The sequence below is a fragment of the Vigna unguiculata genome, chromosome 1 (genome assembly GCF_037176805.1).
Source record: "Vigna unguiculata cultivar grain cowpea cultivar isolate G323 ecotype 2 chromosome 1, ASM3717680v1, whole genome shotgun sequence".
Taxonomy (NCBI): domain Eukaryota; kingdom Viridiplantae; phylum Streptophyta; class Magnoliopsida; order Fabales; family Fabaceae; genus Vigna; species Vigna unguiculata.
The window spans coordinates 41831264-41975442 of NC_140792.1; the positions used below are offsets into that span (position 1 = coordinate 41831264).

At 33.1% G+C, this 144179-nt stretch overlaps 5 protein-coding genes and 10 pseudogenes across 24 annotated transcripts in view; 13 read left to right on the forward strand and 2 right to left on the reverse strand.

Annotated features, from left to right (window-relative positions):
• LOC114166315 (uncharacterized) overlaps positions 1-2214 on the forward strand; it is a 6318-nt gene extending 4104 nt beyond the window's left edge. The window contains exons 8-9 of the mRNA XM_028051066.2: positions 1716-1810; positions 1893-2214. Of these exons, the coding sequence (XP_027906867.1) occupies positions 1716-1810; positions 1893-1988 (191 nt within the window). The 3' untranslated portion in view covers positions 1989-2214. The remainder of the gene's footprint in view (positions 1-1715; positions 1811-1892) is intronic.
• Positions 2215-6818: 4604 nt separating this feature from the next.
• Positions 6819-68574, forward strand: LOC114163799 (ARM repeat superfamily protein). 8 transcript variants are annotated; one of them, XM_085673340.1, is made up of 51 exons: positions 6819-7036; positions 7137-7216; positions 7297-7351; positions 7452-7583; positions 10185-10256; positions 10676-10766; positions 10880-10975; positions 17343-17421; positions 17530-17593; positions 17817-17920; positions 18091-18196; positions 19887-19976; positions 21159-21236; positions 22105-22172; positions 22250-22349; positions 22453-22590; positions 22953-23042; positions 23175-23240; positions 23409-23504; positions 23638-23712; positions 26074-26133; positions 26610-26699; positions 27020-27141; positions 31134-31263; positions 31350-31429; positions 31731-31866; positions 42977-43058; positions 43369-43511; positions 43600-43680; positions 43753-43853; positions 44268-44506; positions 44590-44699; positions 44885-45016; positions 45150-45224; positions 45302-45435; positions 45558-45630; positions 46121-46252; positions 52725-52900; positions 52980-53102; positions 53758-53818; positions 53899-53994; positions 55019-55119; positions 57106-57211; positions 57596-57709; positions 57801-57875; positions 61348-61446; positions 66358-66429; positions 66512-66597; positions 66709-66802; positions 67918-68025; positions 68106-68574. In XM_085673340.1, exons 1-51 carry the CDS (start codon positions 6965-6967, stop codon positions 68262-68264), a joined length of 5142 nt encoding a protein of 1713 aa, XP_085529466.1. In that variant the 5' UTR covers positions 6819-6964; the 3' UTR covers positions 68265-68574. The 8 variants fall into 8 exon arrangements, 7 of the variants coding, with proteins under 7 accessions (XP_085529466.1, XP_085529461.1, XP_085529453.1 ...); XM_085673327.1 differs by having other exon boundaries at positions 6835-7036; positions 7126-7216; positions 31350-31444; XM_085673328.1 differs by having other exon boundaries at positions 6835-7036; positions 7126-7216.
• Positions 35320-38068, reverse strand: LOC114163106 (uncharacterized; annotated as a pseudogene). Its single transcript, XR_014995071.1, has 4 exons — positions 36527-38068; positions 36253-36440; positions 35777-36163; positions 35320-35693 (listed from the first exon to the last, which is right to left on the reverse strand). The product of XR_014995071.1 is annotated as an uncharacterized LOC114163106 (transcript).
• Positions 68575-74195: 5621 nt separating the features above from the next.
• LOC114187772 (UDP-glycosyltransferase 73C11 pseudogene) lies at positions 74196-75980 on the forward strand (annotated as a pseudogene). The gene has a single exon (XR_014995072.1). The product of XR_014995072.1 is annotated as a UDP-glycosyltransferase 73C11 pseudogene (transcript).
• A 1918-nt stretch (positions 75981-77898) lies between these two features.
• On the forward strand, positions 77899-80042 carry LOC114178903 (UDP-glycosyltransferase 73C11-like). The gene has a single exon (XM_028065054.2). It carries the CDS (start codon positions 78376-78378, stop codon positions 79873-79875), a length of 1500 nt encoding a protein of 499 aa, XP_027920855.2. The 5' UTR covers positions 77899-78375; the 3' UTR covers positions 79876-80042.
• A 7288-nt stretch (positions 80043-87330) lies between these two features.
• Positions 87331-89138, forward strand: LOC114181040 (UDP-glycosyltransferase 73C2 pseudogene; annotated as a pseudogene).
• A 6567-nt stretch (positions 89139-95705) lies between these two features.
• LOC114173275 (UDP-glycosyltransferase 73C1-like) lies at positions 95706-97344 on the forward strand. Its single transcript, XM_028057562.2, has one exon. The coding sequence runs from the start codon at positions 95749-95751 to the stop codon at positions 97210-97212; it is 1464 nt and encodes a 487-aa protein (XP_027913363.1). The 5' UTR covers positions 95706-95748; the 3' UTR covers positions 97213-97344.
• Positions 97345-103411: 6067 nt separating this feature from the next.
• Positions 103412-105424, forward strand: LOC114173760 (UDP-glycosyltransferase 73C1 pseudogene; annotated as a pseudogene). The gene has a single exon (XR_014995074.1). The product of XR_014995074.1 is annotated as a UDP-glycosyltransferase 73C1 pseudogene (transcript).
• A 1736-nt stretch (positions 105425-107160) lies between these two features.
• On the forward strand, positions 107161-109021 carry LOC114194221 (UDP-glycosyltransferase 73C1 pseudogene; annotated as a pseudogene). Its single transcript, XR_014995076.1, has one exon. The product of XR_014995076.1 is annotated as a UDP-glycosyltransferase 73C1 pseudogene (transcript).
• A 4841-nt stretch (positions 109022-113862) lies between these two features.
• LOC114189202 (UDP-glycosyltransferase 73C12 pseudogene) lies at positions 113863-115335 on the forward strand (annotated as a pseudogene).
• Positions 115336-116798: 1463 nt separating this feature from the next.
• Positions 116799-118472, forward strand: LOC114163510 (UDP-glycosyltransferase 73C2 pseudogene; annotated as a pseudogene).
• An 8087-nt stretch (positions 118473-126559) lies between these two features.
• Positions 126560-128528, forward strand: LOC114173310 (UDP-glycosyltransferase 73C25 pseudogene; annotated as a pseudogene). Its single transcript, XR_014995077.1, has 2 exons — positions 126560-126584; positions 126739-128528. The product of XR_014995077.1 is annotated as a UDP-glycosyltransferase 73C25 pseudogene (transcript).
• A 699-nt stretch (positions 128529-129227) lies between these two features.
• Positions 129228-139325, reverse strand: LOC146888989 (uncharacterized). 6 transcript variants are annotated; one of them, XR_014995080.1, is made up of 5 exons: positions 139184-139325; positions 138516-138661; positions 137225-137253; positions 136727-136878; positions 129228-130034 (listed from the first exon to the last, which is right to left on the reverse strand). XR_014995080.1 is itself a non-coding variant. In XM_085673378.1 (4 exons), the coding sequence occupies exons 1-4, from the start codon at positions 139194-139196 to the stop codon at positions 136830-136832; spliced, it is 237 nt and encodes a 78-aa protein (XP_085529504.1). In that variant the 5' UTR covers positions 139197-139325; the 3' UTR covers positions 136531-136829. The 6 variants fall into 6 exon arrangements, 1 of the variants encoding a protein (XP_085529504.1); XM_085673378.1 differs by lacking the exon at positions 129228-130034 and having other exon boundaries at positions 136531-136878; XR_014995081.1 differs by lacking the exon at positions 129228-130034 and having other exon boundaries at positions 136531-136878; positions 138511-139215.
• Positions 129398-130922, forward strand: LOC114183824 (UDP-glycosyltransferase 73C3 pseudogene; annotated as a pseudogene).
• LOC114183832 (UDP-glycosyltransferase 73C6 pseudogene) lies at positions 133959-139459 on the forward strand (annotated as a pseudogene). 2 transcript variants are annotated; one of them, XR_014995079.1, is made up of 2 exons: positions 133959-135973; positions 136811-137063. The product of XR_014995079.1 is annotated as a UDP-glycosyltransferase 73C6 pseudogene, transcript variant X2 (transcript). The 2 variants fall into 2 exon arrangements; XR_014995078.1 differs by lacking the exon at positions 136811-137063 and adding an exon at positions 139214-139459 and having other exon boundaries at positions 134109-135973.
• Positions 139460-144179: the final 4720 nt, after the last annotated feature.

Sequence of the window (144179 nt, forward strand, 5' to 3'; positions counted from 1 at the left end):
CACTTCTTTGCGAGACCCATCAAAAGTTATGCCTACCATAGGGCTTGACTTAATGTATAATTCATTAGATGATACTCTTTCAAGTGTCTTTTGAGATCACTTTCAATGAGAAAGTATTGTCAACTAGAAACACTTGTCAAGATATGGTTTGTTGTGTATGTGGGTTGGGTCTATTTATGCCCAGCTCCATCCACTGACATCCCATAGGTAATTATTGGTAGTGATCCTAACAATGATATCTTCTCCTTTTTCCACAGAAATGTTGTGAACAAGGTCGATATCGTTCAGTATTGATAAATGTATTTTTCTTACTTTTTACTATATGGACATAGGACCAGATATATTGTTGTGCTTTAGACACACAAGGGTTCCATCATATGACTCTATATCTTTTATCTCTACATGGTATGTATAACCTAATTCGAATCTGTGCCCTTCCAATGGATCCAGTTTTCATCGGTGTCAGTTTTTATTTTCGAATATTGTCTCTTTCCAGTTTCCAGCATCCCTTCTTTGGTGTGCATATTTTTCCATCTATTTTCTGTCACTTCCTTTACTGTTGCTCTATTGTTGTTAGCTTTTCAACCTCATCCCCACTATTTGAGTTACCTTGCGTAGTTGACCATTGCATCTTTGGAGTTCCTGATGCTGTTGTGTTTCTCTCTCCCTTTACCGTTCCCTAGACACATGATCACAAAGTCATTTAATTTATTTGCAAAAAGTGTTAAAAGTGTTTGAAGAAGTTCTAAGAGGCTAAACCAACTGAATGCCCTTTTGGCATGAAGTCTGACAAGTTGGGTTTGTAGTCAACTAAAAGGGAGTTGAAGTGGATCTGACAGTATTGAAATGCCACTTTCTCGCCAAAAAAAAAAGTTTCAGGCCTTTAGTCAACTAAAAGTCAATCCACACTTTCTCCACCTAACAACTACATATGGTCCATCTTCAAATTGTTGTGCAAAATTCAACCAATGGAGTAAAATGATGTTTACCCAAACTCAAAGAATATTTCGGTCCTCAACAGAATCGTTGCCTTTTGCATCAATTAGCACAACAAAGGTGATGAGTCCATTGAAAATATCTTATTTTTTAATAACAGATAGTGACTTCATTTTGGGTAGTGATATAAGATTAGGGGTGTAAAATGAGCAAAACCCAGCTCACAGGGGTTTGTTCACTACTAGTTGAGCTAAAAAAATGTTAGTTCAATCAAACTCACTTTTTGGTGATCAAAAGATTTTGTAACTTGATTCGATCTATTACGGGTCGGTGAATTAGTAATTGACTTACCTACGAATGTTTTACTTTTGTAATTTATTTTATATATTTATTGTAGTATAATGAAAATGTGGATTGACTCGATTTTTTTTTTTTAATTGTGAAATCAAAGTATTTACCTAATATTCCAAATATTATTATTAAGACAGTAGTTAAAAATTAAAATATCAACATATATAACTTGACAAACAAATTTGATAAAAAAAATAACTTGGCAAACACTTAATTTAAGATCAGACACGTTTCTATTTAGCAAACAAAAGGTTCTGGGGCACTTATCTTCATAGAGTCCCATGTGCATTGTTTTTATCCATGCATCATTTAATGTTCTTGTATGTCTAGTGTGTTTGTCAGATTCGACAGCTATCTACCGGTTGGCAATGGTTTATTCGTTTTGGTTGTTCTTTTTCCTTTTTAATATGGAGTTATGGTTTGAACAGATAACTGCCCTTCTAGAACCACAAGCAAAACAATTGATGATTTTCAAGAGAGACGAAGAGGGAAAAGGGAACGTAAACCCAAAGTTCACTTTGATGTAAGTTTGTAATATAGAACCTGTGGCATGATCACTATTGGAACTTGTTTTTGACGGGCTTAATGTATAAATTCTTTTCCAGGAGGTTACATATCCAGTGAAATCAGAAAGAAAGCTTCGTCGGTTAAAGATAATGCGGTACCTCGGCCTTGCAGCTCCAATTGGTTCTCCCTTTTGAATTTTGACCGCGAGTAATGCATATTTCAAATGTTTGCAGCCTAATTTCCTTTCTTTAACTATAAATTATCATCAAATCTGCATATTCAAAAATCTGTTTTTACTTGTCATTAGCTCTGTAAATTTTGTAGGACTATGTAGTCTCATATTACATTATTATCTGTAAAAACCATATCAGAATTTAATGGAATATCAGATTAGTTCTCCAATAAAATCTCCATTTTCCATTTGTTTAGTTTGGGTTTATCTTAATGGTCATATTTCGTACAATTTACGAAAATATTTTGGTCGCCTATTCACTTTTTTTGTCAAAATAAGGCAAAAGAACCCAACAAAATGAAAGGGAAGGATAAACTCATAATTACAGTTGTTAAGTATAGTTTGTTGATCTATTATGAGGCAATATTTGTCAATCGTTAATGATTATTTTATCAATATACGTTAATTATTAAACCACCAATTTGAAATATTTGGTCAAAAATGAAAAGATATTATATAGTATAATTGAAATATTCTGATTTGGAAGCATCCGTTTTGTGAGGTTCATTATTGTACCATGCTTGAACTTCCAAATGCAGTTTATCTATCTTTGCTATAAATTTGTAGATGAGAGAAAAAAGTGAACTTGTCAGGGAAACATTATCCATCGATGATGAAACCAAAGTGACTACCCAACCACTTAAATCTGTATTATTGGCGATTCACAGCAGTGGGTGATGCAAATTATTTGCCAAATATTCAGGCTCGTATGTGCGTCTTATTCAATTCGGCCGAAATTTACAATAAAGTCTATAATACCAACACGATGAAAAAACCAAATGATGAGCAGGAAATGAACTAGCCAAAAGAATGGAATGAATAAGTAGAAGACGAAAGGGAACATGAAATACTGTTTGAGAAGAAAATCTTCACATTTATTCCACAAAAGATAAAAGGCCATTTGCATCACTTTAGATAGAAGATGCAAATTCAAATGTTTATTATTATACAATGATTTGCTAAACGCGTTATTTAATTATTTTGTTATTTGCAGTGTTAAACTTACTGAATCAGGTCACAGTATAATAAACTTTTGTGTATGTACCAAAATTAAACTATATGAGTTGTATGGTCTCGTACATTTTGTATTGTGGTCTTATGTCTCAGTAACCTAAAGAGATAACACATTACTGCTCTTTCGACACGTCTTTACTTTCTATCTACATTGGTGTTAATACAAAGGTTAGTGACGTTGCGGTTTAAGCAAGCACCCGAGAAGGAGAGAGAAGGAAGAAAAAAAAAACGAACTAGTGTGACTGATATCATCACTGGTACATCGTGGTTTTCGTGAATATTGTCTAATTTGATGGAGAATCCTGCATGAATATTGCTTGGATATAAATAATATTTATGTTTTCAATTGAATATAAGAATGTGGATGAGTATCTACATTTTCGTCCCTTCGGCTCTCCATACCCGCTCTAGTACACCATTTTTTCTAATTGGATCTACCATGAAATCAATTCACATTTTCAAGATATGTATGTATATTAAATTTTTTTTAATATATCATATTTGAATATTTTCACTCCTTTTAAATATTTTTATTTATTGTTTTTTTTTTTGTCTAAGAATGTTTAAATGTCAATTTTAAGTGTTCAATAACGCATACTCTTTATTTAATAGGTAATATACAAAATTTATCTCCTTTATTCTTTTATATTTAATTTTTTTTCATTTGAAAAGCTCTTCTTTTTCTACTAACGTTATTTTTATTATTTTTTGAATTATTTGACTAATTTCATATTTAAAAATTTTTCTTAGCTCTCTAAAGTATTTTTTTTTTGATATTTGATTCAATAATGCATCAAATTGTTTCTAATACACATTCAATTATTTTTACTTCTTTTAAATATTTTTGTTTGTTGTTTATTTTTATTATGTATAATGTTGTTTTGATTATATAATTATTTTTTTAACACATTATCATAAGTGTAATTCTATCATTAAAATTGTATAAAAAAACTGTTTACTACAATAATAATAATAATAATCTATAACAATAATAAAGGGGATTTCTTTTTTGTGTCCACATTTTAAAATACCAATTTATTAAATTTTTAAAAATTGACCATCACTTTTACAAATTTTTTATAAAATCGGCTATCTATTTTTCTTTTCTTCTTCTTTATCTATCAATGGTTATTATCTCATCTATTATGATATATTTCACTTTATTTTTAATAAATATAATTTTAGTTTATATATTAGTTTAATAACATTACAATATTATCATCTACTAATATAATATCACGCATATTTAAAAAATGCATACACACATGCTAGTAATAATAATAATAATAATAATAATAATCTAATGTCATTGTTATGAATATTCTTCACCATCATCCAAGGTATATCGATGTTCAATAAATGAAAGAGTTATGTTAAATTTAAATTATTATTAGTTTAATTTTTGTTCTTTGTAAGATTTCATTAGTATTATAATTTTTGTTAATGACATTTAAAATATTTTTAAATTTGAATATATGTTTTCTTTCTGTAATCTTTTAAAATATTTTTATATTTTATCATATTTGTTTGATTAATTTTTACAAATTCAACAAATGTGTTTGATTTTCATGAAATTTAATGTGGTAAATATTTGATATTAAATAAACAACAATATATGCTATTTTGGTATTGAATATTTAATAATATTATATTGTTGTAATTTTTTTATGATTTTATAAAAATTATTTAATTAATATTAAATTAATAAGTAAATATGTGCACGAATACAACAACAGTTACATAATGATAGTGAGAATGAAACAAAATTTCACAAAATTTGACACTCTTTGAATTTGTACGTGGAGATGAATTTTATCTTTAAAAATAAATATAAAAAATCGAAATTCACCTCAATCCGTTGTGAAACTAAAAAGATAGTAGTTGACCAAAAAAGGGAAAGCTAAACGAGGAAAAGATAATAAAAAACATAAAACGAAAAATCTCAACTACCTTTTAAAAATGATATATATCTAACAATTTTAAACCAGTCTTTCATAATGGTAATGGTGGTCACGTAGATATTCTCTACATTTCCATTTATTTTTTCGTTGCACGATTTTAACTTACCGTTAAAAGACTATGCATTTATTATATAAACGTTATAATTTAATGCAAATCATATTTGTAGATTCGTAAAAAGATAATCTCAACCATAAGCGCTCCACTTATCATGAAAATAATAGACCAATTTTACCTTTCAAACCTAATCTCTATATTTGATTAGAAAATAACTTCATCATTGGGTGTAGATCAAGTTAAACTCTTAAATAAACAAAACAATAAAAAGTAAGGGATCTGCAGAACTTAAAACATGTTTGAATTGTAAAAGCATTTTTAATATAAATTGTTTCCTATTTTCATAAACAATTTAAAATAAAGAAAAGTACATATCCGGGTGTTGTAATGTTTCCATTAATTTTAAAATACAAATATATTTCTCTCATATATTTATAATAAAATAATATTAACATTATTTTTAATTTGTAAAAAAAACCTCTTTCTTTATGTTTTTATGAACAATAACCTTCTTTATATTTTAATAAGGTCACGTTAACTTTCTTTATTTTATTTAAAATCAACGTATAAATAAAAACTTTCAAAACTTAAAAACTAAACATTAAAATAAAATAATATATACTAACATTTGATTTTTGACACGTGACTCTGAATTTTCACAAATATTAAATTTTACTGATTTTACACGGTTGGGACGAAAAAACATGTATCTTGAATTTGGTGGTTTATTTAAAAAAAAAATAGTTATAAAGAGAATTTTTTAACAAACAAGTGTTGAAAATTCAAAATTCGTTATTATTTAATTACAAACTATTATCTATAATAAGTTTTAGATTTATAATTATTATTGAAAATGATATCAACCGTAATTATTGATTGGTTTTGAGTGTAGATATTTTTGTCATAATTATTTTAGAGGTGATTTCAAATAAAAATGTTAAAACTAACATTTGATTTTTGAAATGTAATGTAACTATATATTTTCACAAATAATAAATTTACTGATTTTACACGGTTGGGTAAAAGAACATGTATCTTGATTCTTGAGTTTGGTGGTTTATTTTAAAGAAAGTTAGTTATAAAGAGAATTTTTGTGCCAATGAGTGTTGAAAATTCAAAATTCATTATTATTTAATTACAAATCATCATCTATAATAAGTTGTAGATTTGTAATATTGATTTGAAAATGATATCCACAATAATTTTTAATTGGTTGTGTAGATATTTTTGTCATAATTATTTTAGAGGTGATTTCAAATAAAAATATTATAACTAACATTTGATTTTTGACATGTAATGGAACTATAAATTTTTACAAATAATAAATTTACTGATTTTACACGGTTGAGACGAAAAACATGTATCTTGATTCTTGAGTTTGGTGGTTTATTTTAAAGAAAGTAAGTTATAAAGAGAATTTTTGTGCCAATAAGTGTTGAAAATTCAAAATTCATTATTACTTAATTACAAATTATCATGTATAATAAGTTGTAGATTTGTAATAATGATTTGAAATAATTTTTGATTGGTTGAGTAGACATTTTTGTCATAATTATTTTAGAGGTGATTTCAAATAAAAATATCACAACTAACATTTGATTTTTGACATGTGATGTAACTATAAATTTTCTCAAATAATAAATTTACTGATTTCCCATCAATAGGTGTTAGAAAATTTTGTTTTTCGGGCAAGAGGGGGAGTGCATCTTAAATTCGAACAAAAGAACCAAGAAATGTTCTTGTGTTGATAGTTGATGGGACGGGACCGATAATACTAAATGGAAAAAGGAAGAAAGAGAAGTACTATATTTAATTTCCGGAAAGCATGACATAGCCAGCGCAGCAGTGTCTGTGTGTCACGGCGTGTAGAGGCACCTCGCCACACCATACCACTCCTCTCCTCTATTTATGTTACTCTCGCCTTCGCGATTCTCGCACCTTCCAATTCCATGGCTTCCTCAACCTCGATTCCCGCATCCGGTACGTTCTCCTTCTCCGAACATTCGTTAAATTCACTCTTCTTTAATCTCAATCAATCAATCATCAATCAATCAATCTCTTTCTTGCAGAGGCCGTGCAGGTTCTCCTCTCTTTGCTCGCCGATGACTCTTCCTCCGTCAGAGAGGCCTCCATGTCCTCTCTCAAGAACATTGCCGCACTGTAATTACTTATCTTTTTTCGTTGCGTTTCTTTAATTTCGCTTCCTTCTTCATCCTCACAATTCATCGCGTCTTTCTCAGGAATCCTCTTCTTGTTCTTGATTGCTGTGCCGTCGTGTCGCGTGGTGGACGTCGGGTGCGTTTTCTCTCTCTATATCGTTTTTCATTCGATGCTTAGGTTTTACTTGACTATTCTTTTCTTTTATTTATTTTATTTCTCTCCTGTGGTGTTTCAGCGGTTCGGGAACATGGCGGGAGTTTTCCAAGTGATGGCGTTCGGCGTTCGGTCTCTTGACGCAAAAGACGTCGATTCTGCTTTCATGGCGAAGCTCGCTAAGATTGCTACCGCTGAGCTGATATCCTCTAAGGTGCTTTGTTTTCTGTTTTCTTGCGGGAGTGAGTAGCGTGCTGCAGTAGTGATAGTAATGGATACAATTCAGTGACAGTCACTTATATTTTACGTTGTTGGCTTAGTAGGAGTAAGTTAACTTGCGTGTGGTTTTTTGGAGACTCGCTCTTCGCATCTACTCAAACTAATTAAGAATAGAGGGAGCGCTTAGATGTCATCGGGCTTGAATTGACCGCATGGGACTTTTGCCGTTTTGAATTGATGGAGGATACGTTTAATTTTGTTTCCTTTTTATCAACATACGAGGACTAGCTTTTAAGTTTTAACAATGCTTTTCCACATTTTGATAGAAGTTTTTTACAACTTAGAAGTTAAGAAAGTAGGAGAAGAAATAGCTTGCAGCATTGAATAAATGAGAAATAAAAATAAAAGAAAAACAGAAGGAAAATTACATCAGCAAAGCACTGATTACCTATCCAGCTGCAATAGCAAAGGCGTAGCGGTCTATACATAAGCTGACATCATAAAGATACCAAGAAGGCAGTTTTGTTCCATGAACTTGACACAGATTAATGATCCTTGAAGATTGTGGCAAACATCTATATCTGCCTACTTTTGCTAGAAATAAATTTATGTAACTGGCACGTAATATGGATGTTGTCTGTGATGCTGCATCGACCATGGTCAATTTAAGATCCAGACAAGAGAGTTGAGGGTTAGAAGGTTTGGTAATTGGTCTTACCTTCACATACGATTGATTTGTTTTTTTGTCATCTGCAGTAGGAGAGGAAAGAAACTGACGGTGACCATGACAATGTTGATTTGAATTTGAAAGATGATTTCCTAAAAAAGTAGCCTGTTTGATTCTTGGAGGATTGGATGTTAAGCTGGTTGGCATGATTTTTTTGGAGAGATAAGCACCATTCTTGGGTCTTCATCTTCAAGGATCATTAATCTGTGGCAAGTTCATGGAACAAAGCTGCCTTCTTGGTATCTTTATGATGGCAGCTTATGTAATAGATGGTTGAACAAATAGTGATTCAAGGTTTGAAATATAGCTGTCCCTCCCCCCTTTCACTTTCCACATGGACAAATAATTTGCTGGAAATTGAATGGATGCAAATTTGCCAGAGAGAAGATTTGGATGAAGGTTGTTAAAATTGAAATTCACTTTACTAGAGGACAAGGAAAAAGAAAGGCAGGTTACATGCCGGACCTGTTGACAATTTTAGACATATGCATGCTAGCCGTGGTCAGATGATTAAAGTATAGTCAGTGCATAAGCTGGAGTTTGGTCATTATGAACTTCAAAAGTGTTACTGCATATATAGTTGGAACTAACAAAGTTGAGGACTAAGGAGAGGTCATTTATTCTTGGTCTATGTTTATAGCATTCTTAAATTGTTGGTTGGTACACAAGGTATTAAAGAACATGTTTATCAAAGAAAATGGTTATGGCTAGGCCTATGGTGTCCGAACTTGTTATTTGACTCAAGTGAGAAATCAAATGATTACTGCCAGAATTCAGAAGTTAATGTGGAAGGAGCTAAAGAGAAGTTGTAAGTTGTATGATGGTTTGAGTATGGGATTTTGATTAATCTGGCAAGGTTTGTTGGAAATTTTGTACTTTTAGACCATTTGGTTTATATGGGTATGCAAACTAATATGCTGTATTGTGCAGCTTGACTTTCTGTTCCTAACCGTTTGAGGTTTGACGTTGTGCAATTCTGATTTCTTTTTTCCTAAAGGGAGAGTGCCCATGATGGAAATAATTTTTTTCCAAGAAATACTCTAAACAATGAAATACAATTTCATTGATCATAGGCAAACATTTTCTTAGAAATACAAATTTTATGACTGTGTAATGTAAAATGGGTTTTATTTTTGAAATTAGGGTTTTATATTTGGTATTATTTGTTAGAGATTTTATCTTATATTGGACTTTCTTATTCCAATACAGAACAATATTGTCTTATTCCGGTGTTTTGTTGTGTTGGGTTTATAAATAAACCACTAATGTCAACATTTATGCGTTGTTTCCTAGGGAAGAGAGAAACAAGTCAGATGGAAATGAAAAAGATGAGTGAAAATTTGTGAGAAATAAAGCTACATGTGTTTGGTTGAAGAAAATATAAGAGACGTAGCCGGAGAGATGGGTAGAGATAAGTGAGAAATAATATAGTGGATTTCACTGTTTTTAAAATTATTTCTCCATCTTTCTCTCCTACTAAACAGCTTACATTAATTTCACTCTCTTCATTTCTTCACAACCAAAGTCACCATTAGTACCACATGATTATGCGACATAGATTTTCTTTTTCTCATAGTATCTGAGACCTTTATTAGATGAGTACTCCTCATATTTCTGTTCTTTCCTTTATTTGAAATGATGATAGGGCTCGTATGGATAAGCTTCACTGTAGACACTTATAGGACAGAAAAATGTTTATGGAGAAGTTTATCTAAACATATCCTATGTCTATTGTAATCTTATTGGATCCTCCCTTGTGTGTTATTTTCTTGATATCATGGTCATCTTAGAATATTCTAGCTGATGGCTTTACCAGATTTGCTATGTTTCAGTTAATTTTATTTAATTCACAGTGGTTGTTTTCTGCAGGAACTAAATTCTGACTGGCAACGAGCAGCAACAAGCCTACTTGTTGCAATAGGCTCACATTTACCTGATCTCGTAAGATATCTTCTTTTTTCTTTTTAACTATTGAAATTTGTTTTTGTTTGTATTAAAAATTTAGTTCAATAAAGAATGGAAAGATAGGTTTACAGAGCCATTGAAACAAGTATGACCAAGAGAAAGAAAGATCAGTTGCATGCAACCCTACTGTAGTACAGTTTCTTTTATCAACAGTTAAATCATAAGTTAAGAACTGTTGTCCATGCTCCATAGTTTTACTTTATCCTTGTACTTGGAATTATAGAGTATATTTCTATCAAGCTAAAGTAATAACTCCAATTCATTTTACTTTCATGGGATGTACCACTGTCTTCCATATATATTTTATATAAACTCTTTTTTGCAAATACCCTAGTTTTCCCTGGATTTTTTATCTCATGTCTCTGGTCTCCCTTTCCCCTGGATTGGTGTTGCAGATGATGGAAGAAATTTTTCTTCATTTATCTGGGACAAATTCAGCAGTACAGGCTATGGTTCAAATCCTTGCAGAATTTGCTTCTACTGATCGTTAGTAATCAATTTTAACTACGTGCATTCGCTGTAAAATTTTTCTGTGGGATCACACATTCAATTGTAAACACTGATGAGTTTTTCTTCCATTCCATATAAATCTGATACAGCCATGCAGTTCATTCCACGTTGGAAAGGTGTACTTTCCCGAATTTTGCCAATTCTTGGAAATGTACGAGAAATGCATCGCCCCATTTTTGCAAATGGTATAGTGATTTTTCTGTTACTTTGTTGATGGATATGTTTCTTCTGTCTTTGATGTCTTTTATGAAGCACCGGATAGATAGTACTTTGATTGGCTTCACGTATATGTAACCAATTTTGATACTCTTGGATACTTCATTGATACCTATTGGTCAAGTATCAAAGCCTATAATTTTTGTGTGAAAATCCAATACAACTACATTGGTTGTTATATAAACATATAATATGGAACCATGGAAGCACTGTCCATCTGTGAACAAAAAATGGTGATTGTCCTCTTTAGGGTTGATTTCAAGAACCAATGAGATGAATAGTACTGTTCCTATTTGTAAATAATTGGAAGTGATTTATGATGACAATATTTATAATTTTTTTATTTATTTTAACAATGTCCCTTAAGTATGTTCTTAATTTGGATTTAATTGAAATTATGTTTATTATGTTTTAGGATTCATTATTAATATCTAGATATGCATACTAAACATAAACGTATATTATTTACTTTTAAAATAATCATATCACCATCTTGAATACATATCATGTACGTGCTTGGTATGCATCATAGCTGACTTTCTTGAATTGGTTGAGGTTGGTGACAAGGACAGTTTATATCTGACAGGTCCAGCCTACGTGAATTGCATATGAATTCACCTTTTTGTAAATTCCATGACATATTAAGGCATAGAGTAATACTGATCAATGTTGTTAGAATTATTACCTATACCTATTGTATCATTAACCCTATGTGTAGGGTGTTGAGTGTGGGAAACTACCTACTGCCATATCTACTGTTGCATGTAATCATGCCTAGTATCTTAGAGTAGTCTTTTCATATCTTTTCATATGTACGTGCTTGCTTCACTATAAATAGAAGAGGAAGAGAGTGGTACTGTTGTCCACTACTCATATTTTAAAGTCTCAGTCTCAAGTTGGTATCAGAGCGGGTCGATCCCGCTCTGGTTTCTGTCTCAGCTGGTCCGTCACCGCTGTCCGCGGTTGATCGCCGTTAGTCACCGCCGCTGTCCGCGGCTGTCTAAGTTCGGTTAACCTCGTTTCTGAACTACCCAACACTGTCAAACAACTTCTCGCCACTGTCTGCGTCCTCCGCCGCTGTCCGCCACCGTCTGCCGCCGTCCGCCGCCGTCCGCCGCCGTCCACCGACGCAGTTCCGTCCGGAAACCACCGGATCTGAACCGCCTCTCCGCGCGACAGCCAACCCCGCCGGTGTCGCAGGCAGCGCCGTCGCCACGCGCCTCCACGCGCGTCTTCTCTGTTCGCTGCAGGCAGGCGCGTGCCGCTCACGCGCCGCCTTCCCGTCGCCAGTTCGTCGTCGCGCCACCTCCGTCGCCGTCGCCGGAGCCTCCTCTATCCGTTTTGACCATCAAATCTCTGTTCCGGTGAAGTTCAGTAGCACCTCTTGTGGAAATCGTCCCTTTCGAAGTCGAAAATTGTCACTGTTTCACTGTTTTCGTCACTGTTTTACTGTTTCCGAGATCCTTTCTCTTTATCATGGCCACTGGAGGAACTGGGAGTGCTATTTCATTCTCTGGAAGCCCCTGCATTACGTCCGAGAAACTAAATGGCCAAAATTACTTATCTTGGTCCGCTGCCGTCGAGATGTGGTTTCTCGGTCAAGGACACCACGAACACCTTGAGAAAGATGGCAGCCACGTACCGTCTGAAAAAGCTGAACAGTGGAAACAAGCGGATTTCCAACTATGTGCTCTATTGTGGCAATCGGTGGAACCACGACTTTTGATGTCCCTACGGGCCTTCAAAACTTGCCACTCGTTTTGGAAGCGAACTCAGAATATCTATGCAAATGATATTCAACGCCTCTATGATTCGGCGAACAAGTTGGCATCTATGAAAATGACTAACCATGATATGATGTCATTCATGAATGACGCTCAAGCTGCTGTGGAAGAACTTCGAATGTTCTTGGAAGTCGACTCTCTAGATGAAATGAAGAAAAAACTTGACAAGTACTATATGGTAATGATCCTCCGCGCTATACACCCAGACTTTAATCATATCCGAGATCAGCTTTTGACCTCTCATGAGGTTCCTTCCATGGAAACTTTGATCTCCCGCATGATACGTGCTCCAACTCTTCAAACTCCAGAAACTCTTGCTGTAATGGAACCATCTGTCATGGTTGCCACCCGAGGAAGAGGAGGTCGTGGAACTAGAGGGGGTGGACGTGGAGGTCGTGGGCGTCCTCAGTGTACGTATTGTAAAAGGATGGGTCATACCCAAGAAAACTGCTACACTTTACATGGATTTCCTGCCAAAACAGCCAATGTCTCCCAGGCAGAGACTACTGACTCCAAGTTCACTGAGGACGAGTATCAAGAGTACCTACGCCTCAAATCCAACAGCTTGGCACAGTCATCTCAAGCTCCAAGTACATCAACTGTTTGCATCTCTCAATCCATGGAAGGTCACAATTCATGGGTAATTGACTCTGGTGCTTCTGATCACATTTCTGGTAATACCTCCTTGTTCTCAACCATTTCATTCCAAGAAAAATCTCATTTTATAACCCTCGCAAATGGTTCTAAAACATCCTCAAAGGGAGTCGGTCAAGCCATCTTATCTCCGTCCTTAAATCTAAAATCTGTCCTTTTTGTCCCTAATTGTCCTTTCAATTTAATTTCCTTAAGTCAGTTAACCAAAACATTGAATTGCTCTGTAACCTTCGATGACAAATCTTTTGTTATACAGGAGCGTGGCTCGGGGAGACGGATTGGAGAAGGATATGAAGCGGGCGGATTATACCATTTTGGATCTCGTCCACGTGTGTCATGTGTTGCAGCCCCCAATCCTAAAATGTTACATGATCGGCTTGGTCACCCTCACCTGTCCAAGTTAAAGAAAATGTTTCCTGAACTTAGTCGTCTCCAGACTTTAGAATGTGAGTCATGTCAACTAGGAAAACATGTTAGATCTACCTTTCCTAAAAGATCTCAATCAAAGTGTACTTCTAGTTTTTCTGTCATCCATTCCGATATCTGGGGACCTAGTCGTGTCTCATCTTTTGGCTTTAGGTATTTTGTTACTTTCATTGATGAATATTCGAGATGTACTTGGGTTTATCTTATGAAAGATCGTTCTGAATTATTATCCCTCTTCACATCCTTTTTGAATGAAATCAAGAATCAATTTGGTCAAGTAATTAAAATCTTAAGAAGTGACAATGCCAAAGAGTATTTTTCGTCTGCTCTTTCTAATGTTTTGAGTTCCCATGGTATCCTGCACCAGTCTACTTGTCCTCATACGCCACAACAAAATGGTATAGCAGAACGAAAAAATCGACACTTAGTTGAAACTGCTCGTACCCTTTTGCTTAGTGCCAACGTTCCTGTCCATCACTGGGGAGATGCCATCTTAACTGCAGGTTTTCTTATTAATCGGATGCCATCTTCCTCTCTCAATCATAAGGTCCCTTTCTCCATTCTGTTTCCAGACAATCCTCTCTTTCACACTTCTCCTAGAGTTTTTGGTTGTGTATGTTTTGTTCATGACATGTCTCCCGGGTTAGACAAGCTTTCTGCTCGCTCTCTCAAATGTGTTTTCTTGGGCTATTCACGACTTCAAAAAGGGTATCGATGTTACTCTCCTGAAACCAAGAAATATTACATGTCTGCCAATGTTACCTTTTTTGAACAGACCCCTTACTTCTCTCCATCTGTTCAAGATGTCCATGTCATCCAGCAGGTCCTTCCTATTCCCGTGGTTGAGTACACTATTTCCAATGTCCCTGTCCCTCCAAGTCTCGACCAAAGTCCTCCTGAGCCATCATCTCCACCTATTGACTCTCTCCAACACAGGACGCCGACGAATAGTCCAGTTGTTCAAGAACATGGTGAATCCCCTACTTCAGATTCTTCTCCCTCGTCTCTTGATCCCACGACTCCTGATGAAGGTGATTCAGGTTGGCCCATTGCTCTCAGAAAAGGTACTCGTTCCTCTCAAAATCCACATCCCATTTATAATTTTCTTAGCTATCACCGATTATCGCCTTCCTATTGTTCACTTTTATCCTCAGTGTCTTCTGTTGTTATTCCCAAAAATGTGAATGAAGCACTTGATCATCCTGGATGGCGACAAGCCATGATTGCAGAGATGCAGGCTCTTGAAAGCAATCATACTTGGGAGCTCGTGCCCCTCCCTTTGGGTAAGAAGGCTGTTGGTTGTCGATGGGTGTATGCAATTAAAGTTGGCCCTGATGGTCAGGTTGATCGACTCAAAGCCCGATTGGTTGCAAAAGGGTACACTCAGGTTTATGGCCTTGACTATTGTGACACCTTCTCTCCCGTGGCCAAGATGACTACTATTCGCCTCTTCTTTGCAATGGCAGCAATTCGTCACTGGCCTCTTCATCAATTGGATATCAAAAATGCCTTCCTTCATGGTGATCTTGAGGAGGAAGTGTACATGGAGCAACCTCCTGGGTTTGTTGCTCAGGGGGAGTCTGGTATGGTATGCAAATTGCATCGATCTTTATATGGCCTCAAACAATCACCACGAGCTTGGTTTGGAAAATTCAGCTCCATTGTTCAGAAATTTGGGTTAAGACGCAGTGAGGCAGATCACTCAGTCTTTTACAAACATACCTCTCCTGGGAAATGTGTCTACCTAATAGTATATGTTGATGATATTGTTATTACAGGAAATGATACTACTGGAATATCTCAACTGAAGGAGCACCTGTGTAAACATTTTCAAACCAAGGATCTCGGAAGCCTCAAATACTTCTTGGGCATTGAAGTAGCTCAGTCAAAAGATGGAGTTGTAATCTCTCAAAGGAAATATGCTCTTGATATATTACAAGAAACAGGTATGATTGACTGCAGACCAGTAGAGAGTCCTATGGACCCGAATCAGAAGTTAACAACAGTAGAAGGCGAATTATTCTCCGATCCAGAGAGATATAGGAGGCTCGTTGGAAAGTTAATTTATCTCACTATTACGAGGCCTGATCTATCTTTCGCAGTTGGAATTGTTAGCCAGTTTATGCAGACTCCATGTCTTGGACATTGGAATGCCATCATCCGTATTTTAAGGTACCTCAAGAAGGCTCCAGGACAAGGTTTGTTATATGAAGATAAAGGCAATGTTCAAATCTCTGGGTACTGTGATGCTGATTGGGCAGGCTCTCCTGTTGACAGACGCTCTACTACGGGATATTGTGTCCTCCTTGGAGGAAATGTTATCTCTTGGAAAAGTAAGAAGCAAAATGTAGTGGCTCGATCCACCGCTGAAGCTGAATATCGGGCAATGGCGTCTCTCACGTGTGAACTCATATGGGTAAAGCAATTTCTTCGAGAGCTTAACTTCTGTGAAATTCAGACCATGAAGATGTATTGTGACAACCAGGCTGCTCTCCACATTGCATCAAATCCAGTGTTTCATGAGAGAACTAAACACATAGAAATTGACTGCCACTTTGTCCGAGAAAAATTGATGACTAAGGAAATTTGTACTGAGTTCGTTGGGTCAAATGACCAACTTGCAGATGTGTTGACCAAGTCATTAAGGGGACCTCGGATTGAGTTCATTTGTTCCAAGCTTGGTTCATACAATTTGTATGCTCCAGCTTGAGGGGGAGTGTTAGAATTATTACCTATACCTATTGTATCATTAACCCTATGTGTAGGGTGTTGAGTGTGGGAAACTACCTACTGCCATATCTACTGTTGCATGTAATCATGCCTAGTATCTTAGAGTAGTCTTTTCATATCTTTTCATATGTACGTGCTTGCTTCACTATAAATAGAAGAGGAAGAGAGTGGTACTGTTGTCCACTACTCATATTTTAAAGTCTCAGTCTCAAGTAATGTAAAATTGGAAAACCATAATGTATTAAATATAGTTGTGATGAACAACTTTAGAGTTTTTAAAGGACATGCGCATCTTGTGGTTTCTGGAATTTTAAAGAGACCTTGGCCATGAAAAACATTTTAAGATAAATTGGTGTTATTAGTAGGCTAACATTTTGAATGGATGGTAAAGTTGGGTTGGAGATTTCTATTAGCATGGACGTGAAAAATCTTGGTACCTGGTTTTGGAGCATGCCAATTATGGTGATTTTATTTTCTTTGTACGTTTTTTTAAAGTTCACTCTAGGTTTAGTTGGTAATGTGTTATATTATGGCTGATAAATCAATGAAATTTTTAAATTGTTTTAAAATATAAATTTTGAAAATTTATGATCCTTTTGTTATTATCTGTACCTTCAACTTAAGCTCTCATTTTTTTATGGTAGGCGAATGGGGGAGGATGATTTTTGGCTAACATTGCTCAAAGATGTTATTGTTACTGATAATCTGATCCAGTTAACTCATAATTTATCATTTTTTGCAGCATTTAAGTGTTGGTGTCAAGCGTCTTGGCAATATAGTATAGACTTTCCTTCACATTTTCCTCAAGATGGTGATGTCATGTGAGATCAATATACAGTCTTCTAGTTTATTTTCTGATTCAACACATATTGTTCCCTTTATTTCTTATCTGAAGGTGAGAATTATCTCTAATTCTCTTTGTAGTGCAGGTCATTTCTAAATTCTGCTTTTGAGCTCTTGTTGAGAGTTTGGGCAGCTTCGAGAGACCTTAAGGTCACTACTATTTTTCTTTACTTTTGTTCTTGCATTCTACTCCTTATGAGTCTCTATAATTTTCTAGATCCTTTTTTTGCTGATGCATCTATAAAAGTTGTGTTTCTGAACATGTGTTGTTTGTGTGGTTGGTTAACATAGATGAGTATTTTAGTGTATAATTTATGACTTTTTTACTTGATTGTTGTTGATCTTTGTCTTATTTAAACTTATTTGGTTTTAGGTTCGTGTGGCATCTGTAGAAGCACTGGGGCAGATGGTAGGTCTCATAACACGAGCACAGTTAAAGACTGCCCTACCAAGGCTTATCCCTACAATATTGGACTTGTAAGATTGGTCTTCAAAGCATTTTATATTTTAGTTATCTATTGTTCATTTTTAATTATTTTTTTTTTTCTATTTAATGTGTGATTTCTCACTAAATCATAATATGGAAGATACTTAAAATATCGACTAGTATTATCAGATGGATTCATATTCATATCTTCTTATGTTAGGTATAAAAAAGATCAAGATATAGCTTTTCTGGCTACATGTAGTCTCCACAATCTGCTAAATGCCTCTTTGTTGTCCGAAAGTGGTCCTCCTATGCTTGATTTTGAGGTATGAATACTATAATCTTCTTGTTTAAAACGTTTCATGGTATGTTGAATTTTTTTTATCATACTTCTGGTTATGTAGTAATTTTCAATCAAACCTTAAAAATTTGTATTTGATTTGTTTCCATATCATTTAAGTGATGGGAGAGTCATCGTGTTACTTTAGGATGTAGTATGAACATCTATACATTGTTTGAAAATCTTTACCTTTACTTTTCTCTTGTTGTGTGGGTTAAGCACTTGTGTTTCTGCCATCTACTATATACCTGCATTTCCTTATGGTCATGGGAAAAGAGGGCTAACTGGTTTGTTGAATGTTTGTTGTTGTTCTGCTGGTAATGTGGTCATCTCAAGCAATTTTTACCTTTTTCTAGTGGGAATGAGGGGACAGCTTCGTAAGCATACTGGAATATCTGCTTATGTAAATAATAAATTAATGCCTTGGTATATGTGACTAGTCTAATGCTCATAGTAAATGGTAAATGAATGAGGCTTTGAATATTGAATGAATATGGTTTGAAGGATGAATGTGGTTGTTTAGTTTAAATTTGTTCTTTCAGAAAAAAAAATAAAATCTCCTGATGTTCATATTGGATTGTAAGTTCGTAATAGGATTGCCAAAATTATCCAATGATCATACTACAGTGTGGTGTCAAATGCAATGGGCATAAAGAAGTTCAAACAAATGCTTTAAAAATTGTTTCAACCAGATAATTGAGAAACAGTGGTTCATAACCCATTGAATTAGTGCATGAACTGGAAATGATAAATATATGAATGCAAAAATTTAATTTAGTGGTATTCAGAAGTCAAAATAAAGATAAAAGAGGAACAAATAACTGCATGGAAAAGAAACTATAAAATAAAGTGGAATAAATATATAAATAAATTATGGCCTTCCTGAATTTAGGTTTGGCTAAGTGTTTGGTGTTTGTGTTACCTTGTTTTTATGGGTTAGTTCTTGTTGAGGTAGCTTGGTTTTGTCTTTGGGTGTGTTTTCTTTTGGCATGGGTTTTGGTGTGGTACCCCATATTTTTTGTATTCCTTTTTCTTTGTTTTTATTATGGGTTCTCATGTAATGGCATATGATTGTTGAGCTTTAGGGTGCTAACCTAGTTGGGATCTAAGGTGCCATATGCCTAGCGTGTGTTTTGTGAAAGAAAAGAAAGAACTTCTATGCAGACTTTGTTATAGACTATAAGAGAAGGATGCTGCATTCACAAATTAGACAAACATTATCTGCTCAGGTGGGGGAAGGGAGAGTTTATGATTCTTTTTGGTCTAATATAAACAAAAGAGAGCCAACAGTGAATGAAGGGAGAAGAGCTTCTGGATTCAACCAGTGTCGGAAAATTTTTGAAAACATGAGACTTAAGCCACAGCGGAGGACATGGATTTTTGTTTTTGGGCTGCAGATTTCTGAGGCTTCACTATTGAGCCCTAATAGGCATGCTGTCTGGTTGACAATGCAACTGCTTTTAGAGACTGGCGGTCAAGATTTATAGTCCCTTAAAACATCTGACACATTTCTGATTTTATCTTCTTGATGCTTTACGAACCACGATTTCAATGATGCATGTATGCAAGTGCAACACTATCTCAATTCTCTCTGAATCATGGACACATTCCAAAGTTGTGCTGTATCTTGCTGCACTTTTGTCACTTGTGAAATTAAATAAAATCATTGGTTGCAGGATTTGACTATTGTTTTATCAACACTTCTGCCTGTGATATCTACGAATAATGACGGCAAAGACCAATCAGATTTCTCTGTGGGACTAAAGGTAATACTATCAATTTCATTAGTTGGAAACTTAAGTTGTTTGAATATGATAACGACTGTCGCACCTGTTGCTACAATGGTCTAGCTTTATTCCTTTTTTTACCAACTCAACTTTTATGCTTTGAATTTAGTAGTGCAATTCTTTTTAGCATATATTTGTTATGTTCCTTTTGTTTCTTCGACTTTGGTTCCAACTGCAGGCGTAATAATTAGTTTACATTTTCTTGGTTCCTTTTGCAGTGTGGGCTTATAGTGGTTGTGTAGGTCAGTGCAATTTATCATTATGGTTTTGTAAAGATGTTCTTTTTCTGAGGGATGGTATATTTTTCTCGAATTTGTTGTTAGCATTTTTAGCCTCAATAACTTGTCTCTGATTTTAAGATAGAGTTGTATTCTTTCACTTCCTTATGGATGGGTTAGAATTAATGCTCTTTTGGGTAAGGAATGGTGTATCTACGCATACAATTTTTAGTGGATTAAGAGCACAATGTGTTTTAGATTAAAACCAAGAGTGGGTGGGTACACTCTTGCTCATTTTAGTGGAGCCTCATCGGGATTAGATACTATGGATTTTTAATGGGTTCTCTATAATGCATGGAAAGGGTTTGGACCTTAGAGAGTCTTTTTGAGATGATAATTCTCCATTTTGTTCGTGTTTTTATGGATTTCATTGGAGGCTTTCATTTGGATTTGTTCTAGTACTTTCCGTTTTTGTTAGAATCTGTTTTATTATTTGTATTAATTCTGTCAGGATTTGTGTTTTATTATTTCTTTATTTAACAAATTATAATTGCAGTTTATGATGGTATCCCTGAATCATAGGGATTTGATTGTCTAGGTGCTATTATTATACTTGCTAAAATAGGATTCTAGCCTTTTATATAGGAATTGTATTCTCAGAATAATATATTGAACAACTCTACCCTAAATTATGAGAGTTTTATTGATTTTCTTTTAGATACGGGTGTCCTCTAATATTAAGTTATCTCTAAAGTTAATAATGATTAAGATGTATACACCTTCAATTTGAAGTGTATCATAATCTTAACCTACTAAAATTTGAGGTTGAATGCATCTTTATTTACTCATTGAGTTGAGAATATCAATTTAGAATAGCTTTTTCATTTTTCATTATCCAGAGTAAAAGAGTTAAACATTTAATTTATTCAATTGTGCATAACAGATGTATAATGAGGTTCAGCATTGCTTTCTGACGGTTGGCTTGGTATATCCAGATGATTTGTTTTTGTTCCTTGTAAATGTAAGTACTTAAAAGTTGGTAGTATGCTTGTAATTCTGTATGCTGTTAATTCTTGACAAAGTAATTTTTCTTTTGGCCCCTCACTTGTTGATTAAAAAAGAAAATTTAGGAAGACTAAAAGATGAATAATATAATACTAGAAGATAGATAAAGTCAACAAATAAACATCAGGTTAAATTAATTAAATTTCTTGAAGAAGCTTCGATAGAAACTGGGGATGCTGTTTCTTTTGTCTTTATTTTTTCCTTTTTGGCTGGTATGTTTTCTTTAGTAAGTACAAAAAGCCTATATTGTTCAAAATTTATTGAAGTTTTTGAAACCAAGAATTGGGATTAAAACTAGGTGGCAATTTATAACTATAAAAACTTATCAATTAAAGTTAAGGCCAACAAATTACAAACCTCAGTTTAGGGTGTATTTAGTTTGTATTTTTGTCCATAATTTTTTTTTTTCATAATAGTACCTAGTTTTTATCTGAAACATTTTTTACTCCCTAATGAGTAAAACCACATCACTTTTAGTAAAATATTCTAATCCACACGTTTATAAAAAAATAATGTGGTTTTAGTTCGTCATTAGGGAATAGGGATTAAAAACATTTTTCTATCAAAATATGGGGATTAAAACCTCAGAAGATTCTTACAGGGACTAAAATCCAACATTTTGAAATAGGGTGACAAAATATTTTACCCTTTAAACTTTAAATGCTGTTAGCATGTTCAGTCAATGAGGGCATTTTATTGTCAGTATCTTTTATTCCTTGTTTTCTCTATCTATTTTCTTCTTTTTCCAAGTTGAACAATACTTTTTTTGTGTTTCTTGTAATATTTACAAATTGTGCATCTGTCTCTATTCTACCTGCTTCCAGAAATGCAGATTGAGGGAAGAACCATTGACTTTTGGTGCTCTTTGCATTTTGAAGCATCTTTTGCCAAGGTTTCTGCCTCCTCTATTCCTGATGGCAATTATTCATAATTATTAATTATAATGTAACCTACAATTCTTATTTGAAGGCTGTCAGAAGCTTGGCATAGTAAAATATCTCTACTAGTCGAAGCTGTAAAGTCCTTGCTTGAGGAGCAGAATTTAGCTGTCCGAAAGGCACTATCTGAGGTAAGTTCTGTGTTGGTTTTTTAATATTTAAATGAGGCAATACCATCTTACACTAATAGGTCAATATATTTTGGCATCTCAGTCTTTCCTCCTTTGTTTATAGTTAATTGTGGTTATGGCTTCTCACTGTTACTTGGTTGGTTCGTCTGGAGAGTTGTTCATTGAATATCTTGTACGCCATTGTGCTATAACTGATCACAATAGGAGTGATCTTGAAAACATACCGAACAAGAGAATAGAGGTACTTTCTCTCCCCCATCCCTCAAAGCAAAAAAAAACAAGCAAAGTGCATATCTTTGAATTGCCAAGAATTCTTGTGAATTTTTAGTAAAATATGGTTATATCTTGGAGCTTAGTACCAAACTGTGTGTGTACTTCTTATTTTCTTGGATATAGTAGTCCTCTTTACTCCAGTGTTTTCAGTGCTTTAGGAAAACTTTGATATCGTAATATGATTGGAAGACTCTGTCGTTTTGAGCTTTCCGGTCTCTAGTTCACCTTTCAATTGAATTTCGTTGTTGTAGTTATTATTTTAACTCTTCTCTTCTATGATACATTTATTTTATTTATCATGGACACCTAAGTTTTAATGATCCTTCTTAGATGAAAATTGGAGCAGTTACTCCTAGTGAGTTAAGAGCAGTTTGTGAAAAAGGTCTGCTTTTGGTAACTATTACGATTCCTGAAATGGAGGTAAATTTTATTTCTTTTCCTTATTGATAAATTTTTTTCACTTGTTTTCGTGGGCTCGTTATTATTATTTTTTTAATTCTCTATTTTCTTATTTTACCCACACATTCTTTAAATTGATTTTGGATTGTACAGCATATTCTTTGGCCTTTTCTGTTGAGGATGATTATTCCAGGAACCTACACTGGTGCTGTGGCCACGGTAAAAGTTCTGTCGGGAACTTCAGTTTTATTTTCAGATGCATGATTAATTTTATCCATTCATTGTACGATTTGCAAATTTTATGGAAATATAAATGCACTGCGAAATTGAATTTTTATTATTGCAGTTTTCTTTGGCAAATGAAATGATATCATTACTACTTTACAGGTGTGCAGGTGTATTTCAGAATTGTGGCGGCATAGGTCATATAGCAACGATATGTTGAGTGAGTGTAAAACCCGTGCTGATATACCAACTGCAGAGGTATGACATCACTAATAGTTTTAATTTTTTTTTATATTTATAATTACTAGCACTTTCAATTGTTGTTAAAAAAGAACCATTGTTTCCTGTATCAGCCCATATTGCCTGGTTGAATAATTTATGCTTGATGTAGGAACTTCTTGCTCGCTTGGTGGTGCTTTTGCATAATCCTTTGGCAAGGGAACAATTGGCCACCCAAATTTTGACAGTGAGCTCATGACATCCCTTAATATCTTCATAATATTTCTCGATAAATTCTTCTTTGATGTATATTGTCACATAGAGAGGCTTTCAGCATTAGAGGTATCAATTTGGCCCAGCCCACAGGGCTTGGCCCTGGCCCATGTGGGCAGGGCCAAAAAAGTCCACATTGAAAAAAAAGCCCCCAACAAAGAAGCCCACAGGGCCAAAAACCCTACAAAAGCCTTGTGGGCCAAGGCCAACCCATGGGCTTTCATCTTCCACATGAAAAATATATTACTATCTGTGGGACAGGTACGAATCGGACAAGCAAGACGACCCGAATAGGTCGAACGACCCGAACCTGCTCGACGACCTCGACAAGAACGATGACTCAAACGAGCCCGATGATCCAAACAGGCCCAACGAATCGAACGAGCCCAACAACCCTGACGAAACAGACAAGCCTGACAACCAGGATAAACCTGACAACACGGACAGGCCCCACGACATGGACGAGCCCGATGACTCGGACGAGCTTGACGACCTAGACGGGCCCAACGACCCAGACTAGCCCGACGACCCAAACGGGCCCGACGACCGGGACGGGCCCTACGACCCAAACAAGCCTGACGACACGTATGGACCCGACATCCCGGACGGGCCTGATGACCCAGACAGGCCCGACGACACAGACGAGCCTGACGACATGAACAGGTCCGACAACCCGGACGAGCCCAACAACCTGGACGAGCCCTACGACCTAGAAGGGCCCGACGACCTGAACGGGCCTAACGACCCAGACAGGCCCAACGATTTGAACGGCCCCAACGACTCGGACGGGCTCGACGACCAAAACGGACCAACGACCCGAACGGGCCCGATGATCCAGACAGGCCAAATGACCCATATGGACTCGATGACTTGGACGGACCCGACAACCCAGATAGCCCCGACGACACCAACAGGCCCGACAACCCCTAGATGAGCCCAATGACCGGGACGAGCCCAACGATCTAAACGGGCCCGATGACCTGGACATGCCCAACGATCCGACAGGCCCATCGATCCGGATGTGCCCGATGATCTAGACAGGCCCTTCGATCCGGAGGGGCCCGACGACTTGGACGGCGCCGACGAGCTGGACGGGTCTGATGATCTAGACAATCCCAACCACCCGAATAGGCTCGTCCGTGTCGTCGGGACCATTTAGGTTGTCGGGCTTGTTCGGGTCGTTGGGCCTGTCTAGATCATCGGGCCCATCCGGGTCGTTGGGCCTGTTTGGGTTGTCGGGCCCGTATGGGTCGTCGGGCCTGTCCGGGTCGTGTGGCCCGTTCAGTTCAATGGGTCTGTCTGGATCATCGGGCTCGTCCCGATCGTTGGGCCTGTTTGGGTCGTTGGGCCCGTTTGAGTCACCGGGCTCGTCCTGGTTGTCGGTCCCGTCCGGGTTGTTCGGCTTGTCTGGGTCGTCGTGCCCGTTCGGGTCGTTGGGTCGTTCTGGATCATCGGGCCCGTCTGGGTCGTTGTGAACGTCTAGGTCGTCGGGCTCATCCGGGTGTTTGGGCCCGTTCGAGTCGTCGGACCTGTCCTTGTCGTCGGGCTCGTCATCGCGCCCGTCCAGGTCGTTGGGCCCATCCAGGTTTTCGGGCACGTTTGGGTCATTTGGCCCGTTCGGGTCGTTGGGCTTGTTCAGGTTGTCGGGCCCGTCCGGGTTGTTGGGCCCGTCTGGGTTTTTGGGCCGTCTGGGTCGTCGGGTTTGTCTGGGTCGTAGGACTCGTCCGGGTTGTCGGTCCCATCTGGCTCGTCGAGCCCGTTCGGGTTGTCGGGCCCGTTCGGGTCGTCAAGCCCGGCCGGGTCATTGGGTGCGTCCGGGTTGTCGAGCCTGTTCGGGTCATCGGGCCCGTCCTGGTCCCTCGACTTGATCTTTAACTCTAGCTTAATGTAGTATTATTTGGGGGCCTAACCCACCTTAGCCCTATCCCTAACCCCCTAAAAAGGGACTTTATGAAGAGTGGGTTAGGGCTGGCCCATGGGCTAGGAGCCAAATTGACATCTCTATTCAGCATGATTTTTGGTAATTTTGCAATTCTGTATATACTAACATTTGCCAATCCATCGACCAAAAATTTTTTTTGTTAGCTTTGGGCTCTGAAGTTTGGTTCCTTAAGAGTGAACTTTTCCAAATCAAGAAGCGCAACACTATCATCATGTGGATATATCTCCACAAAATGTCCAACAAACTATCTGGAATGTTATTTTAATATGTATTTGATGTATTCTTTTTGTTGGGTGATGGTGTCATTCACTAAGCTTCTTTTTTTTTTTTTTTTTTCAAATTTAGTTGCACACAATCTATTGGATGACATATCAGTGAACATATTTTCTGCAGGTTCTATGTCTTTTGGCACCTCTATTCCCAAAAAATATTAATTTGTTTTGGCAAGATGAGGTAACATTTTTTGCTAAAAATTATGTGTTATCCGATTTAAATCTTCAGTTCTATTTATAATGGTATAGTTTATAGGTGAGTATATTGTATTTAGAAGCCGGTCATATCGGATTTAGAGAAAACCAAACCTCTCTATTTATGTGTAATTATTGTAATAAGCCTATATAAGCCTCCTTCAGTGAAGTCATTCAAATATTCTGTGAATATTGAATCATAAAATTATGCTTTGCTAGGCTTTCTGATATTGTAAAATTTTAGATGAAGAAAACGCTTTAGCAGTTTTATAATTTTGTATCTAATGTGTATAATTCTGTTTGTTATTGATAAATAACCAAAAAGCTCACACACTTATGCTCATTTTAAAATATAGTTTATTGTAATATGCTATTTTGAATCAGTTACATTACAACTTACAATTTCGGGATGATTATTATAGACCAAAGTGTAATTAATTTCTGTATTTGGGTAAGCTCTAGATTCCAAAGATGAAGGCATATGTTAGTGATACAGAGGACTTAAAACAGGATCCGTCATATCAAGACACTTGGGACGACATGATAATCAATGTGAGTGTGAATCTTAACATCCTACCCTCACCTTGTTCAACTGAATAATAGTTCTATAATTTGTAAGAACTACTTGTCATGAAGTCAAACTTTCTGATCAATGCATGAGCTATTTTTGTTCAAGTAGGTGGAGTATTTAGTTTGTTTGCAACTGAAATATTTTTTCAAATAGGTTAATTATGAACTGCATTATGATAGTTCTACTGAAGTGATCAAACATGTTTCAAATTTTTATGTTGATAAGAAAAAGCAGAATGATGGATCAGTATACAATTGTGGTTATTCAAAGCTAATGTATGATCTCTATTTTTGGGCTGCAGTTTCTTGCGGAATCTTTGGATGTGATTCAAGATGCAGATTGGGTTATGTCTCTAGGAAATGTTTTTGCCAAACATTATGAACTTTATGCTTCTGATGATCAACACACTGCACTTCTGCACCGGTATCAATGCTCTAACATTAATGTTCTCTTTTGTAAACGGAATATAAATACTTGTTTAATATTGCTTTCTGTTACTTGAGCAATTGCTTGCTTTATAGTTTATCTTATATATACAAAATAAGGCAAATGAAATTGTATTTGAACTGGTAATATTCAGGTTCACTGCAGAATATGAAATTAGTAGCATATGATTCATCATGGTTTGTCTGTTAAATTGTTTGCACCTTAGAAACAAAGACCAGAGAAACAAAACAAAGAAAAACCAGAGATAAACTCCCAAACTGAATTATTATCTTATTAGCTGTAAAAGAAAAATGTATTCAAAGGAAAAAGCTTAGAACATTGTAAAGAAAGGAAAAAGCTTCCTTTCACACAGGTTATTCCCTGTCACCAAAGTCAAAGACTTTCAATACCAAAAAGATAGCCCCCTAACACCTCCCAAAGGGAAACTATTTATAGATTTTCTGAGAAAGTCTCTCCTCCAAAACAACAAACCACAATAACCCCTTTTATTTCTAAATTCCCTTCTATAATACACATTCCTCTCTCTCAATATTTCCCTTCCTAAAGGTTGAATTCTGAAAATTGATCTTTAATGGCAGAAGTGTTTTCCCTCGTGCCAATCTTTTCTATAGTCTTGAACACGGTCAATGAAATTATGTTCATTGGAAACAATATAGAAGGCTGTGTTGCTTGCAAAATTTGGTCTAATCTCTGTTGCAATTTCCTTGCAAACTCCATCATCAATGAATATAGATCCAACAATAAACTAAACTTCAACATGTTCTTTACCCTGGTATAGTCTAAAAGTCTGGTATATCCGTGAATCGATTTGTTGATGCACTTCATGCACAATTGGTGCTCGAAAAACTTTAAGAGGAGACTTCCTATTGGAATTGTTGGGAGATGGTAAACCATCAAGTCTAATAATATGTGCTCCAAAAGCCTGACCAATTCCATCAAATCCTTTGTTGGCGCAAGATTTATATTCATTAAGTTTCCCTTCATTATTTCACTCCCATTCTTTGACTTGTAAGCTGCATCTCTATCTCAAATAAGAGGATTGTAATCAACAACCACCAGGTTTTTCCCATTGGAGAAGTCGACTTCTCCCGTTTTGCTCTATTGAACGGGCAAGTGATTCAGATACTGCATCTGATGTTGAGCCATAGTCACAACTTAAGCCAAAGAGTCCATTTTAGGACCTAAGTTTCTTCGCTTTAAAATGCTCAAACTGCTTTTTGCCTACAAATCTTCTACTCAGAACTATTGACAACTCCTCCCAAGATGGATTCTTGGTCGTTTGGCTCCAGAACTTGAACGAGTGACTAGCGTTTCCCTCCATGTTGTTATGGGCTAAGAGAAAATCTTTTGTTTGAGAGATGTTTTGCACCTTAAAGAATCTCTTAGCTCGGGTTATCCGTCTAAAGAACCAATACCCACGAACATTGACAATTCCACCCTTTAAACCCAAGGGTGAATTGGTTCTTCCTCCTCTTTATTATAAACATTATTGTCCTTGTCCTCCTTATTAGAGTTGTTCTTTGGGATTGACTGTTCTTCCCTTTTCTCTTCTACATCCACCGAATTCACTCCATGTTTGGACCCCTTTTTGTTCTTCTCATAGTTTTTATCCTACAAAGACCACTCTTACCTTTTCTCTTCTACATTCATCAAATTCTCCCCTTCAGACCCGTTTTTGTTTTGCTTAATAACTTTAAGCAATTCTTTAAGTTCTTTGATATCGGGCAAGCTATCTTTCACAATATCCAAACCCGTCTTTACCTTTTTCTTTCCTTTCTTTGATGTCTTGAAGAAGCTCTTTAATCTCCTTTATGTCGCATAGGATATCTTTTGTAATAGACAATTCTGTCTTCATCTCTGCCATAACTCTTGCTTACTCTTCCTTGCTCACTGGCCAATCTTTCCAAAGAACTCACTCTACTTTAAATAGTTCCCCTTGTCTTCGGATGTGGCAGGTCGGATCAATTTGTTAGGATACTTTTGTAGAAATAGTTAGTATATCTAGGTAATCATTATGTGTAAGTTAGGAGGTTGAGCGATGACGAACCGGCGACTGGACGGCGGCGCGTGGACGACACGCGCCTGGCTGCAGCGGACGGAAATGATGCGCGTGGAGGCGTGTGGCGACGAGTTTGCCTTTGGCACTGGCAGGGTTGGCTGTCGCTCGGAGAGGCGGTCCAGATCCGGTGGTTTCTGGATGGCGGTGGCGGACAGTGGGAAATGTTGTTTGACAGTGTTGGGTAGTTCAAAAGGACAGTGGGTAGATATAAAAGGAGATGAACTGAGTTTGGACAGCTGTGGTGACTAATGGTGGTCAGCCGCAGACAGCGGTGACGAATATTTTGTGGGCTTAATCAAACCCCTCTACTGTTCCTGATACTTATATAGATGATAAAGGAGATACAAGGGAAGTTAAAACATTAAAGGCTACAACTAGGTGCTAAATGTTTAGGGTTTAGGGTTTAGATATACTAACTAAATAATGATTGCCTAGATATACTAACTATTTCTACAACTTTAACAAAAGATAAAAGAAAGAGACGTGGAAAAAGGAAACTCAAAGCACCAATGATTAAAACTGGTGTTCGTGCTATCTTATTGCTTAGAAAAAACAGAAAACACATAGAAAGGAGCTCTCTCCTTTCACACAAGCTAACACTCGTTTACAACTCCAAGTTCTTAAGAAAAACGTGTCCCTCCAAAGTTTGATTGGTCTAATTATATAGACCAACTCTCACTCCGAAAACACATATTCATTTGCCTCCTTTATTGTGCACCGCTTCCACCTCTGCATTTATTGTTCCACTGCACCACTTCCATCTCTTCATTTCTTTATTGTTCCACTGCACCACTTCCACCTCTTCATTTATTATTCCAGTGCACCCTTTAGTTTTCCTTGTATAATAATCTTTACATGCCTTCTCATTATTCCCATTCCTATCATAACCCCATCTAATTAGGAAAACAAATTGTGAAATAAGCAAATGTGATAAAAATCCTTAAAGATAATGAAAAATAGGGGAACTATTCCTAAAGGGCAATAATCTAAGATACTATAAAGTATGATAAGACATATTCATATAAACAATGACCCTGAACTTTACTGGTACAAGCCAAAAGATGGCTAATTATTTTCTCTAAATGAAATGTTCAACAAAAGAATTTTTCATAAAAATGTAAGAATTGTTATCAAACTTGATGCACAAAAGAGTAGCATAAATATTACACATTGCTGTGCACATTGGTTTCTTTCTTTCTGTCAAAACCAATAAATCCAGTTAACAGAAACTAGTCCGCATGCCTTAAGGAAAACTCAATACTTACCCTAAATGACCAAATGTCTAATTAAAGAAACAGTTGGAGAACAAGATGAGAACAAATGTGGAATCAATTCGATTTTGCACTGTCATATATTACATTAGTAGTTCCCTTCTATTAATAAAAAAGTTTCTCATGTTGATTTCAGAAATGTTCTTGTTGGGAAAAAAACCAAGTCCCACATCGATTACGTGGGGGAAATCGTCACCTATTAAGCTGATTGAGTTAATCCTAAATCTAGTTTGTGAGATGCTATGAGAATCTATTCTGGATCAATTGAAAGAGTCACTTGTTGTATTATCCATGTGCGGAGCCTAATAGTGCTGGATCTGAGTGGGTGTATTGGGAAAACCCCAAGTTAGTCATGAGTTGGGCCTAGGCCTAAATCTGCTTTCGTAAGAATTCTAAAGCATGTGGTGAGACGTGATTGAAACAGATGAGCAAAAGATCTATAATGTTTCATGTTTTTTTTTCTTTTCTTTTTATTGTTCCCAATCTGAGCATAAACACCCAACAGTATTTATTTCCAACTTTTGGCATAACCATGGATTCTCCAATTTGGTTCTCTATTTGCACGTGCCTTCTGAAAATTCAAGTTACCATTATTTAAGATTGGAAAGGTGTGAAAAAGATCTTGTACTTGAACACAGGTGCCTAGGTATTCTGCTTCAAAAGGTTAACGAAAGAGCTTATGTCCGTGATAAAATAGATTGGATGTACAAGCAGGCAAACATTGCAATTCCAACAAACAGACTTGGATTGGCAAAAGCAATGGGATTGGTAATTTAATCTTGTTATTTATTTTGATCTTGTTGGATTCATTTTCCTTTCCTATTGCTTCTTAAACATACTTTCTATTTATTAAGGTTGCTGCATCACACTTGGATACAGTGTTGGACAAGCTGAAGGACATTTTAGACAATGTTGGGCAAGGCATATTTCAGAGGTTTATGCCAGATTTGTAGGATTATTTTTTGTGTGGATTGATTGATCATGAAACCTTGCTTTTGCATAGAGTATTAAACATTATTTATACTTTGTTTATTGAACAGTAAGTTTTGCATAAGAACATGATATCAGTTTGGAGAGAGATAGATCTTTATCTCCTTCATTGAACATTAACATTTTCATCCTTGCAAGTGTTCATTAACTTACCCTCTGAATACTCTTTTTTTCCTTATTCTGTTCTCAAGATTCATTTAGTTTCAGACTTTGTCTTATGTATTTGTAGCTTTTATTTGTTGCAGGATCCTGTCATTATTTTCAGATAGTTTCAGAACGGAAGAGTCTGATGACATTCATGCTGCTTTGGCACTAATGTATGGATATGCTGCAAAGTATGCTCCATCAACAGTTATTGAAGCCAGAATAAATGCCCTTGTTGTAGGTCATCTTTTTTCTCTGCATATATCTTTGTTGTCTTGCTCTATTTCTGATGAGATACTTAAGGAATAATCAATGTTTCAATTAGAACCATTATGAGTTCTGTTTAAATGCAGTTTTAATTAGGTATTGTTGAAACAGAAAAATGATGTTAGAGATGTGGAACTGTGTGCCTAACGTATTCGACCAAGTCCATTTTATATAAGTTGATTACAATTATTGAGAATAAAGAAGATAGGGATTGAGATTAATCTCCCTTGTGTATAAACCACACATAGGGTAATCTATTTATAATAGAGAGAGGTACAAGTAAAAAGAGTAACTGAAAATAAAAAGATTAAATAGAAGATATTGTTTGATATTGTGGTTATCAATATCTAATAATATCTTAATAATATCAAACTATATCTAACACTCCCCCTCAAGCTGGAGCATACAAATCGTATGTGCCAAGCTTGTTACAAATATAATCAATTCTAGGCCCCCGTAAAGACTTCGTAAAAATATCTGTTAACTGATCACTTGAGTTAACAAACTCAGTCTTGATGTCTCCAGACATAACCTTTTCCCGAACGAAATGACAATCAATCTCAATGTGTTTAGTCCTCTCATGAAAGACAGGATTAGAGCTAATATGAAGGGCAGCCTGATTGTCACACACAAGTGTCATTTGAGTAATATCTCCAAATTGTAACTCTTGAAGCAATTGCTTGAGCCAAACAAGTTCACAGGCAGCTAAGGCCATAGCTCTATATTCTGCTTCTGCACTAGATCTTGCTACAACACTCTGTTTCTTACTTTTCCACGAGATCAAGTTACCACCAATGGAGACACAATACCCAGATGTAGATCTTCTATCAGAAGGAGATCCTGTCCAGTCAGCATCTGAATAGCAAACAACTCTTGTATGGTTATTAGAACCATATAACAATCCTTTTCCAGGAGATTTTTTAATATACTTCAAGATGCGAATGACTGCATTCCAATGATCTTCACATGGAGAATTAAGAAATTGGCTTACCACATTGACTGCAAAGGAAATGTCAGGACGAGTAACGGTAAGATAATTCAATTTCCCAACCAATCGTCTATACTGCTCAGGATCAGATATAGGCTCCCCCTGATTTGGTAGAAGTTTAGTATTGGGATCCATGGGTGTATCAACAGACTTTGAACTCATCAACCCAGTTTCCTCCAGAATATCCATGGCCTACTTTCTTTGAGATATAACAATACCATCATTGGACTGTGCCACCTCAATACCCAAGAAATATCTGAGTTTGCCAAGATCTTTGGTCTGAAAATGGTGACAGATATGTTGTTTCAACTGAGAGATGCCATGGTTGTTACTCTCTGTAAGAACGATGTCATCAACATATACTATCAAGTAAACACATCCAGCACTCGAGTGTTGATAAAAAATAGAATGATCTGTTTCACACCGAGTCATACCAAATTGTTGAACAACATTGCTAAACTTTCCAAACCAGGCCCTAGGAGATTGTTTTAGGCCATATAGTGATTTGCGAAGACGACATACCATCCCAGAAGACTCCCCTGAGCAACAAATCCAGGAGGTTGCTCCATATAGATTTCCTCTTGCAAATCACCATTGAGGAAAACATTTTTAACATCCAGTTGATAAAGAGGCCATTGTTTAAGAGCAACCATGGCGATAAATAAACGAACAGAAGCCATCTTTGCCACGGGGGAAAAAGTATCTCCATAATCCAACCAAAAAATTTGAGTATAACCTTTGGCTACAAGACGAGCTTTGAGGCGATCAATAGTACCATCAGGTCCAACTTTGATAGCAAACACCCACCTGCAACCAACAACAGATTTCCCAGACGGCAACGGGACCAGTTCCCAAGTTCCACTATTATGAAGAGCACTTCACTCATCTGCCATGGCCTGACGCTAACCAGGATGGGCTAAAGCGTCACGAACAGTTTTTGGAATGGTTACAGAAGAAAGAGAGGAAAGACATGTATAAAAAGGTAATGACTAGCGATGATAACTCAAAGCAATATAATGGGGAGAGGGATTACGGGTAGAACGCATACCTTTTCGGAGGGCAATGGGAAGGTCAGACTCAGGTGTCAGAGCCGGAGGAGACAGAGTAGTTGGCACTGGAGTGGAGTCACATGGTGGTGGTTGTGATCGATTACGGCGACTATAAACCTGAAGAGGTGGTAGAGGAGCAGGTGACTGTGGAGCAGGAACAGAGGGTGAAGAAGACACAGTAAGAGGGTCACAAACAATAGGAACATTAAAGGTATTAGAAGAGTTGTCAGGATTGGATGGAGTCAGAGGTGAAGATTGACTCTTAAAATAAAGGGAGAACTCATTAAAGGTGACATCTGCAGACACAAAATAACGGTTAAGAAAAGGAGAAAAACATTTGTATCCTCTTTGTGATCTTGTAAACCCTAAGAAAACACACTTATGTGATCTAGGAGAAAGGTTGTCAAGACCAGGACTAAAATTATGAACAAAACATGTAGACCCGAAAACTCTTAAAGGTAAGGGATGAAGAGGTTCATGAGGGAATAAAATGGAGTGAGGTATGTTATTCTTTAAAACCGAAGAAGGCATACGATTAATGAGATAACAGGCAGTAAGAATGACATCACCCCAGAAATGTTCAGGGACCTTGCCATGAATTAAAAGAGTGCGAGTGGTTTCCATAAGATGTCTATTTTTACGTTCAGCTACACCATTTTGTTGAGGGGTATAGGCACAAGAAGTTTGATGCAGAATGCCGTGAGAAGCCATAAATTGTTTGAAAGAATGAGAAAGATATTCACGGCCATTATCACTACGCAAAACTCTAATAGAAACACCGAACTGAGTTTTAATTTCATTAAAAAAAGATTGAAAGATATGAAATAATTTCGAACGATGTTTCATTAGAAATAACCAAGTGCATCTAGAGTAATCATCAATGAAAGTAACAAAGTATTGAAAACCTAAAGTAGACTTAACACGGCTAGGACCCCAAATGTCAGAGTGAACCAAGGCAAAAAGGGACGAAGCATCACGTGTGACACTACGAGGAAAAGAAGTACGAGTATGCTTGCCTAATTGACACGACTCACAATCCAAACGAGACAACTTGGACAAGGCAGGGACAAGCTGTTGTAACTTGGCAAGGCTTGGATGACCAAACTGAGCATGAATAAGAGAGGGAGACTCCATAACTGCACCAATGTGTGTAGAGGGACGGAGATGATAAAGACCATGAGACTCATATCCTGTGCCAATCACCTGTTTCGAACTCCGATCCTGTAAACCATGGTAGTTGAATCGTGAATCGTATCGTGTATCGGAGAGCTTAAATTTTGAATCGTGAATCGTATCGTATCGTGAATCGTACGATTCATAAACATTAAAAAAATGTAACATATACTTAAGTATATAAGATATATAAATATGCAAAGAGACAATTAATAACAAAACAACCTCATAGTCAATTTCAGCAATGTATATATACCACATAGATTCACAATTTCAGCAACACAGCCTTCAAAAAACATTGTGGTTGCTGCCTAAGATTTCTTTAACTATGGCTACTAAACAAGTATTGCATTATAGCCATCCAAAAAATAAGTATTGTTGTTGCTTGGATCCTAAAGAACCTCAAAAAAACATTCTAGTCTAAATCATTCATATTTCATCATCATTATCTCCAAGATCTACATCACTTAAGTCATCTTCATCTTCTAGTGAAAGTTCTTCCCCTTCATTAATGTCTTGAAATTTCTCCTCATCTCCTACTATGGATTTTCCTTTTTTATTGGTCTTGGCATTTAAGTTTCTTGGCCCTATATTAGCAAAAGAAAAAGAAATAAAGTTTAGTTCTAGTTTGTTGACTTTCAAATTTCAACTTGTGAATAGAAATAATTACCTCTCTTCCTTTTTTTATTTGGAGCTCCCTCTTCATCATCAAAGCACTCATGTATATCCATCCATGACGAATCAATAGGCAAACAAGGATTTTCTTTTTCTGTAATCCATTCATCATCTGATTCAATATCTGACAAACATATGGGATCATAAGTTTCCCCCTTCTCTTCTCTACTCTTTTGTCTCAACTCAAGTTGGAGATTGTACTTGACATAGACAAGAGCATTTAGTCTTTGTTATTCCAATCTATTTCTTCTCTTAGTATGAACTTGGTCAAAGGTGCTCCAATTCCTTTCACACCCTGTTGCACTACATGTGAGACTCAAAATTTTCATGACTATCTTTTGTAACTCTTTACCTTCTCCTCCATAACTCTCCCACCAAAGAGCTATCAAAATAAAGAAGTATTGAATTATAATTTAATGTAATTAAAAATTATAAATCATATAAAAGTGGTAATGAGAGTAATTTCATTACCAGGTTGTTTCTTGTTTCTAGTAGCTATTGCCATGTGCATTCCAAAAAGCCCCTTAGCTCCCTTGAACTTTTCAAGTTGTTGATCAATTGTAACTCTTGTGCTAACATCCAAAACCATTTTTTCAAATGTTTCATATAAACCAATCAAGACATCCCTATCCGGATTGAAATTTTTGTCATAGTGATATCTAACACAAGAAAAATAAATTGATGACATGAGAAGAACGAAAATAGAGGTACTTGGTAGGAAAAATTTAGGTGAAATATGCATTACCTAGGATTGAGATAATAGGCTGCTGCATGGAGAGGCCTATGTAGTTGCAAATTCCACCTAGTGTCAATAATCTTCCACACTTTTTTATACCTTGTTTCTATCTTTTGGAAATTTTCAGCAATTTGCTCCTTTGCTCTATCCATTGCTTCATAAATGTATGGTATTGCTGGTTTTGCATCACCATCTACAAGCCTCAACACTTTTACAAGTGGAATCACACATTTTAAGCAATAGGTGATTGATCTCCAAAATCTACCATCACTCAACACCAAATTCATAACTTGCTTACCCTCACTTTTATTAGCATGTGGACTAGTAGCCCATTCCTCTGAAGCAAACATTGATCTAAGAGCATTCTTTTGTTGCTTAATACAATTTAATGTGAGAAAAGAAGTAGCAAATCGTGTGACAACGGGTCTTGCTAATTCTCTTCCATTAGAGTAGCTTCTATACAAATTAAGAACCCATGTATGCCTATATATGTACGTGGTGATTTTCTTTGCATTGCTAATAGTATTGTAAAAGACTGGAAGCTCTCCAATATCTTCAAGAACCAAATCAAGGCAATGTGCTGCACATGGGGACCAAAATAATTTGGTTCTTTTTTCCATTAACATTCTTCCCGCTGCCACAAGGTTAGAAGCTCCATCAGTAACTACTTGGACAACATGGTCCTCTCCAATTTCCTCCACCATGCTGTCCAACAACTCAAACATTTTCTTCCCATCTTTAATGACATCACTAGTATCAATAGATTTCAAAAAAACAGTCCCACTTGGACTGTTAACAAGAAAATTAGTCAATGATCTTCCTTTACCATCCGTCCATCCATCGCACATCAATGTACATCCCCATTTTTCCCAATCAGTTTTATACTTTTCTAGACCTTGTTTGACATTATCCACAACTTTTTTTAGATATGAAACCCTTACCTCATGATAAGAAGGAGGTTTTAATCCTTTGCCATATTCTCCAACAGCCTTCAACATTTGTATAAAAAGAGGGCTCCTTACAAGGTTAAATGGCAATGCATTGCCATAAATACAGCTGCAAATTTTTCTGATTACATCTTCTCTATTTTTATATGTTGCATTGATTGTCATTTGTTGAAGATCATTTTTTCCCTTTGTCACCTCTCTTGATAAGTCTCCTCCACAATCAAAGCTGCCATCCTCTGTCTTTTTTTCTTTACCTTTTAGCATCTTCACAAATATTTCTTTCACATCATCAGGGACACTACAACATGGAATAACATCTTTTTTTGTTCCAGCAAGGTGTTGTTTCATTCTTGCTATACCACCCCAACAAGTGTGAGAACAAAACTTGCATTTAACCTGTAGCCTATTTGGTGGAACACTGTCACAGTAATTCCAAGTAATGTCGACCTCCCTTTTCGACTTACTCATGTTTGAAGTTCAGCAGCTGCACAGATGAAAAATTCCCTACCCAGAAATGTGAAAACAACCTCCCTGCCCAGAACCCCGCACCACCACAGAACCACTGCGCAACCACCACAAAAGCACCGCACACACAAACAGAAGATGAACAGAGTAGTTCGCGACAAAAAAATGCAACCACCGAGTGACCACCGCGCGACCACCAGAAACACCGCGCGACCACCACAGAACCACTGCGCGACCACCACACACACGAACAGAAGACGAAAAGAGGCGTTCGCGAGACGAAACGCAACCACCACCGCGCGACCACCACAGATCCACCGCACACACGAACAGAAGACGAAAAGATGCGTTCGCGAGACGAAACGCAACCACCACCGCACGACCACCGTGCGACCACCGTGCGACCACTGTGCGACCACCGTGCGACCACCACGCGACCACCACAGCACCACCTCGTCACCACCATAGTACAAGCAAAGGTCGAAAGTCGAGGTCGAGAACGAGAGTCGAGAGGTCGAGTTCGTTAATGTTAATATGTTTGGAAGAGAGAGAGTTTCAATGTGAATAAAATAAAGGGGGGAAAATTTAGGGTTTTAAATTGGGGGTAAATTGGCAGGGGAAAAAATTTAGGGTTTTAATTTGGGGGTAATTTTGTATCGCGAATCGAATCATGATTCTTACGATTCGCACTTGTATCGTACGATACGTTTACGATTCGGGAGTAAAAACGATACATCGAACGATTCGTATCGTGGAGGGGGTGTATCGTATCGTATCGTACGATTCGTATCGTGAATCGTACGATACTTACTACAATGCTGTAAACAGACAGAATTGTTGGTAAAAGAAAACAACACAATCAAGAGAACGAGTTAGGCGACTGATGGACAACAGGTTAAAAGGAGACCCAGGGACATAAAGAACATTATCAATGGTTAAAGAAGGAAAAAGTTTAACAGTGCCAACACCATGAGATGAGACTCTAGAACCATCAGCCAATGTAACAGAGGGTAAAGGATTAGTAGAGGATAAAGAAGAGAACAAAGATTTGTTACCAGTAATATGATCAGTGGCTCCTGAATCAAAAACCCAAGGACCAGGAGAAGAAGATTGAGTCAGACCAACAAAAGATGTACCTGTGTGAGCAACAGATGCAGTGGAACTAGAAAACTGTTGATCCTTATACCATTTGAGAAATTTGTTGTACATAACAAGTATATCGGATGAAACAGAAGAGAGTTCAGAACTGAAAGAAGCAGCGGAAGACACCATAGAGGAACTGGAAGACACGCGGCTTCGAATGGCACGTGAGGGATGATCAAAACTGTATGGTCGTCGGTCGGAACTAATACTCTGGCGACGACAACGGTGGTGGCGACTTCGGCAGTGGCTCTGGCGGCGGCTCCGGCGACTACTCCGGCGACGACTCCGGCGGCGGCGCCGGTGGCTCCGGTGGCAGCAGCGGCGGTGGCGGCAGAGGCGGAGGCAGCGATAGCGGAAAAAAAAAAAAACCTTAAGCTCTAGATACCATATTGAGAATAAAGAAGATAGGGATTGAGATTAATCTCCCTTGTGTATAAACCACACATAGGGTAATCTATTTATAATAGAGAGAGGTACAAGTAAAAAGAGTAACTGAAAATAAAAAGATTAAATAGAAGATATTGTTTGATATTGTGGTTATCAATATCTAACAATATCTTAATAATATCAAACTATATCTAACAACAATAAATACAAATAAATATATAGATTTTTTTCCTATATACATGATATGATAAGCCTATTGATGAGATTCTAATGAAATTTGGTCGATATCCCTACAATTACAAATACCCTAATTAAATAAGGAAACAAATCACAAATATAAAAGAATAAATCCTGAGAGAATGTAGGATATTCCCAAATATGTTAAAATGGTACCATTATAAATATCTCTTATTTCTAGCACCCCCAAGTTGAAGTGTGGTAGCTTTAAGTAGTTGGAAAAGCAATCCAGAGATATTGGTGAATCTAGATAGAATAGCTAGAATTATAGCTTAGCCCAATAGCTAAAATGACCATTAGTCTGAGCAAAGATTCATAGCAAACAAGGCAAAGTTCATCCATCTCAAAGGTGTACGTTTGAAAGCTGCAAATCAATAGAGTTGTCAGCATAGTGAATGTCGGTTAAAAAGAAATTCACTATTAATATGATTCAAGCAGAAAAAGTTTCACTACCAAAATGATCTCAGATATTTATGTTCTTATCAGGATTGAATCCTGAATATGATCCTGTTAGGGACAAATTCTTGGGAGGGAAATACTTCCTTCTCTTTCTGAAGTCTTCTTCATTGTCTAAGGTAAGGAGGTTCGTCGAATGGTCATGATGAATGAGCCCTCCACTCTCCACCGAAGGAGTTGCCATGTTCTCTTGAAAGACTTCCAAACTTGGGATTTCAAATCTTGCAAATATTAAACTTAGCTTTAAAGGTAAGGAAGGGCATTGGTGCTCTCATTATAAGAAATTTGGTCACACCAAGGACACTTGCTTCAAGTTACATGGAAAGAAGTAAGCTCTCAATTGTTTAGCAAAACTAAATGGACAAACCTCGAGGAAAACTTATCAGGCATCTTCAGATTTCGCCTGGCTAGACACCTTCTTCCTCTTCAACTTAGTAAGGAAGGCTTGCGCTACATGTTGAGATTGAACGTCTAATGTCTCTAATACTTTTTGTGAGAACTCTTAGCTTCTAGACTCTGGTGCAACAAACCATATGACCCTTCATTCATCTCTTTCAACATCATGTGTTTCTCTGTTTGATAACTACATTACTGTTGCCAATGGGACCAGTATCCCAATAAATGGACGTGGAAATGTTTCTCTTTTGCCATCCCTTAGTCTTAAAGATGTCCTTTATGTTTCAAAACTATCTAATAACATTATTCCCGTTCAAAAGCAAACTCATGACCTAAACTGTTCTGTAACCTTCTTTTCCACTCATTGTGCTTTTCAGGATCTTACCTCAGGGACAATTGGAGTTGTTAAGGAACAACGCGACAACTTTTACACTAAGAATAGTATCGGTAGGCAAACAACTACCTTTTGTCTCTAGTCTTGCACTACTTTTGAGTCCTCTCAAATTTGGCTTTTCCACTGTTGTCTAGGATAGTAGCAGATCCTCAACAAACATTTTAAGGGTGCCAAAATCTTTATATAGATGTATACAAATTTATGGAGTTGCCAAATATGTAATATATATTAAAGTTTTAAAAAATATTTTAAATTATATATTAATTTGTATATATAAGAAAACCTTTAGGGTGGCCTTGCCTCCATTTAGCTCAACCTTTAGTCTAGGGCATCCATCCTTTTTTATTTTAATGTCTATGTTCCTTTCCTTGTTTATCAAAGAGTCTGTTGAGTCATTTAATTGTGATGTATGTCAAATTGTAAAGCGTCATCAGGCCACATATCCTTCTAGTAATAAAAAGAGTGTTCATCCTTTTGATTTGGTTCATTATGATATTTGTGGGCCTGTATCAAACTCTAGTATATCTAGTGCTAAATGGTTTGTCACTTTTATTGGTGATTGTACCTGAGTAACATGGATTTCCCTCATGAAAGAAAAATCTGAATGTTAGATTCTTCGGTATCATAAAAACACAATTTGGAAAGTCAATTAAGCGTTTGTGTGCTTATAATGGAATGGAAAAAGTTGGCATCTCCCCTATTATATATGACAAGTTCCTTATTTCTATAATTGTAACAGTTTCATCTCAGTGTAAATGTTTCCTTCTATCTGAATCCATCTTTTGAACTGGATATGGAGTATTCTTTTCAGATTTAGCTTATGGAACTCGATTGTAGAGAGCTTTCATCCAGATTCTGAATGGTTGTAATGATTGTAGATCAATCTTCGATCTGTTCTTTTGCATTTAGCATTTGTACCTTGTCATCAAATTGGTTTCATTCTTTCAAAACAAACGACAAATCTATATGGCTACCAAAGCTTTATAAGAACTGCACACTAGATGCTTCACTAAGCTTTTATTGCCACATCTCTGTTGGTTGCCCTTTTTGAGGCATTAGCAATCAATTTTGGATGGTGGCAATTAATGTGGGTTTGGGTGACTTAAGATACCTTTCCATTCCAACAGAGGGACACCATGTAGAGATGGATCTGAGATGATAATTTTTTTCTCAGAATCATCTGCTACAGTTTTGCAATATATTATAAAAGAAATTCTTCAGTTGTTTTCGTTGCTTTTAATTTTTTAATTTTCAGAGGGCACAGAAACTGGAGCCAAACATATAAAAGCTGTGTTTTCTATTGTTTTAACAAATAAATGCAACCATTTTTAATATTTACATAATGAAAACATTTTTCTAAACAGTTTCATCAATTTTCCTTTTGAAAACCATTGAAAGTTATCGAGCCAGTCTTAATAGAAAAGGAAATAAACATAAGGGGACTGTCGTGTGACAGTGTTGAAACAGAGAGTTGGAGAAGGGAGGGAATTGAAATTAGGAGTGGCCATAGGATCATAAAATTGCTCAATAAATATAGGGGGACTGTCGTGGTGTGACTGTTGAAACGGAGAGAGTTATGTGACTGAATCAGTGAATCAAAATTACAAAACAAAACAACAGAAAAAGTACAGCATCAGCATTTATATTTGTGCTGTGCAAATACATAGAATAACTTCCTATAACAGCAGTTTGAGGAAGTTAGAGACAGTTCCAGACCACAGTAACTTCCTGAAATTAAAAAATACTGAAAAGCAAAGACAATAAAACACAGAATTACAAGATAAACTAGTGTACTAAACTTAGAGAAATAAATAAAATACAATAACACTAATAAGTCTGTATCAGAACCTAGTTTTTTTGAAAAAAAGATTGTGTCCTGGTTTACTCTTCTGTTCAAATTATGCATGAAAGAACAAAATAGTAAAAGAAGTGTAGGTTGAGTGTCTCCTTTCCTTTAAGTGTGTTCTTTTGCTTATTTGCATATGTTTGTAATCAGGGAAAGTTGATTAGATTGTTTCATTTATTTGTGGGCAGGGCACCAATGTGCTCTCGCGACTTCTTCATGTGCGTCATCCCAAAGCAAAGCAAGCGGTCATCACAGCAATTGATTTACTAGGTTTATAGTTATCTTTTCAGAGTTTTATTATTTTTCATTCTTATTATTATCCCTTTCATTTTTTAACTGCTGATATTGTTGTCAGCAACACTTATCTTCTATTTTTATCTTCTCACTTGACTGGTAATTTATGCAAAAAAGGGGATCGCTACAAAACCTACTTTAGAAAGTGAACATCTGTGAAAGTTGTGGTTATTTTGCCCCATATACAATAGTTGTAGAAATCATGCTATTCATGATTTGTTTATGTTTAATGAATAATTTTTACCACAGACTTTGTTTGATTAATTGTGAACTTGATTTATTGCAGGTAATGCTGTTATTAATGCTGCTGAAAGTGGCTCACCATTTCCACTGAAAAGAAGGGACCAACTGCTTGATTATATTTTAACTTTAATGGGTCGGGATGATGAAGATGGTTTTGCTGATTACAATGACCTATTGCGTACTCAGGTATATAAAATTGAGTTATGCCTAAGATGAAGACAGTCATTTAAAGCTGAAACTATTTTAGTTTACTAATATGATTTTTTATATTTAGGCCCTTGCTATAAGTGCCTGCACCACGTTGGTCTCTGTGGAACCAAAGCTAACAGTTGAAACTAGGAACCATGTAATGAAGGTATGTGGGTTGCATTTGATTTATTTTTAATTGTACCTTTTAATCATCCAAGTTTCCTGATGAATTTGACAGGCCACATTGGGGTTCTTTGCTATACCAAATGATCCGGTTGATGTTGTCAATCCCCTTATAGACAACTTGATTACCCTTTTATGTGCAATTCTTCTCTCTGGGTAATTTAAGTTAAAATCTTATTATTTATTCTGCTAAGTTTCTAGTTTGTTATGTTACCTGTTCTTTTGAACATTGTTCAACTTTGTTGTTTTCTTTAGAACTGTGTGTCAACTGTGCATCATTGTATTTTTATTGTTCATTTCAAAAAACTTGATTTATAAAAAAAATTGTTTCTCTTTTGTTAGACCTGTTTTTAATTCCATCCTGGGCTCAATTCTATTTTGTTGGGTTGGTTCCACATCTTGTGCACTACAAAAAATAACATCATTTTTCGTCTCTCTTTGTGCTCCTTCTAAACACACCTGCCAGTCAGCTTTTGTCATTAAAGTTTTTTGTCATTTTTATTTGGTCACCCTGTGCATGTAGAGTTTCTTTTTCTTACTAGTGCTAATAAGTAAAAATTTATTATATAGTGGAGAAGATGGAAGAAGTCGAGCAGAGCTGCTAATGCTTATCTTGAGGCAAATTGATCAATTTGTATGTTCGCCCATTGAGTATCAGAGGAAACGAGGCTGCCTTGCTGTACATGAGATGCTTCTAAAGTTTCGGATGATTTGTGTTAGTGGGTATTGTGCACTGGGCTGCCATGGGAGTTGTGCACATAACAAGCAAATCGACCGGACTCTGTTTAGGAATTTTTCAAAGCTGCCATGTAAATATGTTGTTCGATTAGATACCATTGAATTTCTCTTCTTTCATATATTCTGAAGTATAGTTTTTCTTATAAACGACCAGCTGCATTTGTACTGCCAAGTCGAGAAGCTCTGTGCTTGGGAGATAGGGTTATAATGTACCTTCCACGTTGTGCAGACCCAAATTCTGAAGTCCGAAAAGTATCGGCACAGGTAAGTAGTATATGAGAAGTTGTGCTCCTTTACAGAAAAAGGCACAATCTCTCTTCAGTATTTGTATAGTTTCAGGAATATAGTATGATCTATATTCTATAGTGTGCATGCTCTGTGGTTAACTTCTGTAGGGAGGATATTGTGGACTTTTTCTTAAATAGTCTAATTAATTGTTTTTTGTGCAGATTCTTGATTTACTCTTTAGCATCTCTCTTTCACTTCCAAGACCTGCGGGTTCATCTATATCTGCTGAGGTTATAGAATTGTCATACAGTGCATTATCTTCTCTTGAGGATGTCATAGCCATATTGAGGAATGTAAGTTCACTGACCACTTTGTTTTATTACCTTGCTTCGTGTTCTGACTTTTCCATCTTTCTTGTATTTTATAGTTGCAGAAGAAATGAGACCACAGATCTTGGTTTTCATGTATATTTGTATATGTATGCAGGATACTTCTATTGATCCATCGGAAGTTTTCAACAGGATTGTTTCCTCCCTCTGCATTCTGTTGACAAAAGAGGAGGTAAGTGTCTTTGGTTTTGTGTGTGTGTGGATCATGTCTAAGTTACATTTAATAACTGTGTTGGCACTGGTGTACAGATGGTGGCTACACTGCATGGTTGCTCAGTTGCTATATGTGATAAGATCAAACAATCAGCTGAAGGGGCTATTCAAGCTGTTGTTGAATTTGTTACAAAGAGAGGGGGGGAATTGACTGAAATTGATATCTCAAGGTTTAAGCATAGTGTATACACCAACACAATGTTACTTCAACTTTGTTGATATCATACTGTCTTTTGAGCTTGTAAATTTCAGCATAGGTTACCGTGACATGACATAATGTTTTTGCCTACAGGACAACCCAATCATTGATCTCTGCTGTTGTGCATGCAACTGACAAACATTTGCGTGTGGAAACTCTTGGAGCTGTATCCTTTCAATATTTTTAAAGTTGACATTTTTCGTTGAATATCTTGTCATAATTTTAATTTGTTGGAATCAACGGAGTTGTTTATATTATTGGGAAGGTGTTGTTTGTTCTTCTCTCCCATATATGTTGTTTTCAAGATGTTTACTAATAAATCCCCTATAACAGAATGACAGTGTGTAAGGAGTAGGAAAATGTGCAACGCACCTGATCAAATTAGGAGAGTGGGGGTATAAATTGGGGGAGGTTGAGAGGTCAGATGGGAAGGAATTTGCTTTGATCTAGGAGAGAATTGGTCACTCTTCAATTTGCCCATATTATCAAATTTTCGTTCTTCTGCATCACTCATGTATTTCTCATACGTAGTCTTGGTATCATCCTTATACAGGCTAGGGTTTCACTGATAATGCATACCTGTTTCTGATTTTACTTCAATGTTTCTGGTGTCTGTCATTTTCTACCGGCAAATTTATCCTTTACTTGCTGAAAAGATTTCTTCTTTGGCTGAAAACACTAGCCCAAAAACTGTTTTTGATGAAGTCCTTGCTACTGCTGGAAGGGATACGATCACAAAGGATATATCTAGGTTACGTGGAGGATGGCCGATGCAGGACGCATTCTATGTAAGTCTCATTTTTTTCAGTATGAACTTCTTATCCACTGTTGTACAGATTGTCCACTGGTCATTTTTATTCAAGAATTGATTTACACATAGCAATGATTGGATATGAAGAAAACAGGGCTCTAGAAGTTGTTGCTGTTATGCTACGTAGATATGGGGTTAGGTATCAGGTATATAAAGAGAGGACTTAGAAGATCTATGCTTATAGAAATAAATATAGTCAGAGGTTATGGTAGGCAGGATTGTTAGGGTTCTACTAGGTAGTCAGTTAGGTGGTTAAATTGGAGTAAGTTGTACAGAGAGGGATTGAAAAATAAGTTTCGCAGCCAAACTGAGTCTGCAAACTTTATTGAGTATGGAAACCCTTGTGAACAATTAGTCTCCTGAATCCTGATTTATTCTCCCTTCAATAATAGATAAATTGTTATTTCAATTTTCCATTTTATTTTCATTGCACTTTGGTAGCTATCTCTTAAGCTTTACAACCCCTAGTGGATACTGGGATGTCATTTTGTATAATAAATTATTAAGTTAGATACAAGAATTAAGAGTTTCTTAACCTTTTACGAATTTCCCTACTAACAAAGCAACAGACAAGAATCAAGCTTTGGTTGGAATGCTATTCTTGATTTTTTTCTGAGCTTTTAACAATTCTAGCACTGTTCCTTGCAGATTGCATAATAGATGGCTTAATTGCATGGAAAAGTATAAAACATGAGGATTCATGTCACTAATATACTTGAGATTAAAGAATGAAAAATATTTTGAGGGCTTAATCAGACCCCTCTACTATTCCTAATATTTATATAGATGATAAAGAGATACAAGGGAAGTTAAAACATTAAAGGCTACAACTAGGTGCTAGGTGTAGAGGTTATCCACACTCAACCTCCTTACTTACACATAATGATTGCCTAGATATACTAACTATTTCTACACTCCCCCTCAGGCTGGAGCATTCAAATTGTATGTACCAAGTTTAGAACAAATAAACTCAATCCGAGGTCCCCTTAATGACTTGGTCAACATATTTGCGAGTTGGTCATTTGATCCCACAAACTCAGTACATATTTCCTTTGCCAACAACTTTTCACGAACAAAATGGCAGTCTATTTCTATATGTTTTGTTCTCTCGTGATTCAATATGGAGTTTGGATGCAATGTGGAGAGCAGCTTGATCATCGCAATACATCTTCATAGTCTGGATGTCACAAAAATTAAGTTCTTGAAGAAATTGCTTCACCCATATAAGTTCACATGTTAGTGATGCCATGGATCTATATTCAGCTTCAGCTGTCGATCTAGCCACTACACTCTGCTTCTTACTTTTCCATGAAATAATATTACCTCCAAGGAATACACAGTATCCAGTAGTAGATCGTCTGTCCATGAGAGATCCTGCCCAATCCGCATCACAATATCCAGAGACATGAAAGTTTCCTCTATCTTCATATAACAACCCTTGCCCGAGAGCCTTTTTTAGGTACCTTAGAATGCGGATGATAGAATTCCAATGGCCAACACATGGAGACTGCATAAACTGACTAACCACTCCATCCCTTAAGCATAGAAATGTCCAAGAGAATGCTAAGTCTTCTGCTATGATTTCATTTCGTGGTAAAGGAAATCGTGGTGCTATAGGAGGGCGTGGTGTTAGAGGGCGTCCCCAATGCACATATTGTTACTCATTACATGGCTTTCCTGGAAAGACAGCCAATATTTCCAAAGCTGAAAGTTCTGAGACAAAATTCTCTGAAGAAGAATATCAGGAATATTTAAAGTTGAAATCCAGCAACCTAGCTCAATCATCTACAACTCCTAGTTTGTCAACTGCCTGCATTTCACAATCTACGGAGAGTCAAAACCCATGGATTATTGACTCAAGTGCTTTTGATAATATTTCTGGTAATATCTCCTTGTTCTCCTCTCTCTCCTTTCCTAAAACATCTCATTCCATAACCCTTGCTAATGGATCCAAAGTAGCTTCCCAAGGAATTGGCAAGTTTCTCTTTCTCCTTCTTTGAACTTAAAATCTGTTCTTTTCGTTCCTGAGTGTCCCTTTAGTCTCATCTCTTTAAGTCGATTAACAAAATCATTAAATTGTTCAGTAACCTTTGATGCCAACTCTTTTGTCATACAGGAACATGGTACCGGTCGGATGATTGGCGAAAGACATGAATCTAGAGGCCTTTATTACTTTGGTTCTAGCCCATCTATATCTTGTGTTGCTTCATCTCCTAAATTGCTACATGACTGCTTAGGACATCCTCATTTGACGAAACTAAAGAAGATGGTCCCTAAATTGCAACATGACTGCTTAGGACATCCTCATTTGACAAAACTAAAGAAGATGGTCCCTGAACTTAATAGTCTCCAAACTTTGGAATGTGAATCATGTCAATTAGGGAAACATGTGAGGTCTTCTTTTCATAAACATTTTGAATCTAGATGTGATACTGTTTTTTCTATTATCCATTCTGACATTTGGGGGCCAAGCCGTGTGTCATCTTCTGGCTTCAGATATTTTGTTACTTTTATTGATGAGTTTTCTAGATGTACCTGGATTTATTTAATAAAGGATCGTTCTAAACTTTTTCAAATTTTTATATCCTTTTTATATGAAATTCGAAATCAATTTGGAAAAATAATCAAAATTTTTAGAAGCGATAATGCTAAAGAATATTTTTCCTCTGAATTATCCAAGCTCTTAAGCTCACATGGCATTTTGCATGAGTATAAATGCCCTCATACACCTCAACAAAATGGTATAGCAGAAAGGAAGAATAGACATCTAGTTAAAACTGCTCGTACCTTATTGCTTGGTGCAAATATGCCGATTCATTATTGGGGTGATGCTATCCTAACTGCATGTTATCTCATTAACTGGATGTCTTCTTCTTCTCTTAAAAATAAAGTTCCTTATTCCATTCTATTTCCAAAAGAGCCTCTCTTTCATATCACTCCACGTGTTTTTGGTTGTGTATGTTTTGTCCATGACATGTCTCTAGGTCTAGACAAACTCTCAGCAAGATCTTTCAAATGTGTCTTCTTGGGTTATTCTCGTCTTTAAAAAGGATATCGATGTTACTCTCCCGAGACCAAGAAGTACTACATGACTGCCCATGTCACCTTTGTTGAGCAATCTACCTTCTTCCCTACTGCTACTTGTAATTCAAATTCTATCCAACATGTTCTACCTATTCCCTTCATTGAGTCTCCGGCTCCGATAGTCCAAAATACCGTACCCGATCCTACTGAGCCGTTGTCACCACCCATTATTACTTATCAACGCAGGAACCAAATGGCTAGACCAATACTCCAAGGTGAGTCCTCTTTTGAAGGTCATTCTCCATCATCATCTGGTACCACGACTCTTGATCATGATGATTTGAATTGGCCCATTGCCATCCGCAAAGGTACACGATCTACTCGAAATCCTCATCCTATTTACAATTTTCTTAGTTATCACAGGGTATCTCCTTCCTATTTCTCTTTTATTTCTTCTGTCTCTTCCATTACTATTCCTAAAACTATGAAAGAAGCACTTGATCGTCCTGGGTGGCGACAAGCCATGATTTCTGAAATGCAGGCTCTTGAACACAATAAAACATGGGAATTAGTTCCTCATCCTTTTGGAAAAAAGACAGTAGGTTGTCGATGGGTCTATGCCATTAAAGTTGGACCCAACGGTGAAGTTGATCGACTTAAGGCACGATTGGTGGCCATAGGATACACTCAAATCTATGGGCTTGATTACAGTGATACTTTTTCACCAGTAGCCAAAATGACTACCGTCAGACTCTTTCTATGAATGGCAGCCATTCGTCATTGCCCCCTTCATCAACTAGACATTAAAAATGCTTTTCTGCGTGGAGATCTTGAAGAGGAAGTTTACATGGAGCAACCTCCTGGATTTGTTGCTCAGGGGGAGTCTGGTTTGGTTTGTAAGTTACGTCGCTCTCTCTATGGTCTCAAGCAATGTCCACGCGCTTGGTTCGGGAAATTCAGCCACATTGTTCAAAACTTTGGGCTGAAACGCAGTGAGGCAGACCACTCTGTTTTCTATTGCCTTACCTCTCCTGGAAAATGTGTGTACTTAATAGTGTACGGCGATGATATAGTGATCACAGGCAATGATGCTGGTAAAATCTCTCAGTTAAAAGAACACTTATGCCATCATTTTCAAACCAAGGATCTTGGAACTCTAAAATATTTTCTGGGCATAGAAGTAGCCCAGTCAAAGGAAGGAGTTGTAATTTCTCAAAGGAAATATGCTCTTGACATCCTTAAATAGACAGGTATGATCGACTGTAAACCAGTGGATTGTCCCATGGATCCAAATCAGAAATTAATGGCAGAACAGGGAGAAGCTTTCTCTGATCCAGAAAGGTACAGAAGACTAGTTGGAAAGCTTATTTATCTTACTATTACCAGACCAGATTTATCCTTTGCAGTTGATGTTGTGAGTCAATTCGTGTAGAATCCGTCTATCGATCATTGGAATGCTGTCATTCGTATTCTAAGGTATCTTAAAAAAGCTCCAGGACAAGAACTACTTTATGAGGATAAAGGGAATACTCAAGTTTTTGGATATTGTGATGCTGATTGGGCTGGTTTTCCTATGGATAGACGTTCTACCACGAGATATTGTGTTTTTCTTGGAGGAAATATAGTCTCGTGGAAAAGTAAAAAGCATAATGTTGTTGCACGATCATCCGCTGAAGCTGAGTATAGAGCAATGACATCCCTAACATGTGAACTTATATGGGTTAAACAATTTCTACAAGAAATAGGTTTTTGCAACATTCAAGCAATGAAGATGTATTGTGATAATCAAGTTGCTCTCCACATCGCTTATATTGAAATTGATTGTCACTTTATTCGAGAAAAATTGATGACCAAAGAAATTTGCATAGAATTTGTAGGATCAAATGAACAACTTGCAGATGTATTAACAAAATCCTTGAGAGGTCCTAGGATTGAATTTATATGTTCCAAGCTTGGCACATACAATTTGTATGCTCCATCTTGAGGGGGAGTGTTAGAATAAATAGTTTTAAAAGAGATTCATTTTCCTAGGAGCATGCTTTAGATCTAGTTCCTAGGAAGCATGCTTTAGTTCTAGTTCCTAGGAGCATCTTCTAGAATTCTCCTCTTTCCTCTTTCCTCTCATTCATTGTATCTCATGTACTATAAATATTGAAACCTAAGAGGAGAGAACACACACTCTCAAATTCACTCTAAAATCTTCTTCTCTTTAATTTTAAGTCGCCATCCAGGATGATCAAGTGCTTCCTTCACATTTTTAGGAATAGTAACAAAAGACACTGAAGATAAAAGAGAACAATAGGAACCAATTTTGTCCGTCTAGCTTCTCGGAAGTAATGCAGGGGCTTCTAGATTAGTTAACCAATTTTTGTATACTTTACCCTTGTTTACATGATAGGATAGTATAACTTTTGTAAATTCTTAGTGGGTTGTGGTCTAGTCCTCCACTTTTTTTTCTCTCGTTTATTTTATGGATTAGGTTGTTGCATATGATTGTTAATTCTTGCCATCTAACTTATCTATGGGCAAGTGCACATTGACATTTGGAGGAAAAACGAACGAATCAAACATGGAGGCGACGAAAGTGAAAGTGGACGAAGTAGTAGCGGAACACACCATGGAGGAGAGAGAGAAACCCTAAAAATTGAAAGTTCTCCAATGGAAACATGAAGCCCAAATCTGGAACGCCGAGGACGAGGTGAGTGCAGCGATGGTGATCGATGCCGGAGACAGTGGATGACCCCGCCGCCACATGTGGCAGCGAAACGGGAGAAGGCGCGGCTTCGAACGATGCGTGAGAGATTGTCGTTGCAACAATGGCGGTGATTCTGGCGGCGTTGAGGTCGCATGGCCAGGGCGATCAAAATCGTATGGTCACCAGTTGGAATTGACACTCCAGCAGCAAAGGCGGTGACAGCGACTACGGCGGCAAGGGCGACGAAAAAAAAATGCCAAAAAATACCTTAAGCTCTGATACCATGTTGAGAATAAAGAAAATATGATTTTTTTAGATTAATCTCCCTTATGTAGAAAATACACATAGGGGCTGTATTTATAATAAAAAAAATATGGGCTAAACCCAAAATACATATAAAAACTAGTAACAATAGAAACAGAAAATAAGATATTAGTGATATCTCAACAGAAGCGTTGGGTGCACTTCATTTAAATTTAACCTTCTATTAGAACAATGGTTGCAACATCAATTGGTCATATATGCTTTAATTAAAACTATGTTATGAACAAACTATCCTAAAAAGCTTAAGCTATTAGGTGATGACACTATTGATTTTAATTTTTACATAGATCGAGTAATATTTATGTTCAAATATTATTAGAAGACGAGTTTCATGTTGTCATCTTTACTCCCATTTGAAGATTTTTTTTGATAAATTAATTGATTTTTCGATTACAACTTTTTCCAGGCATTTTCTCAGCACATGGAACTGTCAGTTTTGTTTCTAGAACATGTGATATCTGTCCTTAGTCAGATTCCGATTTTAAAAGCTGATGTGGACAGAGTTGAGGATAGCCCCGTTGACAGTCATACAGAAGATGGCAAACTACAAGCTGCAATTTTTGCTCTTACTGCTTTCTTCAGGTCTGCATTATCAGCAATGCCTTTTACCTTCAAGATACATAAATGATCCAACAATTTTACAAACCATTATTCGATGCAGAGGTGGGGGAAAAGTTGGAAAAAGAGCCGTTGAACAAAACTATGCTTCTGTTCTTTCTGAGCTTACACTGCAACTTGGAAGCTGTCACGGTTTGACATATTCTGGTCAGCATGAACCATTGAGGTAACCACTTTGAAACTGTGCTTCTCTTTTGCCTATTTCTTTCTTACTGAGTTTACACTGGAATTTCACTTGCATGATAGCATCCACATTTGCGTTGCCTATCAAGTATGTCTGTATTTTATTGTTTTACATATAAATAACACTTTCAAATTTAAATGTTAGGGATAATTTTAAAAGGGTATGTTTTTGAAATCTACATTTCATATTATTGGGGGATGGTTTTCAATGGGAATTAGGGAGATATTTAAATTCTGTAGGTAAACCCCCAAAGTGAGTTTTAACATCTGACCTACCATTTTTTTTTTCTGAATATAGAATTGTATATGTTCTGAATGTATTGTGTGTTTAATGTAGACTATACAATATGTATTTATACTATTAAATATAATCAATTACAATAAAAACACCTAATAATTAGGAATCAATCATATTAATTTTCGAGATTATGTAACGGTTGATCTCCTAAAAATTTGTAACAGTTGATTATATTCTAACACTGAACATGATATTACATCATATGGTTTTGTTGGCAGCTTTTAAGGGAACCGAACATACAAGTAAAATAAAATTTGTGAAAAATTACTCAGAGAAATCAGTTATGGGCACAATTGCACTTTTGAATTTTATGTTTAATTCCACTTGTATTCTTGTGCAGGAATCTTCTTACTGCATTTCAGGCGTTCTGTGAATGTGTTGGTGACCTTGAGATGGGCAAGGTAGACAAACTTAAAATTGCTTCTTGTTAGGGTATAAGATATGGTCTTCAAATTAATACAGAAAGTGTTGATTTATCTAGATTTTAGCTAGAGATGGTGAACTATCAGGAAATGAAAGGTGGATTAGTCTCATTGGAGACATTGCATGCTGCATATCTATAAAGCGCCCAAAAGAGGTAATGTGATTTCAAATATACTTAACTAGTTATAAGCATTACCTTACATATCCAGAATTCCCGATCAGTTAATGATTATATGTCCAAAAGGAAAATGCTTATAGGATATTTGGTGTAGCCTCAGTATATATTGATGAAATTTTAGTTGTTGGTGTTGGAGATGTAAATCCAACCTTGAGTCACCTTTTCAAGTAAACCCAATTCTGGAAATTCTTTTATAGGTCAAGGCTTTTCAGTTTTTGACGATTAAGTTGTTGACATGGTATCTTAAATGGTAATCTCTTTGATAAACTGTTTGGAGTTCAATTCTCTCTGTATTAGTGGTTATGACAATTATATCAATTGATTGTTATTTTTTTTTATTGGACAAGTCTCAATAATTTAATAAGGAATGTGTGTAATGGGCTATTTGATGCTGTTGAGTACTAGCCTGCCCACTAGTCATGAAGAATGGACCAGGTCTTTGTATTTGGAAAATTTGCAGTTTAATGGAGCATTATCCTAACGAAATGAAATCAATAATTTTCAAAATCCAGTGTTTGCATACATTGGGTTGGATAGGTTATGATGGTATCACTGGAATACAAAGATTACTTTAGCTGTTTGTTTTGTTTAAAACACTATTGTCATAGTGGTATGTGATTTGGTGTTAATTTCGGTTTCCCTTCTCTTTTCAATAGGAGGTGTCTCATCTTTTCTTTATTTATAGGTTACTTATTCTAGTTCCACCCAGTCACCTTCCTACTCTTTTTCCTACACGAATACTGATTTGACTGATATTTGGACTATGGAATAGATTACATCTATGAAAGAACCTGACTAACCTGCAGAAGTGACTGCATTTTTTTTTCCGCTTTATGTCTTGCATTTGACCTTCTGCTCTTCATTTTCTACAAATAATACGATAGAAAAGTTGTATTGTTGGGGATCATTTTCTTTCCTTCAGAGCTATTTAGTAAAACATTGTATGCCCTGTGAAGTGTGAACCTTATTGACCAACTTTCTTTCCTTGTTTGATATATAGGTACAAAATATTTGTCTATTTTTGAAAAACTCATTGTATCGACCCCAGAAATACCAGAGGGAAGCTGCAGCAGCTGCACTATCAGAATTTGTTCGGTATAGGTGAGTTGGTATATAATGACACTTTGAATAATTGCCACTTGAAAAGATTAATTTGAAAGAAAGAAAATTCTTAGTCAATTGATTAGTTTAAAATCAACCTCTATCTATATACAGAGAACCGTAACCCTATAGTAATAAAATTTCCAGAGATCTCTAAAATCTTCTAACAGTTTCTAGTACACTTAATATCTTACTAATAACACTTTCCCTCAAGCTAGTGAATAAATATCTACCATTCTTGGTTTGTATGTGAGATCGTGAAATCATGTAGGAAGACCTTTGGTAAATAGATCTACTAACTCAAGTCCAGATGAGACATAAGAAGTAGGGATAATGCCATTATCCAATTTCTGTTTAATAGTATTGATCTATCTTTGAAATTCAGCCTTTGCATGAGTGTTACTGAAATTAGCGATAATGCCGCCATGGTAGAAATCAGTAGTGGTTTTGGTACTTCCCGCCACAACATGATAGTGGTGATGCATGTTTTTCGGTTCTTTTTTGGATAACGGGTAGCGGATGCGGAACAGCTATGGCGGAAAAGTTGGAGAAGGAAACCCTATTGAAGCAGCAATGGCTTGCAGAAGAAGACTCTTCAGCTAGGGTAGCAACGCTGGTTAAAAAAACCCTAGTTTAGGCATGAGAGATTTGTTTTGTTTTAGTGTCTTCTATTGGGTTTGAAGCCCAAATAACAACTTGGAAATTGGGCCGTTTATGGCCCAATAAAATCTTTATATTTAACCTAATATTCAAATAATGCTTAAACTTCTTCTCCTTCAACCACTGCCCCTTGCACTGTTCACCACCGTCGTTAGCCAATTGCATGTCTTTTTTCTTTTTTGACAAGTGTCACTTACGGTATTCATTTTTTTTTCTTCACTTCCATATTTGAGTTTCTGGACATAATATTATCACTTTTGCTTAACAATTATATTTCTGTATTTTTTTATAAAGTATATATTGTATTTCTTCTAACCTAATGTTTCTGTTATAACCCGTTATAATTTTATAAAGGGTTTTTGGGGTCTCCTATATTTTTCGTTATTAAGTTACCCATTCCCACAGTGCTATTTTCATTTCTCAACAAAAGTGTGTTGGATTTATTGGCTGAAACTAGTAAATTAGGATGCAGATAAGTAGTGACACCTATTCAGCATAATCACAAGCTTGGTGAATCACTTGATGATGTGGTTGCTTATAGGCGTTCTTATCGAAGACTGGTTGGGAAATTGATCTACTTGTCTCACCCTAGGCCTAAGATTGCATATGTTGTAGGGGTTATAAGTCAGTTCATGCATAATCTAAGGGAGACTCATCTCGGAATTGTTTATAACATTCTACAGAACTTGAAAGGATCTCCTAGAAAAGGAATCCTATGCTTCAAACATGAGACTCTAGTCATATAACTTGTTGGATCCTAACATGCTTATATTGGTTATATAAAATATTTTAAAATTTCGATAGTAAAAATTGTTTTTAAAGGTTGTAGATATTGGTCTTATTAGTCAATATCTAATTCCCAAAAGAGGTTGCAACTAAGTTGGGTCACTGGTGATCACAATTATAGGGATTTTTTATCAACAACCAAAAAATGGTAAAAGTCAATGAAACAAATAATCATTTCTTTAAAGTTGAGTAAACATGTTATAAAATTGATTTAATTTCTAAAATAATTTTGTAGATAAATAAGAATATTTTGAAATTGCGAACTGTAGTTATCATTAACTATATGAGAATAAACTCTAGTCAGTATAATTGTTTGTATGCAATGTATATTTTCTTGATTCAGTAGAAGTTTTATAATATTTTTATGGATGAAATCATTCATTGACAATGTTTATCTTTTAAACTTTCAATACTTGGAATATTGCAGTTTATTGTCTTGGCACCATATTACTTAATCACCGGCTTTCCTCTATGCATTTGTTGACATATTTTCTGACTCTTCAATTGAAGTTCATTTTGATTTCATCTTCATTTCTATAGTGGTGGACTTGGTTCGCTTTTGGAGCAAATGGTTGAGGTTTTATGTCGGCATGTATCAGATGAGTCTTCAACTGTTCGTCGATTATGTTTGCGAGGATTAGTGCAGGTACTTTGTTTCACCTATGGTACTTTGTCATGATTTATGCCACCGTGGTTTCTTTGTTTTCAATTGTATTTATTTTAACAAGAACTTAGTCAATTTATATGCTTGATTTCTTGCCAATTATCTTCTCTTTTTTTCAAATAATTAGTTTTCCTATATGAGAAATGTGTTTGTTTATTTGTAATGACAATCATGAGATTGAGACTTTAATGAATGTTATGAATTTTAATTGTGTTGTTTTTGGTTTATTTTTCAGCTTTAAGGTTTTTTAATATATTAACATTGATCCAATATGATCATTGAATTGTGGTGTATGTTATGAGTTAGATTTTCAATTCCAAGGAGTAGATCTATTATATATCAACATCACCAAATTTGAAATTGCAGATCCCACTGATTCATATTTTGAAGTATACAACTCAAGTCTTGGGGGTTATATTAGCTCTACTAGATGATTCTGATGAATCTGTGCAATTAACTGCTGTATCATGCTTACTGATGGTGAGGTTCTATGTTTCCTATTTTTGATTGTGCTTACTTATTTCACCCATTTGAAATTCAGTTATTTATTTTTCTTTTGAGTTGCTTGTAGATTCTTGATTCTTCACCTGATGATGCAGTTGAGCCCATTTTGCTTAGTCTTTCAATAAGGCTTCGAAATCTTCAAGTACGTAAATTTACTTTTTTTTATGTATCATTTTTATTTTGCTGATTTATTTATTTTGGTTCTAAATGTTTATTAAAGCTAGTATGTTCCAAGAAGTGTCATATTTCATCTTAAAACCAATTGACATCAAGGCAATCAAAATTTAGATAGGTGAAACTCCATCTCAAAAGACCAGCTTATAAGGTGAGGTTTGCACCCACTTATATATTATAATTTAACCACGTCTCTAGATGATGTGGCATTCCAATACATCTCCTCGTGCTGAAGACTAGACATCTCGAGTGTGAAATAAATATTTCTAGGTGGTCCAATAACAACTGAATAACATGTGGCACAATAACCCAAAAGACCTTGCTAGGATGAGATCTAATACCATCTTAGAAAGAAAACTTTAGGCCTAATTCAGTCTCACAAAATCATCTTGTAAAGTGAGATTTGTTCTCACTTATATATTATAATTTGATCATATCTTTAGTCGATATGAAATCCCCTACATCCTTTTCCATAGATGCTTTGTATACCAAGATGAGCTGTAGGCTATGATACCATATAAGATTTCATCTTAAAACTAAGTAACATTAAGTGAAGTTGCCCTGTAGAAAACTATAGAATTGTATATGTTCTGAATGTATTTTGTGTATAATGCAGCCCACACAATATGTATTTATACTATTGAATAGAATCAATGACCCTAATTTACGAGATTATGTAACGGTTGATCTCCTAGAGATCTGTAACCGCTGATTATATTCTAACACTCCCCCCAAGCTGGAACATATATGTCATATGCACCAAACTTGTTACAAATATACTTAATCTGAGAGCCTCTAAGGGACTTGGTGAATACGTCAGCCAACTGATTGCTAGAGTTGACAAAACCAATAGTGATTTCTCTAGGGAACACCTTTTCTCTAACAAAGTGACTATCAATTTCAATGTGTTTGGTTCTTTCATGGAAGACTGCTGATTATATTCTAACACTCCCCCTAAGCTGGAGCATATATGTCATATGCACCAAACTTGTTACAAATGTACTCAATTTGAGAGCTTCTAAGGGACTTGGTGAATACGTCATTGTAAATCTTCTTTTGCTTTGCGAGTTCGTCTCTAGTGGATCACGATTCCAAGTTACGTTGTGGTGTCGAGTGCGACTTTGGGTTTTGGCTCACCAGATCAACACGCCTATGAGATCTCTGTTTGTGGTGGCTTAGGGTTTCTTTTGTGTTAGTGGGGTATCTTGGCTGTTTGCGAGTGTAGCTTGTTGTAGAGGTTTTGGAGATAATTGTGTTCTGTTTTGGGCTACGCTTTTGCCTTTGTATGAAGGTGGGGGATGAGCTGGTGCTCCCTGTGTGCTTCTCTATTACAGAACTTGTGCGTGCTGTCTTGGGTGGGGTTCGGAATGGGGGCATCCTCGGGGTTCTCTATTCCTTGGGGTGTCTTTAGAATCTTTGAGCAACAACTCCTTTAAAACTCTCAAACAATGTTTGGACTCAAAAGAGAACTTTTGCTCAAGTTTTGCATAATGCTTGTGATATTCCGCTTTCACAACTTCCTTTCTCCTTGCATTAAGGGTGGTCTTGTTTCGGTGCAAATTGCAGTGGTGTACCTGGCTGGTTTAGAGGAGTGTAAGAATCGCCTTCATGGTAAGATGCTGTTATTCAAAGGAGATAAGTCTATGAATCACCTTCATCTTTGTAAGAAGCTTGATATAGCTTGGAAAAATCTAGGGGATTGGAAAGTTATGCCACTGGGTAAGGGTTTCTATGAATTCACATTCTCATCGTTTGAGGACATCAGGTGGACTTTGGCAGTTGATTCTTGGAATCTTTCACCAGGAATTCTAAGGGTGTTTGCATGGACTAAGGACTTTGCTCTGGCTTCGATGAAATTAACAAAACCTCAATGTTGGATTCGGATTCATGGGCTACCGTTTGAGTATATGCAGCCTAAAGCCATTTTCTCTATTGCTAGGGGGTGTCAAATCTCCTCGATCTCTAGATGATTGCACGACAAATAAAACAAAAGGGTTTTATGCTAGAGTCTTGGTGGATGTTGATATGGCTTTTGATTTACCGAACCAAATTTTGGTTGGAAGACCTAGGTTTTCTTTTGTTGCGGACATTCAAAGTGAAAAGCTCTCATCTTTTTGTTCAGTTTGTAAGTTGATAGGGCACTCCATTTTTAATTGTCGAAGAAAAACGTCTTCGAAACCAAAGAGAAAAGGGAGGTGGGAAAATCACAGTATGTGGGGTCTCAAAATAGGCAAGCTCTCATGTCTAAGGAAAACTTTGAGTCGGGAGCAGGATGCAGCAAGGCTGTTTCTTTAAATAAGGCTCATGTGGCAGGAAAAGATGCTCCAACTCAGCCCCCAGAGGTGTAAGCCGAACGTATGGGACATGATTTGGAAATTCCAGAGTTGCATGCTAAAAGTTCTCAGATTCCAACTTCTGGTTCAAAACACTTTACTGGCATGCCTTCTTTGGGGGCATCTTTAGATGGTCAGGTTAATGAGGATAATTTTGGGGTCCACCCTGAAATTGGTCTTTCTAACAACTTTCAGGATCTTCATGAGGACACAAATGATAAAGACGAAAACAGTGTTGAGATGGTTCCTGATTCACTTCAAGACGAATCTCATGACAACACACTTCCTAAGGCTGAAACGGATAGGAACTTTTTGGTTGAGAAAAATCTTTTTACCAATTGGGAGGATTTGGCGGGAGAATTTGAGGAATCTAGCAGTGAGCAAGAGGATAAAGATTCACGACCACTCCAAACCTATTCGAGAATTGGAGGAACAAAGAAGTTTGCTTCTAAGGATGGTTTAAAAACCTCTCAAGCAGGTTCCTCTATAAAAGCATCTGGAATGTAGAAATGAAACTGTTGTTGACTAGCCATCATGTCATAGGAAGGGATAGGGGTGCAAGCTAGTAGGTTGCGACTTGCAATTAAACACAAAATGGTAGGCTCAAGAACTACACTCACCCAGGAACACGTGAAGCCACATGTGGCAAGGATGGGCCAGAGGGGGTCACTAGAGGGAGCTCTTGCTAGTTGTGTAGTCACATGGACATAATCAGGCAGAGGCACAGTGGTTTGTGTGCAATTATTGACTGAATGTGTGTGTAATACCGTACACTTCTTCTCTATTTATGCTGAAGTACGCTAACAGTAAAGGGTACAAAAAATCAATTAAATCCCTAATTTCTAGTAATTTGATATTTCTGTATTTTTTGTATTTGCATATACTAAATGCACACGTATAACAAGAAGACAGCAATGCACTATCTCTATCAAAAGAGGGAATTTATATATGTATTTGTATATTAGTAGGTATTTTCTTGTTTTATAATTTTCTTTGGATATTTTATTCTCCCTTCATATTTCTTATATACTCTGTTTCTGTTAAAGAAAGAATAAAGAACTTTCCATTAACTACTCTTCGGAAATTCTTACCACTGTTATGAAACAGGCAAGCATGAATGCAAAGATGCGAGCCACTTCTTTTGCAGTATTTGGGGCCCTCGGCAAATATGGAACTGGGGCACTAAGTGAGGCATTTGTTGAGCAGGTTTTATAGCTAATTCTGGACTCTAATGCTATTATGTTGGTGGTTGTCAGTATATATGTAGATGGGAATAGCAAAGGGCATTTATTTTTTAATAAGGAAAATTGTTTCTTGGGCGTTACTATTTGCAATTATTTTTGTTAGTATCCATTTTTGTTTGATTGATATTAGGTGATGTCAGAAAAATTGTTTCTGGTATTATTTACAGAGGAACAATTGCTTTCAAATAGAATACATAGACATAAAATATACTGTCAGCCTATTAATCCTTCTAATCATGAAATGTAATTAAATCTCCTAATTATGTGATTAAAACTGTACAGGAAATATTAACCACAGCATAAATCAAGGGATTTTGACACCCTCCCTCAAGGTGGTGAGTGGATGTCATCCATTCCTGACTTGCCAACAATAGACTGAATGTAGCCCTTTTGTCAATATATTTGCAAGTTGATTTCCAGAAGATACAAAAGGTGTACTACATATTGTCCCATTATCCAATTTCTCCTTTATGAAGTATTTGTGTCTTCAACATGCTTAGTTCTATCATGTTGCACAGGTTTATGTGCAATATTTATTGTTGACTTGTTACCACAATACAATCTCATAGGCTTCTTTCAATCAATCTTCAGGTCTTCTAAAAGTATTATTAACCATGGCATTCAAAAATCCCTAAGGCCATGGCTGTCTTCTAAAAGTATCTTTAACCATGGCATTTCACAAATCCCTAAGGCCATTGCTCTAAACTCTGCCCCTACACTTGATCTCACCACAACATTTTGTTTCTTTCTCTTCCAAGGGACTAAATTTCCTCCAAGAAAAGTGCAATGTTCACACTTAGGACTCCCTTTTCCTTGTTTGCGAGGGCGAGTCCGGTCATCACGATGAGATGCCAACGCAGAAGAATCATCAACAAAAGCAGGTGTATAAGTGTTGGGTTGTTTTGGTACACGAAAAAGAGTAGAGCAGGTTAAATTCAAGGTGGGGACAATCGGGGAACCCAAAATTTGATCATGAATATATGAATATTTATTAGCAAGCTCGTGTAATGCTCTGAGCATGAAGAACTTTGAGCGTTGCTCGATCTCCGTGGCAGAGTCGGGGGAAGGAGGCAATAACTCATTGAACTCATGAAAAAGAGCATGAATTTTGCCCATATAATCAGTCATAGAGTCTTGATGTTTAGAGGAAATAAGATCTGCCAATTTTGAACAGGCACCATAGAGACGTTGAGTATCATTGGTGTATAATAACTTGGCATGTTCCTAGATTTGAGCACATGTTTCGTAGGAACGAAAAAGTTGCTTTAACGAAGGATCAAGAGTACCCTTGAGAACCACACATAATTGAGCATCAATGGTTTCCCAACGGTTGTCCTCAGCAGGAGTTAGAGAAGGTGCTTTTGAGGCAAGATGATCAAGATACCTTTGACTCTTAAGCCATAATCGGACGTCTGATGACCATGTGGCATAATTAGGGCTAGTTAACTTGTCAATGGATAAGTGTATATTAACATAGTTAGTGTAGATGGACGGGTCAGACACACCAGAAGAGATTTCAAAACTGGTAGAGGCAGCGAAAGACAACATGGAGGAACGGGAAGAGGCGTGGCTTCGAATAGCGCGAGAGAGAGCGTTGGTGCTCTGATGGCGGCGATTTTGGCGGCGTTGAGGTCGCCTGGCTGGGATGATCAAAACCGTATGGTCGCCGGTCGGAACTGACACTCCGAAGGTGTCGACAGTGACAGCGTTGACAGCAACGGCGATTGTAGCGACATGGGCAACGAAAAAAATGCCAAAAAAATACCTTAAGCTCTAGATACCATGTTGAGAAAAAAGAGAATAGGATTTGAGATTAATCTCCCTTGCGTATAAACCACACATAGGGTAATTTATTTATAATAGAGAGAGGTACAATTAAAAAGAGTAACTGAAAATAAATAGAGTAAATAGAAGATATTGTTTGATATTGTGATTAATAATATCTAACAATATCTTAATAATATCAAACAATATTTAAACAATATCTAACATTATGAAACTATGATAAATAAACAAAATACAACAACACTAATATATTCATAGAGGAGCAATTGCTCTTAAATAAAATACAAACACATAATAACTAAAATCCGTAATTTGTGATGGATATAATCTATAGAATTGTATATTTTCTCAATGTATTGTGTGTCTAATGTAGACTACACTACATGTATTTATACTATTAAATAGAATCAATTACAATAAGGACGCCTAATAATTAGGACTCAATCATACTAATACTCCCCCTCGTGTTGGAGTATATATGTCATATGCACCAAGCTTGTTACAAATATACTCAATCCGAGGGCCTCTAAGGGACTTGGTGAATATGTCTGATTGCTACAGGATGAGACACATTTTGGTAGGACTAGGATGATCTAAGCGTTGATGTTCAAGAGCTTGAGACGCAATGGAGATACAAGCAACTGATCGTGATAGATAGTATTATCCTCGAGACTCGTCCTACTCCAATCGTCTGTCCGGTATGTCGATCCTGAATAAGAACATAATTATTAGCAAAACGAACAGAGTAATTTTGGGTGCGAGTGAGCTTACTTATAGAGATTAAATTAAAAGGACAACCAGGAATATGAAGCACAAAATCTAGGGTAAGATTAGAAAAAAGGGTGTGTTTGACCAATGCCACTAGCTTTTATTTGTGAGCCATTTCCCATGGTAACGGAAGGTAAAGAATCCTAATAAGTCAGTTGAGAGAAAAAGAACTTGTTACCAGACATATGATCAGAGGCATCAGAGTCAAAAATCCAAGGTCCAAGGGAGAAGGACTTAGAAATACAACCTACAGGGTTACCAGACTGAGCAATGACGACGACAGGTTCTGTAGGCTACATGCCTTGTATTGGAGAAACTCATTATAGGCATCTACTGAAATTGAAACCTCATCTAATGGTTTTGGATAATAGACCTCAGCAATATTAGTTGTCTTATGTTGTTGTCGTGCCTTTGTACGACATTCTACCTCAGTATGACCATACCGTCGACAAAAATTGCAACGAGGATGTTTACCACGATATCCACCACGACTTGAGTGTGAGCTTTCAAAAGTCATGGGAAAAGTACCTGAAATTGACTAAAAAGCCTGTGTGTGAGGAAGGAGACATAGAGTGCACCGCCAAGTTGGTCATGCCAACGAGCAAAACGCAAGCGGAGACTGTGTGTGAGACGTATGCGTCGAGAAGAGATCGTGCATGCAGCGGTTGATCAGAACGACAAATGAAGTGTAGATGTCACCGGAAGAAGCTCGGTGATAGAGCAAAGGGGCGCACAATGGCCATGGGTACTTTTCATCTGAAAAGAAAAATTAATAATTCAAGATTGAAACCTTAAACTACTGATACCATATAGAATTGTATATGTTTTGAATGTATTGTGTGTCTAATATTGACTACACAGTATGTATTTATACTATTGAATAGAATCAATTACAATAAAAACACCTAATAATTAGGAATCAATCATACTAATTACAATAAAGAGTCCCATTGGGCTTCAGCAAAATGACTACTAAGATACCTCAAAGGAACCCTCGACTATGGTCTATTCTATCAAAAGGAAGCAAAGACGAGTCTCATAGCTTATAGTGACAGCAACTATGCAGGTGACTTAGATGATAGAAGAAGCACCTCCGGAGCAGTTTTTTTTTATTGGAAATAGAGCGGTTTCATGGATATCAAAAAACAGCCTGTGGTAAGCTTATCTACCACCGAGGCTGAATACATTGTCGCAGCATCTTGTACCTGGTGTATTTGGATCCAAAGAATTTTAGAGCATCTTGAATCAATAGAAAAGGAAGCAACTGAAATTTTATGTGACAACAGCTCTACCATTCCATTATCAAAAAACCCTGTCTTTCATGGAAGGAGCAAGCATATAGCAGTAAGATTTCATTTTCTAAGAAACTTGGTTAATGGTCAAGTAGTTCGATTGACGAACTGCTGTTCCAAAGAGCAAGTAGCTGACATAATGACTAAAGCATTAAAGCTTGATCAGTTTGAAAAAATCCGACACATGCTTGGAGTTACAGCAGTCACTGAAATAAGCTAAAAATGCAGCCATTTAACTTACAGTAGGGAATGTTAAGTTGCTAAGATTCGTTTATCACGTGCTCATAGAGTTTCCCGCTTTATAGGGTTGAACTGATATTAGGTTGTTACGTTGTTGTTTTATTTACGTGCCTACTTTACTGCCTTGCAGTATGGCACTTTCAGTTTTACAGTTACTGTAAAGGCTTATATAAGCAACCACTGCTTATTGAATAAAACATTCTCTCATTGCCTCATTTCGTGTCTTTGTATACCTGAGTCTCTACAAGACAAAGCCCTGAGCTGGGTACAATGCCCAGTTCCCTCCATCCTTAACTAATCTCCAAATACAAAATTTCACTCTTATCTAGTGCTACAATAAAATTATGCACTGATATGTTTATCTGATAATCTTAGACTTCACATATTCCAATTTAAAGGTAGTTTTTTTTTACCCAATAACCAAATTTGGAATTTTCAACTTTGCAATTTCAAAACCTAGTAAAACACTTCTTTAACTATCAGTGAACACGTGAATCAAAATAAAGGAAAACAAAAGGTTAATCTAGACCATAATGTATAGCCTCTTAGTAGGTACATCATACGTCTATCTTGTTATATAACCAGTATCCAAAAAAATCATATATTCTTTGAAATATTATCAACCAAGTTGACAAGTTTATCATCCAAGTATTCCAAGGTGATATGTCTTCCATTATTTTGGTGAACCTTTTTATTGCATAGTAGACCAACTGAACTGGTGATCGTCATGTATTAGCTTCTCTTAATACTTCAGCAAGCTCATTTTATGTCAATGATTTTCTTAAAAGGTACATGCTGCTGTTCCTCGCCTGGTCTTGCATCTTCATGATGAAGATGTTAGTGTCCGATCAGCCTGTCGGGTAATTGACCATCATCTTGAATTTCTTGAATCGGAGATTTGTAAAGAAATGTCTGACATGATAAATACTTCCTTTTTGACAGAATACCCTGAAACAAGTTTGCCCATTGATGGAAATTGAACGATTGCATGCTGTACTAAACACACACAGTTTCCTTTCTGATCATCGGTATGCTTTAACAGATTGTAAAATTGCTTAGTTTGTTATTATTTTGAATAATTTACAATGACGTATAATTATGCCATATAGTTATGACAATGACGTCTTTTGTGTATATAGAAGTGACTATGAGGACTTTCTCCGAGACATTGCAAAGCAATTTACTCAACATCTTCCCATCAGAGTTGATAGTTATATGGCTTCATTAGTGCAGGTTCCTGTTCACAATTTTTGTTATAACACAATTAGTCATATTTTTTTACTGACTGAAACTAAGATTATGTGTGCTTGGATCAACTTACTTTTTTGTTTCATGATGATTTTATAGCCAAAGCTTTATTCTTAATGTATGAGCAGCATTTGAATTTTTTTAAAACAAATATTTTTTTTCTCTTGGAGTTTAATATTCATGTACTATCAGAATTTTTTTTTTTATACTATTTAGAAATCATTGACCAAGCAAGATTTACCCTGTTTGTGCACTCTAATTAATTTTCTCTCGAAATTAATCAAAATTGAACATGCACTTCTTTTGTTACCCCATTCCTAAACAATCTCTCTTTTGGGATGAATGAGTTGTAATCTCTTTTCTTTTTCCATTTTAGTTGAAAGAATCTAATGTAGATACTGTATCTCTTTTATATATGTATGTATAAGTTTCATCTTTTCTTTTTTGAGAATTATCTGTATTGGAATAACAAGTTGGAATTTATTCAGATTCATATTAAGGTTTATGGATATAGGTTCATGTACATAGAAAACACCATTCATAAACCTGGTAGAAAACATTCTTATTCATTTTCCTTGTAATCATAAAATGGAATTATTTCAGGGTGTGCGTGCATATATATATATATATATATATATATATATATATATATATATATATATATATATATATATATATATATATATATATATATATATCCTTGTTTGCTGGGTGCTTTTCCATTCAAGTAATTAAACAATAAATCTCTCTAAACATCCTCTTCTCAAGTATATGCAGTTATTAAGTTGTACAAAATATTCCTCATCTTTGCATTGTTCAAGCATGATCTGTCAACTTTAGTCGAATGTGTAGAGCATAGTAAGATTGGATAAAGGGCCAATATGTATTGGAACATTATTTGATTCATGTATTTTAGCTGAATTTTCTTTTCATGGACTTTCTACTTGATAATTTCCCCAATGTAAGTAAGCTGTAATAATTGTACAAGAAGGCATTAGAAACCTCAACCCAACACTTGGTGGTGTGTTGTGAATTATTTTTCCTTCTTTTTAAATCTAAGGCCTTGAGAATTTAGTTATTTGCTTTCTTTGATGAGGCAGGCTTTTGACGCACCATGGCCCATAATTCAGGCAAATGCTATATACTTTTGCAGCAGCATGCTCTCTCTATCGGACAATCAGCATATTTTATCTGTTTATCATTCACAGGTATTTGCAGGACACGGTTGCAATTTTCAGGCATTTTGGCTAAAACTTGGTTTTCACACGATTTGTCTGTCTTCTTTTAGGTCTTTGGTATGCTGGTTGGGAAAATGAGTCGATCACCTGATGCTGTCGTTAGAGCAACGTGTTCTTCCGCTCTCGGCTTGTTGCTGAAATCCTCCAATTTATGTTCATGGGTGGACTCAACATCACGGAACAATGATGCAGAGTCCATGAAAAACTAGCAACGCCATGGGCTATTTTAGGAAGGTTGAGTGGATCAGCGTGCTGCTTTGCATATTTGTCATGTGAAGGCAACCTGGCTGTTGGTGACGTTCTTGCACAGGGTTTTGTTTTAGCAATCGCCTCTTCTGTATTCTATTCTATCCATTTTCCCCCTTAAGTATGGTATTTTGTTGTAAAGTTTGAAATGCTTTTAAATGTACATTTATGTTAGTGTCAGGATCGTGTAAGTTGTTGTATATTAATTACACTTGAACTACACCATGGAGGACTTGTTTTAGTATTTTCATTATTTTTTTCCATATTAAAGAATTAATGGTGTACAAGTGTCTCTCTCCCTGCCTCCCTTTGCTTGTATTAACGATGACAGAGGGAATAAATTCTGGCATCACGTGGCCAAAGTTTTAATGAGCAAGAATTGTGTGCCTAGAAAAAATAAAGAGATATTACCGCCCGAAGTTAATGTGCAAACACTAATTCAAATTAAAAATAAAGGTTAAAATACTCCGTTGGTCCTCGTAGAATTTCAATTTGGTCCTCGTATTTTTATTAGTCTCAATTAGGTCTTCATTTTTGTAAATTAGTATTAATTAGGTCCTTTCCGTTAGCAGAAAACTAACACCGTTAAGTAGGTGTCATGTGTCAATTCTTGATTTTTTTGAATTTGAATTTTTTTTGAATTTTTTTTTGAATTTTTAATTTTTTTTTAAAATTTTTAATTTTTTAAAAAAAAATATTTATGTCACGTGTCATGTCTGTAGTGTGTCATGTGTCAATCTAATATGATAACACGTGTCAAATTAATGTAGAATATCAATTTAGTCCTCATATTTGTTAAATTGATTTGATTTGAGTCCCAATTTTTTTAAAAAATTTTCAATTTCAGGCATTTCAAATTTAGACCAAATTTTACTTTTATGTAATGTTATGATTATTTTTATTAAAATTGATATTTTTATGAAATATTTTAATATTAATTATATTTAATATTAAAATTTTAAATATATTTATTTTAATTTGTTATAAAATTATTTTAAAATTTTACATTTGAATTTATAAAATTATTATTTTTAAGATAACTCTAAAATATTGTTGATATTGAATATTATACAAATATTTCGAATATAAATTTATTAATCTATATATTTATAATTTTAAAATAAAATTTAAATAAAGTTTAATGTAAAATATAAATTTAAATAAATTAAATGTTGTTAAAAATATATAATAGAAATATCACTTGTAATAAAAGTATCATCATTACATTTATAAAAAAGTTAAATTTGTTATAAATTTGGAACACATGAAATTAAAATTTTTTTTTAAAAATTTGGGACTGAAATCAAATTAAATTAACAAATATGATGACCAAATTGAGATTCATACATTAATTTAACACGTGTCATCATATTAGATTGACACGTGACACACTACAGACATGACACGTGGCATAAATATTTTTTTAAAAAAAATTAAAAAATTAAAAAAAAATTAAAAAAAACAAAAAAAACGAGGAGCTGACACGCACCTACTTAACGGTGTTAGTTCTCTACTAACGAAAAGGACCTAATTGATACTAATTTACAAAAATGAGGACCTAATTGAGACTAATAAAAATACGAGGACCAAATTGAGATTCTGCGACCAAAACGAGGACCAACGGAATATTTTAACCAAAAATAAATTATACTTAAGTGGCTCCGAATTATTTAAATATTTGTTAAATATTATCAATTTTTTGGTAATTTTCTTTGGAATCTCATCATTTATGTTTAAAGAAATTTTGTTTGAGTATTTGAGTATCATCTTAAATTATTAGATTAAATTTGTTTAATAATTTCTGTTTTGTGTAATGTAATATCTATTTCATGGATTTTTATGGCTCCACAGAAACCAACCTTATCAACTTCTTTCTTTGCATCTCTTTTGGCAGACAATTTACTCTTACATCTTCCTTTGCTTATGCACTGCAACCGCGATAAATTATTAAAGAGAAATGTTTTTTTTTTCACCCAGTGACATTCAACTTTAAAGGTAATATATTTATTTACAAAAGTAAAGATAGTATTAGTAAAGAAAAGATAAAAGGATAAAAAAGTGAATATGAAGCGAGTGTAAAAAATTATAAAGTGTCAAAGTAATGTAACCCATTATTAGATCCTTCAAAATCAATGCATATGCTCTTACATCATCCTCACAAATTTAAGTCACTCATTCTAAAAACGGATGTTTGTTTTAAAAGATGAATAAAAGGAAGAATGAGTGGATAAATTTAAGAGGATAGAGAATGAAAAATGAAATTATTTGTTTTAAGGAATGAACAGATGAAATTGAAAAGATTTAAAGGTTAAATTTGTGAAAATAGATGAATGAATACATTCTGGATAACAAAAATATTTTAATTTTTATATTATAATTTTCTTTATTTAAAATTAATATAAAATAAAATATTATTATTATTATGTTAATTATTATTAGTAGTATTAATAATATTGTTATAATTTTATTAGTTTTTCTATTATTATTACTATTATAAATGTTATTTTTATTATTAATTATCCACAAGATTTAATAATCATTATTATTATTAAAAAAATTAATAGTTTTAATTTTACAATTAAAATTAGTAATTTATTATTATTATTATTTTATTATTTCTCTGTTTTAAGGGTGTGGGTAACGAAACACTTATTTAATTTTTTTTTCTTGTGTATTTAATAAATTATAAAATTTTAGTTTAAGTTCAAGTATTTGTTTGTATTATATTTTTATTTCAATATTACTTGTTAGTTGGTATTTCACATATTATAACATTTTTTATTATTTTTTTAACTTGATTTTTTATCATAATAATTAATATATCTTTTATTAGAAAAAAAAATACGCATTACTCTTCAATAATTTACATTTCATAATTGGTGTTTGAATTTAATAAAACAAATTAAATATTTTATTATATGTTATACATAACAAAAAAATAAAAGAAAAATATATTCAACTTTTCAATAATTTAGATTGTATAACAGGTATCTTAATTTATTAAAAAAGTAAGTTGAAACACCACAATTTTATGGGATGTGATAGTGAGTTATAAAAACGTATACTTACAGCGGAACGATTATTTCTCATAACGTATCAAAGAAAAATTCATAATAAAATCGTAATTCAAACGTAACTATTTAAAAAATTCTAAAATGTCAACAACAAATAAAAAAAAAATTAGATTGTCTTTAATGTTTAATTTAAAACAACTAAATTATAATAATAAAATCCCGAGTTCACCCATCTTCTCGTCAATTTACTCCTCATTAAATACATCTATATGATAATTTGTTCCCATATAACACACATGTCATTCGATCACCGCACACACAACAAACAAATAAATAAAAATAAGTTAACTATAACGATGATATATAACTGAAATTTAGCAAAAGAAGATATTGTGAATAATATTAAACATGATATTCCAATAATATACTTAAACATTATAATTACAATCACATATGTATGAAAAATAAAATTCCAAAAAGAAAATTCCTCCCAACATATACTCAACAATATCACAAACTTAATTATTAAATAAATCCAAAACCTAACATGATAACCAAAATCTTTAAATTTTGAAAATGCCACTTTAACTGGTATTAGTGAGTTCAAAAGAAAACCCGCAATTAAATTCACTACAAATGATTTAAATATCAAGACCATGGTCACAGATACACCACTCAACCATACGTGGCCCCGCAAATTTAAACCAAGCAAAATAAAGAAGACTACTAAGTCAACATGGCCATCCATGAATGTCACATCCAAGTAAAATTATCTTAAATGCTAATGAAAGAATGATCCAAAAATATTCCACGTCTGCACTCGAGAATCATAAATTGAGAAAGTTAAACAAATTTGTGGATCCATGCACACTCACGTAAACCAACTTGCGTCTCAAATCTAAAAGTGAAACAATTTTTTTTTTCTTACAATCCATGGCCTTCAAGGAGTGGTCACATGATGCAAAGGCTAGGTTACGGGTCCACACTAGGAAAAATAGGTTTGTATAGTTTTGCCTTAGAAAAACATGTGATAGAAGGAGAAAAACATAACACTAAAACTAAGGAAACGTAAAGTTATATGCACCATTGACCCCTTGATTAACCACATCAAACGTAAAGTGAAGCAATGAAGAAACCCAAAAGCTTGATGAAGCTAAATGATTTTGAGTGTGGCCCCATTTTCACTACCCACGTTCCCCATCTCTTCTATATTAGCATGCAATCCTAGTGTAAACTTTGAAAGGAACAACCACATTCCCATTCTTTCATCCAAGCCAAGGTTGCTTAAATGCTAACAAAACAAATAGCTAGAGATAAGTCCTATATCTCTGCCACCACAACATAAAAGCATATTTTTTTTTTCACCATCAATTTTAAACTAGTTTTGCAAACCCAAAAGCTGCATCCCAACTTGCTAAAAACATATGTCAAATCATCACTATAAGTTAAAAGAAAGTAAGTAACCAAAACTTCATGCTTATGGAGCAAATGTGAATGTGCGTAACATGAAATAATTCAATTAAATAAAATAGCAATCTTAATTAAGACATTAATTTTTTTTTCGTTTCTCTTCATTCTAAATTTTCTGGATCTTACATAAGTAAACAGTAAAATTGAAAAAATAACATCACATATTTAAATCAAATTTTTATTAACATAAAACTTCAAAATTAAAAAAAAAAATTGTATAAATGTTAGGGGAAAACATCAAAATTTATATCTGATAACATATTTTTTTCTTTTTATAATCTCTTTAAAATAAGAGGATGAAAATCTTAAAACTCTGAAATCCATCTCAGAACTCTTGAAACAAACATTTAAGTTACTCTAAATTTCATCATAACAAAAAGTACATCCCTTAAAAAAACAAACAGATCTTTATCCTTATACAAATGTGATGGGCAAAACCAAACCTACACTCCAAAGTCTCATTTCATTTGCCTCTGGCGGTCATGGTTTCCTTAACAAACAATCTTCACTTTCTCTTGTTTCCCTAATGGCTCAAGACCACATGATCCCAATGATTGATATTAAATAATTATTATTCATCTAAAATATTAATGTTAACTTTATTTTATTATAAACTGTATGCGTACATTTTTTTTTATGATATAATTTTATTATTCAAAACTATTATTATAAATGGAAGTTAATTTTGTAATCGATGATTTATAGAAGCGAACATGAACATATTATTCCATATATATATAATTTAGTAAATTATCTTAATTTTGTATTAATTTCTTGCATATTTCTTTTTTTTATTCAATCATTTTAAATAATATAAGTGTTTTTTCAAATTCGTTTTTTCTAAAGGAAAAATTAGGTCAGCACTAATTTTCTGGAAATTTAATTTTGACTAAACAAAAGCTAGAATTTGACTTCTCAGTAATAAAATTTTATCTCATATTATAGTGAATTGTGCTACCTTAATGAATATTCTCTATAATGTCTGGAAAATTCTTGGCAATGTGTAATCTAGCTTTTCTCATAAATATCTTCAACTATTAATTGATGGTTGTATGAAACAACTGTCAAATATTTTTTTCTTAATACTTGAAAGAAAAAAAAGGTTAAAGCTGGAGGTGTAAAATAAGTGAGGGATAATGACAATTTTATGTTATAACACGAGGTATCATCTATTATATATTTTTAAAATATTGAGAATAGAAAAAAAAATAAAAAATCATTTAAAAAATAATACCTAAAAATATCAAAAACAATTATCAAAATTTAGCAATAAAAAAATTATTTTCAAAGTAGGTGAGACGTGAGATCGTGTTTGTTTATCGTTTCTACTGAAAAGGAAATCAAGATAAGATAGGACAATGGAAGACTGAGACAATAATGGAGGAGTGAGAAATAATAATGGAGGAGTGAGAAATAAGTGTGAATGTAAAGTGTGAAAAGTAAGAAACGCAGTGACATACTACTGCACAATTCATTTGCCTCGTCTCCTAAAATATGCCACTCTCCATAAAACGAGGTACACTAAAACCCATTGCAAAGCAAGAAACGCAGTGACATACTACTGCACAATTCATTTGCCTCTTCTACAGTAGTCATGGTTTCTCAAATAACCGATCTTCACTTCGTCTTGTTTCCCCTAATGGCTCAAGGCCACATGATCCCCATCATGGATATTGCAAGACTATTGGCACAACGCGGTGTGGTTGTCACCATATTCACCACTCCAAAAAATGCATCACGTTTCGATTCAGTTCTTTCTCGTGCTGTTTCATCTGGTCTCCAAATCCGACTTCTACAACTCCATTTTCCAGCAAAAGAGGCAGGACTACCTGAAGGGTGTGAGAATCTCGACATGGTGACATCAATGGATATGATAAGCAAAATGTTCTGCACCATCAGCATGCTTCAGAAGTCAGCAGAGGAATTGTTTGAAGCACTAACACCAAAACCAAGCTGCATAATCTCTGACTTTTGCATTCCCTGGACCGCTCAATTGGCTGAAAAGTATCATATTCCAAGGATTTCGTTCCAGGGAATTTCCGGCTTCTGCTTACACTGTATGCACCAACTACAGTCTTCAAAAATTCGTGAAAGCATCCCTTCAAAATCTGAGTATTTCAGTATTCCTGGCATACCTGACGAAATTAAAGTTACCAAAGAGCAGTTACCAGGATCACTCTCATCATATGATTCGAAGGACTTCGGAGACCAGGTGATTGCTGCTGAGAGGAAGTCATATGGGGTTATCATAAATAGTTTTGAAGAATTGGAGAAGTCGTATGTGAGGGATTACAAGAAGGTGAGAAATGATAAGGCGTGGTTCATTGGTCCTGTTTCATTATGCAACATAGATGGCTTGGATAAAGCTCAAAGAGGCAACAGCCATGTCTCAATTAATGAACACCAATGCTTGAAGTGGCTAGATTTGCAGCAACCCAAGTGTGTGGTGTATGTCTGTTTTGGAAGCTTATGCAACTTGATTCCTTCACAACTTGTTGAGTTAGCCTTGGCCTTGGAGGATACAAAAAGGCCATTTATATGGGTTATTAGGGAGGGAAGTCATTTCCAAGAACTGGAACAGTGGATCTCTGAAGAAGGGTTTGAGGAAAGGACGAAAGGGAGAGGCCTAATAATTCGAGGTTGGGCTCCACAAGTAATGATATTGTCACACTCTTCCATTGGAGGATTCTTAACGCACTGTGGTTGGAATTCAACACTTGAAGGGATAAGTGCTGGAGTTCCACTTGTTACCTGGCCCATGTTTGGTGATCAATTTTTAAACGAGAAGCTTGTAACTGATGTGTTGAAGATTGGGGTGAGCGTTGGGGCAGAGGTTCCATTGAAGTGGGGAGAGGAAGAGAAGATGGGTGTGATGGTGAAGAAGGACAATATTAAGAGGGCGATATGCATGGTGATGGATGAAGATGAAGAAGAAGGCAAAGAGAGAAGAGAAAGAGTAAGCAAATTGAGTGAAATGGGAAACATAGCTGTTGAAGAAGGAGGCTCTTCTCATCTTGATGTCACTTCTCTTATCCAAGACATCATGCAACAATCAGGATAAAAATTTGACGGTAGTTTTTAACTTTAGTCATATATTGCATGTCCTTTGGCTGTTTTTTCTCCCTTATGTCTTTGCTTTATATTTTGGAATTATTTTATTTGAAATATGAAATACATGTTTTATTCCTTTTAAAATTTTCTATTAAAATAATATATTTTATAATATAGTATTTCAAAAAATTTATAAAAATAAATTAGTTTAAAAGAATACATATCCTAAATGTTAGTTATTATAGATTCCACAATTTAAAAAATATATTTCAAATAATGTAATTCAGAAATACAATATATAATTTAAAATATATTTTTAGATTATTAAATTTAAAAATATGAAAATATATTTTAAATTACATAATTTATAATATATTTTTTAAATTGCATAGTTTAAAATATATTTTTAAATTACATAATCTAAAATCTATTTTTAAATTCAAAAAATACATTTGATATCCATAATCTATTTCTAAATTTCACAATCTAAACATGAACCTTTTAGATATTTTCAAGGCTCTGTCGAAATAAAAGAAACCGCAGATTTAAAAAAGTAATTGCCATTAGGTTAAGGCCTCTAGGCTTCCTCCTCTTCTTTTTTCACAAAATATTTTCCCCATTGCCCAAATTACCAAAGACAATTCTCAGATTTACTAAAATATCACTACAGCATTTCAGAATTCAATGAAAAATGAATTTTAGCCCTTTTAATGTCCTTCTCACGCTGCAAAGTGAATAGAATTTAATTCCCAGGACAAAACTCTAAATTAATTTTATTTTAAAAAATAGAATTTTCAGAAAAAAAATTAATATATTTTTTAATTTAAATAAAAATAAAATATTAAATTAAATTAATCAATACTATTTTAATAAGTAATAGATATTTAATGATAATAGATTTACGATTTTAAAAAACCATTATTAAATTAATAATCAGTATTATATATGAATTAAAATTTATTTAAATACAAATAATTAAAATTTAATGACTTAATAAAAAATAAATATAAATTTTTGAAATACTATATCTACATATTTGAATATAAATTAATGGTCATTAATTTTTATATTGAATAAAGTTATTACTAATAGTGATTTTAATAAGTAATAGATATTTAATGATAATAGATTTACGATTTAAAAAAACCATTATTAAATTAATAATCAGTATTGTGAATTAAAATTTATTTAAATACAAATAATTAAAATTTAATGACTTAATAAAAAATAAATATAAATTTTTGAAATACTATATCTAAATATTTGAATATAAATTAATGGTCATTAACTTTTATATTGAATAAAATTATTACTAATAGTGATTTGTATGAAGAACGAGAAAATCATGTTTTAAGTGTAACTGTTTTAAAATAATGATGTCGTATTATTTTAATAATAAAAAGTTTATATACAAATATAAATTTTATAAAAGAATCTTATTATTTATAAAATAGTTTAATTCTCTAAAAATACCTTTTTAAAGAACTCTTTTCTTTCTTTTTAGAATTTTTTATCCTGTATCTATTTATTTGAAGATTAGAGATCGAGAAAGTCATTCATGTGACGAGCTCTTCAGTTAGTCTAATCAATTTATTCAATGGAATTGAGTTTATTAAAATAAATTCAAGTAATGATATTAAATAATTATTATTCATTTAAAATATTAAAGTTTATTTTATTTTTTTATGAACTGTATGTATAAATTTCTATTCATGATATAATTTTATTATTCAAAACTATGATTATAAGTAGAAGTTAATTTTGTAATTGATTATTTATAGAAGAGAACATGAATATATTATTCCATAAATTATATAAATAATTTAGAAAATTAGCTTAATCTTGTATTAATTTATTACATATTTATTTATTTTATTTAATAATTTTAAATAATATAAGTGTATTTTCAAATTCGTTTTTTTAGAGGAAAAATTTGGTCAGCACTTGGTAAATAAAATCATATCGAGAATTTGATTTCTCAGTAATAAAACTTTATCATATTACAGTTAATTGTGTTGCTTTAGTAAATATTATCTATAATGTGTTATCTAGTAAGTTCTTGGCTTGCCATTAAAAAATTGTCTTGTGTAGGAAGGATAAATATGACGACTGCCGCCACTAGAAATTAGGCTTTTTCATAAGTTATTAATGGTCTTCAACTATTAATTGATGGTAATATGAAACAAATTTCAAATATAATTTTCTTAATACTAAAAGAAAAAAGGTTAAAGCTGGAGGTGTAAAATAAGCGAGACATGTGAACGTGTTTGTTTATCATTACTCTAAAAAAGAAATCAAGATAGGAAATGGGAGGTTGAGACAACCTATACTCATTTTTTGACATGATTTTTTTTTTTTTTATAATGGAGGAGTGAAAAATAACGCATGAAATGTAAAGTGTGCAAAATAATAGCATATGCACTTACGTCATCTCCTCAAATATGTCTCTCTACATAAGCTACAGTAGAAACCATTGCAAAGAAAGAAACTCAGCCACATACTACTACTGCACAATTCATTTGCCTCTTTTATAGTAGTCATGGTTTCTCAAATAACCGATCTTCACTTCGTCTTGTTCCCCCTAATGGCTCAGGGCCACATGATCCCCATGATGGATATTGCAAGACTATTGGCACAACGTGGTGTGGTTGTCACCATATTCACCACTCCAAAAAATGCATTACGTTTCAATTCAGTCCTTTCTCGTGCTGTTTCATCTGGCCTCCAAATCCGACTTCTACAACTCCCTTTTCCAGCCAAAGAGGCAGGATTACCCGAAGGGTGTGAGAATTTCGACATGGTAACCTCAATGGATATGATAAACAAAATGTTCCGCACCGTCAACATGCTTCAGAAGTCAGCCGAGGAATTGTTTGAAGCACTAACACCAAAACCAAGTTGCATAATCTCTGACTTTTGCATTCCCTGGACTGCTCAGCTAGCTGAAAAGTATCGTATTCCAAGGATTTCGTTCCACGGATTTTCTTGCTTCTGCCTCCATTGTCTCCACCAGGTACACACTTCAGGGGTTCGTGAAAGCATCACTTCAAAAACAGAGTATTTCACTATTCCTGGCATACCTGACAAAATTCAAGTTACCAAAGAGCAGTTACCAGGAGCACTCTCCTATGATTCGAAGGAGTTTGGAGAGCAGGTGCGTGCTGCTGATAAGAAGTCATATGGGGTTATCATAAATAGTTTTGAAGAGTTGGAGAAGACGTATGTGAGGGATTACAAGAAGGTGAGAAATGATAAGGTGTGGTGCATTGGTCCTGTTTCATTATGTAACAGAGATGGTTTGGATAAGGCTGAAAGAGGCAAGCAGGCCTCAATGAATGGGCACCAATGCTTGAAGTGGCTAGATTTGCAGCAACACAAGTGTGTGGTGTATGTTTGTTTTGGAAGCTTATGCAACTTAATTCCTTCACAACTTGTGGAGTTGGCCTTGGCCTTGGAGGATACAAAAAGGCCATTTGTATGGGTTATTAGGGAGGGAAGTCATTTCCAAGAACTGGAAGAGTGGATCTCTGAAGAAGGGTTTGAGGAAAGAACCAAAGGGAGAGGCCTAATAATTCGAGGTTGGGCTCCACAAGTAATGATATTATCACACTATTCCATTGGAGGATTCTTAACACACTGTGGTTGGAATTCAACACTTGAAGGGATAAGTGGTGGAGTGCCACTTGTTACCTGGCCTTTATTTGGTGATCAATTTTTGAACGAAAAGCTTGTTACAGATGTATTGAAGATTGGGGTGAGCGTGGGTGCAGAGGCTCCAGTGATGTGGGGAGAGGAGGAGAAGATGGGTGTGATGGTGAAAAAGGAAGATATTAAGAGGGCAATATTCATGGTGATGGATGAAGATGGAGAAGAAGCCAAAGAGAGAAGAGAAAGGGTAAAAAAATTGTGTGAGATGGGAAAGAGAGCGATGGAAAACGGAGGTTCTTCTCACGTTGCCATCACTTCACTAATCAAGGAAATTATGCAGCAATCAACTAGCCTTAGCCTGGAGGATTCACAACTTACGTCTTCTTCTTGATTTGTTCGGTTTAATATGCCCAACATTAGTTTTTTTAAAAAGGGCTCACTTTGAGAAAGAATTTGTAAAAAAGGGTCGTGGTGGAGGACGACATTAAAGATTAAGTCGTCCTCCACCGTACCGGTTTCTTTTTTTTTTTTAAAAAAAGCGAAACCGTGTTTTCAGAAGTCGGTTTTTTTTTTTTCTTTACACATTCAGCTTTATATATATATATATATATATATTTTTAATTATATATTATTTAGTTTTTGTTAAATATTTATTTAAGTAAAAGTATGAAAAATAGTTTTAAAAAAATTCTAAAATACTTAATCGTTAAACCTTAAAACAAAATTAAGAAGATAAAATGATACAAATTAAAAAAATATTAAAAAATCCTTCAATAATTATATTTGAATATTTAATTTGTTAATGTTTATTTTATTTGTGGTTTAGTTAGTCTACTAACTATCAAGTATCATTTAATAAAATACTAAATTTATAAAATCAAACGAAGAAGTAGAGAACGTTTTGACCAAATCAGAAGAAACTGGCGAAAAAATCGCCATTGAGGATGTCACTTTATTTCTCTACTGTAAACAAATATTTAAAAAAAAAACTAAATAATATATATATATATAAAGCTGAATGTGTAAAAAAAATAAAAAATAAAAAAAACCAAAAAGTAAAGTTGTAGGCCCAAGGACGACTTCACTTTCAAAATATATAGAAACCGACTTCTGAGAGCACGGTTTCTCTTTTTGAAAAAAAAAAAGAAACCGGCACGGTGGAGGACGACTTCACCTTTAATGTCGTCCTCCACCACGATGACTTGACTCTATTTTGCAAAAAAATTTTCAACGGACCCATTTTTACAAATTCTTTGTCAAAGTGACCCATTTTTACAAAAAAGCCGCCCAACATTAGATAGGAACTCTCAGCCTCTAGTAATATTATATCCACTATTTTCTTTTATTTTTAATATAAAATAGTAATATATACTCTTATTTATAATAATATATAAAAAAAAATTTCTTTTGTGTTCACATTTCAAAATATCAATTTTACCTTTTAAAATATAATGATTTATTAAATTTTTGAAAATTGACCGTTACTTTTATAAACTTTTTATAATACCGTCTATCTTTGCTTCTTCTCTTTTTTTTTTCTTCTATTTATCAACAATTATTTTCTCATCTTTTCTTATATATTTCACTTTATTTTTAATAAATATAATTTTATTTATATATTAGTTTAATAACATTACATTATCATCACATATTAATATAATATCATGCAAATTTAAGAAATGCATAAACACATACGCGATAATGTCTGTGTTACGCTAGTATTATTAAAATGAAGTTTAAAATGTTCCTTTTAAGTAGAAGATAACACGGCACTACCCTACCCACAACAAAAAATATTTAGTCACTACTCATTCTGTATCTGTTTTAAAAGAAATATTTTATAAATTTTTAAACTAAAATTTAAAATAAAATTATAAAAAGATGTAAATTTAATTTAATTTAATAAAATATAAAATATATTCTTATTTTAATTAAATTTAACTTAATAAATATAAATTAAATTTTAATTGTAATATTTTGCATATATAAATACTCATTATAAATAAAATGATATCAACACTCAACTCATTTATAAACAAATGCATATATTAAAATATCTGTTATCTGCAAGTACCAACTATTCATTACTAATCTTATCCAAAAATATTAGTACTAGGATGAATATTATTTTTCGTCCTTCCTTATAAGGATATATTTTTTTCTCCTAGACATATTATAGGACTATTATTTCTGACGCATTATTAATTTATAATTCCTATTTTTCTATCATAATAGTTTGAATATTTTTATAATATGTATAACTATCCAATAATCACATATATTATTATTTTATTTCAAATTTTTATTTGTATTTATTTTTGTTTTATTATATTTTATTATTAAAAGGATTGTCAAGTGGTTCTTAATTAAAAGAGTGGGTCTCAAAAAATATTTTTAATTTTCTTAATATAAATTATTTATGTGTAATGTGTCATCCTTCTTGTATATGATACTAAATGGCTCATTTCGGTTGTCAGTTAATTATGCTAAGAAAAATTTTATGAAAAAAATAATGCAATACTGCATTTTCTTTTTAATGATCTAAAAGTTTTTAAAACAATGAAACGAAATTAAGACGCTCAAGAAGACAAATTAATATATTAAACAGTTAATATATTAGACCTCAATTATTATTATGAAAATAACAATAAAATATGTTATACCACTACAAGAAAATGCTTCATTAGTAACCAATTTTAGTGATCAAAAATTGTTAGTTACTATAATTACTAATTTAGATACAAGTTTACAAAGTAAAAAAATTATTGGTTACTAAAATAGTTAGTATTATGAATAAAAAATTATAATTGGTCACTACATTGGTTTTTAAAATTAGCTACCATAGTTTTGGCTACCAAAGAAAACTGGTCACTAAAAATTAGTTACTAAGTTTTGGCTACCAAAATAACTTAGTTACTAAATTGGTCTCTAATTAATTAGTGACAAATTTAGTAACCAATTATAATTTTTCATTTATATTAGTGACTATTTTAGTAACCAATAAATTTTAATTTTGTAAATTAGTATCTAAATTGGTCACTATAGTGACTAACAACTTTTAGTCACTAAAATTGGTTATTAATAAGACATTTTCACTAAACTTTCTATGCTAAAAACACGCATTATTAGAGTTAAAATGTTAGTATTTGATATCAACGCAGAAAAAAAAAAATGTAATCTTTCTAATCTCTTTCAATCTTTGAAAGGCCAAATACATAAAGGTTTGTTCAAGACTAAGTTATATATTATTTACTAAGATTATACTATTATAGCATAATATTATATAGTGAGATTTTAATTTTGATAAAAATATTGAGTATTGTAATATCTTTTAATTTATACTAATAGTTAATAGTATAAAATAATATTAATCAGTCCTAGTTGAATACTTCTATTCACTTTTTAAACATATTTTTATTTTAATCATATGCAATTATTTATATCTTATTTCTCCTAGTAATAATATATTATTATTATTATTATTTTTATTAATATAATTTCATATACTTTTTAAATTACATAAATGTTTAATAATTTTAGTTTGTATTATCTAAAAAATATTTTGTTATTAAAATTGTTTGTGATTTAATTTATTATTTAAAACTTAATAACAAAATAAAAATAGAATTAGTATTTATAGAATCGGGCAGTTGATTATGGATTCGGGTTAGCTTAATTTAGAACGTGGATTAAACAGATAAAAATAATAATTTAATTAAATTTGTATCATATTTTTGTGCAATTAATTTATTTAAATTTAGATTAAGCACATCGAACAAAAATAATTAAATTAAATTTGTTTAATAATTTATGTTTTGTGTAATATAATATTTATTTCATGGATTTATTTTTTATGGCTGCACATTAAGCAAGCTTATCTTTGCAGCTGAAGAGGTGGTGGGGAGAGATAAGTAGAGGTTGAAAGAAGCCCTGAGCTCCTCACCCCACACATTTTTGTAATCAACTTCTTTGTTTGCATTTCGACAGAGGATTCTCTCACGCCAAAACTCTTGCATCTTCCGTATCCATGCACTGCAACCACAATAAATTATTATTACATCCTTCAAAATCATTATTTATCTGTAAATTTATCAACCACAAACTAACATATATATATATATATATATATATATATATATATATATATGTAAAAAATAAGTATGGGTGTGTAGGGTTAGGGATGGCAACGGGGCGGGGCGGGGACGGGTTTCGCTATCCCATACCCATCCCCGCATAAAAAATTCATCCCCATCCCCATACCCAAACCCAACGGGTATCAAACTTTTTTCCCATCCCCATCCCCACCGGGTAACGGGTATAATCTCGTACCCATACCCATACCCGTGTTCTAACTACTTCAATATTAATTTTTATAAAAGAAAAAAAATTACGGTAAAGAAAACATAATATTATGAAATATTCAATATTAGGAGGATTTTCTTCGATGCCAAATACCTTAAAATAAATTATAATTGTTTACATTTTATATTAGAATACCAAATAAAATTTCATGTGAACCAAAACATTTGTTAAATTTGCAAACTACAACATTGATGAACTTAGTTGATAAAATTAAAAAATATTTCAAAAAAATATAAAAGGAAAACAAATATTTAAATTAAAATATATTTTAAATGTTTGTTTACTTCAATTTTTTAAATTCTAATGAATATCTTTTTTATACACTAATAAAAGTTATAATATATCACTTGATCAAAATGACACAAAGAATAAATAATAAACATAATAATAAAAGGAAAACAAATATTCAAATTAAAATATATTTTAAATGTTTGTTTACTTCAATTTTTTAAATTATAATGAATCTCTTTTTTATACACTAATAAAAGTTATAATACAACACTTGATCAAAATGACACAAAGAACAAATAATAAACATAATAATAAAATTTTGACATAGATTTTGTAGCTTTTGAACTTCAATATATGTTGGATAGTGACAAAAAAATATTCATAGCAATTACATTAAATTTTTATATTGTAGTAAATAAAAGTTATTTATACAATTAAAGTGGAAAAAATTACAGTATGATTAATAGTGAGTTATAAAATAACAAATAATTAGATAGAATATATCGAAATATTATTCTACATGATGAAAATAAACAATAAATAAAAATATTAAAAGACTAACAAATGTGTGTTTTAGAAATAATTTGAGAGACTATCGAAAGAAATCGCACAAAGGAAATCAAATGTATAATTAAGGTATGATAAAATGAAAAATACCTTACAGAACTAATTATTAAATTATGTTTGAAGTGGTTAAAATTAAATAGAAATATCATTAGTGACCAAAAAATTTGTCATTAAATTACATATAAATTAGTAATTAAATTGGTCACTAAATCAAGTACAGATTCGATCATTGAATCGGTCACTAATTTAGTCATTGATTCAGACAATAAATCAACTACTACCACCAATGACGAAAAATAGTGACTGGTATGGGTTACTGACTAAATCAGTCACCATTTCATGTTTTTCTTGTAGTGAATTATCATATACTATTCCTAAATATCATTATATATATATATATATATATATATATATATATATATATATATATATATATATAAAATTTTAACCACTTCAAACAGAATTTAAAGTGAAAAAATTACATTATGATTAATAATGAGTTATAAAATAAAAAATAATTAGATAGAATATATCGAAATATTATTCTACATGATGAAAATAAAAAAAAATAAATAAAAATATTAAAAAACTAACAAATGTGTGTTTTAGAAATAATTTGAGAGACTATCGAAAAAAATCACACAAAGGAAATCAAATGTATAACTAAGGTATGATAAGACGAAAAATATCTTAGAGAATTAAGAAAACTTTTCAAATATTAACATATAATTAATGGTTGAAAAATAACGAAAATTATTTTAATGAAACAAAAGAGTTCTTCAAATTAAACAAAAATTAATAATAATAATAAGTAAAGAATTTTTTTTATATTATCTTAAATTGAGAGTATAAACATTCTCATGTGAAAGAAAAATTTATAATAAATAAAAATATTAAAAAATAATATAAATATTCAAATGTGAGGCATAATTTTTTTTTTAATTAACATACATCATTTTAACATAATTACATAAAGGTTATGATAAGATAAAAAATATATTGGAGATGAGAATGAGTTTCATGACAAATGAAATAATTAAAAGAAATAAAAAATAGAAAAAAAAAATATATATATATAGGGGTTACTTGATTAATTGTGAATATTTTAATAATTTAAACGAGAATGGAGATATGGCGGGGACGGGTATTATGGCGGGTATATGTACATCCCCATACCCATCCCCATACCCAACTGAAAAAGTCGGGGATTCCCCATACCCATACCTATACCCAGTCAATGCGGGGATTCCCCGTCAAAACGGGGACGGGTTCGGGCAATACCCACGGGGACGGATTTATTTGCCATCTCTATGTAGGGTATTATTTTAGACACGATACTCGTTGGATAGTAATATTTTGTACGTGTGGTATGTTTTTGTTCTACGTCGTAATTATATATTTTTTTCAATTTGGATCCCGCACACGGTTTAGACACATATTGATCTAAACTATTAAGAAACAGAAGACGTAATTAATGTTCATAATTATCACTTCTATTCCTATTGTCACTTTTATTCCTACGTCATTAATATATATATATATATATATATATATATATATATATATATATATATATATATATCATTTCTAAAAATACCTATCAAATAATATTCACAATTTATTTATCCAATAATGTCATACAATAGTATTTATAATTATGTCTATCAAATAATATCTATAATTTTGTTCATATAATTATGGCTGATTTCGACAGCCATTAGAACAAAAATTACGTTTTTTTAAAGTATTGTTCGTTTTAGAACATCGTGGAGTTTCGTTATGATTTTGTCTTTAAAAGACACTTCAGAGAATAGAAGGAAGTAGAAATATTTAAATTTTGTTAAATTCTGAACGATGTGAGACTTATTGAATGTACTAGAACATCATCTAATTAATAATAAATAATTATAATAATAATATTTTAATATAAACACTTAGCACACATCCCCATCATATGAAATTTAAGAGACTTTATCTATAATTTTATTCACTAGTGTTTGATGGAACGCAAATTAGTTTTTAAAAGAAATTATAGTAAATAAATTATCAGCGGACTTGATTTTGTCAACATTTCAATAAAAAAAATCATTTTTAAATACAATTCCAATGACCTAAAACACTATTGCCAGTCACCTTCCATCTTATATGAAATTGAAAAGCTTAGCGTGTGACTGGGTGCAATGTGAACGTTGAAGCGTAAAACTAATATCAGTTGCTTCTGGTCTTTTGGTTATGTGTGTTAAAATTGATAATGTATTTTTAGGTAATACCTAAAAATATTTAGTTCAAGAATGTAAAGATTAATCTATGATATATATCCTAACATCCTTGACAAATTCTCCAACCGTACGTGGGCCTTATAGCCGTGGATATTTCAAATTAACACATATAAATAACTATTTTATTTTAACATTTTAAATACCTAAGTAACATTATTTAATTATTATTATTTCTATTATTTTCTTAACAAAATATTATAGTTTTTAATATGAAAATAGTTGCGTTTTCTATTATTTTTAGATCAAGTGAGGTATAGTTTACTCTTATTTTCAATACATTTTATGTTATAATATATATTATTGTTTGTTAAAAATATGAATAATTTGTAATTTATAAAATCAAAAGGCTTTCACTAACATTAAATTGATTTTGGCCACCCAGTCATCACATTCTGGTTCGCCCGTTTCAGACAATCCCCACAAATTTATGGTACTCTTTATATATAAGTGGGACAATTAAGCACATGTGAAGAGCAACACCAAAGCCATACTCCAAAGGCTCTCATTTGCCTCTTGCAACCATGGTGTTCCTAACAGCTAATCTTCACTTCGTCTTGTTTCCCCTAATGGCTCAAGGCCACATGATCCCTACGGTGGATATTGCAAGAATATTGGCTCGCCGTGGTGTAGTTGTTACCATATTCACCACCCCAAAAAATGCATCGCGTTTCAATTCAGTTCTTTCTCGTGCTGTTTCATCTGGTCTTCAAATCCGACTTGTACAACTCCATTTTCCGACAAAAGAAGCAGGACTACCTGAAGGGTGTGAGAATTTCGACATGATAACAACACCTGCGGATATGATGAACAAAATGGTTCATGCCATCAACATGCTTCAGAACTCAGCAGAGGAATTGTTTGAAACACTAACACCAAAACCAAGTTGCATAATCTCTGACTTTTGCATTCCTTGGACTGCTCAAGTAGCTGAAAAGCATCATATTCCAAGGATTTCGTTCCACGGATTTTCTTGCTTCGCCCACCATTGTTTGCACCAGCTACAAATTTCAGAGGTTTGTGAAAGCATTAGTTCAGAATCCGAGTATTTCACCATTCCTGGCATACCTGACGAAATTCAAGTTACCAAAGAGCAGATACCTATGATTGTCACAACATCAAATGATGAAAAAATATTTATGGAGCAGATACGCGATGCTGAAATGAAGTCATACGGGGCAATCATAAATACTTTTGAAGAGTTGGAGAAAGCATATGTGAGGGATTACAGGAAGGCGAGAAACGATAATCTTTGGTGCTTTGGTCCACTTTCATTATGTAACAAAGATAGTTTAGATAAGGCTGAAAGAGGCAAGCAGGCCTCAATTAATGAGCACCAATGCTTGAAGTGGCTAGATTTGCAGCAACCCAAGTCTGTGGTGTATGTTTGTTTTGGAAGCTTATGCAACTTGATTCCTTCACAGCTTGTGGAGTTGGCCTTGGCCTTGGAGGATACAAAAAGGCCATTTATATGGGTTATTAGGGAGGGAAGTCAATTCCAAGAACTAGAAAAGTGGATCTCTGAAGAAGGGTTTGAGGAAAGGACCAAAGGAAGAGGCCTTATAATTGGAGGTTGGGCACCACAGGTAACAATATTATCACACCCTTCCATTGGAGGATTCTTAACACACTGTGGTTGGAATTCAACACTTGAAGGGATAAGTGTTGGAGTGCCACTTGTTACTTGGCCTCTATTCTCTGATCAGTTTTTAAATCAGAAGCTTGTTACTGATGTGTTGAAGATTGGGGTGAGCGTTGGGGTAGAAGTTCCATTGAAATGGGGAGAGGAAGAGAAGATGGGTGTGATGGTGAAGAAGGATGATATTAAGAGGGCGATATGCATGGTGATGGATGAAGATGAAGGAGAAAGCAAAGAGAGAAGAGAAAGGGTAAGAAAATTGTGTGAAATGGGAAAGAGGGCTGTTGAAGAAGGAGGCTCTTCTTTTCTTGATATCACTTTGGTTATCCAGGACATCATGCAGCAACAACAATCAAGTACCTAAATTTGACGCACGCTTGAAGAGTCGCAATTTACATCCAAGGTTAAATTTTGTTTTTAACTTTTTTACTCATATATTTTGCATAATGTAAGTTGCATGTCCTTTTCGCTGTACTAAATGCCTTTGCTCTTCCTCTTATTAAGGCAATGCAAGCACACTATTTCTCTGATATTATATCATGAATATAAAAATTTCTACTTTCCTTTATTTTTTAATAATTTATCTTTTAAATTATTTGATATAATAAAATACAAAATTCTATATATTTCCTCCTTCAATTCTTTAATATTTGTTTTTCATATTATTATTAATATAACAAAATAAAAAATTTCATATTTGTTTAATAGTCCTCTTCAAGATAAATTATTGATTGTTTCAAACTTGAAAAGTGGAAAAGAAATTATGTATATAACAACACTGTAAATATATGATTTATTTTATCATAATTTTATATCTAATGATTTTGCTGGGGATGTAAACTTAATATATCCTTTATCCAGTCATACAATACAATTGGTGCACTATGCATGTGTAGTGGTTGATTGTCACAATAATGAATATATATCATCATAAATTCACAATTTATATCTCACTAAAAATAGTACAGTTAATGAGAAGAGACCCTCGTCTTATTCATGAAGAAGAGATCATTATTATGCAAATCTTATAGACAAAAATTGTTACTATATATGTAGGACTCTTCAACGTAGTATAATAAGTTCTTGATGAGTCTTTTTGACAAAGATGGAAAAGATACAATATCAATCAATAAGTTTTTAAGTCTTTTACAAAGGATTATAGAAAAGATATAATGTTAATAAAACATCAATCTAACTTATATATAAGGGTCGACACCTTCGACTTTCTTATATTTATTCATATAAAACTAATCTGTTTCACTGTTATGTTTTACTGTCATGAGACTCCTTTATAATGTATTTTTTTCGTTTCAAACCATTATCCTCTAAACTTTGATGAGATGGTGTAGTATGCTGTAGAAGAAAATAAATTTAATGACATAAAACATAGAGCACTTGTGAAATTTATATGGGATTATAGTATTAAAATAAAAATATATGCAACAATTATAAAATTGATTGACAAATGAACCACATATATAAAAATAATTAATCATGTGAAAATCTCATATTATCTCACATATCATATATTTTGGAAATTTCCAACTTTTTCCCACTTGGTCCATTTATCCCATTATCAATCAATACATGAAACTAAATATAAGGATCATAGTGACATGTCCTCCAAAATTGAGTATTATCTCCCGTGTATCACAATATATCAAGTCTCTCATCAAAGACTATTAACTATAATCAATAAACCATATGTTTATTCTGGGTCAAATGAAATTTCTCAAAATAAACAAATATGTGGACAACAAAATGAGAAAAATTGAATAAGAGTTTTATCAAAGTAAGAAATAATGATTGGTATAACATGGAACCAATTCCTATTTGTGCTAAATGATCCTTAAAATTCTTTAATTGCATAGGCCTACTTTTTGCTGCTTTAAAATATAGCTCCACTAGTTAGCATAAAAACATAACTAGATGTTGATTTTCTAGTATTACTGCAACCAGCCAAATCTAAATAGAAGTAGCATATCACCTATAAACTAACATTTTTTTTTCTGTATATGAGCCTGAAATCCTTTAATCCTTGAAGATATTTGATAACCTTATTTGCATCTTTCTAGTGGTCAACACCTGGATTACTCTGATATCTAATGAATGGATGAATGACTGAATGAATCTAATGACTATTATGTTTTACCAATGCAAACACGTCTTAGTGAATGAATCCAGTGACATAAAACTTCATATGGACTAAAGTCTTACTCAATTCATTCAACCAAATGATAAAATTATTATACTATTATGTTTTATCGATGTAAACACGCGTCTTAATAAATGAATCTAGTGACATAAAACTTGTTTGTGTTTACTCAATTACACTTATCTAACCAATTGATAAAATTATTAAACTATATCCTTTACTCAATTCCTGTGGGCAATTTGAGAAATATAATCTAATATTTCATCCTAATTAATCATATAGATGTAAGAATATTCTTATGGGTAAAAATTCATCATATCACATATAATTAACTACAATTAATTTATTATGTGATTATAAATATCAATCAATTAGAGATGTTGTGGCTACTCTCTTCCTTATTAAAAATATATCCACCATTCAATCATCTAAAAATAAATATTTGCATCAACATTATTTATATTGCAAAAAAATTGAATAATAATATTCACGTTTATAAATTAATTATACAACATATAATTTATATTAACATACATTACATAGAGAATCTTATAGTATGTACAAAACCTGTAGTTAGGGATGACAACGGAGTAGGGCGAGGACAGGTTTCGCTATCCCATACTCATCCCCGTAAAAAAAATGCATCTCCATCCCCATATCTAAACCCAACGGGTATCAAGCTTTTGTCTCATCTCCATCCCCACCAGGTAACGAGTATAATTTCGTACCCATACCCGTACCCATTTTCTTAATACTTTATATTAATTTTAATTAATTTTTATAAAATAAAAAAAAATTATGGTAAAGGAAACATAAAATTATCAAATATTCAATATTATGAGGATGGTTGTTTCTTCGATATCAAATACTTTGAAATAAATTATAATTGCTTACATTTTAGATTAGAATACCAAATAAAATTTCATGAGAACCAAAACATTTATTAAATTTGCAAACATTAGTGAAACCTAGTTGATAAAATTTAAATATATTTTTAAAAAAAATATAAAAGGAAAAGAAATATTCATATTAAAATATATTTTAAATGTTTGTTTACTTCAATTTTTTAAATTATAATGAATCTCTTTTATATACACTAATAAAAGTTATAATATATCACTTGATCAAAATGATGCAAAGAACAAATAATAAATATAATAATAAATTTTTAACATAGATCTTGTATCTTTTGAACTCCAATATATGCTAATGGTGATAAAAAAATATTCATGCCAACTACATTAAATTTTTATATTGTAGTAAATAAAAATTATTTATACAATTATAGTGAAAAAAATTAAAGTATGATTGTAATGTGTTAGAAAATAAAAAATAATTAGATAAAATTTCTCGAAATAGTATTCTACATGATGAAAATAAACAAAAAAAAAATATTAAAAAATTAACAAATGTGTGTCTTATAAACAATTTGGAGACTATTCAAAAGAATCGTACAAAAGGAAAACAAATGTATAATCAATGGTATGATAAGATGAAAAATATCTTAGAGATCTAAGAAAACTTTTCAAATATCAACATATATACTCAATAGTTGAGAAATAAAAAAAATTATTTTAGCGAAACAAAAAAGTTTTTCAAATGAAACAAAAATTAATAATAATAAGTAAATAATTTTTTTATATTACCTATTAAATGAAAGGTTTATGTTATTAAACACTTAAATTGAGAGTATTAAACATTTTCATGTAAAAGAAAAATATACAATAAATAAAAATATTAAAAAATAATAGAAATATTCAAATGTTAGAGATAATTTTTTTTAATTGACATACATCATTTTAACATAATTACATAAATGTTATGATAAGATAAAAAATATATTGGAAATGCGATTGAGTTTCATGACAAACCAAATAATTAGAAAAAATAAAAACTAAAAAGTATATATATATATATATATGGTTACTTAATTAATTTTGAATATTTTAATAATTTAAACGAGGATATGGCGGGGATATGTACATCCTCATCCCCATACCCAATTGAAAAAATCGGGGATTCTCCATACCCATACCCATATCCATACCCATTCAATGCGGGATTCTCCGTCAAAACAGGGAGGGGTTCAGACAATACCCACGGGGACGGGTTTATTTGCCATCTCTACCTGTAGTACATACAAAACATATATTACCTAAAAAAAAACTTATTGTATATAGAAACCTTATAGTACGTAAACATATATTATGTATAGAAACTTAAAGAACATATTATAGTAAGTACAAAAATATAAAAACATATATTACTTACAAAAAATTATAATACATATAAACCTTATAGTACATACAAAACTTATGGTACACAAGCTTATAGTATGGTACGATATAAACCTTATATAGTATGTACAAAAACTTATAATACATAAGTTTATAGTATATATCATTTAAAAGGAATAATCATATGTCAATCCTTAATTGACTAAGACAGTAACTCAAACAGAACACATTACTTAACCATCACATCATACTATAAAAGATTTCACGTTAAAAGATAAATATAAAATAAAGTCATATATTCCTTATTATTGTAACAAAATAAAATGTGCATTTTTAATTCATCTTTTGCCTCAAAATAATTCATGTACCCACTATTCAAGAATGATGTCAATTGTGAGATCAAGTGACAGTGTTTTGCATTACTTGAATACACAAAACAAATATCGGATTCCTATAGCAATTTCGACAAACCTCGAGCGCAATGCGGATGCTTCCAGATCTTTTCAACATATTAGTCATTGTCACTGTCATAAAAATCTTTTAATTTCGTTTCAAACTCTCATATCTAAACTTTGATGCTATACAGGTTGAAAAAAGTAAGTTTGATGATCTAAAGCACAAAGCACATGTGAAATATAAAGATCTTTGTCTATCAGAGAATAATTGTCATAATAATTATTGTCAATAATATGAGATTACAGTATAAAAATTTATGTCACAATTATAAAATTAATTGACAAATAAATTACATCTATAAAAATAATTAATTATGTAAATATCTCATATTATTCCACGTATATACAAAATTTCCAAACAATTAAATCTAAAACTTACTTAAACTTGAATTTTCATCTATTCTCGACCTCTGTAACTATTTACAGTAGAAAATTGTCATTGTTTAACTTGCTTACGTATCATAATAGCTTTGGGAACGTGTAAATTGTTTGATGTGTCCAAATTATTTTCTGAAAGAAAAAAAAAAAATCAGTCCCAAAACCGTAGTCTCAAGCCCATTTGAAAACTAAGTGCCTCTAAAACTGATCTAAAAGCCAATTCTTTATATTTCTAACGACTTTAAAACCGGTTTCGAGAAACTCTCAGAATCATCTTTCTCATTCCATCAAATTGCTTTTCCTCTACCGTGCACCAAATCACTTCACCATATTTAAAGTTTCAAATCGAATTGTCCTTACCAAATCAAGAAATGTCATATCCTATTATGATTCCTGGGTTCTTCATACATTTTTACATTTTTATGCTATATGAAAATTTTCAAGCTCTGGAACGTAGTTGGAGCATAACATTTTGCATATATGTAAGATTGTGTTAATAGCCAGCATCTTTAGAAGTTTGATTTTTATTGAAAAGATAAGAAAAATACTTTAAAATATTCTTTCCGATTTAAAAGTATAGACTAATTTAGGATTAATAATCATAGCTACAATATTAGTAATTAATGTTAAAAATTAATTTAAAATTTAATTCATAAATCAGTATATTTTGTATTAATATTAGAGATTAACTTAAATACCAACTACTTTAATATTATAAATAATTTCTAATTTAATCGATATAATAATTTAATTAATTAATTTTATCTCTAAATTTAGTTGTTAATAATTTTTGGAACATGTCAGAAAATCATATTTCACTATACAAAAAATTATTGAATAATGATCAATTTTAATAATAAAAAGTAATTATTTATTATAATGATCAATTTAGATATAAATCTATAAATTAGAAATTATTCATAATTAAAATAGTTTCAAAAAATTATAAATGGTGTCGAGATATTGTAACTAAAATAGTTTCTATTATAAATTAGTCTCTAAATTAATATTAGTTTCTAATATTTTGGCTAAAATAATTCATTTTTAATTAAAAAAATAATATTTAAACATATTTTTTATTACTAAAATAGATCATTATTTAAGATTTTAATTATACTATTTATTATAAAATATATTTTAATAAGAAATAGGATAAAATCTTTTTTACTGTGACAACTCATTTATTATATAATTTCCCTACTAATAAGTATGTCTCAAAATTTTAGTAAAGCAACGTTCATCTTTTAAATATGCGTAATACTTTTATAATTATAACCATATTAAATTATGTATTATTTATATTATTTTAATATATATATATATATATTTTATAACCCTATTAATAATTATTGTATAAATATATAATATTTTAGTATATTATTATGTTTTTCTCAAAAATTATTGTTTTCACATTACATTTAAAGGATTTTAAAGGTTGTTAGATGTATGAAATAACCAAAAATGTCAAAATTCTTTAACCAATAATAAAAGTTTACGAGTGAACAAAGATATTTACGATAATTAGGTTCAAATTATACTCTTCAATAATAGAATTTAGATTGATTTTAGGCAAGTGAATATATTACAAATTCTCAATATATCTACTTTCACTTTGGAAAATTGATTAGAAGTTCTAATCTATTTTTGAAAATAGAGAAAGAGGAAGAAAAATAAAATTGATGATATACACCCATGAGAAGAGTTATCTTCAGCTAAGCTATGAAGATTAAATAAGTCTAGTTTACGAATTAGAATGGATTTATTGTAAGAAGATATGATTTGAAATCCAGGGGACAAAAAGCTAAAAATACATGACTCAGAAGTGGTACACAATCCTATGTTACGTAAGTGCTTACGTGAACATTCACTGATACATCGATGCCTATATATTACTTACAAATCAACTACATGAGCCAATCGAAGTCATTGTATTGTGATTTGTACCTTGTCATTACCGCAAAAGCATGCCTTCGCAAGAACGAAAGCCACACTTTGTCCTGTTTCCATTGATGGCCCAAGGCCACATGATCCCCATGATGGACATCGCAAAAATACTGGTCCATCGCAACATCACTGTGACAGTAGTCACAACTCCACACAATGCAACACGTTTCACCTCAATCTTTGATCGTTATGTTGAATCCGGCTTTCCCATTAGATTAGTTCAAGTTCAATTCCCATGTGAAGAAGCAGGAGTACCTGATGGGTGTGAGAATCTCGACATGATACCTTCACTGGGCACAGCCACAGGTTTTTTCCAAGCAACAAGCCTTCTGCAACAACCGGTGGAAAAACTGTTTGAAGAGTTAACACCAGCCCCAAGCTGCGTCATATCTGATATGTGTTTGCCATACACATCCCATATCGCCAAAAAATTCAATATTCCAAGGATTTCTTTTGGCGGAGTAAGTTGCTTTTTTATTCTGTGTAAGCATAATATGGCAATCTATAATGTTCTGGAGAGTGTAACGTCTGAGTCCGATTCCTTTGTTGTGCCCGGTATCGCTGACAAAATTGAAATCACCAAAGCACAGTCTGCACAACCGATGAATGAAAGCTGGAAATATTTTAGTGGAGAAATTGTGGCTGCTGAAATGGCTACTTACGGGGTAATCATGAATTCTTTTGAAGAGTTGGAGGCAGCGTATGCAAGGGATTACAAGAAGGTGAAAGATGGTAAAGTGTGGTGCATAGGACCTGTGTCTCTTGTTAACAAGGATCACTTGGATAAGGCTCAAAGAGGTAGAGCTTCAGTTGATGAGTCTCAACATGTAAAATGGCTTGATAATCAGAAGGAAGGGAGTGTAATCTATGCATGCCTCGGAAGCCTGTGCAATTTAACAGCACCACAGTTGATAGAGCTTGGTTTGGCCTTGGAAGCATCAGAAAGACCCTTCATTTGGGTTATCAGAGGAGGAAATCATTCAGCAGCATTGGAAAAGTGGATTGAGGAAAACGGATTTGAGGAAAGGACAAGTGGTAGAAGCCTTCTGATTCGGGGTTGGGCACCTCAATTGTTAATATTATCACACCCTGCAATTGGAGGGTTCATAACACACTGTGGTTGGAACTCCACCTTAGAAGCAATATGTGCGGGTGTTCCGATGATTACGTGGCCACTGTTTGCGGATCAGTTCTTGAATGAAAGTTTTGTGGTGCAGGTTCTAAAAGTTGGAGTGAAGGTTGGGGTGGAAATTCAGATGACATGGGGGAAGGAAGAGGAAATTGGCGTGGCAGTGAAAAAGGAAGACGTTGAAAGGGCCATTGTGGAGATAATGGAAGTGACAAGTGAAAGTGAAGAAAGAAGAAAAAGGGTTAGAGAATTGAGTGTGATGGCTGAAAGAGCCGTGGAGAAAGGGGGTTCCTCTCACTCTAATGTCACCTTGCTCATCCAGGATATCATGCAGAAGATCGAGAGAGACGTGTGATCATCTCATTTATACACCAATTTGATGTAAAAGATCATACCTTCAGTTTTTCCCTTATAATTCTCTTTCTATGGAACCATGTTCATCATGATCTTTTTCAAATTTACTAATTATCTTATATCTCTTTGAATACCTACCATGACATCTTTCAAATTTATCTTTATATTTGTGCAAGTCTATAATATTTGAAAATTTATATGGACAGTTCTATCTTTCCGGCTCATTGGTTCAAGAAAAATTTTACTTTTGACAACCTTTTTTCACTTTACATTCCAATAATAAATATATGAAATATTATAATGAAATAATATTGTATACGATTATCCTCATTTCACTAATATATAAGTCCATATAATAGGATATGATTATGTGATTGACTGTCAAATAGATTTCATTTTATTCTTCTTCAATAGAGTACGTAAATCTTTTGTGAAGATACAATTTCATTTTACTCATACAAGCGATTATTTTTCCTAATGATTTTTTTGTTAACGTGACTGAAACTTGAAAGTTTAAATACACTATAGTTAACATAATAAAAATAAACGTCATTTTCATTTTGAGGTTATCGAGCATGGCGTATTGGTTTTACAGTCAAACTTTATGATCACTCGTCTTTTTGCTTTTTGAATTCATGCCATGTAGTGCTTTTTATTAACTGGGTTTCTGTTAAACAAATCACCGGAAGACTGTTTTTTATTCGCAGAAATTTTCTGGCAGTTTTAAAATCATCAGAGACATTGTTATTTTTTCTTTTGACAGTTGTCACAATACGAATATATTATCACTTGTTATTTCCTGACTTTGTAACAATAATGATCACTACGTTTTTAGATTATCTCAAAAACATCTAATAGTCTGTCGTGTTACGGCAACTCACAAAAAATATAATTTCACGTGGTTAGAAAAACTGCTAGAAAACTATCACCACTAGTTAGTCTCATCACTTCGGTCATATTTCAAATAATGTTTTTCGACAATAATTGGTAAATAAGAAAGTAATCACTTGGGTCAATCAACCTGATTGATGTGTATGTAATGATTAAGTATTGACATTTATTGTATGATGACAGCTTAGAGAAAATGCATAGTTTCTATTTTGTATCCTCTTGAAACATGTTGAGGAGAGAGTCAATAATTTGATATTGCCGGATATTATGACATTGTGGTACTTTTCTCAAGGAAGGTTTTATCAACAACCACAAATACTTTAAAGTTGTAATTATGCTACTTTTAATTAGGTCATTTAAAAAAATTATATTTCAACATTATATTTAAATTAATTTGTAAAATTAAAGATTGATATTTATATTAAAATTTAAATTAATTTGTAAAATTAAAGATTGATATTTATATTAAAATTTAATAATAAAAGTTATAAATAAAGTTAACGTTAATAATTTGTTTAAATATTCACATTTTGTTACAATGTATAATGACATTAGTCATTATTTAAAAGACACATGATCTTTAAAAAAGTATTAATATTAACATATAATGGTATAAATTATGTTTTTATATGAAATCATATTATTTTATTTTCCTACTACTTGCTTATTAGAGGATGTTCTCGCCAAATCATGGAAGAATGGGTATGGATATCTGCAAGTACCTTGATTCTGAAGTCAGTTGGAGTGGAATATTCTAGGAGAATAAGCATAAAATTGAGCTTACCTTCCCCTTTTGAGTTCAAGTTCTTTATTGAGTTTTTTGTGATGTCCTCTACTAAGCATTAAAAATACATTATTTTGGTACTTTAAAAATAATTTTAATAGATTTTAAAACTTCAAAATTAGTGGTCATTACTGTATTTTATAGACACAATAAAGAACAATAGAGAAAAACAAGTAGAACTCAAACTCCCCATTTTACCTTGGTGTGAATTACCTTTATACTTGCATTTTACTAATTACCTTGATTAACGCTTGGATTATTCCATAAATGCTAATGAATGTCTCATTGTAAGTATCATAACGTCATAACCTCGTAACATCTTGAGTTGATGGCTATCACAGTCACTATAGTTTGTACTTGCCTTTGTTTGACATACCTCTATTAGAGGTTGAGATGTATGTGATAATTGTGATTCTTGCTACTACACGATGAAGTTGTCATGACCGAGATGTGTCAGGATCATTTTGGCCTAGATGTATCAGATTTCACATAATTGGTAGGTTGTTCTGAATGAGATGTGTTTGGACAATTTTTGCCCATATGTATTAGGATCATCTTGAACTAGATGTATTAGACTCTTCATGAGGAAAGAGGGAAGAAGTTTAGAAAATAATCATATCTTTGCCTAATATGTATTGGGACCATCTTGGTTAAGTTGTGCAAGTCAACACAATCTTACATGTGCAAGTCCTACACAATACATGAATCAATATCTCTGACTAAGATGTACTAGGATCATCTTGGTCGAGATGTATAAGTCCAATACCATCTGAGATGTACAAGTCCAACACAATACAAAGTTTTTTTTTAACTTGTTTTATTTTATTTTTTATTTTCACTCTTTATTTTCTTTTTAATACAATGGTTTTAGCAATAGTTTTTCCTTACTGGATTAAAAAGATAAAAAAGAGTGGAAAGGAAGAATAAGTTATTTCAAAGTAATCATTTGTATCTCTTCATCGTATATCAATAATAGTTTAATATCTTAAAAAGATAAAAAAAAAAATAAATTGAAAGGATTAAATGGACATGACAAGTGCTTACGAGATAATAATGAAATATTTTTTAACCATCATGATATTTATGTGAATTATACTAATTTTGTTGATTATAGTGCTACAAGAAAGTTATTGAATATTGTGGACAAAAATTTTGCATAGTTCTAGCTCCCTCTCCTTTTCTTTTTCATTTTTGTTTTCTCTTTCTTCCACTTTGGCTTCCAACTAGAGATGTCAAAATGAGTTTCAACCCGTGAGTCAACTCGGTTCACTACGGGTTCGAGCCAGGTTGGGTTGAGAAAAATTCAACTTTTTCAAAAGTGGGTTGAACTCAACCCAACTCACTTAACCCACGGGTTAAACGGTTCGAGCCGGGTTGAATGTGGGTTGGCCCACTTAACCCACCAACATTTTTTTACAATTATTTTTTAATTTTTTTTAAATTTTTTTAATAATTATTTACTACTCTTATTATATTTGTTCACAACTTCATATTTTTAAATGCTAGAATGTTGCTTAATTATATTTGAATAGTTTGAATGTATAATTAATTTGATTATCAAGTTATATATGTTGATACTTTAATCTTTAACTATAATCTTTATAGTAAATTACTTAAGTAACCGTCTTATAAATAATTTTTTCTAAATTAGCATGAAAAAATTGTATAGTTTTTTTATTTATATTTTGTTGAATAACATGACAGAAAATTTGTAATACTAGTTATGCTTTCTTAGACTATATGGATATTTTATTGGAAATATTCTTCATATATTGCTCGTGAGCATGATCAAAACATTGATTTTTGATTTTACTATGATTGTCATCTCATGGGTTACTTAAAAATTTATTTAAAAATTTGAATACTAAAAAATAAATAATTTTTTTAGGTGGATTGGTGAGCCAACCCATTCAACCCACCAATCTGTAGTGGATTAAGTCGGATTACAAAATTTATAGCTCACCATAAAATGAGCCGGATTAGGTTCATTTATTTTCAACCCCGCTCGTGATGAACCGATCCGTGTAAGCCGGGTTGGCTTCCTTTTACATGTTTACTTCCAACCAACCACGAGAGACGTTACACATTTTTCTACAACATCCAGACCCTCTACCTCTTTTGTGGACCCATCATACCTTCGGTAACAATTTTTGTTTGACATTTACTTGCAACACAGTCACGACATGTGACATGTCTAAAATGTTATATAAGGAAAACTTAGAAAAAATTAAAGTAGGAGAGAAAAAGAATGAGATTTCTTATAAGACAATCTCGAAGAGAGGAAGAGATAAAGAACTTTAAAGAAAATTAAATAAAAAAAAACTTGAAAACTAATGTTAAATTAATTGATTTTGGCAATAAATTATATTTTTTATTTAAAATTGAGGAATTAAAGCCAGTTAAGTTCTAACCATAAAATATAATTAATTTTTTATGTTACCGTTAATTAGGTCAATCTAATAATAAATTAAATTCATAATCAATTATAATAAAATATAATGGGATGGTAGGATACGAGATCTCCCCTGTCATACCCACGGGATAAATATAAGTCTTATACTCCCGTATTTATATTTGTGTGAGTATCTATTATGCAAGTACCTACATCATTTTTTAATATTTATGAATATCCATGTGTATCCACAGTTATTTACAGAAAAATAAAAATAAACATTTAATAACATATTTGAATTGTAAATCCAAATAAAATACAATGCATAACATTCATAAATTTCAAATAAAGTCCAAATAATCATTTAAATAGTGTTGAATGACAGTTTATAAAGAAATAATTTTTTTAAAAACTAATTGATAAAAAAAATAACTCATTCAAAATCAATATGTTAAAATTTTAATAATATTTTTTTTTATTTTTTTAATATAGCAGATATGGGTATCCACGGGTACATATATGATACCCATACCCACCCCGTAAAAATGCAGGTACAAAAAAATATTCATTACTTGCGATATCCATCTACAATATACATCTCTTACTCGTCGCGAATTTTTATCCGCGGATATTCGCAGGTATAGATTTTTTTGACATTCCTAACTATGAGTGTGTATTTTATTTTATTATGATAGTAATATTTAAAATAATAAATAAAATTATATTACTTTTCACACATTTCTTTAATTAACTTTGTTTTTTTACTTATTTTTCTTCCATTTTTTACATTTTCCTTTTATTTCTTTCCTCTAGATCAAAAGGTATTAATATCAAACTAGGTCAATGCATGGCTGTCACTATTTCTAATTTTGTATCATTTTAAGTTGATACTAATTATTTTCATATGAAAAAAATTAAAATATTATTTCCACAAACAAATGAATAATGTTAAAACGGGTCACACCGACAATATTATATGTAAAAACGAGTTGAAAATCTCAATTCACATGTCAAAAGACGGATCTATAGATTAATGGATAGCCCGTCAATTTATTTTTAGAAAGAAAAAAATTAATTTATATATATATATATATATATATATATATATTCTTATAAATATTTTTAAACTTTATATTATTTAATTAATGTTCCTAATTGAATAAAAATTATTGTATTTAATAATTGAACTTGATTTATAAATATTAATAATGTAAGCTACAATAATAATATATATTTATTTGAATAATATAATATTAAAAAAAATTATTTTGTTTTAATTTTTAATTAAAAAAAACAGCAGGGCAGCCATGTGTCTGTCTTTGACTCATCAGTTTGAGGAAATTAGATGAGACAGACCAAAGTAAGTTTGTGGGTTAAAACTCACTCCACACATAACAATTTTGGTAAGCGGTAGCTGGTCAGTGGATCTTGACCAACTTTGTCACCATATCCCTATTTTTAGTCAAATTATTTTCATTTTAAGTTAATTAGGTAACTATACATATCCACAAAGTAAGTTTAAACTTTAGTTATACACTTTTTGTTTTTTAGTCTACTTTTTGTTTATTAAATTATATTACAAGGTTTTTTGTTTTTATTTGATATTGAATTGTGTTTCAATTTGTCATTTTACTATACCCAATTATTTTCTTTTAATTGTTAAAATTACGTCAATTAATTTCATTGAGTAATAAATAATGATGTCACAATTATTAATAGTATAGATTGACAAGAAAAATAAACCAAATAAAAATTGTGATTAGTTAGGATACAGCTACACTTATAGTTTGTTTTTATCTTGTCCTTTTTTTTATGAAATACATATATGCCAATGAAGTAGTTTCAAAAGTTGTGGAAAAAAACATAAAGATAACATTCATAATAATAAGTGTTCAAAACTATGATTTTGTTTCACTAAACGTTGAAAACTATATATGGATCATCATGAAACGTTGAACAATGACGAAAGCTTAGAAATAATAATCTGTGAAACAGAAGAGACTCAGATCGTACACAAAACACATATGCATCACCCATACTTCAAATAATCCAACTACAATTACGTATGCTCTTACATCATAACCATCAAATAATATAATTTTGTAGTCTTCATCACTCTTATAAAGGATAAGGACACTGCAGAGGGAAAACCACAAAACCAAGAGAGGGAACTTCACTGCTACCCATTTTTCATTTGCCTCTTGTAGCCATGGTTCTCCAAAAAAATCCTCACTTTGTATTATTCCCCTTTATGGCTCAAGGCCACATCATCCCCATGATGGACATTGCAAGAATATTGGCACAGCGTGGTGTGATTATCACAGTATTCACAACCCCAGAAAACGCATCACGTTTCAATTCTGTCATATCTCGAGCTGTTTCATCGGGCCTCAAAATCCGTTTTGTACAACTAAATTTTTCATCAAAAGAAGCAGGGCTACCCGAAGGGTGCGAGAATTTGGACATGGTCTCTTCAAATGATATGTCCAAAATTTTCCAAGTCATCCACATGCTCCAAAAGCCAGCAGAGGAGTTCTTTCAAACACTTACACCTAAACCAAGTTGCATAATCTCAGATTTCTGCATCTCTTGGACTGTTCAATTAGCTGAAAAGTATCACATTCCAAGGATTTCTTTCCACGGATTTTCTTGTTTTTGCCTCCACTGCCGGCACCTCATACATACTTCAGATTTTTGCAAAAGCATCACTTCACAATCCGAATACTTCACCATTCCCGGCATACCCGACAAGATTCAAGTTACCAAAGAGCAGTTACCAGGATCACTTGCCACTGATTTGAACGACTTTAAAGAGCAGGTGCGTGATGCTGAAAAGAAGTCTTATGGGGTTATCGTAAATACTTTCGAAGAGTTGGAGAAGGCATATGTGAGGGAATACAAGAAGGTTAAAAATGATAAGGCGTGGTTCATTGGTCCTGTTTCATTATGCAACAAAGATGATTTGGACAAGGCTCAAAGAGGCAACCAGGCTTCAATTAACGAGCACCATTGCTTGAAGTGGTTAGACTTGCATCAACCCAAGTCTGTGGTGTATGTTTGTTTTGGAAGCATATGCAACTTGATTCCTTCACAACTTGTGGAGCTGGCCTTGGCCTTGGAAGATACAAAAAGGCCATTTATATGGGTTGTAAGGAATGGAAGCCAGTTCCAAGAACTGGAAAAGTGGATCTCCGAGGAAGGGTTTGAGGAAAGGACCAAAGGGAGAGGCCTTATAATACGAGGTTGGGCACCACAAGTAATGATACTATCACACCCTTCCATTGGAGGATTCTTAACACACTGTGGTTGGAATTCAACGCTTGAAGGGATAAGTGGTGGAGTGCCACTTGTTACTTGGCCTCTGTTTGGTGATCAATTTTTAAACGAGAAACTTGTTACTGATGTGTTGAAGATTGGGGTGAGGGTTGGGGCAGAGGTTCCATTGAAGTGGGGAGAGGAAGAGCAGAAAGGTGTGACGGTGAAGAAGGATGATATTAAGAGGGCGATATGCATGGTGATGGATGAAGATGAAGAAGAAACCAAAGAGAGAAGAGAAAGGGTAAGTAAATTGAGTGAAATGGGAAAGAGAGCTGTTGAAGAAGGAGGCTCTTCTCATCTCAATGTCACTTTGCTTATCCAAGACATTCTGCAACAAACAACTACCAAAGAGGATGCAAATTTGACGCACGTTTGAAGATTCTCCATTCACATGTTGACGTACTATTCCTTTCATCTTTAAGTTCATATAATATAACCCCTATTTGTTATGGTTAATAGACAGAAGCAGTTTCATTTATGGAGGGAACATTCAAAAGCGAGAGGGAATATTTTGATATATAACAACCATGAATCATAATCTATTGAATAAAGTTATTTAATTTAAATATAAAAATAACAAATAGATTGGAAAGTGGGAGTAAAATATGTGTCTAGTGGACAACATGGTCCATTGATTTGTCTCTGTCCAATGACAAACTGTATACGTCCATGCGCTATAGTTGTTTGTCTTATTGTGTCACTTTCGCTACATCTATATCTGCACGTGATACATTATCACTTTAGGTATTAGTTATATTTTTGTCTCGTGATTTGTTTACTTCTATTTTTGTTTAATTTCGAAATAAATAGTTTTATTTTATCTTGTCATTCTAAGCCAGTTCAACTCGATTACTTCTTCTATTTAAATTTATTTGAAATGATGACTTTAACTAACAGTGATAAGTTTAAGTTGTCACTAAAAAACTATTTCTAATCAATAAATTTTCTGTAACATTGTCAGTATTCAAGACTAACAATTCTAATTCAATTTAGAAAGAAAGTATCGAATTGTATTAATTATTAAAACTTAAGGAAGTAAATTGTATTAGAAACATACTAGTGCTCCTGTTTAAGGTGTAGTTAATAAATATTGAATTTTATAAAAATTCATAAGTAACTATAATATTAAATAAATCATAACTTTATTAATTATTAGTTTATTTTTACTTTATTTGGAAAATAAAAATACCTATGAATGTTATATATTTTAGTTATATATTTTATAATTGATAATTTATTTGATAAAAAAAATAATTAAATAATATAATAACTATATTTTAATATTGTTAAAAATTAAAATATAAATAAGCACAAAAAAATAACAGAGAAAATAAAATAATTTTTTTTCTTTAAAAACATACAATATTATGTTAATTATTTCTTTATTAAAAAACAAAAGATATTTTATTTTTCTTTTAATTTAATTTTGTGTGTGTTTAATATATTTTAATTTTTAACAATATTCAAATACAATCATTTTATTATTTAATTACTATTTAAATTTTTTATATCAAATAAATTATCAATTATAAAATAAATAATATTTATGAGTATTTTTATCATTTAAATAAAATAAAAGTATACTCATAATTAGTACAGTTATAATTTATTTAATTTTACAGTTATTTATTAACTTTTACGAAATTCAATATTAACTGTTTGCATAGACCAATACTACATCAACAACATTAAAGGCAGCATTAATAAGATACTTTTGAATCCATTCACAGTTTACTTCTATAAAGATACTATGATTCCATCATTCCACAAACGGAGAAGATCATATATACCCATAAAGTAGTAATTAATACGAGAGAGAATATTACCAAATTCCTTTTTGGAAAGTTTCAAGTACCTTAAAAATGCTGAATTAGAAATTATAGATTTAAAATATTTACAATATTGTATCTTAATTGTGATTTTCAATGCACGGTCGTTCTAATTTTAGATAAAGTTTTCATATATTTTTAAGGTTAACTTAATTAGTTAATTTAAAACCCTAAATTGTTTGGAGAAATTATTACTTCTCTAAATTAAAAATAATAATTAATTAAATCGTTTGATTTATCTTGTAATATTTGATTTAGATCTCTAGAAGTAGTTTACATAACAGTGTTATAATCGTCACCGCAACAAATGCTATAATTAACAAATTACAAGATTAAGAATTCAGTTAGGTCATGTCTTCAGTACTTACTAGTTAATTTGACCTACTTTTAATACCCTGGACACCAATATCGATTAACATATATATCTTATGAAAAGATTTTCATCGTGGATTGATTTTGCTGACATATGAGATACACTTAAACTTTAAACAAACAAACTTTGGATCGGAGAATTTTGTTATAATGACCAGTGCTCCAATATATATCACAATTATCTCTAGATACGTACGTGATTCAAAAGATGACCAGCCATTATACTTGTTCTAATTCTGTTTGGTCACTCCATCATTGACAGCTACGTGTGATGGAATAAAAAAGAAAAACAGACAAAGGAAACAAACAAATAAACATAATCCTAGTTCATGTATTAGTAGCCAATAGATTTGAATGAGGCCGAAAAGGTCAAAGTTATTGACTCGGGAGTGTGGCATTATTCCATGTGCTTGCGTAAGCGCTTACATGAATATTCACTAATGCATTACAAATTGACAAGAAATGCGAATTCTTTGCATTGTGCATCATCATTTCACTGCAAAACAATGCCTTCCCAAGAACAAGGGCCACACTTTGTCCTGTTTCCATTGATGGCCCAAGGCCACATGATCCCCATGATGGACATCGCCAAACTATTGGTGCACCACGCTGTTACAGTGACTGTAGTCACCACACCGCGTAACGCATCTCGTTTCGCACCAGTTTTTGATCGTTATGTTGAGTCTGGAATTAGATTAGCTCAAGTTCCATTCCCATGTGAAGAAGTTGGACTGCCAGAAGGATGCGAGAATATCGATATGATACCTTCACTTGGCACGGCCAGGACTTTCTTCGAAGCAACAAGCCTTCTGCATCAACCGGCGGAAACACTCTTCGGAGAGTTATCGCCACCACCGAGCTGCATAATATCTGATATGTGTCTGCCATATACATCCCATATCGCCAAAAAGTTCAATATCCCAAGGATTTCTTTTGTTGGGGTAAGTTGCTTTTGTCTTTTGTGTCACCATAATATACTCGTCAATAATGTTAAGGAGAACATAGCATCGAGCTCAGAGTACTTTGTTGTGCCTGGAATCGCTGACAAGATTGAGGTGACCATGGAACAAAGTGGAGTATCGTTGGGTGAAACATGGGAACAGTTCCGTGAAGACGTTATGGCTGCTGAAATGGCTACTTATGGGGTAATCATGAATTCTTTTGAAGAGTTGGAGCCAGCATATGCAAGGGATTACAAGAAGGTGAAAGATGGTAAAGTGTGGTGTATAGGACCAGTGTCTCTTATTAACAAGGATGAATTGGATAAGGCTCAAAGAGGTAGGGCCTCAGTTGACGAGTCTCAACATGTAAAATGGCTTGATTGTCAGAAGGAAGGGAGTGTGATCTATGCATGCCTTGGAAGCCTGTGCAATTTAACAGCACCACAGTTGATAGAGCTTGGTTTGGCCTTGGAAGCATCAGAAAGACCCTTCATTTGGGTTATCAGAGGAGGAAATCATTCAGCAGCATTGGAAAAGTGGATTGAGGAAAACGGATTTGAGGAAAGGACAAGTGGTAGAAGCCTTTTGATTCGGGGTTGGGCTCCTCAATTGTTAATATTATCACACCCTGCAATTGGAGGGTTCATAACACACTGTGGTTGGAACTCTACCTTAGAGGCCATAAGTGGTGGTGTTCCGATGATTACGTGGCCACTGTTTGCGGACCAGTTCTTGAATGAAAGTCTTGTGGTGAAGGTTCTAAAAGTTGGAGTGAAGGTTGGGGTGGAAACTCCGATGACATGGGGGAAGGAAGAGGAACGCGGTGTGGAGGTGAAGAAGGAAGACATTGAAAGGGCAATAGCAGAGATAATGAATGAGACAAGCGAAAGTGAAGAAAGAAGAAAAAGGGTTAGAGAATTGAGTGAGATGGCCGAAAGAGCCGTGGAGAAAGGGGGTTCTTCTTTTTCTAACGTGTCTTTTCTTATCGAGAATATCATGCAAAAAAACAAGGGAGATGAACCCTAGATTCATCGGTCATAGACTATTTTCAAGTAAAAGGTCACACATTTTCACTTAAAGTGTTTTTCGTTCAAACGCTGTCCATGATGTCTTTAGAGAATTTACGAATTTTTCAATTATGTATCTTTTGAACATTGTTCCATCACAATTTTCAAAGATATTTAAATAGATGGGATGTTTGTAGGCAATTCTTTTCTTTTGGTTGTCCAATTGTATGCAATCTTTTGTTGCTTTGCAATTATATAAGTTTACTATTCCTTTGACTTGATTGAACTTCTATTTCAACTCATTGTCATTAGCAGAAATAAATTACATAGGCCTCTTCTGCAATCAATTTTTTTGGAGAAAAAAATATTGCAGTATTTCTTTTATTTTTATTTTTTACATTCATAAATTATAACTCTCTAGAAGAAATTTTGATATATATATATATATATATATATATATATATATATATATATATATATTAAAATTTTACACTTTTGAGGTAATTAGTATTGTTAACTATCTCTATTTTTCCTTTTGAAGATGACAAATTGTCTCGTCCACAATTTTTTTTTCTTCTTATATTCTCTTTAAATCTGATTCACATATATAAATCTTTTCAAACTCTTTTTCTTCTTTTACATTCGTCTCTTTCACTTATATTCATTTTATGTAAAAAAAAATCACATTTAAATTCTGACCATTTTTAAAAATGGTAGTGTTTTTCTTTTAAACAAACAATCATAATTGCCAATTCCATTTAAAAAAAAGACATTAATTTTTTTAATTTTCTATTAATTTATTCATAATAAACAAATTATAATTATTTACACAATAATTTTTTAAATTTTATTTTTTATATAATAAAGTTTTGTTAACAAAACAAACATTTTTTTTCTAGATTACAAAAATATGTTATGAGAAATAATTCTGTTTGACTCAGAACATTGACTAGATCAATTGTCTCAATGAATTTTCTACATAACCAATCATTACTTACTCAAACAAATGTTTTTTTATCCTTAAATTATCAACGCTTTTCCTTGTTGAGTCCCCGTCTCCACTAACTTCTTTTTCCCTATATTTAAGTTACATTAATTTAATATTTTAAGATATAAGATACTTAAAAGATCACTGGTGCATAGTCTCCTTTTATTGTTTTGCACCATTTGTCAAAAATTAGGTTGTGTGGGCCGACCCGAATAAGATTTATTGATTAATTAAGTCTCACTCTCTTGGTCTAATTGTGTATTTACGAATGTATGATATTTATCTAATTAAATTAAAAAAAATAGAAAAATTTTATAATTTTATATTCTTATAATTAAAAAGTAAGTTTAAAGTAATTGTAACAATTATAAAAAATTTATGAAAATTAATGATTTTTTGTTCACTATAAATAAATTAAAAAGTATATTACAATAAAAATAAAGCATTAAAATAAATTGTAAAATAAAACCTAAATTTATATTTGAAAATATATATATATATATATATATATATATATATATATATAAATATGTAATTATATTGTATTAAAAAATAATATAAATTACAGAGTCAACTAATCAACCATACTTTGACTCGCGTTGATTTATGCGGATTCATTCTTCTACAAAGGGGCAGGTCCATTGTTACCATCCCAACTTGTGGAAGAAAATATCAAAAGATAGAACAAAATTTCTAAATTTACTTCACAGTCAAAGTCTGCATTTCAGACTCCACTAACTCCAAAGTCCTGTGTCAATATTGTTTGAAGGTATTATTGTCACATATTCAACAAACTTTTACACTTACTTTACACCTTTTATTTTTTCTATAAATACTAAAATTAATTATTTTAATAAATAAAATACTTTCAAAAATGAGTTATCAACTGTAACTGGTGTAAAAGAATATTTTCCTTATTTGAAAGGAAAAAGATATATATTACTTGATATTTCTCCCACTGCTAACAAATAATTTGTTTGGTAAGAATAGGAGAACTTTATTTTTATTTTTATTCTTTTAAGAAGAGTGTTTTTTTTTTCATATAATTTTATTTTTTTAATCAATAATCTAATATTAAACATCACTTTCAATTAAAGTGACACAGAAAAGTTAGCAATAATATCATTACATAACAAATACATTAAAAAAAGTTCATTAAATATGGAAAACAAATCAATCTCATAAAAAAACGATAGACTTTAAAAAACAAATAAACACAACTTAATTTTGGATTAATATTGATTCAAAATTTAAACTAATAACAAAAGTAAAAGCATAAGTAAATTTCCTCTATTCTCAATTCAAATATTTCGGAGACCATTTACACATTCATTGTGTAAACATTTTTTAAAGGCAAAACACATTTAATAAGTCTTTGTAACTATTAAGTGAAATCAATCATGCAATAAATATGAAGGTGGGTTGTAGTGATTAATTTTCATGTTGAAAATAAAGCTTAGTCTTCTAAGATTAACTTAAGATTTTACTTAGTCTGATGACTTTGTTTATTTCGATGAGAGTCAGATTTTTTTTAAATTTAATATAAGGAGATGGTTTTGTATAAATCTTTATCTATTTGGCATGACAATAGTATAAAATAATTTATCTTACTACTCAGCTTATTACTGAAAAGATATTTAAAAAGGAATATATATATATATATATATATATATATATATATATATATATATATATATATATATATATATATATATATATATATATTAAAAACACTACAAAAATAATTATTTTAAGTGAAGGTTATATTTGCGTTGAAAATTTTAACCTCTACTAATAATTTTACCATAAGTTTGTAATTTTTCTAAAAAAACAAACATAGCTAACAGATTACCAGAATTTTTAACAACACTTAAAAATAATGTAATTTATCGGGGGGTTTAAAAATTTCCGTTGATACATAGGGTTCGAAAAGCTCTGTTTATGAATTTCAAAAACCTCGTTAATGTTTAGGATTTCAAAAACTTCCGTTAATATTAAAAGTTGAGCTTATATTATTATGACATTATTAAAATGTTAAAGTTGTATTTTTGTTATAATTGATTTGTTGAATTAATTCTTTGGATACGAAAAATACGAAAAAAGCTTTATTATGTACATTTTACATTTTGTATTACACATGAAACTACACAAAATCATTGCACCAACAGAATTGCATTAATAGAACATAAACAACCACCAATCACCTGATTCTCAACTTAAGTATAAATGAACGTACGAAATTACACTTCATTGCATCCAAAGAATGAAGATATACATATATGAAAACTAAGACGATCTTAAGATCCATTATTTTAGACATAACATCTTCGAGAGTACATACACATTTTTATTTTATTAATACAAATTGGATGATGTTGCAATATTGCTATGACACACATGGATGCATAGTCCTCCACTGTTTTTCACTGCCACTGCTTAAATTACTGTTGCATCTACCAAGAGTATGCTTAAATTGGATGATTTGCCCCAACCCATCAAACCACAATTTCTGCATAAACGAAGTTAAAAAAGAAAGAGACATAATTGATCATTATATATATATATATATATATATATATATATATATATATATATATATATATATATATATATATATATATATATATATATATATATATATATATCATGCTAATCTCTACATTGCCCATGACATCATGAAGTCCAAATAAAGAGGTGATTAGTCACATAATGAGTATGATTTTTTTTTCAATTTTAGATGGAATTAATTAAAATCAATTATTTAAAATATAAAGTTGTATAAAAATTAATATCAAAATATTTTTTGAATTAAATTACATGAGTTCAGAAAATTTTAATCAAAAATTAAATAAGTTAAACCATAAAATACACGTTTAAAAAAAATTATCTTCTTAAAAATAAATTTATTTTGATTACTTAACTTTTCAAAGTATCTAAATATGCTTAATAGGTATACTAAAGTTAAATACATAATACTAGTATTCACCTTATAAATAATAAACAATTAAAATACTTATATTTATTGGATCAGTGATATCTATTAAATATATCAATAAATTAATAACTAAAATAATTATACTCATTATATCAGATATATTGATTAAAAATTTCAATTTAGGATGCACTACAAATTTAATTTTACAAATTTTCCTAACCTGATAATTACAACTCTCAGGCCGGCTTGCAATACAAAAGGTACATTGATGTCACCTAGTAAAACTTTCCAATTTTCTTGCGTGTTATAAAAAAACAAAAGGACAAAAGGCAAGGACATCTCCAATGTGTCTCATAATACAAAGTAAATTGTACATATAAAATGCAATTATATTTTTTTACTATTTGTCATTTATAAAATGTAGAAAAAAATATATTAATTTTTTAAAATAACTTAACTAATTAATTGACTGAAATTAAAAATTAACTAGTTGATTACTATAAAATTATGGTTAAAACAAGATAAGTATATAAATGAATTTTTATCTCCATGGTATTTTTTTATAATGTTTAATTAATTATTCTAATGAAAAAAAATACTAGATTAAAAAATTTACGATGAAGGTAATAAATACTTATATTTTCAAAGTATCCTGGTAATAACTCGAACAAAAGTTTATACTGTTAATGAAGAAGATATATATGTTTGTCATTGACAAATTTTGTAACTATTTCATTATTTTATCAAATTTAAAAGAGGTGAGGGATAAGATGACACAAATGAATCTCAATGTAATAATTGAATAATAAACCTATGAACTGGTATTATTACTAGAGTAAATCTAGGTGAAAGCACACATGCATTAATTATATCACTGATCCAAGTGGACATTATTCTCACACCAACCAAACCTCTCATGGCCGGCTTCGGATTCATGGACAAAGGAATCCGACATCATGATACAAACATACTATGCACAACGTAGCAACAAAATTTTCCAACTTAATGCATTTGTTTCAGCAGAAGATGCAAATCCAAAACAGACAAAAGGTAACGCAATTTGCAATGCACACTGTCTCATAATCCAAGGTTTTTATTTTACGCAATTACATCAATAGGACAATGCATGACTCGTTTATAAATAAATTACCAAGTTGAAGTGAATCCACTGCACCATTCCATTTCACAACAAGAATGGCTCCCCAAGAACAGCAACTCCACTTCGTCTTGTTTCCATTGATGGCTCAAGGCCACATGATCCCCATGATGGACATTGCGAAAATATTGGTGCGACGCAATGTTATTGTCACTGTAGTCACAACACCAAATAATGCAGCTCGTTTCACGTCGATCTTTGATCGTTATGCTGAATCAGGGTTTCAAATCAGATTAGTTCAACTTCAATTCCCATGCAAAGAAGCTGGAGTACCAGATGGATGCGAGAATCTCGATACGATACCTACACTGGGCATGGCCGCTGATTTCTTCAATGCAACGAACTTTCTTCGAGAACCTGCTGAAAAACTGTTTGAAGAGTTAACACCAGCTCCAAGCTGCATCATCTCCGATATGTGCTTACCATATACAAGCCTCATTGCTAAAAAGTTCAAAATTCCCAGGATTTCTTTTGTGGGAGTAAGTTGCTTCTATCTCTTCTGCATGTCTAACATACGCATCCATAATGTTATGGAGAGTGTAACTGGTGAATCGGAGCACTTCGTTGTGCCTGGTATACCTGACAAAATTGAAATGAACATAGCTAAGACAGGAATGGCAATGACTGAAGGCATGAGACTGGTTACTAATAGATTGTTTGAAGCTGAAATGGAAGCTTATGGGATGATCATGAATTCTTTTGAAGAGTTGGAGCCAGCATATGCAGGGGGGTACAAGAAGATGAGAAACAATAAACTGTGGTGTCTGGGACCACTATCATTTAGCAACAAGGATCACTTGGATAAGGCTCAAAGAGGTCAAATTGCATCGATTGAGGAGTGTCAACTCAGGTGTTGGCTTGATCGTCAAAACCCAGAAACTGTAATCTATGTATGCTTTGGAAGCCTGTGTAATCTAACAGCACCACAGTTGATAGAGCTTGGTTTGGCCTTGGAAGCATCAGAAAGACCATTCATTTGGGTTATCAGGGAAGCAAGTTATTCAGAATCATTGGAATTGGAAAAGTGGATCCAGGAAAATGGATTTGAGGAAAGGACAAGTGATAGAAGCCTTCTGATTCGGGGTTGGGCACCTCAATTGTTAATATTGTCACACCCTGCAATTGGAGGGTTCATAACACACTGTGGTTGGAACTCTACCTTAGAAGCAATATGTGCTGGTGTTCCAATGGTTACGTGGCCACTTTTTGGAGACCAGTTCTTGAATGAAAGTCTTGCCGTGGATGTATTAAAAGTTGGAGTGAAGGTTGGAGTGGATCGACCTGTTACGTGGGGAGAAGAAGAAAAAATTGGTGTGTTGGTGAAGAAAGAAGATGTTGAAAGGGCAATAGTAAAGTTAATGGATGAGAGAAGCGAAAATGAAGAAAGAAGAAAAAGGGTGAGAGAGCTTGCAGAAATAGCTAAAGGAGCTGTAGAGAAAGGAGGATCCTCTTATTCTAATGCGACCTTGCTTATCGAAGATATAGCGCAAAAGATCAAACAAAAAGTATGATAATAGCATGCTGATTTGTAATAAAAAGAGCAACCTTGTAGTTTTGCACTTAATTATCTATGATTTGTATTCATAACTTCTTCCAAATTTATCCTTAAGTTTTGCAAATCAATACAACCTTTTAGGCGATTATTTTGTTTCAGAAGTACTATTGCTCTGTAATTTTTAGCAAATTGATTGAATTTCTTGTAAGACTCGACATCAGCAGCAGCTAGTTGAATGCAAATTAGGTGAGGGGGAAATGTTATTTTTGTTTTATGTCAACCCAAGCACATTGGTTTGCACAGTTAAATTTTTTCTTTCAAGTGATCATTTATGAGAAGAATGATAATTGAATGATTAATTTCGTTTTGCGGTGATGATAAACGAATAGGACGGTGATTCCTTAAAACCTCTCCTACTCCACAACTAATTTCATTAAATTGATACTTATAAAATAAAAAACAACTTCTTAATAACCTAAAATATTAATATTTTAATTAACTTTATTTATTTTTTTAATTTAAAATACAGTATATATTATAAAATTATTAAAATTTAATTAAATTTTGAGTGTTAAAATTTTCATTGTCAAATATAAAATTTTATAATTAGTATAAAATAATAGTATATTTAATATGATACAATCATTGATTTTTATCATTTTCAAAACAATTTAATTAAATTAAATCTGTTATTAAAATAATGATCAAATGAATTTAATGTTTTGGGTGAGTGTGAAACTATAGTTTTCCTTCTTCTTTTTCTAAATCTATTTCCAAATAAAAATATCTTTAAGGGAAATAAAAATATTTTGACTTAGACTTGTGTCTATAAGACTTAATCTTAATCTCATACCTCATGCTTACACGGTGAAATGAAATCTCACAATAAAGTTTTTGAATATATATATATATATATATATATATATATATATATATATATATATATATATATAATCATTTGCAACATAAAGAAATTATAAAATATGAAACTTTTGTTTTTTTATATTAATAAATCTCATATTATTTAAGAGTTGAAAAGTTTAAATATTTTTTTTTATCTTGATCTGTTGAAGATGTTTTTGAAAAACAGAATCATGACCAAATTTCTTGCTCCAAAACGAAATATACTTAAAAACGCAGCTGTTGTTCTTGACAATCGTATAAACTTTATTAGATATATCATTTAAACTTTATTGTTGTTATTATTGATGATGAGCATTTTGGTTTAGTTATTCTCTACTATTCTCACTTTCTCATTTTATTTTATTTTCTAGCCACGGTAGAAATTATCCTTATCGTTAACATTGTTATAATAGGATACTAGTTTTTCTCAGCGAAATTAGGACAAAACCATGTTCACTACAGTACTTTGTTTTGTCTGGAACGGAAGAACATCAGATAAACTGGACTCGACGCGAGTGAAGAAAACTTGAAAGGATAATCCAAAGATGTTTACGTAGGCACTTACGTCACCAATAAAGCAGCTATTAAGATGTGTGAAAATGATTCATAGCGCGTTTGTTTTCAAGTCAAAACTCGTGCTAATCTTTTAATTTCCTCTGTTGTTGAGGTGAATTCACAGTAAAAGAATGGCTTCCCAGGAACCGCAGCTTCACTTCGTATTATTCCCATTCATGGCACAGGGCCACTTGATCCCGATGATTGACTTAGCAAAAGTGTTGGTGCAACACAACGTTATTGTGACAGTAGTCACAACACCACATAACGCAGCTCGTTTTGAATCAATCGTTCATCGCTACACTGAAGCGGGGTTTCAGATTAGAGTAGCTAAAGTTCATTTTCCAAGTAAAGAGTCTGGATTACCACAAGAGTGTGAGAATCTCGATATGCTGCCAACACTCGGAATGGGGTTTCGATTCTTCAGTGCAGCAAACATTTCATGGCAACCAGTGGAAAAATTATTCGAAGAGTTAACACCAGCACCAAGTTGCATAATTTCTGATATGGGTTTGCCATATACAACCCACATAGCCAAAAGATTCAATATTCCGTGGATTTGTTTTGCCGCTGTAAGTTGCTTCTTTCTCCTGTGTTTGCACACTTTACAAACTACTAATATGATGGAGAATAAAGCTGCTGAATCGGAGTATTTGGTTCTGCCTGGTTTCCCTGAGAAAATTGAAATAACCAAAGCCCAAACCGAACACTTAACAGATAAAAGATGGAAAGAGGTTGCTGATGAATATGGTGCGGCTAGTGTTGCTACTTATGGGAAAATCGTGAATTCTTTTGAAGAGTTGGAGTCAGCATATGAAAGGGAATACAAGATGAGTAATGATAAAGTATGGTGTATTGGACCACTGTCACTTAGTAACAAGGATCACTTGGACAAGGCTGAAAGAGGCAACAAGGCTTCAATTGACGAGAACCACCTCAAAAGTTGGCTTGATTTTCAGCAACCAGGGACTGTGATTTATGCATCCCTTGGAAGCCTGTGCAATTTAACAGCGCCACAACTGATAGAGCTTGGCTTAGCCTTGGAAGCATCAAAAAGACCCTTCATTTGGGTTATCAGGGGAGGAAGTTTGACAGAAGCAATGGAAAAGTGGATTAAGGAAGAGGGGTTTGAGGAAAGGAGCAATGGTAGAAGCCTTGTAATTCGGGGTTGGGCCCCTCAATTGCTAATACTATCACACCCTGCAATTGGAGGGTTCATAACACACTGTGGTTGGAACTCTACTTTAGAAGCAATATGTGCCGGGGTGCCAATGGTTTCATGGCCACTATTTGGGGATCAATTCTTTAATGAAAATTTGGTTGTGCAGATACTGAAAGTTGGAGTGAAGGTTGGTGCGAAGAGTACTATTAGCTGGGGAAAGGAAGAGGAAATTGGTGTGGTAGTGAAGAAGGAAGATATTGAAAGGGCAATAGAAAGTGTAATGGATGAGAGTAGCGAAAGTGAAGAGAGAAGAATAAGGGTAAGAGAACTTGCAGAGGTGGCTAAAAGAGCTGTAGAGAAAGGAGGATCTTCTCATTCTGATTTGACCCTGCTTATCCAGGATATCAGACAAAAAATCAAGAGAGACACGTGACAATGTTATGTCATGCACCAATCTGAAGTAGTATGCTTTTTTCACATGATGATCTATCTTTTTAATGGTGTGTCATGAACTATTTCAAATTTATTCATAAGCTCTGTTAATTTTTGTTTTAGCAGTACTGAATATGTAAACCAATCTTGCTATCTAAGTTTCAGTATATTCCTGAAAATTGATTAACTTTCTTGTAGATCTGAATGTGAACAGCAGGAACTAAATCTATTAGCTCAAGGGATATGTCATTTTCGTTAGATGGTATTAAGTGAAGGAGTATTTATTGCACAATCAAAGTTTTGAGTTGGTTTTTCTATCAAGTTGGGACTTGGATAAACATGTGAAAATGTTTTTCTCATAGAATAAACGGAATGAGAGATGTTATGTTTGTTTGTATACAAATTTGTATTTCCCTGTCCGATATAATTGGATAAGTTTGACTATTAATATTTAGTTGTTATAAAATAAAGGTAATAAGAGAGACAAAGGAGAGGAAGAATAGAGAATGAGAGAGTAGGGAGCAACTTCTGTTTTTATGTGTGTCTCATTACTGATAGGACGAGTCCTATTTATAGGTACAATATGGTAACCCAGAAAGGATATAAAATCAAATAGTAAATACAAAATATTACATCATAAAGAGTAATGAATAATATGATTATCAATCATATGAGTGATTGTATAAATCAATGGACGACCATTAATTCATAACACTCCCCCTTGGGTGTCCATTGATAAAAGAATGTGCCTCGTTAAAACCTTACTAGGAAAAACCCTTTGGGATAAAAACCTAGTGAAGGAAAAAGAGTACATCATTCTATATAATATTGTTCTTTGCATCTTCTAATTTCTCCCCCTCATGTAAACTTACATCATTAAGATGGCGGAGTCCAATCCTATGAACCAATTGCTCAAAAGTTCTCCTTGGCAAAGACTTTGTAAATAAATCTGCTAGATTTTCACATGAGCGAATCTTTTGGATCTCTACATCACCATTTCTTTGAAGATCATGAGTGAAAAAGAATTTTGGAAGAATATGTTTTGTTCTGTCTCCTTTAATATATCCTTCTTTCAATTGAGCAATGCATGCACTATTGTCTTCATATATCGTTGTTGGTTTCATTTTTCCCAAGGATAAACCACAAGTTTGTCGCACATGTTGAATTATAGACCTTAACCAAACACATTCACGACTTGCCTCATGTAATGCTAAAATTTCTGCATGATTTGACGATGTTGCTGTTATTGTTTGTTTCACAGATCGCCATGAAATCGCTGTGCCACCACATGTGAACAAATATCCTGTTTGTGATCGACCATTATGAGGATCTGATAAATAACCTGCATCTGCATAACCCATTAGATCTAATTTTGAATCATTTGGGTAAAACAAGCCCATATTCATAGTGCCTTTAAGGTAACGGAGTATTTGTTTTACTCCATTCCAATGTCTTCTTGTAGGTGAAGAACTATATCTTGCTAACAAATTTACAGCAAATGCTATATCGGGTCGAGTATAATTAGCAAGATACATTAGTGCTCCTATAGCACTAAGATATGGTACTTCAGGACCAAGTAGTTCTTCATCTTTTTCTTGAGGTCTAAAAGGGTCTTTATCAACATCTAATGACCTCACCACCATTGGAGTGCATAGTGAATGTGATTTGTCCATATAGAACTTTTTAAGCACTTTCGTTATATAAGCTTCTTGATGTACAAGAACACCTTTGTTTAAATACTCAATTTGTAATCCCAAACAAAACTTTGTCCTTCCAAGATCCTTCATCTCAAATTCTTTCTTTAAACAATCAATTGCCTTTGTGAGCTCATTAGGAGTTCCAACTATGTTTATGTCATCTACATAAACAGCAATTATGGCAAATTCATTCTCGGATCTTTTCATATAAATACAAGGACAAATAGGGTCATTTTTATACCCTTCCTTTAATAAGTACTCACTTAGACGGTTATACCACATACGTCCTGATTGTTTCAATCCATAAAGGGACTTATTCAATTTTATTGAATAATCCTTTTTAGAATTTGCTTTGTTGGGCACATTAAATCCTTCAGGGAGTTTCATATAAATATCATTTTCCAAAGAGCCATACAAATAGGCTGTAACAACATCCATGAGGTGCAAATTCAAACCTTCTTGTGCAACAAGGCTAATTAAATATCTAAATGTTGTTGCATCCAATACTGGAGAATATGTCTCCTCAAAATCAATACCAGGTCTTTGTGAAAAACCTTGAGCAACTAACCGTGCTTTGTATCTAACAATTTCACCATTCTCATTTCGTTTTTGTACAAAAACCCATCTGTACCCAATAGGTTTTACACCCTCAGGTGTGCGAACTACAGGTCCAAAAACCTTTCGTTTAGCAAGCGAATCTAATTCTGCTTGGATTGCATCTTTCCATTTTGGCCAATCATTTCTTTGCCGACAATCTTCAATTGTCATTGGTTCTTGATCATCATTGTCACTTATGACATCCTTTGCTACATTATATGCAAAAACCTCGTCAATATTGACTTTATTTCGATTCCATATTTTATGATTCATGACATAATTTATTGAGATCTCATCATTTTCAACAATTTCAGGTACCTGAGGTTCTTCTGGAACCGAATCATTGATTATGTCAAAAGAATCTTTTGGGACTTTTACCCCCTCGATTAGGCCATCTTGCCTTTTTTCCCTTTTTCTCACACGAGGATTTTTATCTTTGGAACCCAAAGGCCTACCACGCTTTAGGCGTGTTTGAGATTCATTTGCTATATTAGATTGTCCAACAGGAATATCAATTCTGATTGGAGTATTAGCAGCGGGTATATGCGACTTAGTTACCCTTTTTGTGTCAGTAAAAGCATCTGGTAATTGGTTGGCCAATTTTTGTAAATGAATTATCCGTTGAACTTCTAGTTCACACTCTTTTGTACGAGGATCAAGATGAGATAATGATAATTCATTCCAACCAATATCTTTTTCCAGTTTCTTTCTTTCTCCCCCTAACGTTGGAAAAATTGATTCATCAAAATGACTATCAGCAAATCGAGCTGTAAATAAGTCACCTGTTGATGGTTCAAGATATTTTATTATCGATGGAGAATCATATCCAACATATATTCCCAAACGTCTTTGAGGACCCATCATAGTCCTTTTTGGTGGGGAAATTGGGACATATACAGCACACCCAAAAATTCTTAAATGAGAAATATTTGGTTGTTGACCAAAAACCAACTGTAAAGGAGAGTATTTGTGATAACTTGTTGGTCTGATGCGAATCAATACTGCAGCATGCAGAATTGCATATCCCCAAGTAGTCATTGGAAGATTAGCTTTCATAAGTAAAGGTCGTGCAATCAATTTTAGACGTTTTATCAATGATTCTGCAAGTCCATTTTGAGTATGAACATGTGCTACTGGATGTTCAACTTCAATTCCAATTGACATACAATACTCATTAAAAGCATGAGATGTAAATTCACCAGCATTATCAAGACGAATTTTCTTAATTGGATAATCTGGGAAGTGGGCTCTTAACTTGATCAATTGTGCTAATAACTTAGCAAATGCTTGATTTCGAGTTGATAGTAAACAAATATGTGACCATCTAGTGGACGCATCAATTAATACCATGAAATATCTAAATGATCCACATGGTGGGTGTATTGGACCACAAATATCACCTTGTATTCGTTCTAAAAATGAGATTGACTCATTTCTAATTTTTTCTGGTGATGGTCTTATTATCAATTTTCCCTGCGAACATGCAGTACATGAGAAATCATTGGACTGAAGAAGCTTTTGACTTTTAAGTGGATGTCCACATGAGTTTTCAGCTATTTTTCGCATCATGATATATCCAGGATGACCCAACCGATCATGCCAAACAAGAAATTCATTCTTATTTGTAAGCTTCTGGCTTACAATAACATGCGTCTCAATCGCATTAATATATGTGTAGTACAAGCCATAAGAGAAGGCTGATAATTTCTCCAATACACATTTTTTATTTGACTCAATTTGAGTGATATAAAGATATTCAACATCTCCTTCATTATTTGTCTCAATATGATATCCATTTAGACGAATATCCTTGAAACTTAATAAGTTTCTATTGGACTTAGGAGAATAAAATGCATTTTTAATATGCAATCTTGTACCTCTTGGCAGAAGTACTGTAGCTCTTCCAGAGCCTTCAATTATATTTGTAGTACCAGAAATAGTACTAACATTGACTTCTCGCATTACCAAAGTAGAGAAAAATTTATTACTCTTGAGAATTGTATGAGTTGTTGCACTATCAGCAAGGCACAGATCCTCATCATTGGTGTTAATGCCAATATTCATTCTTCATATAAACATAAATATCAATATTAGAGATTACTTTGTAAGAGGAGAGAAAGAAAAAAAAAATAAAATAGAGGATTTTATTCATAAAAACATAAAAACTTGTACATATAAAAGCAACATGAATTAAATATAAAACATTGTCTTAAAAATTAATCATAAAATAAAACTATTTTCTAACACTCCCATCACCAATAAGGTGATCAATGCTTCCATCGGGTTTAGAAAAGAAATCACCAATATCAAGATGAGTAGTATCCATATGACCATAATCAGAATCACCATCTTCATAAGCAAAGTGTGTTTCTACATTCTTCTTTTTAAGTGATTCTTGGTAGAGTTCAACAAGATGCTTTGGTGTATAACAGGCACGGGTCCAATGACCTTTACTACCACAACGGTAACATATATTTTCAGCCTTTTTGCCATTATTTTCACCCCTTTCTTTTTCCTTTTTCGCATTCTTGTTCCACTTCTGTTGATGAAGTTTCTCTTTGAAAATTTCCTTTATAACCATGTCCACGACCATGATTAATAGCACGACCACGACCACGACCATGGCTACGACCACGGCCAAAATTACGACCACGATTATTATTATGGTCTTGACCTCGTCCATGATTATATGGATCAGATGTTGCTGCATTCACTTCTGGGAATGGAGCAGAACCAGTTGGTCGGGCCTCATGATTTTTCATCAAGAGCTCATTATTTTGTTCAGCCACAAGAAGTCATGAAATCAATTCATAATATTGATTGCTCCATTCACTTCTGGGAATGGAGCAGATTAGGCGGATCTCATGATTTTTCATCAAAAGCTTTATTGCTTTGTCCAGCCAGCCATGCATAGGCATGAAATAAATTCACAATATTTGTGAAGTCTCTTTTCACAATATTTTTGTTATGAGCAAATTAGTTGCTTTATTTCTTTATTTAATGGTATCCCAATATCCATTGCATCTAAATATATTTCAACATTTAAAATCCAATATAAGGAATTCTTCCTTACAATATCAAGGGTCACAAATCCAAATTTTGCAACGTTTCGCGTGTTTAAAACTAACACATAAAATAATAATATTAATAATAATCATCATCATCAAAATAATAATATTAATAATAATCATCGTCATAATAAAAATATTATGACAGAGAATTTTGCAACGTTTCGCGTGTTTAAAACTAGCACATAAAATATTAATATAATCAAATTTCATGTATGAAATTATTAAAATCAAATAATAATAATAATAATAATATGACAGAGAAAAATAAATCAAACAATTATCATTACACAAAAAAAAAAGAAAATGAGATAAAGTTTGTGAATGAGAAAAAGATTAGAAAGAACCTCGGTTAAGGAATATAGAGCGTTGTTCTTAGGGAGAAAAAAAAATATATGCCTTCACGCTCAGTTGGATAACCCTCGTGCTGATAACGTGTTATAAAATAAAGGTAATAAGAGAGACAAAGGAGAGGAAGAATAGAGAATGAGAGAGTAGGGAGCAACTTCTGTTTTTATGTGTGTCTCATTACTGATAGGACGAGTCCTATTTATAGGTACAATATGGTAACCCAGAAAGGATATAAAATCAAATAGTAAATACAAAATATTACATCATAAAGAGTAATGAATAATATGATTATCAATCATATGAGTGATTGTATAAATCAATGGACGACCATTAATTCATAACATTAGTGAGTTTTTTTACATAATTTTACCTTTTATTTGTATTTTTATAGACTTATGGTACGTATTAGTGTTAAAATGCTTGTCAACTCAATGTTTATTATAATTTTTGTGTTAATGAGTTTATTTAACAAATGTATGAAAAATTGAAAGATAAATTTGAGAAAAGAAGAAAGAAAAGATATAAAGATAAAAAAGAATGTGTGATTAGTATTGAAAAAGACATGCTCTAACGGTAATGAAAGTAATAAAATAGATTTAATACAAGGAGTTTGAAAGGAAAAAAAAAAAAAAAAAAGAGGAGATGGGAGCAAAGAAATAAAAGAGGAGAATATGAGAGCAAAAGAAATAAAAGAAGTTGAGTTAAGAGAAAAAGAAAATAAAAGGAGTTTGTTATTTGTTGTATGAATTGAGTATATATATATATATATATATATATATATATATATATATATATAAATATAAATATATATATATATATATATATATATTTATATTTCAACTTTTTTTTGCTTTGTTATTTGTTGTATGAATTGAGTATATATTTCTACGTTTTTTATCTTATGTCATTACGTTTTGACCGATTTATGTTTTGGTGATTTTGTAGTTTGGGGTTTTTATCTGATTTTTTCGATGTTGGTCCTTTGGTTTTTTACTATGGTTTCGTTATTTTTTCTCTTTTTTTTCATTTCTTTTTTGAACCGTAGTTGATGTTTGTTTTGATTTATGTTTTTTTATACGTGATTTGTTATATTTGTGTGTTATTTGTTGTATGGATTTGGTATCTTTTTTCCCAATTTGGATTTTAAAGTTCATTACTCTTACTTCTTTATTTTTTTTTTTCTGAATTTGAACTTTAGAATTTTCATCTGAATTTTTTTTTATATACTTTCATCTCTCACTCTCATGATCTTTCCCTGGCGTATTGCGGTATGATTATTTTCTCTCAAGCAAAACGCCAAATGTTTGAGTTTTATCTTTTTCATGTGTTTTCAAAAAGGTTTAATTTTTATATTTTAGTATTTCTTCATAAAACACGTTTTTCTATAAGCATGTGTTAGTTTTGTTTTATTGTTATTTATGATAACAGAAGTAGTTATGTAAATGCTTGATTTTATTTAAAATGGTATGATGTTTTTGAAATTTTAATCTATTTTCACTATTTGAATATCTAATTTCTCTGGGCCAAGGACTCTAATTTATTTTTTAAATTATGTTTCATCTGCATTTTTTACTTTCTTTTCTTTTTTTTAAATTTAAAATTGTAACTTTGGAAGGAAATATTATCACACGGTGTGAATTGTAGACTTAAAAAAGGAATCTTCCAACTATTAAGGATTTGTTTATGTACTTAGGATGTCTCGTTGAAAAAAAAAAAAAGATTTGTGATTACAATTAATTTAATTTAAAGTTAATTAATCTAATTTAATTAGCAAGTAATTAGTTCAATTAAACAAAAATCTAATATTATAAAATGCATAAAATTTATTTTAAAAATCACACTTTACGAGATATATATATATATATATATATATATATATATATATATATATAAATTATATTTTAATATTAATTTCTTGACATCTCAAACTTCAAACTGACTTTGATATTCTTTTATAGATATTCTTCCCATCTGTCTGCAACTTTGGATAACAATTTATCTCTCTAATCGATATTGTCAATTCCTTAAAACTATACAAAATATACTTCGACCTCATTAAACAATTAAGATTGATAATAAGTTCTGTCTAAGCATGTTTCATATATATCTACATAAATAAAATTTCGAAAAAGTAATTTATACACTGTACTGTCTGACTTTACAGACCATAAACTTTAATAATATATTATTACAGTCATTTTCAATTATCTCACCCTTAAAGATATAATATCTAAAATTATGGACCAACTTGCGTAAAATATTTCAATTCACATTAAATTATAATAATTTCTTATCATTGTAACTATTTGATGTCAAATTTTGTTAGAAATAATATTATCAATATATAACTTCTAATCTGATAATGCATTTTCAAAAATTAATTAAATAAAAATGTCAAATAATCCAACGTTTAATAAAAAAATTTATATATATATATATATATATATATATATAAATTTAGTTTCAGAGATAGTACCAATTCAATTTTTAATTTTTAATGGTAAGTATTAAATTTAAATTATTATAATAAATATATTATATTTTTTAAAACCCGTGCAACGCACGGATACAAGTCCTAGTTTTATATATTCTTGAACTTTATTTATTTATTTTTAAATTTGTCGCTTTTGTACTATTTTCCACGCATGTTACAGCTTTGGATGTAACAGCATATGGCAGCTTAGTGTCGCAGTGTGCATTATGTATGGTATTTGTTAACAACCTCCTTATTAAAAGGTAAAGTGAGAGCGTTCTCATTGGCAGAGTCTCCCACAACACAGAAGCTTGCAAATAATGGATTCAACACCTCTCCACTTTGTGTTCATCCCGTTAATGGCACCGGGTCATCTTCTTCCCATGGTGGACATGGCCAAAATGTTTGCACGACGCAAAGTGAAAGTGAGCATAGTCACAACACCCCTCAACTCCATCCACTTCCAAGAGAGCATAGACAGAGAGATTCAATCTGGCTCACCCATCCAGATTCTGCACGTTCCGTTTCCATGGGCCGAGGCTGGATTACCAGAGGGGTGTGAGAGCCAAGACACTCTTCCTTCAATGGATCTCCTATACAACTTCAATGTCGCCCTGAACTTGTTGCAGCGCCCAATACAAGACCTTTTACAAAACCAAACCCCATTTCCAAGCTGCATAATTGCCGACACAAATTTCCTGTGCGCGGCTGAGGTTGCAGAGAAGCTGAATGTCCCTAGAATAATATTCGACGGGACTAGTTGCTTCTATCTGCTGTGCTGTCACAGTTTAAACAAGAACAAGGTCCACGAAGCTGTGTCTTATGATGAGAAATTTCTTGTGCCCGGAATGCCCCACAGGATCGAACTGCGAAGGTGTCAACTCCCCGGGATATTCTACCCTGGCAAGGACTTGAAGTTGCAAGCTTTCCGTGAGGCGATAAGGGAATCTGCGAAAAAAGCATATGGGATAATGGTTAATAGTTTTGAAGAGTTGGAAGGGGAGTATGTGAAAGAGTATGAAAGGGTTACGGGGCATAAGGTATGGTGTGTAGGACCTGTGTCGCTGTGCAATAAGAATGACACGGAGAAGGGTCTGAGAAGTAAGAGAAACTGGAGTGATGAAGATAGGTATGTGAAGTGGCTTGATTCATGGCCTGAAAGGTCTGTGATTTATGTGTGCCTTGGTAGCCAAAACCGTGCAACGCCAGAGCAGTTGATAGAAGTGGGGTTGGGATTGGAAGCGACAAAGAGGCCATTCATTTGGGTTCTTAGAGGTGCATATAGAAGAGAGGAAATGGAGAAATGGTTGTTGGAAGATGGGTTTGAAGAGAGGGTGAAAGGGAGAGGGATTCTGATAAAGGGTTGGGTGCCACAAGTGTTGATACTGTCACACAGAGCAATAGGAGCGTTTTTGACACATTGTGGATGGAATTCAACGGTTGAAGGGATCTGTGCAGGGGTTCCGTTGGTGACTTATCCTCTGTATGCTGAGCAGTTTCTTAATGAGAAGGTTGTGGTGCAGGTGGTGGAGACTGGGGTGAGTGCAGGAGCTGAAACTGTTGTGCGTTTGGGAGATGAATTCAAGGCTCGAGTAGAGGTGACGAGGGACAATGTTACGGATTCAATTGAGAGAGTATTAGGTGAAGGCAGAGAAAAAGAAGTGATGAGGGAAAGAGCAAGAAATTATGCAGACATGGCAAGGAAAACAGTAGAGGAAGGTGGTTCATCTTACAACAACATGTCTCTGCTAATTCAAGACATCGTTCGTTCGAAAATGTCACAACAAAATGGCACACCAAATGTTTTTTTAGAGTAAATTATGTTCAGAGATGCCTTAAGCTTGACTCAGATCGCCCTCTTAAATTTTAAACTGGGTGTTTTTGCTTAAGCTTTGTCTGTATGAAGCACGAAAAGTGGATCTTTGATTTACGGAATGTTAAGCTTTGTCTGTATTTTTAAATTTTTATCAACTAGGTTTCATTAATGTTAAGAAATTTAATAAATATTTTGATTCTCATTAAATTTTTATTTAGTATTCTAATCTAAAATATAAACAATTATAATTTATTTCAAAGTATTTGATATCAAAAAAACAATCATCTTTCTAATATTGAATATTTGATAACATTATGTTTTCTTTACCGTAACTTTTTATTATCTTATACGAATTAATATTGAAGTAGTAAGAAAATGGGTACAAATATGAGTACGAGATCATACCCAGTACCCGGTGGAGATGAGATTGAGACAAAAGTTTGATATCCGTTGAATTTGGATATGAAAATAGAAATGAATTTTTTCTACGAAAATGAATATAAGATAAAAAACTCGTCTCGCACCACCTCGTTACCATTCCTAATCAAGAATCAACCTCCACTGAACCACGCCAACTCAAACTCTGCTTCGTTAAACAGAGGCGACGAAAAACCAGGTGGAAATTTCTTGTCCAAATCACGTGAATGAAAAACACCAAACTCTTTCACCGTTGCGTTTTGGAAAGTAACAAGTGTTATTTATGTTCTGTCTATAAGCACAAAATCGTGTCTCAATTTAGGTGGTTCAACTCAGGTCGTGTCCATCCTTGGAACTCATACCATATGCATGCCTTACAACGAGTATTTGGTTATCAATAAAAACAAAATATGTAATTGGATTTGGATCTGAAAGAGTGAGCAGAGACACAAAATTCGTTCATTTCATATTAGATATTCGGATTCATTAAGGACCTATCCATTAACACCTAGATGAACAAATTGAATACTCGTTAAGAAAAAGAGTTGGAGAGCAGAGAAATAACAAGAATTTTCTCAGAAAGACCCAACACAGAAGCTTGCAATTAATGGATTCAACTCCCCTTTGCAACCTCCACTTTGTGTTCGTCCCAATAATGGCCCCGGGTCATCTTCTTCCCATGGTGGACATGGCCAAAATGTTTGCACGACGCAAAGTGAAAGTGAGTATAGTCACCACAACCCTCAACTCCATCCACTTCCAAGCTAGCATAGACAGAGAGATTCAATCTGGCTCACCCATCCAGATTCTGCATGTTCCGTTTCCATGGGCTGAGGCTGGATTACCAGAGGGGTGTGAGAGCGCAGACGTTGTGCCTTCAATGGATCTCCTATCCAATTTCACTGTCGCCATGAACTTGATGCAGCGACCAATAGAAGAGCTTCTTCAAAACCAAAGGCCTTTTCCAAGCTGCATAATTGCCGACAAAAATTTCGTGTGTATGGCTGATGTTGCTGACAAGTTCAACGTCCCAAGAATAATATTCGAAGCATCTAATTGTTTCTATCTCCTATGCTGCTACATTTTGAACAAGGAAAAGGTCCATGAAGGCTTGTCTTATGATGAGAAATTTCTTGTGCCTGGAATGCCCCACAGAATCGAATTGCGAAGGTCTCAACTCCCCGGGTTATTCCATCCTGGCAAAGACTTGAAATTGCAAGCTTGTCGCGAGGCGACAAGAAAAGCTGCAAAAAAGGCATATGGGATTGTGGTTAATAGTTTTGAAGAGTTGGAAGCTGAATATGTGAAAGAGTATGAAAGGGTTACGGGGAATAAGGTATGGTGTGTTGGACCTGTGTCGCTGTGCAATAAGGATTACACGGAGAAGGCTCTGAGAAATAAGAGAAACTGGAGTGATGAAGATAGGTATGTGAAGTGGCTTGATTCATGGCCTGCAAGGTCTGTGATCTATGTGTGCCTTGGTAGCCTAAACCGTGCAACTCCTGAGCAATTGATAGAATTAGGGTTAGGATTGGAAGCAACCAAAAGGCCATTCATTTGGGTGCTTAGAGGAGCATATGGAAGAGAGGAAATGGAGAAGTGGCTCTTGGAAGATGGGTTTGAAGAGAGGGTGAAAGAGAGAGGGATTCTGATAAAGGGTTGGGTGCCACAAGTGTTGATATTGTCACACAGAGCAATAGGAGCGTTTTTGACACATTGTGGATGGAATTCAACACTTGAAGGGATCTGTGCTGGGGTTCCGTTGCTGACTTTTCCTTTGTTTTCTGAGCAGTTTCTGAATGAGAAGATTGTTGTACAAGTGGTGGAGAATGGGGTAAGTTTGGGAGCTGAATCTGTTGTGCACTTGGGAGAGGAAGATAAGGCTCGAGTTCAGGTGACAAAAGAAAATGTTGCAGATTCTATTGAGAAGGTAATGGGTGAAGGCAAAGAAAAACAAGTGTTTATGGAAAGGGCTAGAAACTATGCAGACATGGCAAAGAAAACAGTGGAAGAAGGTGGCTCGTCTTACAAGAATATGTCTCTCCTAATTCAAGACATAGCAAGTTTCAAAATGCCTTAGATGAAATATTGAGGTTTTTTTTTTATAAATTAAAATAAACTACTTATGATAATTTCCGTATGTTTGTGATAATTACTTTCTTTATTTGTATTTTATGTTCTTTGCGGAAAAAAGAAGTGGAAAGTTTTGGAGAAAAATTACACACAAATATTCTTCAAAGTAAAACTGGCTTCCAATAAAAGTTCATAACTTTCACTTCCTATTGTCAAAATAAGGACATACTTCAGAGTTCAAAGGTAGTGCAAGATGTAGGATTGAAACTCCATTGCTTACTCAAGAGTACCAAACTCAAAAGTCATAATAACAAAATAATAAAGTAAAAACACCCGTTATTGCACACGAAACTCTATATGATAATATTTGTATCATGATTACTCTAAAAATGTCAAGAAAACTTGAGATAAGTTAAATAAAACAAAGAAGATGCAGGTTTTGAATTTGAGAAGATAGTTTGAAGCACTTAGCATGAAGTTCGCTGAATCTGTCAAAGAGTTCATGGAACATCCAAATCAAAGATAAAAGCTTTTCAGTTGAATAAAAAAAAAGAGCAACCTGTAATATATTTTGGGGTGTACCAACATATCATTACTCTATCTATAACTATCGGAAGAAAGAGTTGGAAGTGCAAAGGTAGTAGCAGAACCCCAAAATTTCAGAGAAGACAAAGATTGCCACATTCCTTTCTCTTTGGCATTTTATTCTTGTATATCGTTTATCACGACCATTATATTACAAGTACGCTAAACGAAATACAATACCTCAATTAGTATTATCCTCTTTTTCTTCTATGTTCTAGCTGCATTTGGTTATCAGCATTCTAAAATATTAGTATTATCCTCTTTTTCTTCTATGTTCTAGCTGCATTTGGTTATCAGCATTCTAAAATATGTTGAGGTGTTATTTTCTGTTTTTCTATTTTGTCTTTTCTTTCCATACAATAATAGTTTGTATATATATCCTTTAAAGGAATGGTAAATAGACAAGACATTGTCATCCTTTTATGCTTGAACCTTCTTGGAATCCTGCTTTTCTGGTTCTCTTTTATATGCTTTCATCCATTCCTTATTAGAATGAACTCAAGGCCACAGTCTTGCCCTTCACTCCATGGATTCCCAAACTCAAGCCATCTCATTCCCTTCACAGAGATCGCCAAATTACTCGCAGCCAATGTCGTTTCTGTCACCGTTTTCCTTACACCCCTCAATGCAGCAAGGTTAAACAATGTCAATGCTAATTTGGCCGATGTTTGCTGAACAGTTCTTCAATGAGAAGCTCATTATGAACCACAAGGAGGAAGAGAACACTCAGAAAGTACCGGTTTCTAATCGCAAGTTATTTATTCAGGAAATTATTAGTTCCTAATTATTAATAAAATAAGAAAGAGTTAATCCTTTGGTTTATTTAATTAAGAGATTACCTCCATATTGAGTTTTCAAATAAACTCATGTCATGCATCACTATAAATTTTGACATCTCAACTATACAGACATTTTAAAGTCCATCAATCATTTGTCATCACATAAAAATGTATTAAAATAAAAAAAAATGAATATAAAGCATGAAGGAATGCACAAAATCTATAATAAAAAATTACACTTCACAGAACATAGACAAACTATATCTATTATAAAAAAAAAAATTAAATAAATACATGGAACCACTTATATTGTTCTCCATGGATAAAAATCAAATTAGCTAAATTATCCACATAATAATTTTCTTCATGAAAAACATGAGAAATTTTGAACTACATATGCCTACAAAAGTATAAGCATCGACATCATCTCCTTCTAAGACTTTAAAGAACCGCTCATTGATCCAAGAAACCATGGTAAACTAAAGTAGAATCACTACTTAACCAAAGTCTCTGAAAATCCTCCTAGAAACATGCTCTATGGCATAAATGACAACTTAGAATAAATAGAAGAGTACACTCTTAAACAAACCGAAAAACTACTCACATATTCACTTCGACTTCTTCTAAAAATACCATCACATCACATGTAGCTAAATCAGGACAATCCATAAATTTATACGTAGGGTTCAAGATACTTTTTCTTTATTTATTAAGATTTGTTTAGCTTTTAATGACATTCTTAACTGGTCTAATTGGTTAATTTTTCCATATTTTTATCTTTAGACTTAATTAGTAATTTGGTCACTATATTTAACTTTTTGATTTTGATCGTTACATTTCTTTTTGAATCAATTGAGTTCCTATTTTTTTAAAAAGACTGATTTCCTTTTTTTTTTTTGAAAAAAACTTGATATGACTTCTTCTGCTAGATTGTTCAAAATTTAGGTTATCTTCTATTTTGAAACTACTCTGCGTGGCACATTCCAAAATAGAAAATGATTTAAAATTTGACATATGACACCTAAATAACATTCAAGCTAATTTAACTGAATAGACTACAGATTTGACAAAAATTCAGACTCAATTAATAAAAACATTAAAACTAAATTGAAAAAAAAATTATAATAATTATAAGTTAAAATATAGAGATTAAATTATTAATTAAGTCTACTTTTAAAGTCAACTACAAAAACCACTAAAACCACTTTATAGATGACATTTGTTTAGTCATTTAGTAATATAGAGGAATAGGGCAGCTGTACTTTCAAAATAATAATATATTTACAACCGCATTTAAATAACTAGATATCAATTTAATTTAACTCATCATCATGTTATGGTTAACTAGTTTAGTTCTCATTATTGTTTTATTTTTAATTTCACATTGGTTTATGAAACAACACGTGTTATTCCGTCATATGCATAAATCGTAATGACATGAACACCAGGTTGTCAATGTTGTCGTTTGTTTATTAGCTAACATTGTTATTTAAGAAAAAAAGAAATTCAAAAACTAAAATCAATTTTTTATTTAAGACTAAACTAAAATATGAAAAAGAGTGGGAAAAAAAAGATCGTAAACCCTTTTAACATGCTGGAGCAAAATGTTTTTCCTACTATTTATAGTCATTGCCTATGTTTTTGTTTTCTCTCTCTCTTTTTACTAGTTCCCCCACTCCCTTGGTCAGGAATTAGTTTTTTTTTTTTTCGATTCTGTAATTGTTTCTAGTTTGACCAATGGTCTAATTCTCCAACTGATAATTAACCCCAATATATGTACAATGAAAATCAGATTTTTTTTTTTTATCTATACAAGATAGAAGTTTAAGTGAGTCCAGTTGGATAGAACCAGCTTCCAAACTCAAAAAAATAAAATAAACACTTAGGAGTTTTATAAATTGTTTGTTGATAAGATTTTTACATTAATTAACAAGAAACTCAAACTCAAATGTTTCAAATTCTTGTGTAATGTACGAGTCATGTTCTTACTTACGGCTCCAATCTTCTTTGTTAGCTGAGAACCATAAAAGATTCATCTAAGTAATAGGTTAACACTAAAGACGTGTTGACTTGCAATACCTGCAAGTCTTCCACCATTGCAAGCTGTGCCGGCTTGACCCGTTAACTTGCATAGATAGGCTCTTCCACCACAGAAAATAGCCATGACATGCTTTCTAAAACAAGTGTCTAAAAGATTATAAACAAGTGAATTTCAGAGTTTGTCATTCGACCAATTCAAATCCAAATGGCATCCCAAGAATCTCAGCTTCACTTCGTTCTGTTTCCTCTCATGGCCCCAGGCCACATGCTCCCCATGACAGACCTTGCAAAAATATTGGCACAGAATAACGTGATTGTTACTGTAGTCACCACCGTACATAACGCTTCTCGTTTCTCAGAAACCTTTTCCCGTGCTTCCGACTCAGGCCTCAACCTCCGACTGGTTCAACTCGAATTTCCATCCCACGAGGCTGGATTCCCAGAAGGGTGTGAAAATTTTGACATGCTGCCTTCTATGGGCATGGGTTTGAACTTCTTCCTTGCCGCAAACACCATTCTACACGAACCGGCTGAGAAAGTGTTTGAACAATTGACACCTAAACCAAACTGCATAATCTCTGATGTGAGTTTAGCATACACAGCCCACATCGCCACCAAATTCAACGTTCCCAGAATTTCTTTCTACGGCGTTAGCTGTTTCTGTCTCTGGTGGCAGCAAAAGTTGGTCACTTCTAAGGTTTTTGATACCATAGCCTCAGATTCAGAGTACTTTTCCATACCCGACATCCCTGACAAAGTTGAGATCACAAAAGCACAGACGTCAAGACCTATGAACGAAAACTGGAGCGAGTTTGTGGAAAAAATGGCCGCAGCTGAAGCGGTTACTTATGGGCTGGTCGTGAATTCTTTTGAGGAGTTGGAACAAGCATATGCAGGGGATTTCAAGAGGGCCAGAAACAATAAAGTGTGGTTTGTTGGGCCCGTTTCACTTAGAAACAGGAATGAGTTGGATAAGACTCAGAGAGGGAACAACAACAACATATCAAGTGATGCCCAAAGTTGCATGAAGTGGCTTGACTTGCAAAAACCAAATTCAGTCATTTACGTGTGCCTAGGGAGCATATGCAATTTGACTCCGTTGCAGTTGATAGAGCTTGGTATGGCCTTAGAGGCATCCAAAATACCGTTCATATGGGTCATCAGGGAAAGGAATCAAACAGAAGAGTTGATGAAGTGGATTAAGGAATCAGGGTTTGAGGAAAGGACCAAGGGGGTAGGTCTACTGCTTCTGGGTTGGTCTCCTCAGGTACTAATACTATCACACCCTGCAATTGGAGGGTTCATGACACACTGTGGTTGGAACTCAACCTTAGAATCAATATCCGCTGGCGTGCCAATGCTTACGTGGCCATTGTTTGGGGACCAATTCTTCAATGAGAGGTTTGTTGTGAATATTATAAGAATTGGTGTAAGCGTTGGGGTGGAAAGTCCGGTGCTCTGGGGTGATGAAGAGAAAACTGGGGTGTTGGTGAAGAAGGAAGATATAGTGAGAGCTATAGGGGAGTTAATGGATGAGGGAAGTGAAAGTGAAGAAAGAAGAAAAAGGGCCAGAGGGCTTGCAGAGATGGCTAAGACAGCTGTAGAAGGAGGTTCTTCTCACTTCAATGTGACCCAGCTAATCCAAGACATCATGCAACAGTCCCACAAAGACTAACGATTATCTTCGGTTATCAAAAGCATATAAGGTATATTATTTCAACAGAACCTAATTCTGCTTAGCAAATTAGTAAGATACATTAGTAATTTTGTAATCTTGAGTGTGTTTAAGACTGCCAAATTAATTATGCCCGCCTAATATTTTACCTGATGATTTTAGTCCACTAACACTCAACTAATGAGTAATACGATCTTAAGCCTCTGGACTAGGCCATTATCACACAAAAAATAAGTCCATAGAAAATACTGTTAATTAAATTAAATTATTATAGTTCTTAAAATTGAAATATTATATCATAATATAGATTTTGAAATTAGGCGAATGCCATAAAGAAAATTGAAATTATTGTCATTTTAGTCTCCTACTAGTTACTATATCTCTTAATACCACTAGCCGCAAATACTAATATGACAAACAAATTTCAATTATTAATTTGACTCGTTTTAAGTATAAAGATTTTATTATAATTTCTTGGATAAGCTACCTACAGATTAATACCGGATTAATATGTGGGTAATTTCCTGGGTAACCTGGAAAATTCATCTAATAAAATGTCATGTAATTGATTCTAGCCAAGTAAAAATATACATAAAGATAATATTCAATTAGTGATATACCTATTCAATACAGCTGTATATAATATGCAGCAAATTCAAAATAAATTCAACTCAAATTATGCATAACTTGTCTATTGCTATTAACTCTTTATATAGTTGAGTATTGTTTGATGCTAATATTGCTAATATTACGAGCAATTTAAGTGCAAGTTTGATCAACCAACCCCATAAATCCTCGCTGAGTATTGTTTTCGGCAATCTCTTTTCAAGCTCCACCTTGACAATATTGTGTTGTTTTATTTACGAAGAGGAAATCGTACAATTAGCTCAGACTTGGAGTTCTCCAATCCCTTCGTAGAACAATTTCAGAGTTTCACTAAAAAAAGCCAAAAACAGAAAGTCAGAAATCCATAGAGAGGATAATGCTATATGTAAAGACTACTCTGTTTTAACTTATACAGAAGGTCAGAAATCCATAGAGAATATTGCTGCATGTAAAGACTATTTGTAAATCCATACAAGGTGTTATATCTTGTTTTAACTTATAGCTATTTTGAATTAGATTGTGTTAGAAAGAGATAAATACGAATAAATAGGACATATTATAAAGCATTGTGTTTGCCCGTCTGGTTCCATGCTTATCTTCAAATAGTTCAATTTCTACTAATTATAGTAGATTTGAGTAAATAAACAATCTGATCAGATAGCACAAATTCCCGCACCTAGGATCTTTCACTATCCCTCTTCCTACCTGAACAGAATATGATATTCAAAGGTTAGAGATAGTATTTTTCTCTTCTTTTTTCACAAGGAGCAACAATGATGGTTATTTAATACAAAACTATTATGAGTATAATCCCACAGGCACACAATTATAAATATACGGACGTTATTTTCATCTGACACAATGGGATAAAAATTGTCTATTCACGCAAAGGCTTACAAAGGATGACCGACCACTTAATAATCAATAGACATAGGAGACAAGATCGTGATCATAATTTTTTCTTATAATCTGAAATATTTTACTTGTAATAGGACTGTAGGACTATGGTTGACAATATTTCAGAGCTTACCTAGAGAATAGAGATGAATGAGAGGTCTAAAGTCACCAAATCAAGATTTTGGGGGTCTAGGCACAAACATATAGCAACAATTCTTTATTTTACCATTAAAAAATCAATAGAAGTGTATATTTATTAATAAAACAATCCATATTTTGTATCATTGAACGGCTAAACATACATTAAGTTTTATTTACAGATAAAAGAAATTGCTTTTCATAGAAAGCACCGAGGACGAAACTTATGGCTAAACGACTTAGGAATTGTGTCCTCAACAGCTGTAGTCGACTCCAAAAAAAAAATGACCTAGGCACTTTATAAATTCATTATTAACAATTGGAGTTCATACGATGAGTCAGCCTGTCCACTTCACAGTAATATACACGTACATATTCAGACAAAGAAAAGGTTGCAGCAGTCATTCTCTGATACCTCTGGAATGTAACCTATTTTACAAACGGAATGATACCAGAGTACGATCTAGTGTGCCTAATCCTAGACCATAAGGCATAACGATCAACCCCGAAAGAAGTAGCGGTGTAGTAGAAGGCCACTATGCCAAGAGAGCAGATACAGACAAAATGGATGCTCAAAACTCAGAAAACTACTCTAAACTAAAGATATATTCATCATTAGAATTGAAAGTCATAGGTTAAGCCAGACAATCATTATTAATCTAAAAACTAATAGAAATCCAGAAAAAAAGTGTAACAGAATAAAAGTACTGTGCTATGTGAGTTAAGCCTCTAAGGAATAACTGCATAATTAAACATTCAACACGAACAATGAATATAAGAAACCTTAGACACAAAACTAAAGAAATATTAAGGAAAACCACATAGCTGGGTTTGCATTTAACAAAAAGAAAAAAATATATATATCAATATAGCTTAACCAGTATCACATCTTCAATGTAACAAAAAAAAAAAAATCTAACGCGTTACCTTACCAGTCCATAACCTACGTCAACTCCACAAACATGTGATGCGCCATAATGAAGTAAGCAGCCAGTAAATTCTCCAGTTGACAGCTCAGAATGAAGAGCTACTTTACTAGTAATATCAACACCAAGTTGTTTCCAACTTCTGTCCAGCTCTGTGTTGATGTAAAAAAACCAAACGACAATACAGTTTCACCAGAGTTGCAGGCTTTATTTATAATATCAACACCAGGCTTTATTTATGAACCTCCCGTCAAAATATACTTTGCCCGCATGCCATATATAAAGCCTCTCACATTTGAGGGAAAGATGGTTAGAAATTTAAGGTGAGTTAGAAGTTCCACATTGGTAAAAATAGGTAAGATCACCAGGAGAACGACTCGTGAGCTTTAGGTTTTGAATTGAGACTGATGTACTAATCTATTGTATGGTGAATATGCTTGGTATCTCCCCTTGAAAAACCTCACAAACCAGAAACAGAACATGGCCCGAAATCAAACTAATCAGAGCAATTGTCAGAGTTGCTCACATAACATGATTCACAATAAAAAAACATATAAGGAAAAAACTAAGAAAACGGAGAAAGGAGTAGTCTCAAGGAACACTACCAGAATGTAACGCATAAAGAAAGTGATGATAAGTGCAAATCTGAGAGTGAGATAAAAAAACACACTAACCGTCATTCACCATTGGTGGCCAAAATGCAGGTGTTGATGATGATGACAACCAGCCCCATCATCGGGTCCAACACGGCCACGAGGTATCCACGATGAGACGGGTGTGGAGTGCCAGCGCAACGAGATTGAAGGGTTTGAAGGGCAGAACTCGAACAGGGTTTGGAGGGATTATATGTCTCGAATCTCTTCTATGTTTTTTTTACTTTTAATTTTGGTCACTCTTTTATTTAAAAATCGAATCATATGAACCAGTGAAAATTTCACTTCAAAATGCAATATGTGGGTAAAAAAATGCTCCCGTAAATTAAATTGTTGTGGGTAAATATTTTCGAATAATTGTTAAATTAAAGTATGAAATGAATTTGATTTCTCAAATATTTTGAGAGGAAGTTTGTAAATGTTTTTTATAGTTTACACAGTTATAGTACTTTAAACTATTATATTTAATTGTAAATATATTTTCTTAAACATAATTTGTTACGAATCGAATTAGTAGTTTTAAATATATAAAATGGTTATTTTAAAAATTAGACTTGAAGAGTGGTATTCTATTTAGAATTTGAAGAAAAAACTAATCTTAGTTAGTTGAAGATGGTTAAGTCATGGTAAAAGAGGAGGTGTTATTAAAAGGACCTTAACTGCATGAAGTCTATGTATTTCTATTTATGGGCTAGTAAGAAATTTGAAGTGTACTTATTGTCAAAAAGTATTAATAATAAGAATTTATCAATTAAAACATCACTTAGCAGTGATTTCAAAAGATGTTGAAGCATTGATAACAGTTATTAGAAATGTTAAAAAAATAATGATGGGTGTTGTTATTAGTTGTAACAAAATCTAATTAAAAAGTAAAAGTTCAAAGAATTTGAAATTAAACTCTTTCATTAAATCCTAACAAAAAGAGTTGTAAAATGTTAAATGTATCGATGAAAAAAAGTAATTTCAAATTCTCTTAAATTAAAGAAAAAACTATGAAAAACATCTTAAAGTATTTAAAAGAAATTAAATAAATAATTATTATGCTTAATAAATTAAGTATAAAGAACATTTATAAAAAAAAAATCATGTCAATAATTACCTTATGTTTTTACAACAATACTATGTACTATTTAATGTAGCAAAGGAAAAAATAGTCTAAAATGGTGGTTAATTGCCAAATATGGTACTATATTTAAGCCACCATCATGAAGCAAAATTTTACTTAAATCACATTCATAAGCAAATTTTGAGATTATTAATTAAATATTCAAGATGTTGTTAAATAGCTAAATACATGTTACTACTGAATTAGTATAAAACATATTATTTTGATCTTTCTCAATCAACTCAAAATCAATTTGTTAGAAATCTTGGATTGTTTACAAAAAATCATGCTTGCTGTCATCAATGTTTTGCTACGAGAGCATCTCTCAAACCTAAATTGTTTCACACACAAGATATTCATATCAAAATTTAGAGAAAACAAATATTCACAGTTAGATTAGTTTATCTATCGATCCACGTTTACTTAAATTTTATAAAAGCATATTATGCGTTAAACTGATTTTATCTAATAAAAAATAAACAAAATTAAAATTTTATAAATCCAATAGTTAAATTATAAATAAATATATATTACAAAATTATAACTTTTGTAAGACTTGATGTAGATGAGTACATAAATAGTGAATTAACATGAAGATACATACGGTTATATTATAAAATTTAATATATATATATATATATATATATATATATGTTGGCTACACAATTACAACTAATATTCATCTAATGTTGTTCACTTGGAGTATGGAGTTTTGTCACGGTTCTGTCCTTACAAGGTGCCTCAGAGGGTGGGAAGAAGAATGGGTATTTAAATTGTCTTTGACCTCAACTCTTAAGCAATGTGAGACTATTAGATGTAATAGAACATAAACTCCCCTAAACAAGGTCTAAAGAAAATGAGAGTTCATTGCCAATAGAGGGTTTAAGGGACCCAATGGTTTGTCTTAGAACCTCATTATCAATCCAACAGTAAGTGCCAATGTTTCAATGTTTCGATCCCAAGTCCGCTGAGAGACATCGTTAGGGTTAATCACCATGTATCCAAGATATTGTCCACTTTGAAGTGTGAAGCTCTGTCACAATTTTATCCTTAAAAGACATCTCAAATGGTGAAAGTTAAAAGACGTATCGAAGGATGGAAGGAGAGAGAAGTATTTAAAGTATCTTTAACTTCTTTCTAAGCGATGTGAAACTATTTGGCGTGATAGAACAATAATAATAATATTAATAATAATAATAATAATATAAACAACAACAACAATAATAATAATATCAATACTAAAATTATTAATATTATTCAAAATAATAATAATAATAATCTATAACAATAATAAAGAGGATTCCCTATTTTGTGTCCACATCTCATAATACCAATTTTACCCTTTATAATATAATTATTTATTATTTTTTAAAATTAATGGTTATTTTTCATTTTCTATAAAATTGTTTATCTTATTTTTTTTATTCATCAAACAATTAACTTTTCTATTCATTTCACTTTATCTTTAACATTTAATCTCATTTTTAATAAATATAAATTTATTTTATATATTAACTTAATAACATTACATTATTATCACCTACTAAGATATTATCATATTCATATTTAAAAAATGGGTATAATTAGTTGTAACGTACCTAGTTTCGTTCCAATGTGTCTAAATGGTACCCGCTTTTAACTTTGCATCTATTTAGTACCCAAATTAGTTAATTTGCATCAATTTGGTCCCTTTTAGTTGACTCCGTTAAATGACTTAACGTCTGACCATGTTGACTACTTAAGTGGGAAAAAAATATTACGTGGCACGAGAGTAGTGTGTGATGTGGAACAGTGTTTCGAAAAATGAAATTGAAAATTAAAAGGGGAGGATTTGGGAACGAATTAGAAGTTGGTGTTCGAGTGAGAAGCGTTGTCGCGAAGTTAGGGTTCAATTCAAATTGGCAATTTCGAGTGTTGTGGAGGAAATTGAAGCTGTAATTGACATCAAAGTGGCAACTATTTCGGATTCCAGGTGTGCAAACTATTTTAATTTGTCTTTCATTGAATTAATTGTTTTTGGAATGGTGGGGTTTAGGGTTTGACCACTGCAGCAAATAACCTTCACGGTCACTGCACCAATTGAACAATGAAGAAGAAGATGAACATGGGAATGGAAAATTAGGGTTTTTTCAGTGGGGAAAATCAATTGAAATAGGGCATGACACGTTACCCATTGCCACTGTACAATTATTCTCATTGACACGTATCCGTTCAACAATGCCATATCACTGTTCCGTTAACGGCGTTTCTGAAAATTTAACGGGATGGACCACATTGATGCAAATTAACTAATTTGGGTACTCAATAGATGCAAAGTTAAAAGCAAGTACCATTTAGACATATTGGAACGAAACTGGGTACGTTGCGAATAATTATACCTTAAAAAATGCGTATAGACATGCGCGATAGCGTCTGTGTGTACGCTAGTAATAATAATGCTTTTACATTAATAATAATAATATTAATACTAATATATAATACTGGTACTAGATGTAATACAAATAGTATTACTAATACAAATAATAATACTAACAGCCCTTACTTACTATTACCTTACCTCACTTACTTACACCTATAAATATTAAATATTAGTTTTATTTACAATTAACTTATGTTAATTTAATATCAACGAACAATAAATAAATATATAAAAGACTTGTATAAGGGGTGGCAATGTGGGCCAGTCTGACTCATTTAGGCTCAGCTCACATAATGTGGGTCGGTCCGTCCCGCCCTGCATTTTCAACTCGAGCTGAAAAGTCTGGTAGTCTCACATAAGTGTGAGTCCGCAGACCAGTCTGTTTTGTTTTTTTTTTTTAATTTTTATGATAAAACTTTCAATGTTAAAAACATTGAAAATTTTAAGAAATTCAAAAAATTAAGCAAAGACTTTGAGGAGTTGGATGATAAATTGATAATTTAATATTTTCAACATATTCATATCGTACTTTGACATACACGATGTATTCTTCAAATCTTAGCACATTAAAAAATACATAATATTTATTTTTTTCAGTCATACAAGAATTTGGAACATTAATGCAATAGTCCAAAAAAAGTAACTAATATACACAAGTGTAAGTTTTTTCTTAATGCAGGCTTACAGGTCAGCTCGTGCGGACTGCGGGCTTTTATAAACCAGGTTACTACGGGCTTGCGGGTTCACTATCTTGACCTGTCCCACATTATTTCTGCAAGCATGCGACTGTCTATGGACTTACCTGATGGACCAGACTTATATTGTCACTCCTATGTATATTGTCTTTAATTTAGAATTTTAAAGTGATAAATTTATGACTCTTTATGTTTAAGTCATGTTTATTTTTACCCAACATCAAGCATTCAATTCATATTTAAATGTTTAACTTAAAACTATATTAAATTTTTGACTTAAACCTATATTAAATTTTTCTAGTCTACAATTCCTTCGAACATTCCACATGTTTCGGTCACCATATTTATATTTTGAGAAAGACAACTTCTTCTTTTTATATTGAAAAAGTCATATTCACATATAAACCATATTCACATCTAAATTTAACCAACTCATGTACATCATCAATAGAAGTCTCCATGTTTAAATACTACATGTTTCTACGAAAAAAAAAGAAGAAAAACAAACACCCATGCCTTCTTAAATTTATCTCTAAATTGTTAAAATAAATCTTATTGTATTTACGTATTTTGGTGAAATTGATATTTTATAGGATTCAAATAAAATATAATTTTTGAAGAAATATTCCAAAAGCTATAAAAAAAAGAAGGAAAAACATATCAACTTATTCATATAATTGCTATAGTACCATATGAACATATTTATTTAATAGATTCCTATGTTTACAGCTTTTCATATCCATTTACCCATAATTCTTTGTTGAAAGAAAGAACCCTTTCCCACTGTTGGTTTCAAAT

Bases quoted from the DNA above. Each gene is read 5' to 3' on its own strand.
- LOC114163799 (XM_085673340.1), top strand. From the start codon at position 6,965: ATGTTACTCTCGCCTTCGCGATTCTCGCACCTTCCAATTCCATGGCTT. The intron at 31,430-31,730 runs GTTTATGCCAGA...TATTTGTTGCAG, and splicing joins GGGCAAGGCATATTTCAGAG to GATCCTGTCATTATTTTCAG. The intron at 55,120-57,105 runs GTGAGTTGGTAT...TCATTTCTATAG, and splicing joins TCAGAATTTGTTCGGTATAG to TGGTGGACTTGGTTCGCTTT.
- LOC114178903 (XM_028065054.2), top strand. From the start codon at position 78,376: ATGGTTTCTCAAATAACCGATCTTCACTTCGTCTTGTTCCCCCTAATG.
- LOC114173275 (XM_028057562.2), top strand. From the start codon at position 95,749: ATGCCTTCGCAAGAACGAAAGCCACACTTTGTCCTGTTTCCATTGATG.
- LOC146888989 (XM_085673378.1), bottom strand. The intron at 137,254-138,515 runs GTAAGGTAACGC...TATTCTGTTCAG, and splicing joins TTGACGTAGGTTATGGACTG to GTAGGAAGAGGGATAGTGAA. The intron at 136,879-137,224 runs GTGCGGGAATTT...GGCTTTTTTTAG, and splicing joins GGGATAGTGAAAGATCCTAG to TGAAACTCTGAAATTGTTCT.